A 134,700-nucleotide genomic window follows, 5' to 3' on the forward strand; every position below is an offset into this window, starting at 1 on the left:
ACTGAGAGGTGGAGTTTCTTTGTTACTGCATTGACGTTAGGTTGTGTTGTTGGTTAACAGCCGGGCCGGCTGCAAGCTATGTGGGAGGGGGTGATGTAGAGGTGATACGCGCTGGGATTAGAGATCGTATGCCAGCGCGTAATGATTGGCTGTGTAGGTGGTGACGTGCGCTGACGGTGGAGGATCAGGGGTCAGCGCGGGGTCGTGGGTTACGGGGTACTGATTGGCTGTGGACCGGTGACGTGCTGAGAGGGAGTGATCGGGTGGCAGCGCGGTGTGATTGGTGGAGGAGTGTTAACACGCGCTGGGGAAAACGGATCGTAGAGAGAGTGCGTCGTGATTGGTTCATTAAGGAGCGATGCTCACGTTGAAGTACGCATCAGCTCCGCCTCTCGTGAGCAGGGGCTATAAAAGGGGATGCACACAGGCGTGAGGGCAGTGTGTAACCAGCGAAGAATGAAGACGGGGATGAAGACCTAGGGCCCTGCGGTACCTAGTCCCGCTGTCCTAACGGGACCGGGACTCTGTGTAACCCAGAGGCGAGTGTAGTGTGTGTAGCCATAGGCGTAAGGTCTACACGAGCCGAATGCAGTGTATTGTGTAGCCAGGGACATAGGGTCTACACGAGTCGAGTGTATTGTGTAGCCAGAGACATAGGGTCTACACGAGTCGAGTGTATTGTGTAGCCAGAGGCGTAGGGTCTACACGAGTGAAGGGTATCGTGTGTAGCCAGAGGCCTAGAGTTTACACGAGAGTAGTGGAGTGTGAAGTCGGAAGAAAGGAGACTACACGTTGTATTTTGACACGTAAAGATTTAATAAAAAGTGTGTTCCCGTCAAGAAGTTCCTGCCGTCAATTCCCATACTTCACGTGTGTAGAGTTGCACACAAAGCTGAAGAAGTATGTGCGTGCTGTGTTCGTGACATGCATTTGCTGTTATGTAGGAATATTTTATTTTAAACAAATGTATATTCCTCTTCAATGGAGTACTGCCATACCAGGACTTGCAGACCTGAAGCAGCTCGACTTTCGCCACAAAGTGCTTAACCCACAAATGAATCACAACACCATTCGCTGATCTCGTGAAGGAGCATAAACCATCACGCGAACTCCGGCCATCCTTGCAGCAGCAGCAGCTGCTTCTGGCTGGCTGTCTAACAAAGATGGTCACCGCATCGCGTGCTTTCAGATGCGCTTTCGTGGCCGTCTGGAACGCTCTTTCTTCCGATGGTAGGAAGCACTTTTAAATCGTCCAGATTGAAAACTCATTTCGTTAGAACTGCCTTTTGTGTTTAGTTTACTGTCCTTTCCCCGCACCTCCGATTAGCGGGGTTGGCTAGGTACGGTGCGAAATAAGTTAAACACGCGAAATGAGTTTTCAATTTGGACAATTTAAAAGTTAGAACTGCCTTTTGTGTTTAGTTTACTGTCCTTCCCCCGCACCTCCGATTAGCGGGGTTGGCTTGGTACGGTGCGAAAGAAGTTAAACACGGTCACGTGGGCTATTTGACCATATATACTTCACCCATGCTGGTCAGGGTGGATTTGGTAAAGTAGAGAGCCAGCATCAGTTCAAATACCGCTTGCCACGTTTGTTTGCCATTGTCGGGAATTGGCTCGGTTGATAGCAGTGCGCGAACCACTGCACCACCACTCCACAGATGACCTCCAAAGTGCTGGTGTGCTTTGGATAGCCATCGAACGAAGACGGTCACCGCATCGCGCGCTTTCAGATGCGCTCTCGCGGCCGTCTGGAACGCTCTTCCTCCCGATATTAGGAAGCCACTGGAGTTCTACACTTTCAAATCATCTCGATTGAAAACTCATTTCTTTAGAACTGTTTAACGTGTTTAGTTTGTTGTCCTTCCCCTCCGCACCTCCGACTTGCGCCGTTGGATACGTACGGTGCGAAAAGAAGAAATTAAAATATCCGAACCAACACTCCTTCACTGGATATTACCAAGAGGCAGCAAACAAGGGCCTGAATGTGCGGGTTCAAAAATAAAGAACGTGAAAATGTTCAGGACCAATAGAGAATGGATTTGGTCACTGGGCCTACCCAGCAACGGCTGTGATCTGATTTATTTTGGGCCGAGTGTCAGGTGGATGCCGGTGAATTTTCCAGCAGATTCACAACCCTGCTCTCTCGTAAACATGCTGCAACCCACCCATCTAGGCTCTGGAGTGCCATCGTGAAGTTTGATATTGAAATAATAGCAGGGCTGGGGAGGGGTGGGAGTGGTGTGTGATATTATGGGGGTAACGGTTGATTGGACTGGAAGAGGGACATCTAGAAATGCATTGCGTGCATGGATGATGGTTGGGGTTTTGATCATGCAGTCAAATGCATTAAAGTGACATCCACCGTCTGTCCTGCCTCTCTCTGGCTATATGTATGTTTGCCTTTGTGTTTGCATGTGTGTGCGTGTGTGCGTTCATGTGTGTGCGTGTGTGCGTGCATGTGTGTGCGTGTGTGCGTGTGACCTGCCACGTGCGATTAGTGTCACCTGGCACCTCCGATTCGCACGGTCGGCTACGCACGGTGCAAACGAAGTTCAGCATACATACGTAGTGGTGGGTCTCAAAGTGCAGCTAGCAACTAGCCTGGGACTAGCGTTGCAATGAAGTGATGTTGTTAAGACCCACCAGTAATCTCAGGTCACTCATTACACTCGGATCTTTCCCGATGACCTACCAGCAAGCCTTCGACACTTCAAATGCCCTATAAGCACACCTAGCCTGGCAAAAGCACCACAATGATGCTTCAAGCGACACTCATCTTTGCCGGCAGGCTGGGCCGATTTGGTGGAAATTCACATTCCATATGGGAAGGGACATGGTGTCCTTCCATGCTTGAACACAATGTTCATCACACAAGCGCATTAACTAAAAAAACGGAGTATTTTCATATTCTTAGGTTTTTTCGGTAAAGTCACGTATGTAAAAACATTAAAAAGTAAAATAAAATAAAAATCACGACGTTTCGGAGGCAACACAAGCGTCCGTCTTCAGGTGGTACCGTCACAGCCACGACAGCTGTATCAAGTAAATGAGAGATTGCAGGAGCTACCACTCCGTTTATATAATGGTTGGAGAAGGTGGTGGGGCAAGGGCCGCATACTTTTTATTAATATGGTAAGGTGAGGCTTAAGACTAAAAATAGACTGCATAACAAAGGCTGAGCCTTTGTTATGGAGAGGTATTTTCACCTACCGTGTAAAGTCTCAAAACAAAAGCGGTCAGAGAATATCTCTCAACGCCTCCATGCAGTGAGCTCGCTGAGCCTCGATCCGTCATCCACGCCAGTGATTCTTCACCTGGGGTGCACGCCGCACCACCAGGGGACGCGAGGTGCCATTTCTGGGGGGTGCGAGACATGGCCAGATGTTTTTTTTGGGGGGTAAATCACCGAAAACACGCATTGAGCACGGACACGTAAGTACAACTACTTCGTTTCATCAAACCTCTGTATGTATTAGCAATAGAAAGCACGTTTTACGATTGAGAACGAAAGGGGGCTGCGGTGAAGGCTTAAGAGCCACTGAATTTTCGCGCAACACTTTACGGGGACTTTGTGACTCCGTGTAGAGAAGTAACACGTGCACGCGACGCCCACCGACCGTGGGCCATCAGCGTCCAACCGTGACATAAACATCTCCACAAATCACGAGCGCTGTGGGGGCGGCGGCGGCGGTGGTGGTGGTGATGGTGGGGAGCGAAGCACCATATATAGAGGCGACGTCGCAGTGGGACGGTGGTACCAGAGTCCCACTGCGCGCCCACTCCCTCCTCTCCTTTTATATCTCTCAACTGGGCGCCGTGCCAAAGCGTCTCGCTGCAAAGTTGAGCCCAGAGGCGGCTAATTTTAGCGGACCGTGCCAACTTCTAATGAAGGAGCGGGGAGGGGGTGGAGGGCGCGCTCGCTGCTGACCCACAGTAACCCCGCGCTGAGATTTGGAAACGTTGTCTCTTTTCCGCGCGCGTTCGTTCGTCCGTCCGCCGTCGGGCAATGTGAATCTTGATTATTTGGTTCTTTCGGTTAAGTCACGTCTAAAGAAAAAATAATAAATTAAATTAAATAATAGCATACGACGTTTCGATTGCAACATTTAATTTATTATTATTATTTTATCTTTAGACGTGACTTAACCGAAAGAACCAAATAATCATTTACTGCAGTCACGAAAGTTCTAAAATTAAGAATGTGAATCTTCGTTTGTGTCCAGTGATTGCAGTACATCGAGAGACGAGGGGGGGGGGGAGCACGCGGATTAGAGAGCACGCGAATGTTAATGGCGTTGTTCGATCCGCTGAGAAAGAAATAAACACGTTAAGTGGGGTACGGCAGGGCCGCGTCACTCGGAGGTATGGTGGCCGATGGCAGGGGAGGAATGGATTTGGATATCTCGGGGACGCCCACCGAGGAGATGGAGCTACGGAACCAGTTCGCGTGGAGGCGCTAGGTGGATTAGTACATGGCAGGAGGGTGAGAGGTAGCAGGGGCTTGGGGAGGACTTCATCCAGCAGTTGATTGAGCATGGCTGAGAGGTAATCCATGATGGGTTACGAAGAGGGGGGATATTTGCCATTGAAATTCACACTCCCTCGCGATTCTTTGAATTGTCATGCATGTATGATGAACTTCTTTCGCACAGTACGTAGCCAATCGGAGGTGCCGGATCTTGGGTGTGTTTTTTTTTGCAAGAACATTCAAGGGGTCACGATTCGATTCACGAATAAGATCTCCTTGTCTGCATTCCGCTGCCGTATTATTCAGTGTTTTTTTTTGTTCGTGCCGTCTTTTGTGTGGTTTCAATGAATCCGTTAGCCACGCCAGGAGATCGAGCTGGCAAGCGATGGATGCCAAGTCCCGTGTGCTAACCATGACATCACGGCAGCGTCCTTTGTGCAGGTATCAGGATTCATTTCCCACTCGACACCTCTTAGTTGTGGATTACTTGCTGCCATTTCCCGATTTATAATTTACAGCTGAACCCATTGTCCATGCGCTGCTGAATGAAGGCCTCCCCGTGGCGTTGCCGGTCGTGAGAGTTGCTTGATTTATTCTGCACCGCCGCTCTTCCACGCAAATTAGCAATGGCGGGGTGACCTGCGCCCGGGTTCAGATACCACTCGCCACGGATGCTATAACCACGGCCGGGGAATCTGCTGGGTTCTGCCTAGCCTAAGCGGAGGTGGGCGGGGAGGGGGGGGTACAACAAAGCACACACAACAGTTCCAAAGCGCAGTGCACTACATGTCGTAATTGCCTTTTACGCCACTTCCAGCTAGGGTTGCCACCTGTCCTGGGTTTCCCAGGATCTTCCTCGTTTTGAGATGGTCCCAGTTTTTTGTCCAACTTGTCAGCTACATGCAGTGTCCTCTTTTGGTGTTGCGATAAACTATTGTTCCACCCGTGGTATGTTCTGGATTTGTGTCCAGATCAGAAGCTGGACATTTATTTATACTAAGGGAATCCGATGAGCTCTAAGGCTCTTTTATTCCACAGATGTCCAGTCGTTAATGAGATCGGTGAGTGGATTGATTCAGGCGCATGGATAATTGGGTTAGGTTGTATATTGCACCTATAAACCATTTTGGAGGTGTGCGTGTGTGTGAAGTGAAATAATAATTAAAACAGACAACAGTACAAATGTCATTCTGCTAAAAAAAAAGTTTGAGTCCATTAGCCTATGAAAGCTAGAACGCACTGGCCCAGAAAAGCCAACAGCTGATATTTTATATTTATGTTAAAAAGACAAACCTCCCTTTGTTTATATATTTACAACCCACAGCACCTGTGTTCCATTTCGTGACCTCTTGCCAGCGAGCCTTTGTCACTCTCCTGGACTTCAAAGTGCACCTAGCCTGGCACAAGCACTGTGGTTACATAAATACCACGTGGGGACAAATGGCAGATGGCATAAGTAAACAACGCCCGACATACGGCGATGACTACATCGCAAGGAATGTGCCCAATCGTGTCCGATTTCACAAACTAAGCAGGGTTCAGCCTGGATTTTGCTTGGCTGGGTGACCGCCGTGCTTAACAGGTGCTGTAGGCTGGGAGGGCTGCGTTGGAAATAGAGAAGGCAGTGAAACAAAATCCTGCATTGCGCTGAACTTCCATGCCCCCACGCACACCGTACGCGCTCCACTTGTCTCTACCAATCTCCACTGACCAGCGTGGTGAAATATGGTATAATACCCCCCACCCACACGACTCATACGGCACGGAGAAGACCTCATCCAGCAGTGGATGACAAAGATGCACAAATACGCACGCGCGTATAGCTGTTAAATTTGTGAAGGAAGTGGGGAGCGGTAGTGTATGGGTCAGCGCTACGCTGCACTACGAGCTCAACCACCCAGGTTCGATTCCCGCTCACGGCCACCACCAGTGAGGATTATCCGAACCAGTCCTGGGCCTCCCCTAGATCGACTCAGCGTAAAACATCGCCACTGGAGAGACGAAGGCGGCCGGGCGTGGTGCTGGCCACCCCACCCCCTCGTGTGCCGTGCAGGCCTTCGAAGGTGCTCGCTAACAGCACTTGCCCCAACAGTCGCTTAACATACTTGTCAACCCCTTATCAGTGTCTCCCTTATTACAGCCCAATTCAGACCGTATTGGTCATCACGTCCCCTTAAAAATCTCAACGTTCACCCTACAAAGTCCCATCACAAGGAAGAAACATAAACAGACTTAAAAAAAATTTTGCCCCGTGTTGTACAAGAATACGGGGTTAACCCGTGTGGGTTGACGCGGTATGCGTTAAGGCTACACGTGAAGATCTTTTGTCTTTTTGCGCGCGTGTGCGTGTGAAGGAATGTCAACTCCTCTTACCCCGAACAATTACCCACAGCCCCTAAGAGCAATGCGCACCCACCTGCCGGTTGTGACCTCCATCCATCACGTGGCCATGAATGCACCCGGGCCCCCGTTGCTTTGCGTGGGGCTATCGGCGGCATCGGATTCATTGATAACAATCGATGTCTTTTGCGCTCGAGAAACCACGTTGTCTAACTACGCCATGCAGCAGGCGATTGTTGAGGATGCGCTGTACGTAGATTGCATCGAACTCCTGCGATAACGTTACACTCAGTCAAACACAAAAAAAACTCTGAAGAATGAAGCGGCAAAACGATTTCGACAATCGTGCAATGACGACCGGGTTGACTTTTTTTTCAGTGGTTTGCTATTAAATTTGTTTTGGTTAATTCGTAAATTTCAACTAATACGTGATATTATTGTCACATGTTTAGTCTGTTAGGCGAGTGTAATTAGTAGGCAGTAGATTTCTCCAGGATAGGTGAAGATTCTGATTAGGAATTAATCATTAGCCGTGATCTATCCACTGCTGGATGAAGGCCTCCTCCTCCAAAACCATCGAAGTGAGAAAGCACGCGAACTGATTCCATCGCTCCATCGCCGTCCTTGACCCAAGTACCGTGATACGTTAGGGGCCGTCCATAAATGACGTCACGCACCTAAGGGGGGGGGGGGGGTCAGACATTTGTGACGATGTGTGACGAGGGGGGGGGGGGTCGGAACGCGTCCCTTGCAAATAACGAGGTAACGCAGTCCAGAGCGGTCCAGATGTCTTGTGACCCCCACATTTAATTCTCCAAAATGTTATATATTTTTTAAAGTAAAGTTTATACGTTATTTATTTTTAAAAATTAATATGCAAAGGGTGAAAAATGTTTGGGGTCAATTCATTGGGGGGGGGGGGGGGGGGGGGAGGGTCACAATACATCTGGACCACTCTGTACATTAAAGTAAAATGCACGAGCCACTTTGTACCCGTGGCGGTACAATGGGAGTAGAGTGAACGATGTCATCAACGGGGGAAAGCAAACAGGAACGATTAAGGGGCCGTCCATAAATGACGTCACGCACCTAGATGGAGGGGGGGTCAGACATTTGTGACGATGTGTGACGAGGGGGGGGGAGTGAGAAATGTGACGTCACATCAAAATGCGCAACTTTAAATAAATATAGACAACACGTTCTACTTCATGAAATAGACTTTTTAATAAACGTTTTCTCCTACAACATCAGAGTGCAGCGCCACATTAAATACGCACTACAATGACAATATCGATTTAAAGCTTTCGTGATTGCAGGGATTCATCTTCTTGGTTCTTTCGGTAAAGTCACGTAAAATAATAAAAATAAAACATAGTAAAATACAATGTTTTATTTTTATTATTTTATTATTTCCCTTCTACGTGACTTTACCGAAAGAACCAAGAAGACAATGACAATAGTTTAATGCGATTTGAGGCACGTTTTTTTTTTTTGGGGGGGGGGCAGAGCTTTGTGACTTCATATTTGAGGGGGGGTTTGATTTTTTGTGACGCCGTGTGACGAGGGGGGGGGGGTCAAAAATCGTCCAAAATCGTGTGACGTCATTTATGGACGCCCCCATATGACTGCGACGGCACAAACTCTCATTGTCTTATTGGTCCATTACTTCTCTGTCGAAAAATCCGAACCAAACTGTCCCGTATCAGATCAAACATTTTCCGTGGAAATCACGGAACGGATTGCTATTTTTTTAAACATTGATATATCTTTATAATACCTGCGTACACTGCATGAATGGAGATATAATTTCTGGCTCCTGAGAGATGGACTGTATACCATCAATGTGTGTGAATTGTCAGTGGGGGGGTTCTAAGGAGCTTATGGAGGCAGGGATAAAGCACTCTTCTTCGTCTTGCCCCCATACCCCCTCCACGTTTTCCACCACATTCTTGTTCTCTCATCCCCAAGAGATGTTCTATTTATAAATCCGGGATTTCATTTTCTTCCTTTGCCGTCTTTACCCGACTTCCTTCCACTGGCTGCGCGTTGTTGCTCAACACAGGAGGCGTGCTGGGTTTTCCAGAAAACACGTCACGTAAATAACCCGAGTTTAATTGAACACAAATGCATGCGTGTGAGTTGACCAACCTGTTACATAACAATGGAATGGCTTCTATGCTGGCGTCGTGTGTTGCCATTTATAGCATGCTGCGTCTTGCGGTTATGTTTCCGAGTATAACTGTATGTGATGGGATACAATGTCACAGCTGATTCCGACTTAAAACTCGGTCAAAGAACCTGTGCATTTGTGCTGTACAATAAGCATTTAGAGATCCATTATTGGGATACATCGATACTCCTTTTCCACTGGCATGCATCCGAGTCGAGCCAGAAAGGGGCCCTCATGGTATGTATGGGTGGTTGGTTTTCCAGAACCCGTCACGTATCTCCCCGCAGCCTATAACACCTGTTCACTATGAGACCTCCTTTACCAGTGGCAAAATATAGTAATAGGTTTTTACCCTTTCAACTGGTACAAAAACTGACACCTTTATACAAGGCATCATGTTTGCAATAACCACAACACAAGCAGGCTCTAAGAAAAGCTGTCTCGGGTGTGGACCAATCAACTTCAAGGACAGTGCATATCATTATCATCATCAGATTGGTTTATTTTTGTTTGCATTTTGACTGCTTTTGTTGTGGTTATTGCAAACATGATGCCTTGTATAAAGGTGTCAGTTTTTGTACCAGTTGAAAGGGTAAAAACCTATTACTATAACACCTGTTATCCATGGGAGTTACCCATCCAAACACAATGCAGGTTTAGCTCCTGCGATCTTACGAGAGCCAAACACATTCCGGGTGATTGGTCCATGGGTTCAGGTGATCACGTAAAAAGCACCGGCCAAACGTGGACATTTGCCACATCAGGAGCTGTGGGGCCATTTCGTTGCTCTGCAAGCACATCGCTCAACTGTACTGCACAGCTACTTTACTTAGTTGAAAATTGCTTACGCGATTAGAAAATCAACATCACCATCATCGCCCCCTGATGGAAGACTCACGGTCACCCGCATGCCAGTGCTGCGTTCGCAACTGCTAAAAACAACTGCGTGCTCTGAGACGTGTGTTAAGCGATGGGCGCGCAATCTATATATCTCTAAATCAGCTCAAGCCATGGCTGTCAACCCATACGGTTTAGCCGTATTCTTGTACAGGGAAGCTGAGTTCTAGATTTGAAGTTTTCGGGACTGCAAGTATTCATATCCTTAGGTTTTCGGTAAAGTATATTAAAATTAAAATTAATATATAAAAATTAATATATTAATTTTAATTTTTTACCTACGTGACTTTACCGAAAACCTAAGAACAGGGAAGCTGAGTTTTCAGGTCCATACGGCGTTTACAGCCGTTTCAATCCGGGCCACGTTTTTGTTTGTCTATTTGTTTGTGCTTCTCCCTTGTTCATGGGACTTTGTAGGATGAACGTCGAGATTTATAAAAGCACGGGGTGACCAATGGTGTCTGAATTAGTCTGTAACAAGGTAAGGGCACTGATAAGGAGTTGACAGGTATGTGATGATTACCGTAAACCACGTGACTTCTTTGTGGGTCACCCCCACGCTGAACCCCTCCCCTCTCCGCGCCCGCTGTGAAAACAGACGCTCTTCCGTGTAATGGGCCATCCATTGAGTAGGTACGCAAAAATCTGTCCAAACTTGACCACTTCCCCCCCTCTCCCTGTACGCACGCGTACTTTTTACCCCCCCCCCCCCCCCACCTGCGTACGTACGTCTGACGCACCCTCCCCCCGAATCCTATAGAACGGCCGATATTTAATCCATGCAGAAACAATCGAGGATTAATAATATTAACGCGTTTAAGCAAACAGATCGTCCACCGCCGGACGATCTAACTCATTTGGAGGCCAATGTCAACAAATTATTATCAAGGCTACACTGTCAGTAGACCCCCCATATGCAAGCCTACGCATTTCGGTTAACCCTCCTGCCCCCTCCATGCGTACGGACTAAATGGATGGCCCCTAACAGCTTCGATGCCATGATGCAGCATCGTCCTCCTCCTCCTCCCTATTCTCATCTCCCCTGGAGCCTTTGGCGCCCGTTTCTCCGCTCCATTTCCATCCATCTTCCTCTTATTTCCCCCCATTCTCTTCCCTTAGGGGCCGTCCATAAATGACGTCACGCGATTTTGGAAGATTTTTGACCCCCCCCCCCCCCCATCGTCACACAGCTCACAAAAAGTCAGACCCCCCCTCAAATATGACGTCACAAAGCTCTGCCCCCCCCCCCCCCCAAGAAAAACATGCTTAAAATCGCTTTAAACTATTGTCATTGTAGTGCGTATTTAAGGTGGCTCTGCACTCTGTTGCAGGAGAAAACATGTATTAAAAAGTATTTTAATTAAGTAGAACGTGTTGTCTATATTTTTATGTGACGTCACATTTCTCAAACCCCCCCTCCCTCGTTACACATCGTCACAAATGCCTGACCCCCCCCCCCCTAGGTGCGTGACGTCATTTATGGACGGCCCCTCAATCGTTCCTATTTGCTTTCCCCCGTTCATGACATCCTTCACTCTACTCCCATTGTACCGCCACGGGTACAAAGTGGCTCGTGCATTTTACTTTAATGTACAGAGTGGTCCAGATGTATTGTGACTCCCTCCCCTAATTAATTGACCCCAAACATTTGTTTTTAAATATAAACTTTACTGTAAAAAATATATATTACATTTTGGAGAATTAAATGTGCGGGTCACAAGACATCTGGACCGCCCTGGACTGCGTTCCCTCGTTATTCGCGAGGGACGCGTTCCTGAAGATGCTGGTGAATAGCATATTTCGCGGATAATGACATTGGCCTACGAGTCTCGTGCGCGCAACGTCTGCAGATGCTTCCAACGCTTCGAGATGTTCTCTCTCTCTCTCTAAAATTGGTTCTGATATCATAAAGTAAATAAATAAAAAGTATTCAATCATCGTTTATAAATTAACTTACCGCCAATGGTCACTGTATCTCATCAGTGTCTATATCGTCACTGCATCTCGTAGTTTTATTTCAGTCCTGTGGAGTTCCAGATGCGATTCGCGGATAGCTAAGATCGCGGATTGCAAGTTAGCGAATAGCGAGGGAGTATTGTTCAGTGTAGCCGTTAAAAGGTTGGAAAGACCGAATTGAAAGCCACTGGTCACTAGGTGGCATCAAAGGCCGTTAAAATATACACACGCGAGAGGACTCGTGTCCGACAACCTTCATAAACCCGCTCATCATAGTTGAGGGGCCGTCCATAAATGACGTCACGCGATTTTGAACGATTTTGACCCCCCTCCCCTTTGTCACACGACGTCACAAAAAGTCAGACCCCCCCCTCAAATATGACGTCACAAAGCTCTGCCCCACCCCCACCCAAAAAAAGTAAAATATACTTCAAATCGCTTTAAACTATTGTCATTGTAGTGCGTATTTAATGTGGCGCTGCACTCTGATGTTGTAGGTGAAAACATTTATTAAAACGTATATTTAACTGAGTAGAACGTGTTGTCTATATTTATTTAAAGTTGCGCATTTTGATGTGACGTCACATTTCTCACCCCCCCCCCCCTCGTCACACATCGTCACAAATGTCTAACCCCCCCCCCCCCCCAGGTGCGTGACGTCATTTATGAACGGCCCCTGAACTAAAAACGTGTAAACTGTGTTTTTTGCTACGAATTAACAAAACCGCGACTGGACAGAGTGGCATTCCTTTTTGTGCACCTCTTAATGACCAAACCACATGGAAATACGCGTGATCTCCAAGCCAGGCCATTGTTGTTCTCCCCCCCCACCTTCAGTAATCCCCACTGACCAGCGCGGTGAAGTATGGTCAAAATATCCACACAAGGCATGGGAGAAAAAAACCCTAACACCTTATTGGCAGTGGATTAACAAAAACTAGCTTCACATGTGGTTGCTAATGCTCACTCAGCACGGGTAAACGCATGGGCGTGCTGGCATGGATTTTACTCCGGGTTCCTCCGGTTTTTTACCTCCACCACGTTTAGAATCAACAACACCGCCACGCGTTTTAGAGTATTTTGTGCTGCTGTAAATTTCCACACGACGATGAGCCACTTCGTTAAGTGATCATTTGTAATGGCCGGTTCGCTCATGAAAAAGAGCTACATATCTTCTTGGTTCTTTCGGTAAAGTCACGTAGAAGGGAAGTAATAAAATAATAAAAATGCATTTCCCATAAATATGCTAAATTCCTCTTGATATGCAAATTATTTTGTCAAGGCGCACTTCCCCCCTTCCAACCCAGCTTAAATAGACGCTCCAAGCGTGGTGGTGTTTCATTCAGACGCTGTCTCCCCGACAGACCTGGTCTTCACCTGAGGACGGCTGCTTGTGTTGTGGCCGAACCGTGAGAATTATTTTATTTTTTATTTTTATTATTTTATTACTTCCCTTCTACGTGACTTTACCGAAAGAACCAAGAAGATGAATCCCTGCAGTCACGAAAGCTATAAATCGAAAAAGAGCTACATAGATCAGTGGGCCTTAGCTGTTAAAATAAACATAGTTTAGTAAGGTGCTGGCAATTACAGATGCAAATATAAACCAATAATGATCATAATAAAAAAATAATTGCCTGATGAAGCTGGATGTAATTACCAGCGAAACGTCGAACTACTCAAATTGTAAATGATGTTGATTCACTCTTCAACACACCGGTAGGCTAAGGTAGTGAATTTTTTGTCCTTTGAAAACGTGACCATCTTTTTTACTGTTTGGCCGTGTCGGGTGGTGGAAGGTTACGACACATTTATAAATAACGCGATCTAACCCAAAAAAACTTTATTATGAATAATATTGGTCGCGAAAGCCTACGTGTTAAACCAATAATGATCAGTTTACAGTAAAAAAATCAATACATTAATTATTACCTAACTGCAACAGATCGTTTTGATGGCTGTAAAACTACCTTAATTTGTGCAAAAAAAATTCAAGCATAACCCAAACGCAACGTAACATCATCACGTCTTGGTTGCCCTGTATAGGTTGCAGGGACCTGGAAAACTCCATCGTTTTCACTGCGACTCAAACCCGCCGTGGCAATTCTATTAATAGGCGACACTAATCTCCACTTGCGGGGAGCCACCTTTAAATGCTCTCAGAGCCCAAGAGATTTATTTTTTTTATGGACTTGTTGAGAAATGCAAACGAAGCACCAGAGTGTGAAATACCCAATTAATTTCATCGATCCCGGGAATTGGCAATTGTGCACGTCTTATTTTGTGGAAATTAAAACAGTTGCATTGGAAAACGGGCCCTAGGTTGAAGCCAGATGAGCTTAGTTCGTAGAATAGCATTGTCAGGCCTGTGAAGCCTCCCATAACGCGGAGACGTGCGATGTGCATTTCGGTTCCCGAACACACGCCCGTATGTGTATAAAGACAAAGATCGCAAATTGCTGTTAGCGAGCAGCACCTATGAAGGCCGGCACGGCACACGAGGGGGTGGTTAGCCAGCACCACGCCCGGCCTCCATTGTCTCCCCAGGCGCGATGTTTACTACACACCGCACCAGGTTCTCATTTGAGGCTGTGTTAACCTACGTGAACACATACACGTCATCATGGGACCTCCTTTGCCAGTACCAAAATATGATAATAGGTTTTCCCCTTTTTTTCTGGCAACAAAACAGGTGTTAAGTTGTTAAAACACCAAACTGAAACCTTTTACAAGGAATCATGTCTGCATTAACCACAATACTTGTGGTCAGAATGCAAACAAAAAACATACTCTGATAATTGATGCATTGTTTTTTAAACTGATTGGTCCACACCAGAGACAGCTTTCTAAGCTAAGGCCCACTGATCTATCCAATTTGGTGAGTGAGATAGTGTAGGGATGCACGTTGAACTTCTTTCGCACCGTACGTAGCCAACCGAGCTAATCGGAGGTGGACTGCCTCGTGGGGCCAATCTGAAGCGCTGCAGGCGAAAGGTAGACGCGAGCAAGTCGATACAACACACATGGCACATGGTTTGAGATTAGCGACAGTGATAGTACTCTGGGAACACCCTCCCTCCATATTCAAATTTGCTCAAAATGTCCCCCCCCCCCCCCCCCCCAATATATTGATATAAAAATATTTTTTCATAATTATTGCTATGCTACGACAGGCAATCACGCACCGCCGTCTGAAAACACATTCTTGCGGAGGGAGCTGGTAGGAACGTTGGGTTGTTCGGTCAATGGCCAGGGTCAACGGCCGCGTGGTGTATTCCGCAAATATGCCCGACTGTGAGGGCGGGCACAAGCCGGCGTGAGTAGGTTAAACGTTGAGTTTTATAAGGGCACCACGGGGTGACCAGCCGCTCCCCACCCAACCCCACCCCTCCCCACCCAGCCCCTCCGCACACTCCCCCCACCCAGCCCCGCCCTCCCCACCCAGCACCTCCCCATCCTCCCCACCCAGCCCCTCCCCACCCTCCCCACCCAGTCCCACCCTCTCCACCCAGCCCCTCCCCACCTTCCCCTCCCCAACCAGCCCCTCCCTCCCCACCAAGCCCCTCCCCACCCTCCCCTCTCCACCCAGCCCCACCCCTCCCATTTTGGATGCACGACGGACGGACACAATAATCCCCTGTGGGCTGGTGTAACCAGGAGGTTCCTACCAGTATAATCATTAGCAAATGTAATCATAATCATAACTAAACTTAATTTGCCATTATTATGACTGGTTCTAGTATCACGGTGTAGTGCAGTTCTGCGTGTGGTTTATTCCAAGTTGTGTTGCCGTACCCCAGGTTATAGTTGTACTTTATTAATCCCTAATCTCTGCCATTACATACAATGAAACAAGAAAAGGTAAAATAAAGAAAAAACAGAGCAATGTAATGCAATACACTACTAGACATTATTATAAAAAATAAATAAAAAGTCCATCCCATGTGTTAGTGAATTTTTTAATATTTTAGGCAGGAAATTAGTTTTCAAATTAATATTTTTTTTCGGGGGGGGCTCCAGACCCCCCTGGAAGATGTGGTCCCCCCAATGTTGACCCCATGGCTACGGCCTTGATCTTAATTGCTCGCCGAGCGTGAAACATAACAGGACCCTTTCCTGAATTTAGTTTTAAACCTCAGCGAGGCTTTTCTGGGTAAACGAATGCCATCCTACTACTACTAACAATAATACATACACAATGGGCACTATTCAATGTCCGCTGCCGGAAACAAGACGACCCGGTTACGTTCACCGGCAGCTGCTGCTTAGCTCAGTATTCGCGTCCTTATTCGTGCAACAACAGTCAACACGAACGGGTCCATCCAGAACAAACAAACAAAAACCCTACACAGCAGGAGTGACATCGCGTGATGCGTTGCAACCGGATCGAGTTTCAGTTTGTGGAGGCCTATTTCGTCGTTCAATTCGCTCGATTCTATTATTGCAAACTCGCACAACCGTGGGTATATATATAGTTTACACAACAAAGGCCCATTCCTAACAGCGTGCTTCAGTCGCACCGAACCTCACAAAAATAATATCCAGGGCCTACCTTGGCTCCTCCCACCCTCAACCAGTATATATACAATTACTGTTTTCTTGGAATTTCTCTCACTTGATACAGCTATCGTGCTGTGACGGTTCCACCTGAAGACGGAGGCTTGTGTTGCCTCCGAAACGTCGTGATTTTTATTTTATTTTTTATTTTACTTTTATGAATTTTATTTTTTTTACCTACGTGACTTTACCGAAAAAAACCTAAGAATATATATACTACAACGAATCCCAGGAGTACCAATGGGGTGGAGCCGAGCACTTTTTAATTTCCCCGACGCAGCGCTTGCAAACACGGGGCTACGCATTTCTTTCCAAGGCTCCCAACTCGATCCTCTCGCAGCAGTGATTATTGGGTACACCAACTAGTCGGCAGAGCTCACGCGTTGGTGCTAAAAGGCGTGAGTGCTCTCACCTCTTCCATTCACACACCCCACCCCACACCAACCGACTGCACTAGACATTAACCAAACACGAACATTGCGCATAACAAGACAATTTAGGAAGCTCACCCGCAGGGGAACCATATTTCTGCTATGCACATGTCACTTTTGTCATCTGCACAGCGATTTTACTTCGTTTTTAATACATTTGTAGTGACATCGCGGTAGTCACTGTGTGGTGCCGTCCCTAGCGAGGCACCGGCGTGCGATGTACTCACATCGCGGGCATCATAGATGTAAGGACATCGTGAATATCACTGAGTAATGCCTGCTCTAGCGAGGCACGGCGTGCCATGCATCGTCATCGTGGACACCCCGTAGGTGGGTGCAGTACCAGCCCTAGAGGGGGCTTAGTGAGCGCTGGGTCATCGCGCTCAGTGGCACCACGCGTGGCGTGCAGTGCCGACCCCTACAGGAGGGAGTGTGAGAGTGTCAGCCAGGGGATGAGGTTACCCGAGGCCAGGGGTCGGCAACCAAAATAACAAGAAGAGCCATTTCTTTCCAATTCGGTACAAAATTCAGTATTTCAAGAGCCGCAATGCATCTGAGTACATACTGTACATATCGTCAAGAAGCAGCCCGTAAAGAGCCGCATGCGGCTCCGGAGCCGTAGGTTGCCGACCCCTGCCCGAGGCCATGGCACTCTGGTTGACCCTGGAAGGCACGTGACCAGTAAGATCTACACAGGGCCCCAGGTGGGGGCTAGGGGGTGGTCACGTGTCAGGGTGAGATCCTACGGGAAGGGTCGAGAAACGACGAGAGGGTTCTCGAAGGTTGTCGTGGCCAAGGGCGGGGCCAGCCACGACCTGGGAGCATATACACCGGGTCCCCGAAGGGACCGGGGCTCAGCGTTGCTGTTGTCATCTGAAGATCTACGATCTACGGCCAAGAGAAGAAGTCACCAACACGTGGACAAGGACCCAAGCCAGGATCATGTCCGTTGTAGCTACTCCCAGTAGCTAGCGTAGTTAGCCTGGTGGTACACCACCATAGGTTATCTGGTAAAGGGGGAGTAACCCCTTTGTGTTAATGTGTTAGTATTAAAAAATAGGCGTTGCCTCCAAAGAGTACGTCTGCGACTCAGTTGAATCCACTACACATTTTAAAAAGTATATTTTAAAATATTGTTGCTGCTGTTTACATTGTTGTTGTTAATTTGCACAAGCTGAGAGAGCGACACGGGGACAAAAAACGTCACTGTCATGTGCCTCACGTATGAATGGGTCAATAAGGCTGACTTGACTTCCAAGTCTTCCTTGCCAGCGTGGATGGGGCGAGTTTATTGAATGTTGTACCACCACGCCCCTCGGCCCACCCATCGCTCTCCACCCAGCAGTATTAAATGGTTAGGGGCCGTCCATAAATGACGTCACGCACCTAGGGGGGGGATTAGACATTTGTGACGATGTGTGACGAGGGGAGGGGGGGGTTGAGGAATGTGACGTCACATCAAAATGCGCACCTTTAAATAGATATAGACAACACGTTCTACTTAATTAAATATACTTTTTAATAAATGTTTTTCTCCTACAACATCAGAGTGCAGCGCCATATTAAATACGCACTACAATGACAATAGTTTAAAGCGATTTGAAGCATGTTTAATTTTGGGGGGGGGGGGGGCAGAGCTTTGTGACGTCATATTTGAGGGGGGGGGGGTCTGACTTTTTGTGACGCCGTGTGACGAGGGGGTAGGGGGGTCAAAAATCGTCCAAATCGCGTGACGTCATTTATGGACGGCCCCAAAGACAAGAGTTTGTCAATCGGCAGGTTGCCTGTAGTGGGGTAAAGTGCGGGTACTCTCAACTATTCAGAGACGTCTGGCCCGCGTGGAAGAGTAGGCCAAAATAAATATTGACATAAAGATTTCGTGAGCGCAGGAATTCATATTGTTTGGGTTTTTCGGTAAAGTCACGTAGATTGATTTTCTTTGAACCTATCCCCGTGACTTTACCTAAAGACCCAAAGAATAGATATTCTTAGGCTTTTTTTTCGGTAAAGTCACGTAGGTAAAAAATACAAATTAATAAAAGTAAAATAAAAAACAAAATAAAAATCACGACGTTTCGGAGGCAACACAAGCTTCCGTCTTCAGGTGGAATCGTCACAGCACGATAGCTGTATCAAGTGAGAGAAATTCCAAGGAACAGTATTTGTATATATACTGGTTGAGGGTGGGAGGAGCCAAGGTAGGCTCTGAATATTATTTTTGTGAGGTTCGGTGCGGCTGAAGCACGCTGCTAGGAATGAGCCTTTGTTGTGTAAAAACCTAAGAATATGAATCCTTGCAGTCACGAAAGCTCCAAATCTAGAACCCATAGAATAGCCCAAAATACCCTCCAGAGTGGCTCTCCATATCTAGTGGAGGCCCTTCCACCAGCAGTGACGTAAGGTAAGACATTGCAGGGCTGTACCTTTACCCCCGTTTTTACTGTTGGTAATAATTGAAAAGCACCGCACAAATGCTTAAGACGCGTGAACTCGGGCATCGGACTCCCCTGGTGCCAAGCACTGGTGACCACCAATTAAAAATGTGCAGCGAGTCAGCCTCACTGCGGCCGCTGGATGAACAAACGTTCAGTGGGAGGTGCCTCGTGCGGAGTAGAGCGAGCAGCTGTCAGCAGCAGCTCACGAGACTGGCCCATGGCAGAGGTCGCAACTAGGTACCCGATACCCGTACCCTACCCGATACCCGGCTACCCGTACCCGGCCGAGTCGGGTTCCCGTTTGCGACCCTGGTGCGGCCGGGTACGGGTAGGCCGTGAGTCACTGGTGAGTAACCGTTTGTCACTCATTTCCCAACGTCTCGTCTCTTCTCACAATTCAAGTTCCTAGAATTAACCCACACGCGCCTGCAACATGGCTTCATCCCAGAGGTCGCAATCGGGTACCCGTACCAGTACCCTACCCGTTACCCGGCCGGGTACGGGTAGCCGGGTAGTCGGGTACCCGTTTGCGACCCTGGTGCGGCCGGGTACGGGTACGGGTAAGGAATCAAACCCATTTGCGACCTCTGGCTCACGGTGCTTCGTGCCATCCCTCCTCTGCCCCGCCGACAATGATCAACTCCCCTGGCACCGAATTCCGCCCAGCTCAAGAGCAGAGCGTGGAGACAGATTTGCGGGTAAATCGATCTGGGTGTGTGCGAAATTGCCACCGGCATTCCCCGCCAATAGCCCAACTTCAGCAGCTGTGCTTACGATAACTGCACTAATTTCCGGCCACGTAAGACTCTTAGATTGGTCGTTTTCCGTGAGAAATTACTCCGTTACAGGTGCTAATTCCCAGCAGTAAAAATGGCAAGTAAATTCCCCTACTGGCAGTATGTAAATCGTGTACAAATATATGACTCTGGATGGTGTCGTGGTGTCATGGCTAGCACACCGGACTTGCAATCCGGAGGTCTTTTGGATAAGCGTGGGCTCTTGCCACCTCTTCGAAGGCATCTGGCCAGAGTGGAGGAGTTGGCTCCAATACCCTCCAGATGGGGTTTCTAGAGCTCCCTCTGGTGGAAGTGCCCTTCCACCTCGGAGTGGTGTGAGCCAAACCTTGCAGGGGATGTACCCTCGAGAGAAGAACCCGTCACTCTGCGATGGGAAAATAACAGACAGCTGTCGTTTTCACGCTCTTCTTGCAATGTTGCCTTTTTATGTCATAAAATGTCAAGATAATACCTATTGATTTGAATCTTTCGTGACTGCAGGAATCCATACTCTTTGGTTGTTTCGGTAAAGTCCCGTAGGTATTTATTTCATACCTATGTGACTTTACTGAAAGAACCAAAGAGTATAATATGTATTGTGAGTTTTTTTATTATTATCGAGTATTTATAGAATATTCTGGCGAAACAATTGCATTAATAGGAGTATAAATTTAAAAGTTAGAGCAATTTTAATTCACCTTGTAAGTCGTCTGTATTCGTTACTCCCACCTCTTCAGGTGTTGGTATCTGTGATGCGTCTTCCACCATTTCAATTCAATTCAATACTCTTTGGTTCTTTCGGTAAAGTCACGTAGGTATAAAATAAAATAAATTACGACGTTTCGGGCGCAACACAAGCGTCCGTCATCAGGTGGTAAAGCGTGGTCTGCTGCTGATGCAGACTGTTTTAAATGTTTTGAAATGGGTGTAGCCCAAGGGTCATAAAGAAGTGGCTGGGTCTAGTGATGTTAATGTGAGAAATTAGCGTGATGTTAATGTGAGAAGTGGCTATGTTAATGTGAGAGATTAGCATGATGTTAAAGTGAGAAATTGGCATGTAACTGGGCAGGGAAGTGGCTATGTTAATGTGAGAGATTAGCATGATGTTAAAGTGAGAAATTGGCATGTAACTGGGCAGGGAAGTGGCTATGTTAATGAGAGAGATTAGCATGATGTTAAAGTGAGAAATTGGCATGTAACTGGGCACGGAAGTGGCTATGTTAATGTGAGAGATTATCATGTTAACGTGAGAAATTAGCATGTAACTGGGCACGAAAGTGGCTATGCTAATGTGACAGATTAGCATAAATGTTAAAGTGAGAAATTGGCATATAACTGGGCACGGAAGTGGCTATGTTAATGTGAGAGATTAACATGATGTAAATGTGAGAAATTAGCATGTAACTGGGCACGGAAGTGGCTATGTTAATGTGAGAGATAAGCGTCATGTTAACGTGAGAAATTAGCATGTAACTGGGCAAGGAAGTAGCTATGTTAATGTGAGAGATTAGCGTGATGTTAATGTGAGAAATTAGCATGGAACTGGGCACGGAAGTGGCTATGTTAATGTGAGAGATTAGCATGTTTGTGACACGGAAATCCCGTGTAGCCAGTTACCCGGCTAGTTTCCGTGGCAACGGCCCGCAGCCACTAACAACAGAGTTCTAGGTGGGATGGAGGGGAGCCCAGCCAGTAGCCAGCCAGGAAATTCAAGGCATACAATATTTTGAATAGTAGAATGATACTACTTTATTGGAATACAATCGGGAGAAAAAAAAACATGACAACATTTTTTTTTTACATATGTTCATTTAATAGCTTTTAAATGAAGTTGTTTTAATGTAATAAGATTTCACCTCAAAACATGACATGGTACAAAAACAATTGGTCATTGAACCATTGCAATTTACAAATTCAAGATTCAGATTATTAACAAAAAATAAAGGCAGGACCATGTTAAAAACAATTACTACAGAAGCACATTCGATTAAGTTTAAGAGCTTATAAATATGAAACGAGCAAGTTAGATTGTCAATAGAAAAAAATACATGATCTGTATCATTCGTAGATTTAAAGTGTCATGCCAAAAATATTACATTATTACTGCGTGAGCAAGTACTGGAGGAATGGTCGTTTGCGTTCGTGCGTGTCTGCGCACATGTATGTGCGTGTAACAATCACATGATTTACAATACTGCAGTTAGGCCTTTGCCACAATGCTTAACAGGCGACGACACGCCTTTCACGTTACGTTTGGGTTTGTGAAAAAGCCATTGACGACCTCTAAGATGAATTAAATGTGAGCGCTGCCTTCAGCAGGAGTTGGTGTACTAGCTGCACAATTGTTACATTATATGTTTATTCGACAGCCGTTTCAATTTTGTATGTTAAAAAAATAATCATGAGCGTCATCTAGAGTATTGTGTAATAAAACTTAAGAGTTAAGGAATTGATTTGCCAGTGGTGTACAAGCACAAGAAAACTCACCGATGTCAATCAATAACATTGTCTCATGAAAGAAAACTATCCAGGGTGCTTAAGAAAATATGTTAACACTTACATGGGACGGAAAAAGAACGGATACTACACTGTAACATGATAACAAATGTATGTTTATAGCTTCAAAAAGTCAGTCTCCCACTTGTTCGCCGTCATTGTCAACACGTTGCCTGGAATCTTCTCCAGGTGGTCTCCAGAGCTCGGAGGCACACTTCTTCTGGTGTTGTTGCAAATTCTCAGAAGTGTCAACATTTGATTGAAGCACCCTGTATAATGGGCGAACATTGAGGACAACGGGACTTCGTATTTACTCTGTAATTCCAAAGCCATTTGCTGGAAGAAAAAAAAAGTCACCGATTTCCCTGCTCAAACGATCATTGAGGCATTGGTGATCATCTCCTGTTCACAGCCGAACCAGGGGGTGGACATTTTGCATTCCTACGGTGGGAGCGAGTCGATCAATAGAATAACCACTGTTGTGACTTTCCACGGTGGTACTCGTTTTATCGACCCCAGAGGGATGGTGGGCCGAGTCAACCTCCAACCAGGATTTGAACTTGCAATCTTTAGAGTGTTAGCCACTCGCTCTACTGCTGACCTACGTGGCTGGGTAACTGTTGAAAATGTTAATCTATTGGCGTTGTCCCCATTAGAAATATTAAATGTTGGAAAATTGCTAATATGTATTTTTACCACAATTGATCAAACCATGAAACTGAACTCTTTTTATTTTACCACTAGATATTTTTCAGAAGAACCTGGCCACACATTATCGGTCAACGAAGTGGCTTATGCGGGAATTGATAGCAGCCAAATAGTCTGAACGCATGTTTCTAAATGTGGAGGGAAGAACCGGAGGACCCAGAGAAAAATCAACGCGACCACGGGGAGAGAGACATGCACGCTCCAAATACACAGCGGGCGTCAGGGCCGGGATCGAACTCACGACCTCCTGCATACCAGGCGAGGTAGCTAACATCTCGCTACCATGGCACCGAATCCACTGCCGAATGAAGGCCTCTCCATGGAGTGTCATTCACGAAGGTTGTTTGATCATCGCTGCAGGCTGGTCAGCGCGGAATTATGAAGAGGGCCCTCGGGACGCGTTCAGGCGGAACTTGCCGTGCCTATAAGCGATGGCAAGGATACATTTCGATTTAAAGCTTTCGTGACTCCATGGATTCATCTTCTTGGTTCTTTCGGTAAAGTCACGTAGAATGGAAATAATAAAATAATTAAAATAAAACAATAAAATAATTCTCACGACGTTTCGGCCACAACGCAAGCAGCCGTCCTCAGGTGGAGAACAGGTCTGTCGAGAAGACAGAGTCTGAAACGTCGGCTCTGTCTGTCTTCTCGACAGACCAGTTCTCCACCTGAGGACGGCTGCTTGCGTTGTGGCTGAAACGTCGTGAGAATTATTTTATTATGTTTTATATTTATTATTTTATTACTTCCATTCTACGTGACTGTACCGAAAGAACCAAGAAGATGATGGCAAGGAGTCGAGCAAAAGTCGCGAAACTCAGAGCGCAGTTCATTCACTGCCATTGCCAAATCTCCATAATTGTCCGTCATGGGTGGCCATTTAATTAAAAACAATTGCCCCTCTGAAAAAGCCATGGAAGTACAGAACCAAACCTCCGCAGAAGCGCCCGGTGTTGGGATGCCGTGGCAGTGAGGTGTGCTCGTGCTGCGAGACAGTGTTCTCTGGTTTGACACGGTAACTTGAACACCATTCACGCCGACGTTTAATTAGAACGGTGGACATTGTCGTCACTTGTGAAATTGATATTCTGTTATAAAATGCTGCCAGTATATATATGTGTGTGTACGTAGAGCAAGCTATGGCATTGTCTTAATTGTATTTTCGATTGGCCCTCGAGCTGGCAAACCTTTGGGTTGCAAGTCCAGTGTTAACCATGACAGCACGATAGAACCCCATTAATTATGGGTAACGCACAATAAATAATTCAAACAGACTGTAGTCTGCTTCACCACCAAAGAATAAAAAAAATAGTCACGTCAGCCTAGAATCCTGAATCAATGTTTCCCAGCAGCATTTGTTTCAACGGGAAAAACTGTGGACTGGTTTTTGACATTCTAGATTTGAAGTTTTCGTGACTGCAAGGATCCACACTTTCATTTTTTTTCGGTAAAGTCACGTAGGTAAAAAAATGAAATAAATTAAAATGAAAACAACTAAATTAAACGTCGTGATTTAATAGAGTTGTTTTCATTTTTATTTATTTCATTTTTTACCTACGTGACTTTACCGAAAAAAATCTAAAAGTATGGTTTTTGACATTTCGAGTTTCATCAGCAAGCCGGGTGTGTGACCTGCTGAGTTGGTTTCATGGGCGAGAGCCAACCATAAGCACCACGGATCCATTCCATGAAGTACAGCAACAACGTATAACATGTATTCCACACTGCCTTTGTGAATTGTGGTTATCAATGCCTTACGCTGGCTATATCTAGTATAGCCTAAAACCCTGTCTAAACTGGCGAATACATTTCTTGTTAATCATTATTATGAAATTAATCAAGTGCCCATTTCATATTCACATTCACCTTCATCGTTTGTAGACTAACAGTGTTGTTATGATGCGGTAAAGAGAGCACGGTATTCAGTGGCGCCTGACGCATGTTGAACCTCTTTCGCACCGTACGTAATATTGTACAGGGTGATCCGCTTATAGTCAACCCACTGGTTTCCAAAGACCTTTTCGCTTGCTTCTCAAACAAGTGATGGCCGACTGCGCTTGCGAAATAGATGGCTCCATATCTCACGCACAAGAGCGACAGAGAAAGGCTGAAGGTGGGAGCATGGGATGGAAATTCAAAGATCCGTCACACGCACGCACACACAGCGTCGTCCATTGTAGGAAATATCCGGACGTAATGCCCACCCACCGCAAAGGAAGCCGGTTTTGCATACTGCAAATGCAATTTCTCTGAAACGCGTTGAGCATTAAAATCATCCGAGTAGAAATAAAGGAACGCGGACTGCACGAGCCGAGCAGAACACGCTGCGTGTACGAGGATGCCCACACTTAACAGCCCCCAATCGCACATTTACGATTGCGGAATTCATCGCTGTTGTGTACGTGTGGGGTATCTAGAAATGGATCAGCGTGCACAAACCGAGCCAAACGAAAAGTTAGCGAAAGGAAGCAAACCTTGGCGAGTTTACTGAACCCTGGTGTCGCATAAGTCGTGACCCTTAACGGTTCCGAGATTAAGCGTTCTTATTACCCGAAACATTCCTGGGGAAGTTTGTCTAAATCAACATCAGCTGTCTCCATTCTTCTCATGTCACTTGGCAATGCCACGCTGGCACGCTTGTGTGTGTGTGTTTGTGTGCACCACGTAGCCCTTCATAACCTGCCCTGACATGCAGCGCAGGCTATACAGGGGATCTTTATCTTTATTTGTTTAGCACCATGCAACTATGAATCCAGAACAACCCGAGTTCCATATTCCTGGTTTACGGTTAACATCAGTGGCGATTATTTGAACCGGTCATGGGCCTCCCCTAAGTCCACTCAGCCTAAAAAAACGAGTGCACAGTGCCGCGTGTAAACTTCGGCAATGTTGAGGCAAGGGAGGTGGCGCGGGTGGTGATCTGAGGCCACACCGACCACTTCGTGCCGGCCTTCATCCGCGTGCTCGCGAACAGCACTTCGCCACAGTCATCCTTGTGTAAACCATTACCGTGGATACGTCTTTGTTTGTGTTGTTGTTTATTGTTGTTGTTGTTGTTTGTTGTTGTTGCTGCTGCGTGTGCATCGGCCGTGAATGGGAACAAGGAGGGTTTCGGCGCTCGTTCCCGCAGCAGCACAACAACGGCTGTCGGGCGCATTCTATCAACAACAACAACAGAATTGGACCGTGCCCGAACAACTTCACGCGCTTGTGACCGCAGCGCCGAGGCAAAGCGTTCGGGAACGAGTGGCACGGACTTCAGCGCGTCCGTCCCAATTCCCTCCGTGCTTTATGAAACGCCGCGTGCACACGCCCAGCTGCGCACCCTGTGCCAATACGCAGAAGCCACTCGGGAAAGAATCGACGAGTGAGCCTGCTGCTTAAAAAAAAAAAGGAATATGAAAGAAAAATGCCAATGAGGTTTTACAGTTCTGTGCACAACGCAAAAAAATTAACGGCGGCAGAAAATAAAACCCTCCAATGCCATCACCATCGTTGGCGTGACGCACACATCACCTGGCATGCATCCCCTCGGCGCACGTTTTACCGCGTTGCTGACTGAGAGAGAGGGGGGGGGGGGTATCGGTAACGATTTCTGTCGGCTCTGAAAGTAAGACCGGCCAACCATTAACGACAGCCCCGCAAACGGCCGAAGACTTTTACATACACACACTGCGCCGTTGCCTAACCTCAGCCTAAGTAATTTATACGGTCGATTTCACCACCCTCTCAGCACTTTCCACCATACGAGTTGCCACCTCGGGAGGTACAAATAAAACCGGAGCGTATCATGCGAAGACGATCAATTAATAGGGAGAGGCTGCAGGTGGATACGTGGCCTTGAGTTATGCAACTGACAAAATAACTCCAGGGCTTTGAATATGTAGGTGCATTCTTTGGGTCTTTCGGTAAAAGTCACGTAGATCGGCTCTAGACCCAAATAATATAAATTCCTGCAGTCACGAAAGCTTTAATGTCAATATATGTCGGTGTGTTGAACGTCTTTCGCACCGTGCGTACCCAACCGTGATACGTGCGGGATATCCCAGCAAGATTTTAAATATGTATTCGGGCAACTAGCTTCAAAATAGTGGGATCCTGGAAAAGAGATTGCTAATGGCTTCTGGCAACCTGCTCGAAATTGTCTGTAGCCGGATGAGGTGGTGCTGGCTTGGAACTTGAAGGTGAAGATGAGATGCAAAAAAGTGATAATTGCTGCAAGCGTAACGACTTCACACTTAACGCGCAATCACACACGCACGGAAATAATATGGCACATTACACTCAACAGAGCATTGAATAAAGTCGCGTGCAGGTAATGTATTAAACGACGCCGGTATTTAGAAGTTAAGCGTGCGGTTAACGTGGTGCGTAATGCGGCAAGGGCAGTGGCGAAGAATGATTGATTCATTAACTCCGTGCTGATCGTACAGCAAGGTCCGTAAAGCAGCACACCTCTCTCCCAGTCTCACACGAGAATTTTAGGAGGCGATTGCCAACACTACCAATGCAGGCCCCCATGATTTGCTGTGAGATAATGGTAGCGTGAAATTGACCACCGGGTCAGTACTCACAATTGCAAATAAAAAAAAATGCAGATAAAGGGATTTTGTGAATAAAGGAATACTACAATTGTTTTTACCAGTAGCACCTCCATCACCATTGCCATCAGATTGAGGCACTGAACAATGGTCGCATGTGGATGCTTGCTCATAGGTGGGCACATATCTCATTCACACGTCCACGGGTAATCCAACACCCAGCCCATTAAATGTTGACTTAAAGCTTTCGTGACTGCAGGAATTCATTCTTTGGGTATTTCGGTAAAGCCACGTAAATTAGGTTCAAAGAAAATTTTAAAAAATAACAAAAAACTACGTGTCGATCGCAACACAAGCGACCGTCATCAGGAAGATGACGACCGCTTGTTGCGATCGTAGTTTTTTTTGTAATTTTTTCATATTTTCTTTGAACCTATCTACGCGATTTTACCGAAAGACCCAAAGAATACCCAGCCCGTTGTCTTGAGCTTCCGTGACACAAACACCATGGAAATTCCACAGCAGGTATCCGTTCGACTTCACCCCTTGCAAAGAGCAACAACAGTTGTAATTTCCACTCTGTAACCATGATGCTGCCATGATCATGATAATCGTGCCAGGCTAGGTGCACTTTGAGGCCACATGAAGTGGTGAATGCTCTATGGCATGACACAGGGCAGCGCCAGGTGTTGTGGGTTGACAGATGACTGGCAGATGCACGACTTACGCTCCCCCCCTGTGCCCAACTAGTCGCATTTCATCCGCATGGCTCTCCTCTCACTGTTGTGAGCACCGCTCCTCCGCCCTCTGTTGTTGTTGGAGGGCAACTGCCCAGAACTGTGCAAAAAAACATATTTCACGAGCTTCCTCCACAGAGGCTGATCTTGACACCGCTTATACCAGTCCTCGACAAGTCCCATCAACTGCATGTCCTCCGGTACTACATCAGTACATCTCCTCTCCTCTTGGGTCTTTCAAACGTGACTTTACCGAAAGATCCCAAGTAATATGAATTCCTGCAGTCACGAAAGCTTTCAGTCCTCTCCAATCCTTGCCACACCCTCGTTTGTCCTCCTCGACATGACCAAACACAAGCTGCTTGGGCAAACGGTGGCTGGGCATGCCGGCAACATGACCCAGCAAATGCAACGCCGTTTACTGAATTCGCACGCACACACCCACACGCAGTTGCCACATCAATAAGGTAAGCCAGAGAATCGAAGAACTGTAATCTGAGCTGCAAAAATCAATGCACAGACTTGTTCACCCTAGCGTGGGAGGAGGAAAGGAAGACGTAATGGTTCGAGACGATGCAACTCCTCATGCAAAGGTAAAGGATATGGTTTTAGTTCTCGTGTTTGTAGATTAATGCAATATGATGCAGACAGATAATGTGCGCGCGATTGCACGTGCGTCCGTGTTTGTCCGAGTGAAATTATATCCGGCCAGATGGCAAATTGGTCAGAGCATTCACACCCGTGATTGGTTGGCGGCACCCCTCATCATCCTTCCGGGGCCAAATGCAATAGCGAAGTGTCTGTGGGGAATCAAAAATGCGTCTGCCATACGAATGTGGAATTTTCACCAATGGCACAGGGACACCATCGGAGAGAAACTCTTACCACCACCCCCCCTGGTTCATTTGGGCAGCGAGACATAAAAAAATGTCTTGAGTTCATGTCGGTCATCTTCAGACTCACAATGGCCAGCTCTGTATAAGCTGTGATGCTGTGCAACGTTTGAAATACAATTATGCCGATGACCATAGTGGCTACAAGGAGCTTCACCGTAATTATGCCGGTCATTGTACCAGGCATAGGTCAAGTGTTCATGGACAAATGACGGCACAAGCTCTCTAACAGTGGCCACTGTCACTTTAAGATGTTCTTTGTTCATGTTTTTGTTTGTTGCGGTTGCACCCGAGTCAAGAGCCGCATGGCTCACAGGGCATTACCTAATAACTGAAACTGAACTGAAACTGTGAAGCAAGGTGGCGCGTCAGATTATTATGAATATACCCCGCAGTATTAATCAGGGCGGCCGCTGGAGTTGAACCGTTGGATTTCTCTGCAACGAGCGGCGAACTCGCTTACCGCTTGTCCGCATCACCGTCCGCGTTGTGGTGCTGATGGTATTGGTGGTGTGAAAACGAACAAACAGAAATGCGTATGCCTATACGCGATAATAATAATTAAAAAAAATTCACACGAGGTTTTAATATGGTGGATGTAAACTCGCGAAATGAAAACAGAAGAATGAACAATGTTCATGACAAGCGCCGTTAATTGCAATGTCGCCGTTCAATCACTGCGATCAATCGTTATTGAACAGTTCACAATAAGGCTCACAAAGGTCGTCAATTTGTGCAAACAAAAAGAGTTAAAAGCTTTACGGCTGTACGCGAAACAATTGTATCTGTTTTATAACATGTTCGTGTGGAACATTTCCCGTGGGTGGGATTATGGCTCATTCACAAATTACAGGCCGTCCATAAATGACGTCACGCGATTTTGGACGATTCCCCCCCCCCTCGTCATACGGCGTCACAAAAAGTCAGACCACCTCAAATATGACGTCACAATGCTCTGCCCCCCCCCCCAAAAATATTTCCATTTTCAAAATAAAACATGCTTCAAATCGCTTTAAACTATTGTCATTGTAGTGCGTATTTAATGTGGCGCTGCACTCTGATGTTGTAGGAGTGTTGTTATAACAATTCTATATGTATTTAAAGTTGCGCATTTTGATGTGACGTCACATTTCTCACCCCCCCCCCTTCGTCACACATCGTCACAAAAATCTGACCCCCCCCCCCCGCCAGATGCGTGACGTCATTTATGAACGGCCCCTTATGACAAATTCTCAACGTGGCACGCAACACAATCCGTGGCAAGTGACTGCGCACAGGTCACACGGCTGCCCACTGTCATAACGAACGCATTTGGACTCCGAACGTCCAGTTCGTTGTGCGCAATGCCTCGAGGAGAATCAAACAAAAAAGGTGAAAATATTTAACTCGCCTAATTTTTTTTTGGGAAAAAAAAGTACGTCATCATTGCGTCCGTGAAATTCGCAGTTTCTCGGCTTTTCTTTGTCGCCTGCCATTATTCACTTCGGCACCCCCCCCCCCCCATCATCTAAATTTCGAGCGCGGCCCTCTTCATGGCTAGTGTGTCTCAAGCATCGCGTTTCATTAACGTCACGTGACAGTTTCCTAACTAAAGCCGCGCACAGCAGCAGCAGCTGCTGCTGTCGTTACGTTTGCCCCCCCACCCCCGCACCTCCGATTAGCACGGTTGGGCTACGTGTGTACCGGCGCTAAAGAAGGTCAACGTACGTACAAACAACACACTGCCAAAATCACGATGCCACAATTTCACTGCTGGCCAAGAGAATGCGCAGTTTTTGTCGACTCCAGGAATGCCGATGCCCTCCGTGGAACGCCCAGACACCCAACTCCTGACTTACACGTGTGGTGTACTTCTCTGCAAGCAAACAAACAATCGGGATTTTTCACAGCGCTGCCACGCGGAGACGATGCAACTGCAGTGCTGGGCAGCCAGCATCAGCTAAGCCTCCTGTGCAACAACCCTCGTCAGATTAAATCAGCAGTTCTTGAGCCCCCATCTCGAAGCCACGAATCTATCATTTAATTGGCACTTTACTTCTCATTATTGCTTGGGAGTGGGGAGGGGGGTTTCGTTGTTTAAGTGTTCGCTACTCAGGCCATCGATCATCGGATCAATCCTCCAGGTTCAAGCTGCTCCTCGTCCCTGGTTGCAGGGGGCGTCTTGTGAAGTGGCACGAAATAAAATCAAATAAAAAAAATGACCCCGTCGAATTTGGATACGGAGCACAAAAAGCAACACTGCCAGTTTCGCCGCTGCCATCAACGCTGTTGCTGTTTCTCAGTTAGACCTCTTGTCCTGTTGCGGGGGGTGGGGGGAGAGTGCAGCCCTCAACTGTGCAGGTCAAAGGTCCCTTGAAGGGGCATGTCAGAGGTAGCTCTGTGAAACCCGCTTCCGTGAACCGTTCTCTCACACGGAGGAGGGTTTCGAACCGCCCTGCGACAGGTCCGAATTGGGCCCTCCGTGTCATCACGTGACCACCGGGTGCATGGCTTTGATCTGCCAAGAAAACTACGCTGCTCCATCAACCGCTTCAGAACAACAACTTCTCCTCCTCGACACGTGGAGAATTAAAGGCAACCCACACAGTGTGTGACTGCGGCCATCCGAACCGGAACGATGGAACCACCGTACCGTGAAGAACTGCACCCGACGCCAGCTCTCCGGCGGGCCGAGCAGGGTTCGTCGTACTAACGAGGCCACTTCACGGCGGCTCGCAGACTTAAACAACTTGGACGCGTGATCTTGCACGCGCTTGCCACAACGCTGAGAAGAAGACCGTGAGCATGATGAGGATAAACTTGGACAACAAGAATGAATATCATTTTAGTCCGTCTAAACCTATGACCGTGCTGTCGGTGGCACGGCGGTATTCCTGTGAGCTGTAAAACAGAGCGAGGAAAGTGCTGGGAAAGGTGATTTTTTTTGTTTGCAACCGCTAAATTTATTGCATCGTGTCCGACCGATATATTTACTTTCACAGAGATCGATGATACGGGCCTGAGAAACCTAACGGGAATGTCTACGCGGGAGGGGCAATAAGGATATGTCAAAAGAGAGAGAGAGCAAAAAAAGACGATCATGAATTTTTAAAAGGCTGAGGGAATTTAAAGTGGTGAACTTGCAATGGCGGTTTTTAAACTGTAGCTTTTAAACTGTCAATCAGAACCAGTACTTTGATTTCTTTATTGGAAAAAAAAAATAATCAGGCAACGGGTTCACTCGAGGGACCTCATATAATGTTCAGGCGAAATCTCCCGAAACAAAAGATGAAATATGACAATATAAGAAATGAAGGTGGATAAGCTCTCAATTCTCATATCAGCCGTGCTCATTCGCACGTTGAAGCGAGCGCTGGTCTAATCGTCCACTGCTCGCGTCAGCAAAGTAAAACGATTACTTAAAGAAGCAAAAAGGATGGCACATCATACATCTTCACCCCCCCCCCCTCCCGACAACCATTACCCCAGATAATTCATAGTTGACTGTAACAAAATCTTGCGGCACACCAAACAGATCTAAAGTAACTTTAAAAAGATGAGGAAGCTGTGTACGTATGCATGTTGACCTTCTTCGCACCGTACGTATCCAACCGTGCTTATCGGAAGTGCGCGGGAAGGACACCAAACTATGGGTCTCTGCGTGAGTATATGGGACTCTGTCCGAGTAGTCTAAGTATGCATGTTGAACTTCTTCCACACCGTACATAACCAATCGTGCTCAACGGAGGTGCGGGGGAAGGACAACAAACTAAACACAAAAAAAGAAATGGGTTTTCAATTCAGAGGCTACACCAGGCAAGCAAGCAGTATGCTGGCTGCCCTCAACAGTGTATCTATTGTCCAGTGGAGACACTGACCCTGTCCATGCCACCAACTCATCCGGTGGGAGAAACAATCAAAGCCTTCTTGTTCACGATCCGCTTAAAGATGCAAAACGCGAGTGCGGGTGGGATGGCGCCCGCATCTCACACTGCGCTCGCAGTCAAACGAAAACAAAGGAAATCGGGAGGGGGAGGCTCCCGAAAGAGTTCAACTTGGGGGTTGACTTGGGGGCGGGGGGGGGGGATGTGGAAGCTGGACAAAAAAAAACCCGAGGGGGTGCCTACGGAACGAAGCGACTTTCCCGGCGACGACTCGTGGCAAAAAACGGAACGCCGCGAAACAAAAAATCATCGATGTCGCCTACCGCATGAGTGCATGGCCCAAAACAACAAACGGCCACCTGTATTCTAAGGGGATTAGCAATTAAAAGACGCTCTCCAGAAAGTAAAGACACGCTCGAAACGTGTTGCCGCATGTCAATAGAGTAACACAAATCTGGCACGCACACAAGCACGCGAATACCGGATTATAAGACGAAAACACCCCGACTGTTGCTTTAAAATACAGAGGGGGGGGGGGGGGGAGAAGCGGGGTGATAAGCAGAATTCGGCGCGTAAAATATTACCGACAACAGCCAGGCTAAATAAAATACCGTTAAATTCTTGCCGTTTGTCATTCATGAAAAATTATGTTTTATTGGTTTTTTCCCTCCCCCCTCTCATATGCATTCAAATAGTCTTGCAAGTTTCATCTTTTGCGTGGGGAGCAACGTGTGTGTGTGTGTGGGGGGGGGAGGTTGTGTGTGTGTGTGTGTTTAGGGGGGCGCTGTGGGGAAAACCCCCCCAGAACAAATGGTTACAAGGTTTTCTCATCATCAACGGAAGCTCCCACTTCCTCGGCATTTGAGCAGCCCCGCAAGCGAGCGCAGGAAGCGAGGTCGTGACGGCGGCGCTTGTGACGATGAGCTGGAGGTGGAGTGAGGCCGGAAAGAAAATGTTCGCTGTCGACACACACGGCCACACTTGTGAAGGGTTGCCCCCCTCCTCCTCTTCCCCACATGCTGCTCCTCTGCCGATGGGTTTGGCTCGTCCAAACTGGTCCCGTTTACTTCCCTGCCTGCATCGCACGCACACGTATACACACGTACACACGCGTCGAAATTAACACAGGCACAGGGACGCGGGCATGTGCAAGTACACGCAAGGTAGACATGGACACGCGCAGATTGGCACGCAAATACAAACACGCGTATGTACGTTGAACTTTTTTTTCGATTTAAAGCTTTCGTGACTGCAGGGATTCATCTTCTTGGTTCTTTCGGTAAAGTCACGTAGAAGGGAAATAATAAAATAATAAAAATAAAACATAATAAAGTATTTTATTACGTTTTATTTTTATTATTTTACGTTGAACTTCTTTTGCACAGTACGTAGCCAAACGTGCTAATCGGAGGTGCCGGGCGGGAGAAGGACAACAGCGCTTAACACACAAAGCAGCTCTGCTAATGAAATCAAGTTTTCAATTTAGAACAAACAGCCCTGCCACGATCCGTGTGTGACTGCCCAAGTCAGTTGGCGACGGTGCATTGGCGGTGGTGCAGACGCGCATTTAACCGAGGTGCACATCCAACAACAGCTGCCCATTCACCAAGTAAGTGACGCTGATGTCACCACAGCCTTGCGCCAGGCGAGATGCACTCTAAGGTCACGTGAAGGGTCAAAGGTTCGCCCACAGGTCACGGGACAGACTCGGCTGTTATGGGTTGACTGGCGGATGGCACTTAGAGGTCGCCAGATCTGACCACACACCCATGGTCAGATGCACGCACACGTGCATAGACACAGAGTGACATGCCTATACAAGTGTATATATACACACACAAAGGCAAAGATACCCCCCCCCCGTAGCATTTTTAAGACTGTCAGGATAATGTGCTGTAAATGAGTCACTTGTTAAGGTCAGAACAGCACAAAAAGTAATGGTGTGGCCTAAACCATGCCCGGCTGCCTTTATCTCCCCCGATGCTGATATGTAAACACTGCCATATACTCCATTGAAACTGTGTTGACATAAGGGAGTCCTAGGACCCCAGATTTTGGCTGTTAGAATCGAACTTGGGTCACTGGGTTCGTAACGCAGTGCACTAACCACTACACTACCACTCGCCACATGTTTAAAAACACATACAATGACAGATGCAAAGACAAAGATGCCCCATATAGCCTTTAACAGACTGTTCGGGCAAGTGCTGCTCGTGGCACACAAAGGGGTTGGGTGGCTAATACCACTGCCGGCTGCCCTCGACTCCCCAGTGGCGATGTTTACACACCACACCAGGTACCAAGGGCAGGCCCAGGAACCATTCATATAATCGTTACTGGTGTAGCGTAGCGCGCTATAGCCGCTACACTAGCGCACACACACACGCAGTCCCATGCGTGTGTGCAACAACAACCGCCGTTCACCACTAAGTGATGGGGATGTCACCAGGTCGCTTGTGCCATAGACATATGGCTATACAACCTAGACGCACGTGCATACAGCAGCACACACACAAAAAAGCCAGCACACATACACCACGTAAGAAAAGAATGACAATTAATTATGCATCAAAATGTACCCCTTCAGGCACTCTGGGATGCCTTAAAATCAGAATGTACATCATGTACATCAGGGCAAGATCGTATGGATCTCCAAGAAGATGCCTGGAGGCTTTGGCCAGAGAGCGAATGGGTGCGAGAGAAAGTGGGTGGGTGAGTAACAAGAGACTCAGTGTAACCTACTTTGTGTCGAAGGCCTCTTACGAGCTCAACTGTAATATCCCTTAACCCGAACCGCACAGTTCAAGTGAAAAAAAAAAATCCAGTCGGCGTCCCGTGCACGCTCCCGGCTCCGCTTCGCTCCGTGCTGCCCGGCTCCCAAGGGGTGAGAGGCAGGGTAGGATGAAGATTTTGAAAGCCTCTGAGCTCCAGGTATTGTGAGGCCCCCCAGTAATATTTTCAAAAGGAAAACGAATTTCGATTTAAAGCTTTCGTGACTGCAGGGATTCATCTTCTTGGTTCTTTCGGTAAAGTCACGTAGAATGGAAATAATAAAATGATAAAAATAAAACATAATAAATCATTCAGACTCTGTCTTCTCGACAGACCTGTTCTCCACCCGAGGACGGCTGCTTGCGTTGTGGCCGAAACGTCGTGAGAATTATTTTATTATGTTCTATTTTTATTATTTTATTATTTCCATTCTACGTGACTTTCCCGAAAGAACCAAAAAAAAAGGAAAACAAAATTTTTACAAGGCTAACAACAAATAAAATTCAGCATTCACAAACGAAATAACTTTTCACTTCATCTCTGGAAGCCCATGGGCTGCAGCCCCTACAAGAGCCCCCGTGCCTTGACCCGGCCCTGGCGTGAGGCTTTTGAGGAGCGGCCCAGCAGCAATGTGAGAGAAACGTCGGTGGGTCATTCAATGCGAATTAAAATGGATTCGGGCTCAAAGCACAGGGCACAGTCGCGTGCTGGCAGCGGTGTGCGGAAAGCAAAAGGGGTAAAAACAGCTAAAGGTGCAGCCCTGCAATTGCTTGCTCACGGCACTGTTGGCAGAAGGCGCCTCCACTGCAGGGGACTCTACAGAGAGTCGTTATAACGGTGTGTGTGGTACTTTGGCCTACTTTTGCACACACGTGACCAGCTGATGGACTAACTGTGTTGTACCCATTTATACTTCTGGGTGGGCAGAGCTGGAAGAAGGGTGGGATTTGTAATATTTGCCCCACTGTTTCAACTGTAAAATTGAGATTCAACCGAACCTGGTGTAATAACCTAAATTATTATTTTACCAGGTAAAGCTCACTGAGCTATGTAACTCTTTTTCATAACCGATCCGGCTACAATTGATAGCTCAAACATGTGGCTTATCACGTGGGCATTTCTAGAAGCCAAATACTCTTAAACGCATGTTGGTTCTAAATGTAGAGGAAAAAAACGGAGGACCCAGAGAAAAATCCAAACGACCACGGGGAGTAAGACACGCAAACTCTAAATATACAGCAGGCGTCAGGGTCGGGATCGAACCCACGACCTCCAGTATACCAGGCGAGGTAGTTAACATCTCCTCGCCACGTGCAAACTCCAAATATACAGCAGGCGTGAGGATCGGGATCGAACCCACGACCTCCTGCATACCAGGCGAGGTAATCATCTCTCGTAGGAATGCAGAACATGAATATTTGACTAACATCTTAAACAAACATTGTGTGGTTGGCATGGGCCCTGGCACAAGGAATTTAATATATTCGCCACGAAAATAACAGGAGAGAATCTTGAGAGAATACATTTCATTCCAAAATCTCTGCGCACCTCCCGATCAATCGCAATACACCTTATTAAAATCTTTTAACACTCCCCTCTGTAATATTTGGAGCCATTGCGTTCACAAAATTAGCCTCTTGAGATGAAAGTAAAATATGGTCTTACGAGTGGCAAATAATTACAGTCGGTTCTCCTATGCCGCGTGCTTTCATAACGCGAATTTGATAACGCGATGAATGTATTAGGGGACACATTTTTTCATAACGCGGATGCGAATTGGATATAACGCGACTGAGCGAACAGAACTACGTCGCACGAGTAGGAATAAGCGGTCGTACGGCATCATCGCACGAGACGGGATGCTGTTGGATGCTTCTAGACGCTACCAACGCGCCCCAGTCTTTGTTCAGCCTGCGTGCGCATCTCCTCGTGATATCGCGGACTGTGCTGTGCCCTACGTAATATTTTATTCATTATTTTTAGATCTTTACAGAACGCGGTGTTCTTCAGGAAGGCAAAAAACTACCGCGCTATCGGAGATCAGACTGTGTTGGGATAACCTTGGAGTTGCGCATTGTTCTGAGACTTCTAGATTTGAAGCTTTCGTGACTGCAAGGATTCATATTCTTAGGTTTTGTCGGTAAAGTCACGTAGGTGAAAAATTAAAATTAATAAAAGTTCTTTGACACGAGGCGGTGGTGCTCAGCGCAATAACTCCAAGTGGAAATATCTCCATGTCGTATAGCATGACGGCGATAGCACAATTGCAATAATAAATTGGAGGAAAAAAAAAAACAGCAAACGCCGTTCAAAATATAAATCGTCGAGTCACAATGACCTTTTCCCATGCACGAGTAGTGTACTTTAAAGGGCAGGGCGTGTGTGTGTGTGTGTGAAACTGCTTTCGAATGAGCATACATTTAATTTTTTGCTCTCCTGCTCTGGGGCATCTCAACCACGAAGTTCACGATGGCACTGTTGCCCACTTGGGAGCTGGGGGATCGAAAATGCTTTCATGCACAAACAGGTCATTTTACGCCTTCTCCACGGAGGATAATTTAATTTACTGCGACATCTACACACAGCTGTGTTTTTTGTGGGCTCAACGAAGTGGAACGAGGGAAAGAGTTCGAGAAAAGGTCGATGTTATGCCCCCGTCTCAGCTTCTGCAACGTGGCGGTCATCTCCTCTAGGTCTACTCAGCCCGAAATTAGCTCACGGAACTGTTAACAAAACTGGATCGGTGTGCTGCTGAATCCTCACCCAGGCAAGTGCACCTACACCAGATGTTCCTGCTTATCCTCTTCGTACCTGTTTACCAATCTGGCGAAGCAGACGTCGACCAATATTCACTTTTACGACGTTTTGGGACGTAGGACAACATTTATTCGCGGCTCCTGCGCTGTGCGCACATTCCGCAGAATTGGCTCACGAAGCTGAGCATTGCGCTGCATCTCAGCGAGAGAAACCCCAGCGCAAACCTGCCTTTGTGGGACTTAATGTCACCCGGCAAGTAATAAGCACGACGACGCGGACACAAAGGGGCTTACAGATAATGTTCTCGGAATGAGTTCGCTCGAAAAATAAGCGGAAGAGGTGCTGGCGATGGTCGCGACGGCGGCAGTCGAAGTGATGAAGGGGTTTGGAATGAACTCCGCTCGTCGTCATTGACCCTCCGAGATCGGTAAACGGCATGCCGCTTGGTGGAAAGTGAAAGATGGAAGATGGCTGGACTCCAGCACAGGACTGTGGAATTTCAGCCACTCTCTGAGGAATACCGACAGAGGTTAGCGGCCCCAAATGTTCGTTTGAGTATCGAGGCACACTTTGACTTTGATGTTGGGCTTGTGTTGGTGATGATGATTATGATGATGTTGATGTTAGTGTTGGTAAATATGATGGTGTTCTTGACCGTGGCAATTATTATAATAACATTTATGTAGTGGCTTTTCATCAAGGATCTCAAAGCGCTGTTCAGGACACAGCAGCAGCAGACCCTCGGCATACAAATAATATTATGAATACGTTTGAAGAATCCATTGACTAAATGATGACAACCGTGATCCTGATTCCGAAATGGATGCTGGTGTTGTCGACGCTGGTAACGATGATGACGGTACCGTAGCAAGCAATAAACAATATCCATCCGCCGCACCTCCGATAAGCACGCGGTTGGCTACGTACGGCGTGAAAGAAGTTCAACATACGTACACATCACAACGGAGAGTGACCTGGGGTTTGAAGTTGGGCCAGACACAGCCAGCCGAGTTGATAAATCATCACCAGATGGCCTCTGGTCTTCAAGGTACGCTGGAATTTTCGCGAGCCAATTCTGGAATGTGGTGGGCCATACCTGGACTCCGTTCAAATAACCTAGTGGCACCATATTCTTTATTTATATTTTTCAACTTTGTTTTCAAAGCCAACCAAACTGATTGGCGAAGGGGTTTTATGGCACTTCTCTTTCAAGAGTGACTTTAAACTGGAACACGAAAAACTCCTCGGTGCGCAGGAAGCCTGCGACTTTACAACCCACGTTGTTTGTACATGTGGTCACACCATGCTGGTATGCGCGAGCATATATACCGCATGCGCCGATGTATAGCTATGTAACGTATATAAATAATACATATACTTACGTATATAATTTAACTTCTTGGTTCTTTCGGTAAAGTCACGTAGAAGGGAAGTAATAAAATAATACAAATATTTTATTATATTATTTTATTATTTATTATTTTTATTATTTTATTACTTCCCTTCTACGTGACTTTACCGAAAGAACCAAGAAGATGAATCCCTGCAGTCACGAAAGCTTTAAATCGAAAGTATATAATTTAATAAGGAATAATAATGAACGTCCCTTTATCAATCCACTGCTGGATGAAGGCCTCCCTGTGTTGTGTCGGCTCAAGGGGTTGTTTGACCATACCTCACCATGCTGGTCAGTGTGTGGGGCCGGGTAAACGGTCAGTCAACCCATGGCACCCGGGTCTGTCCCGTGACCTCCTCCCGCCAGCGAGCCTTGGACACTTCACGTGGCCTCACAGTCCACCTGGCCTGGCACAGGCGCCGTGGTGATGTCACCGCCACTTAGGAGCGAATGGCACAGGTACCAGTTCAGATGTCACCAGCGACGTTAATCATGGCCGGGAATCGAACTGAAGGTGGCCAGGCTCATAGCACAATGCGATATCATCCACTGCGACACCGTTCTGCCCAATACAATACCAATATAAGCCCCGTGTAGATTCAAGTCACGTTTCAGGAGTGTTTCTGATACCTTCATGTATGCAACACAAAGTTTCTGTGCGGTTTCATAGAATCCTATCGACGCATATGTATGGAAGCGTATCTGTACGTTGGAATTCAAATGCAACTTCATATATTTCATTCAGTAAGTGAACTAATTCACCGTAACCCAAACCAAATCTGAATTACAAATTCAAAGTGTATTAATGAATGAACGACAACAAATTGAACGACGACAAATTACCGCCGATTTACTTTCGAGAAAAGTACGACTTCATAAACGAACGCAATCGGTCACTTGAACGGAAGAAAGAATGAAATGCATGAATGACCCGAGATGGGGAAGGAAGTCTGTTGAAATGTGAGGTCAAGCCACAGAAGGCGTGTTCGGGAATCGAGTGAGCTCTGCTGAGAAGTAGCAAACACGTCCCACGTATGGTTTTCTTCCCGAAAACAAATACACGTCACACAGCCGACCCTCACCAATTAACCATCCACACCCAGTGCAGTATCTGCTGTGGGTTATGACTGTGTTTCTCTACAAATTCACATTTCCCAACTATGTCACGTCCTGCAATGCATTCTTAACCTCGCCTACCCTCACACAGTCAACCTTGGCCCCCTGTATATATGTATGTTGAACTTCTTTCGCACCGTACGTAGCCAACCGTGCTAATCGGAGGTGCGGGGGGAAGGACAACGAACTAAACACGAAAAACAGCTCTAAAGAAAGAAGTGTGCAAATCAGTTCCGAGTTTTATTTTTGCCCAGTAACCTATTCCGGGAACCGTGTAACTGTCATGGTGTCCTGGATGTTGTAGTGTACCCCGGCCCCAGTCGGCTGTGCATGTGACGCACTGTATTTATACGCTATGTTGAGCAAGAACAAGGTACAGCACTTTCATTATGTATGTTTGGTGAACTGCTTTCGCACCGTACGAAGGCAATCCTGCAAATCGGAGGTGTGGGGGAAGGGCAAAAAACTAAACAAATTTTTTCCGTTTTCAGTCAAAACGTACAATCCTTGCTTTCGTTTTTAGAACATTCAGGAGACAATCAAGATACAGGGATTGTCACGACCAAAGCCATCGATGCCACCACCACACCTCCCCATCGCTTCCTTCCCTTCTGCCCGATTCCCCAGCTGTTGGGCCCAGTCGACACCCGGCCACCACCAAGGTCTGCTACGAAATTATCAGCGCCACCATCTGGCTTGCAGGTCTTCCTCTAGCTCCCAGACTATGACCATTTTGGAACAACAAGAGGAAGAGCGCTGGTATGCGGGGGGACAAAAAAATAAAATAAATAACGGGACGGTCACCAACGCGACGTGACCGGGCAGATCGTTTATAAAAGCCGGGGAGTCTGAAGCGGTAATTGCTGCGTTTATTTGTTTCCTCCCTAAATATGGGAGGCGAGATTATTTCAGACCACGCGAGATCGTTCGTGTAACTCATAGAGGATCCGGGAGCCGAGCGTTTTGGTTTTATCACACACACACTTTACGCAGCGTGTGCTACCTAGATCAAGTAAAACGGTAACAGGGTGCAAGTCAAGAAAATAGCTTTCTTATGCCACTACTGGTGGCATAAGCAAGCTATTTTCCTCCACGATGGTGGCTAGGAGATGTTAACTACCTCGCCTGGTATGCAGGAGGTCGTGGGTTCGATCCCAACCCTGGCGCCTGTGGTCGCGTGGAATGTTTCTCCGGGTCCTCCGGTTTTCCCCTCCACTTTTAGAAACACGCGTTTCGAGCATTTTGCTGCTGTAAATTTCCACGTGATAAGCCACTTCGTTGAGCTGCCATTTGTGGCCAGGTCGCTTCTGAAAAAGATCTATACAGCTCAGTGGGCCTTCAGTGGTAAAATAAAATAAAATAGTTTTAAGGGAGCCTTAGAAAGCCACTCTGGAGGGTATTTTGGCCTACTCTCCCACACTGGGCAGACTTCTTGGAAGAGATGGGAGTACCCACACTTTACCCCACCACGTGAAGGCTGCTGATCGCTTTACTGTGGTGTACTTACCCTTTTAACTGGTACAAAACTGACACCTTTTTACAAGGCATCATGTTTGCAATAACCACAACACAAGCAGTCAAAAATGCAAACAAAAAGAAGCAACTCTGATAATGATAATAATATGCACTGTCCTTGAAGTTGATTGGTCCACACCCGAGACGGCTTTCTTTAGAGCCTAGTCCCCATTGGTGTTGGACCAGATGACACCAGAAGGCGTACAAAAACCTACTACTATATTTTGCCACTGGTAAAAGAGATCTCATAGTGTAAATGCTTACCCCGAGCTCTCAATACTCTGATATTGCACTGTGTTTGAGTTTTACGATGTGGTGTACTTATTTATACTGCCGGGTGGACAAACGGGGTGGGATTCAAGAAAAATGTTTAATTGTTTTAACTGCCGTGCCAGGAGAAATAACTCTTGATCTCTGGATTGCTAGTGTGCTAACCATTTACACCATGGCAACGTACCAGTGCTACAGTACAGTATTAAAATTATATCCCAGTCATTGAATTGAATCACCAGTTACTGTGTATTCCCAGTCATTATCAAATGCAATTATTCATAGTTGGGCATGTAATCAATGTGTCAGCTCGGTTGATTAAAATATCTTCATGCCCGAGATACATGCACCAAATCTTGTGCGTACGTCGCAACGATTTTCGAGTCAGTTTGCCGAAATTCCAAGATATTTCAACCACGGAAACAAAAATGTGACGGTGCAACGGTTGACGGAGTTGCACTAGATGTGCACAGATGGCTCCGATACAAACGCGATGGCGTAGGCAACAGGGAGAGAGACAAGGGACGATAGCGGATGAGACTCGGTCACCGGCGGGAACAAATGAGGGCGCACAGCACAACGAGGCGTTGCAACACAGTCGACTCAAGGAGACTCCCCACACGAGCGCTGTCACAAACGGAAAGAAACAGGAAGGAAAAGTCAACTGCGGCCATTGCAAAGCGGGGCGGAAGAAGGGTGGCACAGTGCTAACGCTCGCGGACACCACGCGGCAAGAAACATGGGTTCGATATCCAACCCGGGCACCACCTCTCTCCATGGAGTTTGTATGTTCTCCACCATGTTCTGCGAGGGTTAGGGTCCGTCCATAAATGACGTCACGCGATTTTGGACGATTTTTGCCCGCCCCCCCTCGCCTTGTCACACGGCGTCACAAAAATTCAGACCCCCCCTCAAATATGACGTCACAAAGCTGTGGCCCCACCCCTCCCCCAAACCATATTTCCATTTTGAAAATAAAACATGTTTCAAATCGCTTTAAACTATTGTCATTGTAGTGCGTATTTGTAGTAAGTTGATGAGGAGACGATGAGGAAGTTGAGACACACTGTTTATTAACTCCGGGACAGATACAATAGTTGAAGGGGTATCGGCCCCTTCACCCGTACTATGGGAAACCCACCCTAGTACTAAGCCCTCTGTCCTGTCCCCCAGTCCTCCTCTACTGGGCTACGGGAGGCTGACTGATCTGGCCCTGGCAAGCACAGATCTCGGCACCAGCTAACCAGCCTTGCCCTGATAAGGGCAGCGGTCTGGAAGCTCTTGGGCCGCGCCACTGGCTTACCCGGCTCGGCCCTTATAAGGACGGCGAGACCGGGGAGTCCCAGGGCCTAATCTCCGAGTCTTGGATCTTCACTGGTCAGCTTCGTGTCGAACTGCCTCGAGCTCTTTGGGTTCCACCTTTTATAGGGATCGCCTCCGAGGGCTGGGGGCGTGGGCAATAACTGATGCGGACGTCGGTGTGACCCCCCGTGTATGTGAGTGCCGACAGCCCTGTGTTTGTTGTCCGCCGTTTCTCCCGTAATAACCCCTACATCACCCCCCCCTGTACAGCTCGCAGCCGTCCCGGCTGCAACAATCCCTCAACCCCCAAGAATAAAGATTAACACCGTCAATACACGTGTGCCTCGTAACAGTAACAATAACAAGAACAAGCGTAACATCAACCGATGGTTCCCTAAAAAAAAAAAAAAAAACCCCCCACCCGGAACCGCAACACATATACAGAACGGTATAACAGCACATGCAATCAGCATATCGCGATCACACGCGTACATTGAAGCACAATAGCAAGCAAATCTGCAGGCGACCAACACACCATCAATCCCGTCGTAACTTTTCAACCACAACACAGTTATTCCCTCTCATGCAACGACCGCATCGCACACAGCACCTCGCAGCATAATACAGCCCAAAAAAAACATTTTTTTTTTTTCAATTAAGCCCATCGCGCACGGTGACCCACGAGATGGTACAGCACAGGATACCCGACGCTCCCACGTTAATAATTAACTTTACCATCAAGATAACAACTCCACGCAGCAGCGCACACACTCCCTTTGAAACTCAGCAACCACAGCAGACTCTCCGTCCATTCCCAACACACGCACACACTTACATGGACAGCAAGCAACAAGCAGATAGCGTGGTCATCGTTATTACACACACATACAACCATTAAAAAAACATATATACAATGAGCGGGTTCCGCAGCAACGGAACACGCGCGGAAAGCTAATCATAACAACCGGCGCGTTTTGGCGCGAGTCCGTGCAGCGGGCCCGTCACAAGGGGCCGGCTTGGTAGAGTCAGTGGCAGGTGTCGCATCAGCAGGTGCCTGGTCGTCCGGTTTCCCGGACGTGCCAGCGCCGCCCCCCACGGGGGAGGCTGGCAGCCCAGAGGGCTTCAGTCCTGGGGCTCCTGAAGACGGGACAGTCATTAGTGGATCAGAGGCTGGCATCGATCCCGCCCCCCCGGAGTCAGAGGACTCCCCACATGTTCGGCCATTTACGTGGGAGGAAGCGTGCGGAGCAAAAAATGGCTTTAACCGTGAAGGGTGCACAAACCACCGACGCTTCCCCCACTTAATGCGCACACATTGAGGCCGCACAACCTGCACAATTTCAACGGGGCCCCTCCATGGTCGCAACAACTTAGCCGAGGTGGCCAATGGCACCTGAGGGCAGTGCAACCATGCTCGGTCGCCCGGGTGCCATTCGTGCGTGTGAGTCCGGCGCGACCGCAATCTCTCGTTTTGTTTCTGGCGAGAGTCAGAGTTTTGCATGGCCGCCTGCCGTGCCTCCGCCAAGCGAAGGATGTTAAATTTAACATGGTCGGCGATTTTCGACTTAGCATGAGGCGCGGCAATCGTCAGCTGAGTCGCGACAGGCGGGTCAACCTCGCGACCATACATCAAAAAAATGGCGAGAACCCGGTCGCCGCGTGAGGAGCCATCCTGTATGCCGCCAGGACTCCCCCGATCCGTAGATCCCAATCGTTTTGGGACTCAGATACCTGGTGGGATAGCATGGACGTAAGAGTCCTATGCAAGCGTTCCACCATCCCATCCGTTTGTGGATGGTAAGGCGAGGTACGAACTTTCTTTGTACCCAGAAGGCCACATACCTCGTGTAAAAGGGTACTAGTGAAATTCTTTCCCTGATCGGTCAACAACCGTTCCGGAGCGCCTTTGTCGAGGACGTAGCCCTGAACAAAAGCCTCCGCAACGGCCGCTGCGGACTGGTTGGCGAGGGGCCAAGCCATAGGCCATCGCGTGAAATATTCCACGCCAACCAGCAGGTACTTATTACCCCTCGGCGTGGAAGGAAACGGTCCCAAAATATCAAGGGCGACCAGCTCGTTAACCCGGGTGACCGAAATGGACTGGAGCGGTGGACTGGCTCCCTTCGCCGGCGGCTTCCGTTGTGCACACTGGGTACAGGACCGCAGCAGATCGTCCACGTCTCTTGCCATGCCCGGCCAAAAGTAATTAAGCTGGAGCATGGCAAGTGTTTTGAGGGTACCCAGGTGCAGGAGCCGTTCATGAGCAGCCCATACAGCCCTACCCCTCAACGTGGAAGGCACCACCAGCCTGTGACGGCGGATCGTCCCGTCCCAATGCATGAGTAAGCCCTGGCACCACCCCCATGAGTCAACGCCCGACTTCCCTTGACCTGATCCTTCCGCGCGACGTCGTAGCGCCAGCAGGGTCGCATCCTCCATTTGGAGGCGACCCCACTCAGTACTTGACAAGCCAAGTAGGGAATCACTCCCACCCTCCGAAATAGGACCAGCGTCCGAAGGAGTATCAACTGCGGCCGCAAGAACCCGATCCCGGCCGTCACTTGCCGATTTGCAACGGCCCGAACCCAAGAAACAAGTGCAATCCGGGGCGATCGGCAGGCGTGATAGGGCATCGGCGTTGGTGTGGCGAATCCCCTTCCGGTAAGTTGTCTCAAAATCGAAATCCTGCATGATCTCGAGCCATCGGGACAACTGCCCCGATGGCTGGTTAATTCGTAGGGCATACTGCAACGCTGCATGATCTGTACGGACGGTGAAATGCCGGCCGTACAGATATGGCCGGTACTGTTGGATAAAGAACACGATAGCCAACAGTTCGCGGCGGGTGACGCAGTACCGCTGCTCGGCCGGGGACAGTACTCTACTACCATAAGCCACAACGCGCTCCACGCCACCCACAATTTGTGACAGCACGCCTCCAATCCCGGTATTGCTTGCGTCCGTGTCGAGCACGAACGGCATGGAAAAATCGGGGTAGCTTAACGGCGGGGCCCCCACCAGGGCATCCCGAAGAGAGACAAAAGCGGCGTTCTCCACCGGCCCCCAATGAAATTTGACCCCTTTTGACGTCAAGGCATGTAGTGGCTTAGCGATGGAAGCAAAGTCCGCAACAAACCGGCGGTAATATGAAGCAAAGCCGATGAAGCTTCTAACCTCCCCCACCGAGGTGGGAATAGGCCAGGAGCTGACACAACGCGTTTTGGCGGGATCGGTTGAGATACCTGACCGGCCGACGATGTGACCCAAATATTTAACAGATTCGCGCAGCAAATGGCACTTTTGTGGCTTGAATTTCAAATTAGCAGCGCGCATTTTGAGAAAGACGGCCTGAAGCCTATCAAGGTGTTCCTCGAACGTCTTACTGAATACGATAACGTCATCCAGGTAAATCAAACACACCTCCCATTGCAAGCCAGCGAGGACCAATTCCATCAGGCGCTGGAACGTCGCGGGAGCAGAGTGTAATCCCATGGGTAAGCGATTGAATTGGAAGAGGCCGTGCGGCGTTCGGAAAGCTGTTTTGGGCCTGGATTCGTCGTCCAAGGGAAGTTGCCAAAATCCTGAGAGCAAATCCAAAGTGGAAAAGAATCGCGATCCCGCGAGGGCATCCAGCGATTCGTCCATTCGAGGAAGCGGATAAGCATCGGCCACCGAGATCTTATTTAATCGCCGGAAATCAACGCAGAACCTTAGGGACCCGTCGTGCTTTTTGACCAACACTATGGGTGCACCCCAAGGGCTGGTCGAGGGAGAAATGATGTCCGATTTCAACATGTCATCTACAGCCGATTTGACATGATCCTTTTCGGCGGGACTTAACCGAAAAGGATTTTGGCGGATAGGAGCGTTGTCACCGGTGTCAATATGGTGGCGTAGCAATTTGGTACATCCGATATCGTATTTGTGTTTACTGAAGACGTCGGAAAATTCTCGCAATAAGGCGCGTAATCTAGCACGTTGTGCGTCAGACAGGTCAGGTGACTCAGCACACAACGCATCCAGCCAAACCTCGTCAGCGTCTGAGGCTAATCGCGTTTGAGAATCGGTGGCCACCTGGCCAATGATCGGCGTTTCCGCAGGTACCGGAACCGCATGTGCGAACACGGTACCTTGCGAAACCACTGCCGTCCGTGTCCCGACATTGAGGACCGCGATAAACGGGTCCCCATCCCCTTTAACAATAGTCTGGGCCGTCACCAGATCTGGCCCACTCACCCCGGCTCTAGATGGTCCCAAAATAACGCCCCGGTCAGAGACTCCTTTATCGAACGGTCGACGCAAGCGCAGGGGTACCAACATCTGTGCCCCCGGGGGTACACGCACCGTCCGAGCAACAAGCGCCTGTACCGTAGCACAGGCAACACGCACGGCAGGGGTGGCAGGTAGGAACGTCATACGTCGGCCCGATGGAAGCTCGATGCATTGCTGGTCAATCAGAATTTTGATGGGCAATTTGGCCAAAAAGTCTGTCCCCAACAGGCACGGAATAGCCAGCGAGGAGGAGACGAACACCGGGCCAGATAGTTTAATGTCCCCTATCGAAATTTGCGCTCGAATTTGACCGATAATACCCAACGAGCCCCCATTCGCAGCGTAAAACGGTATATCGACAGGGAGCAACGGGCGACTCTGAACGGGCAGGATATTATAAATCAAATCTGAAATGATAGTTGCCGAAGCTCCCGTATCGACCAATAGCCGTACCTCCACCCCGTCAATATGCCCCGCGACAACGGACGACCCCGCTGATGCAGCCACAACTCGGTGAGCCAACTCGGACCATTGGCCCGGTTGGAGCGCCCTCCCCGACATGCCGCGACCCGACGCACCAGCACCCAACCCCCGAGAATTGTGTATCGGACCATGTGATAGGAAAGTGGGTGTGTGTGCAGGCCGAACATGTGGGGTGCCATGACTTGCCCGAGGATGTTGCGAAGGCTTGTGAGGAGGGCCGTCCGCAGCTCCAGGTCTCGCACCGCGCTGTCGAGGAGCCCGGCATCCGGACGCCACGTGGCCCCGGAGGCCACAATTATAGCAGACGACGAGCGTTCCAGAGGACTTGGGCTGGTCTCGGTGGCTTGGAACGTCCCGAGCCGGTCGCTCGGCAGATCGCCATCCTGCAGAACGATCCGCAGCGAAGGCTCCCTCCATTCCAGAAGAGGTTGCCGCCACGGTGTGTCGTGCAGCAGCTTTGTTCGCCTTCCTCCGCTGGGAGATGAGATTGGCGTGAATGTGCCTTGCAGCCCGCAGTGATGACATATCCGCATCGTCCTGCGCTAAGATGGTGAAGTCCAGATCGTCAGCCAGCAGCAAAATTTTCTCGGCCACCATCGCATCGATCCCCTCTTCATCCATACGCGGGAAAGCGTCTTTCGCCAATGACAGCAGGGCCGTGCGATAAGCGAGTGGCGATTCCTTATCACCCTTCTGCCGTTCATAGAAGAGCTGGCGACAATCGGAGGGCGGCCCATAAACGGTGGCCAGCAGCTGCAGCGCCGACTGAATGGTGGAGCGTGCCGACTTGGGTGCAGCAGTGAGGGTGCCCAGGGCGTCGCCGTCCAATAACGCCGGGAGAGCACACAGCGCCTCGTTGTCCGACCAGCCTGCCATCTCTTGGTGGGCCAAGAACCGGCGCTGGAACCCCCCCCCAATCGCCGTCGCTTGCAACAAATACCTGCAGGGCCGGCAGGCGTTGCTGGAATGTCGGCTCCGTCTCCGATCCTCTTGCAGCGTCTCTTGCAGCATCCGTAGCGCGTCCCCGTACTGTATGGTCGGTGCTGGCGTCAGCTGGTGGTGACGTTTCAACCCTTGATAGGCTGCCACCGCGACCCGCCTCCGCCGATGACGTGGCGGCTGCTGGCTGGGCACCGTCTCCCGCGTGACGAGCTGGGACTCCTCCCTCCGCCCCTACTGTCTTCGTGGCGGGATTTTCGAGTCGCCCCGCTGTTGTAAAGGCGGGAGTTTCTGGCGGGCGTTGTCCATCTTCCCGCCGCGTCGCTCCTCCCGGCCCCAGGCGAGTTATTTGTTCCAGCATAGCGGCCGCTGCATACAAGAGCTCCGCCAGCCGCGAGTGAGCCAACGCCAACTCGTCAGTCGACGTCCCGGCCCTCTCCGACGGCCCCGCCGATGTCGGAGCCGGCAGCAGTTGTGCAGGTACGTCGGCGGCGATGTCTTGCACTGCCCCTCCCTCGTCGTCATCCTCTCCTGGGTCTTGGGCACGAGTCTTCCGTCTCGTATCCATGCTTGGCCCACTTCCAACACCAGATGTAGTAAGTTGATGAGGAGACGATGAGGAAGTTGAGACACACTGTTTATTAACTCCGGGACAGATACAATAGTTGAAGGGGTATCGGCCCCTTCACCCGTACTATGGGAAACCCACCCTAGTACTAAGCCCTCTGTCCTGTCCCCCAGTCCTCCTCTACTGGGCTACGGGAGGCTGACTGATCTGGCCCTGGCAAGCACAGATCTCGGCACCAGCTAACCAGCCTTGCCCTGATAAGGGCAGCGGTCTGGAAGCTCTTGGGCCGCGCCACTGGCTTACCCGGCTCGGCCCTTATAAGGACGGCGAGACCGGGGAGTCCCAGGGCCTAATCTCCGAGTCTTGGATCTTCACTGGTCAGCTTCGTGTCGAACTGCCTCGAGCTCTTTGGGTTCCACCTTTTATAGGGATCGCCTCCGAGGGCTGGGGGCGTGGGCAATAACTGATGCGGACGTCGGTGTGACCCCCCGTGTATGTGAGTGCCGACAGCCCTGTGTTTGTTGTCCGCCGTTTCTCCCGTAATAACCCCTACATATTTAATGTGGCGCTGCACTCTGATGTTGTAGGAGTGTTGTTATAACAATTAGTGTTGTTATAACAATTCTATATTTATTTAAAGTTGCGCATTTTGATGTGACGTCACATTTCTCAACCCCCCCCCCCCCCCGCGTCACACATCGTCACAAATGTCTGACCCCCCCCCCCTCTAGGTACGTGACGTCATTTATGGACGGCCCCTTAGGGTCTGGGTTTCTTCAGTTTCCTCCCATAGTTAAAAGTAAAAAAATCACACAAAATCACTGGGAATGGCCAAACATCCCAATGCTGAAACATGCCCTGTAAATTACTCAATTCCCATTACACCAGGGGTCGGGAACCTTTTTGACTGGGAGAGCCATAAAAGCCAAATATTTCTAAATATATTTCATTGAGAGCCATATAGTATTTTTAACGTTTAATAAATTAAATATGTCTTACTTTTAATGCGACTTCTGGTGCTGCGTGGTTTTGCTGATGGCCTTGTAGTCTGGTTCATACGTGGTGAGGTTGAGGTTCGTGCAGGCGTGACCCGTGAAATGTATCTTCAAAACTAATTTCTGTTTACTTTAAAATGACACAGTATTATTAAACAATATCACAAGTATTTTAAAATCAGTTCCAAACTGATTTTTTATTTTTTCATTATTATTATTTTTTTCAACTCAAAATTGTCTGGGAGCCATATGCCGTCACTGGAAGAGCCATATATGGCTCGCGAGCCATAGGTTCCCGACCGCTGCATTACACGGAGTTATTTTAAAACGTTTGCTGACTAACCCAACCGATAATAGGTATCCATTATAATTTATATGAATATATTAACTCACCCCCTCCCCACGCTCTGGTAGTCGCATCTGATTGGCCTCCAAGTGATGACGTCACATTTACCCGCTCTATTTAAGACTGAAACAGGACGACTTTTCCACAATTCTGGCTGACGCCTGATGCAGTTGGTTGTAATTACCAGCAAAACGTCACAGTACTGGAATTGCAGATTTTGTGGGTTTAATCTCAACCACAGCGGTGTACTGAACTAGTAACTAATTTGTCATATTTTGTTTTAGTAATAAACCTTAGTAATTGGCTGTGTCGGGTGGTGGCGGGTTTAACGACACATTTAAATTTATGCAAACTAACCAAAAAAAACCTCCATTATGGACATGGAGTTGCGTCAACCCCCCAACTGTGAACATTTGTCAGGGCCCTGCTGACAAAGTCTTGAAATTCAGTGAGGCTTTCCTGCATTCACAAGCTTGAATAATGATACAAAATTAAAATGACAAAAAATAAATGAGTTGCTGAATGGGATCACACACCATGACAACGTAAAATTAAGGATGAAGGCAAGAGGAGTTATAACTGTATGAGTCCTCTAAGGATATGATCAAATAAAAACAATAATCGATAACCTCACACTGCCAGTACAGCATCATATCGCGCCTAGGGACAGGGCCCTGGAAGATTACATCACGAAGCCACTTCAGTCACAATGCAACATGCCAAGCACTACTTGATGGTGCACTTTGTTTTTAATACAGTGAAGCCTTAATATTCGCGAGGATACGTTCGTGGCGAATGGTACAAATGTGAAAACTTGAAGCGTATAAGGAAAATAGGGGTTTGTGGGGTGTAAACATACATTACGTTTAAACATATAAACTGTACGAATGTTTGTACGAATGAACACATTGCATAGTATTACACTGGTCAACAAAAAAAACATTTTTTTCTGGCCTGGACTTTTGCAGCTGTTTTAGATTATTTTCAGGGTGCTGATTCGAAATCTGATCTCAGATTTGCTCTATCACATCTCATTTTTATATATCGGCATACCCCATTTTCATTGATTTTACCCAAAATTAACTCTGTCACTTAAGATTGCAAGTTGTTGCGAGTCAGTGACTGCTTTAGTATTAAAATACGGTGCTGTATTTTTAGGATAGTGTGTTTATAATATCATTTTATGTAGATATCCACATTTATTTAATATTTTTCTTCTGCAGTTTTTATTGAAAATGCAATATTTGATAGACAAAAACTGATGCCAGATTTGGAATCAGCACCCCAAAATTACCTTAAACCCGTTGGAATACCTTATGCCAGAAAAAGTGTGTTGACCAGTGTTATTCTGTTGATGAACTTGCGTTTAATTATGACGGGCATGAAAGTATTCGAAAGCGAAAATATCAATAAATGTCGACCATACGAGCACGTGATGAAAACAACATTTGTCACGTGGGATACTGTCGCGCTCGTCACTTGTCCACGTCGCGCCCGTTACGTCACGAATTCTTGTCGACTCGTCGACAGCCACAAGCCACGAATATTACAAATAAACACAACCTCGCGAATTTGAAATAGCACCACTGCATTGAGAAGTAAATGTTATTCCTCGCAGTTGAGATTCGCCGACGTGAATTGAAAATGAATAATTATAATAATAAAAACCGGATGGCTTCGAGGTCAATGCTGAGCTGGCACCAATGAGATCATGGATATATTGAAACACGCGTTTAGATTTCTTTGCTGCCTTTGCTGCTATACATTTCCACGAGATAAGCCACTTTGTTGCGCTATCATTTGTGGCCAGGTCGCTTCTGAAAAACAAGTGAATGCTTCAGTGAGCTTAATCAAGTAACATAAAAATAATCGTTTAGCTTAATTTGTTTATATTCTTAGGTTTTTTCGGTAAGGTCACGTAGGTAAAAATAAAAAATAATAGGAATAATAATAGATACAGTACATTGAGCTGTGACGGTCCCACCTGATGACGGAGACTTGTGTTGCCTTCGAAACGTCGTGATTTATTATTTTATTTTTATTTTTATTTATATTATTTCATTATTATTTTTTACCTAAGTGACTTTAGCGAAAAAACCTAAGAGTATGAATCCTTGCAGTCACGAAAGCTTCAAATCTAGAATTTAATTTTTTATTGCGATTTGTTTACCGTTTGCACCCCTAAAGTGGCGTTTGTATTGCTTGTTGTCGTCACGTTCTGACCCTTCCCTACTGGACATCTGTGAATAAAGAGCTTCATAGCTCATCGGATTCCTCCCGTATAAATACATATTCTGATTCTAATTAATCCAATCAGCCCACCTGTGATGAAACCGGGTTCTCAAGTGTCGTGAGTTGAAACTCTCAGCCCAGTAACCAATTACTGCACACTCACAAAAAACCCCATCACGTTAAATATGGCACTTCACGTAATTAGCCTAAATTGCAGCTCTGGAAAAATTCTAATATCATCGGTTTTAGTGCCATGCGAGTATTCATATGCAGAATGGCTGGGAAAGCGCTGCCTACCCTTGACTATTTGGACCCAAAGGTCACTGCCAGGGACCACAACGGTGGCTCTGTTATATCCGCTTCCGTGGGACGTTCTCTCACACAAGGGGTTGCACTGCTGTGTGAGAGATACGAATTCTCATTTCTTATTCAGATATGATGCCGAATTGGATATAACGCAATCAGTGTAATAGGGAACACACTTTTTGACAACGCGGACGTGAATTGGATAACACATTCCTGCGGAGGGAGCTGGTAGGAACGTTGGGTTGCTCGGTCAATGGCCAGGGTCAACGGCGGCGTGGTGTATTCCGCAAATATGCCCGACTGTGAGGGCGGGCACAAGCCGGCGTGAGTAGGTTAAACGTTGAGTTTTATAAGGGCACCACGGGGTGACCAGCCCCTCCCCACCCAGCCCCACCCCTCCTTCCCACCCCCCACCCAGCCCCACCCCTCCCACCCCCACCTTCCCCACCCAGCCCCTCCCCACCCAGCCCCTCGCCACCCTCCCCACCCTCCCCTCCCCACACAGCCCCTCCCTCCCCACCCAGCCCCTCCCTGCACGACGGACGGACACAATAATCCCCTGTGGGCTGGTGTAACCAGGTGGTTCCTACCAGTATAACGCGATTGAGTGAACGGGATGCTTGCTGCTGGATGCTTCTAGATGCTACCCACGCGCCTCAATCTTTGTTCAGCCTGCATGCGCATCTCACGTGTTGTCGCGGACTGCGATTTACCCTATATTGTAATTTATTATATGGCGATTTTCCCATAATGCGGTGTCCTTCAGGAACGAAACTACCGCGTTATAGGTGAACAGACTGCACTGTCTATACTACTCACTACAATGAGAAGCTGGCTTCATCGTTGCGTGGCTTAAACCAGGATTCAAACTCACAATCTCAGCAGTGCCGATTGAAGCGTCCTGGCAGGACCATAATGAGCTTGCAAGAAGATATTGACAGTTACGTGGAGCGGAGAGTTCTGCTTCAATTTGCACGGACTGTGTGGCAAAAAAAAATCTCAGATTATAAGGAGCCGGTTAGACAATCCGTGTTGTGCCACACGTACATTTTTGTTTAAATGACAATACGAAGTGTGTGTCTTGTATGAATCTGGCATGGTTGCAGAGTGAAGATTTCGCCTCCAAACGGGCATTAAGCATTGCTTATTTAATTACAGCTCCTATTTTTTCCCCCTCAGCAGCCCAGCCAGTCTGTGGCCAGGATTTGATGTTATCTGGATACAGTGCAACCCCAAGCAACACTTACCGCCTTGACATGTTACATAAAGTTTTAAGGACTCCATTCTTAAGACTCGATAATGGCTCAGATCCTTCGAGAAGTAACCCACGAGAAACACGTGCGTTCAAAATTAAATTTACGGAAACTGATATTGTGACAATTGTCATTTGGGGAAAATGTAGAGGGTGCTTCATAAAATTTTAACACATATGGGCCTATCGTTTTTAATGGAAAAAAGAACAGATAATACACTGTTACATAACAAATGTATGTTTATAGCTTCATTGTCAACACATACATGGCATCTTCTCCAGGTGCTCTCCAGAGCCCGGAGGCTCATTTCTTGTGGTGTTGTTGCAAATTCAGAAGTGTTCACATTAAGCACATTTTTTTAAGAGCCCTGTATATCTTGGCAACCCCCTACTTTTAACCAAGATCACATTGAAACTCACCGAGATCCCACACACTTGTGAACCCTGTATAATACAGGCATACCTCCGACAGCGCCCGGAATGCGCTGTACGAAACAGCGCTATAGGAAGTCACTTTAACACAGTTCCAATGGAGATACGTTTTCGACCGCGAAAATTGTTTTGGGCTCTGAACGGATATGAGGGCATCATTGTGGTATTGCTAATACAGTTAATAATGATACTGTACACATACATTTATTCACAAATTTGATAAATAAAAGTGTTGACTCTTAATGATGACATTTAAAAAATATACAAAAAGTGATGTAGTTTCCAGTGGATTCGTTCGGAGCTTGCGTAAAAGAAACCACCGTCTGCCGTAAAGACGCGTTCTGCTGGAAGCTACACTAGCCAATGAGATTACTCGATCCACGGACAGCTTGCCAATGAGTCGCTGCCGTGATTAACCCTCGATGAAACGCTAATTAATCTACTGTGGCTGCTGGATCGACTGAGCTGAATCTATACAATAGACACCTCAATCCAGGTTCCACAACACCATACATGGGCAGAGACATGCCCCTTACGGGCAATTCCAATACCTACTTTTTTACATATATAAGGGAGGGCTTCATCTGTATAGGAATTTCCCTCCAGGACAAAGAGCGTTAGAAGGAAATGGCGTTATCGGAGGCGGTGCTACAGTTGGTATGCATTTAATGAAAACCTGGATGGGTGGCTCAAAAACAGCCATTCATGGGCTACAGACTCGGCATCCCACATTCGTGTCAACAGAACCCGTTTCCAGTCCAAATTTGATTCATACGCATACCTGTCAACCCATACGGGTTGCCCGTATTCTTGTACAGGGAAATTGAGTTTTCGGGTCCATACAACGTACAGCAATAATACGGGCACATTTTGTGTCTATTTGTTGGGATTTTGAAGGATGAACGTTGAGATTTATAAGGACACGGGGTGACCAATAAGGTCCGAATTGGTCTGTAATAAGGTAGGCAGCTGATAAGGGGTTGACAGATATGCGCACGTGTTTATTTATACGACTACTACACTTCATTCCCACCATGGCAATGTTCTGTTAGCGAGTAGCACCTATGAAGGTCGGCACGGCACGGCACACGAGGGGGTGGGTGGCCAACACCCCCTCGGCTGCCTTTGTCTCCCCAGTGGCGATGTTTACCGCACACCGCACCAGATGCTCATTTGAGGCGGAGTCGAACTAACACAATACAAACTACACAGTAATACAGCGCACCACGGAATACACAGCGACTACTTTTTGCTGTACAGTGATCCCTCGTTTATCGCGGTTAATGGGGACCGGAACCCTTCACGATAGGTGAAAATTCGCGAAGTAGGATTGGCCCCCTAGGAATTTCCGTATATATGTGTGTGGGTACCAGAATGTTTAAAATATGTATATTTATACTTTATATATATATTACTTAAATCTATTTAATTATAAAACCTTAATATTATACATTCACTCTCTCTCTCATACGATACGTATTATGGTGTTCTACATTCACCAATGACAGTAGTATCTTGAGACTTGACTCCAGTAATGACGACGACGATGACAATGACGACGATGACAGACCTGTGCAGTTCGATGAATGTGATGATGAATGATGATGATGATGATGGTGTTACTGCACAGGTATAATGAGGCCTTTAAATCAGTTCGAAAAATCCGCGATGCACTGAGGCCGCGAAACTTGAACCGCGAAGTGGCGAGGGATTACTGTATATCGTAAAATCCACACGCACTGGACACGTACACATGTAACACATACACACGGGGCTTTTATTACATGGAATGGCATTAGGTTAGCAGCAGAGCTGGACTCTTCAAGGGGTACTACCGCTGCATTAGTCCGGCTAGCCGAGGTTTGTCTGTCCTCCCTTGTGGCAATGCGAGTGGGAACGCGCCACTCCCCTACCGCGAGAACCGAGAGGTGTCACCTGAAGGGATCTCAACAGTAGTTCTGGGATATCTATTTCCGTAGCACCATTCTCTGCCGACAAGAGGGGCCTCTCGCTGGTTGCAATACTCCTCCTGTTAGATATCTCAACGGACACAATGTCGATCAGTGAAAATTGTGGAAAACAAAACTTAATTTGGTCTAACACGTAGGCTTTCGCGACCAATATTATTCATAATCAAAGTTTTTGGGTTAAATGATGACGTCACCCTGCTGCTGCTCTATTTAAGACCGGGAGCAAGAGCAGAGCCTCACCATTCTGGCGAATTGCCCGATGATGCTGGATGCAATTACCAGCGAAACGTCGTACTAAAAAATTATAAATGTTGTGGCTTCACTCTTCAACACACCGGTGGGCTAAAGTAGTGAACTGTTTGTCTTTTGTCAACGTGACACTTTTTTTACCGATTTGCCGTGTCGGGTGGTGGAAGGTTACGACACATTTATAAATAACGCGATCTAACCCAAAAACGTTATGAATAACAAAACTTAATGCCAAAAAAAAAACACAGTACATACACGCGTTTGCGTGAAAACACGCAGTTGCTTGAAACATCCCGCTACTTACTACAAGTTCGCCGAAGATGAAGACGTTTAGAATAACTGGCAACTCTTGCAGTGGGGAGTTTGTGCGCGCGTACATCTCAACCTCTCTAATCGGGCCACATCGTTTCCGTTCGTCGGAGCGTTGAAGGCCGCAGACGGAAATGCCCCTTTTATCAAAAACTCTCAGCAGCCAAATACAGTTTTGGGTTTTTTTTTCTCTCTCTCTCTCAGCCACCCACAGAGTGGCAGCAATGGCAACTCGGCTGTGGGATGCACGGGCAGCAGAAGAAGTGTTGTTTGTTGTTGTTGACCGAGCGTCCGATGATGACCTAAGCCCCGCAACTTCATTCTTTTTAAAAACGGAGATAAATTAACAAGTCGACCAAGTCACTCGGTCCGTATCGAACTTGGGTAGTCGTTGAAATGTTCTAGAAACGCTAAAGCAAGGATTGTATGCCCAGGCTGATTCATTTGAAAACAGCGCACACACACACACTGCACTGTATCTGTTTGAGGAAATAAATGCAATATTTTTCCATAAGAGAGGTTTTTGTGGAATAGATCACGTAAATATAAATGTGTCGTGAAACCCGCCACCACCTGACACAGCCAATGAGTAAGGTTTGTCAAGTAAACAAAACGTACCAATTCGTTACTAGTCCAGCCCACCGGTGTGTTGGAGAATTACAACAGAAACATTTACAATATTTTTCCATTCGTACCTTTCAGTGCCTGACCAAATCGCCAGCCCGCGCTAACTAAGCAGGGTTTAACACCTGGGTGTAATGCTCGGATGGGTGACCACCACGTTTGTACGGTAGATGCAGTTAAGCACTGTGGGGCAGTGCAGTATATAACCCCACTTAACTCTCTCTCTCTGTACCCCCCCCCCCACCAATCTTCTCCAACTCGGACTGGCCAGAGCTGGTGAAGTATGGTGAAATCACCCTCACTGCCTGCACGGTGTAGCGGATTGTAATACGTGTACTCGCGCACGTGGTAGGTGGGAGAAAGCAAATATCGTGCAGTCAAAAGTCGATCAGTTTCCCGGCTCACACATGCGAGGGGGGGGGGGGAGGTGACCCCGTTTTTGCTGGTAGCTGCGATCTCGTGGTAGGAAATTGTACGTTCCCATGGTGGCAGGCGAGGTCGTCCGTAAAATGACCACTGTTGACATCCCACTAAACGATATTCATTTCTTCTGACGGGAGGCAATTTGTACCACGCCGTGTTTCACGTGCCACCCTGCAACATTCACGGTGATCCATTTAGAGATACGGCATGCTTTTACTGGTAGGAACCTCCTGGTTACACCAGTCTACAGGGGATTATTGTGTCCGTCCGTCGTGCATCCAAAAATGGGAAGGGTGAGGCTGGGTGGGGAGGGGAGGGTGGGGAGGGGCTGGGTGGGGAGGGTGGGGCTGGGTGGGAAGGGTGGGGAAGGGCTGGGTGGGGAGGGTGGGGAGGGGCTGGGTAGGGAGGGTGGGGCTGGGTGCGGGGTGGGAGGGGTGGGGCTGGGTGGGGAGGGGCTGGTCATCCCGTGATGCCCTTATAAAACTCAACGTTTAACCTACTCACGCCGGCTTGTGCCCGCCCTTACAGTCGGCCATATTTGCGGAATACACCACGCCGCCGTTGACCCTGGCCATTGATCGAGCAACCCAACGTTCCTACCAGCTCCCTCCGCAGGAATGTGTTATAGTGACTCACTTACAGTAACCGGTCGTGTGCATTGTGTTCAACCAGTTGAGTGAACATTGTGCGAGCGATGGCTATGTTGAGCCCAGGTGTGTCAGGAGAGTGTTGCCCAGGAGTGTTCTGAGATTGGTGGGAGTTTTGTAGAGGTTTTGAATGAAAACGGTGGTTGTATCTCGTTTCTCCCGATTCTTTCCGTGAGTTATCTATAAATGGATCACGGGCATTGCTGGGTTCATCTGATTTGACCAAGCCCGACTTGGCTTCACATTTGGCAAAAAACTTCCATCCATATTTACACACGTGGCTGTTTATTATGGAACTTAGTTATCGAAACAGGAGGGGGATTTCTCCACAACTCCGGCTCTCGCCTGATGATGCTGGTTGTAATTACTGGCGAAACAACATGGTACTCGAATTGTAAAAGGTCGTGGGTTTACTCTCCAACACACCGGTGTGCTGTACGAGTAACAAACTGGCACGTTTTGTTTACGTGACAAACCTTACTAATCGGCTGTGTTGGTTTTAACGACACACTTATATATACGCATTCTAACCCAAAAACATCGATTATGAAAAGTTAGTTACTTTTTGACTCTTGCTGCTTAGCTAAAGAATCGATTCCTTCAGTATAGTTGTTTCTTAAAACTAACAATCTGCTGCCTTTAAAAAAAGCTACATTATTAGCCCTCTGATATACTGTATATGCAGTCTCTTTTCCTATAACAATAGTGACAAGACTAGAGTCCCTGAACAGGTCTTTTGTCCAACGGAATGACGGATTGGTCACTGATAGGGGTGTCTTTGTATACAATAGACGGACGGACAAAACCGGTCCTCTGATCGTTTTTTTTTAGACAATAGATCGACCTAGGGGAGGGCCCCAGGGACAGCTACAGATCATTTGTTAACTGGTGGTGGCCACGAGCAGGAATTGGAACTCAAGACCACCGGGGTTTGTAGCGCTACGCCGCTGGCTCCACACAATTAAACAACTTTCAGCGTTGTTTTCTTTTTCCCAAACTCACAATTTCTATTTGCTCCAACGCAGTACTTTATTTCAATTGCTCTCTTGCTTTGGTCACGTCGGTGACCCGGGTCACTCTTGCGCTAACCGCTACACTACCGTGGGGGAGCGGTAGTGCTGCGGTTAGCGCTACGCTGCGCTACGAACCCAGCAAGCCAAGTTCGAATCCTGCTCATGGCCAATATCAGCGACGATTATCTGAAACGGTCCTGAGCCTCCCCTAGGTCGACTCGGCCTCAAATGAGTAGCTGGTGCGGTGTGTAAAATCGCCACTGGGGGGACAAAGATGGCCGGGCGTGGTGTTGGCCACCCACCGCCTCGTGTGCCGTTCCAGCCTTCATAGGTGCTCGCTAACAGCACTTGCCCCAACAGTCTGTTAAGGCTACACGGGGAATCTTTGTCTTGTCTTGCTCATGAGACTATCCTGGTCTCTTGAGTCCTCACTCTGCTTAAACTGAAAAGAACTTGAACTTGTAGAATACCTACACGTTTCAACCGTCCACAAGGTACTGGATAACGCACTGCATTGAGACCTGGGTGGGCTATATTTTGAATGGCAGTGGAGGAATGAAGGTGTTGGATGAATGGCGAGCGGTGAGAATTGGTCTCCTTTGTGGCTCGGGCCAGTTTGAACCAGGATATTCCCCTAAAAGCTTGCAAAATAAATAAATATAATAGGACGTTTTTTTTAAAAAAAATGAAAAACACACACACACTGTGCGTACGTAACTTAAATTGGTATTGACTGAAAAGCCAAACAGAAATCGTTCGTGCGTTGAGCGCCACGATGTTCGCTGTTCGTGTCCTGTGAAGTTTTCGTTTCCACAGGCGCCCGCGGACGTGTGGCAAATGTAAAATGTTACGACACCGCACACACACACACGCCACCACCACCACCATTCGCTCGGTTGGAATTTTGGTGCAACGATGCCTTGGGTCCACTTAGCGAGCAGAAACCTTTTTTTATTACAGGTTTGCAGGTCTGCGATTTAAGCACACAGAGTCACTGGCTAGAGTAAGCAATGTGGCTTTTACTCCACCCGAGTTGATAATGGGAACATTACCCTTTATTGAATTTTTATTTTATTTTGCTCACGAATTTACTCTCCTGACCACGGTTTCTTGTAAAGAATAGTTCGTGTTGCTTGTGTGCGGTTGCGTTTGCGACGCGCGCATGCTTGTGCGCGTGGACGATGTGTGCGCACGCGTGCGTGCGTGCGTGCGTGCGCACATTTCCGAGAAGCGCGTAAATTATTAATCGTGAAAGGAAGTGTGCTTTGTGGCTCAGCAATTAGCAAAAGCAAAATATCATCACCAAAAAATGCCTTTACTTTGTTGAAGACCTGCTTGGGTCTCCCTCTGGGATGTCGATAAATACTCATGAAGCCCCAAGTGTTTGTTTTTGCTAAGGGCCCTGCCCCCTTATTATTTTGTCACGCAAACAAGGAAGTTCCATGCCCCCTGATGTAAGAATTCCTTCTCTTCTACCGAGCTGTTATCACGAGGAGAGACTGTAATTGACTGTTCGCAATGGATTTTGGGGGAGGGGGGCATCAGGCCGACATCCTGCAAATGATAAATAAATAAAATACAACTGAAAGATAATTCCATGAAAAAAGGTTAGCAAATGCCTATCAAAGTGGCCAACGTAGCACACTCATGAAGGGAGTGGTGTGTGGGCAGCAGTGTGCACGCCTGGCTAATTTCAGACTGCGTGTCAGTCATCCGATATGTTTGTAAACTTTCAACCTCAAAGCCAGGTTACGCTGAATTAAGTGAAATGGATTTTTGTGCAGTTTCTGGTGACTGGACAACATCAAACTCATTGCAGGTGGACCAGAAGGTTTATATAAATGCCCATATTAGACCCTTGACCTAGGGGCGAGATCGAATCAAGGTTACAGACAGCCTTATTTAAAGTGGGTTTTTCAAGTGTACTTAACTGATGGTCTCAGCCTGGCCACCAATGACAATACAATTCAAAACAAAGCATGATATAACATATATTTTTTTATTCGTTCAGTAAATCTCAAGCTCTGTTGACTGCCACGTGGAGAACATTTCTATTAGAAGGGCATTTTCAGAAGGTGCAAGGTAGTCCCATTCAAGTGACTTCAAAACATAATTCTGTGAATTAGAACTTTCATGGCGATTGTTTGACACGAGGTTGTGTACCGCAAGCTGTGACAGTTTTTAATGTGAATCACTTTACCTTCGCTTCATACGAACGCGCGTTTCCCAATTGATAAATAACTGGAAAATAAACCCCTCGCAAAATTAAATCCAACAACTGATTATTATTATTATTATATTTTTTGACATTGTGACTAATGCAGTGGGCACCAGTGGCTGCGTGCGTGTCATATGAACCCCGGTGCATACAACATAGGATTGTGCCGTGGTGTAATGGTTATTATGACACTCAACTTGCAATTCAGAGGCCATTGGTTCGGTCTCCCGGCTTGGCGGTTCAAACAATGCTGGAAAGTTTCTTAATTCCCTTGCCTCGGCCCGCCCGGCATCATAAACGGGATGCAACAGCAGAGTCCGTCACCTTTTTCCACGATGTCTGCAGAACCAGTGTGGAAGAGGAGGCCAAAATAGGCCCTAAGGGGGCACCTACTGGAGATCTCCTTCTCTTAGAGGGCCCTTCTGCCAACAGTGGCTTGAGCAAGAAACTGCAGGGCTGACCCTTCACCTCTGTACGGTGCGAAAGAAGTTCAATGTACGCACACACAACGTGGATTTCAATTGAAAAGAAACACCATCCATTTTTTGCACGAGTATTGACGTGTCGTCGCGCCCCCCTGCATTCGCCGTGCTCTCGCCACGCACGTGCGGGGAATGTGGCGCCGGCCACAGTGCCGTGTGAGTGGCGAGGGACGACGGGAGGTATTGATTTGCCTCTAGGGCTGCGTTCGGTGAGAAAGAAACCCACTTTTCAGTTTGCCTGCTCGCATCCCTGGACACCGTCAAAATGGGTTTATGTCTCAGGCAGCTTTATTGTTTTTTTTCCTCTCTCCTCTCTCTCCTCTCTCCCCTGCTGCCCGCAACCCATAAAGTCTTGGTGGCAGGAAGCAAAGGGAGAATGGACAAAAGAGGCTGGGTCGGAAAAATAAACGCACTTCCATATCAGTTGAGAGCCAGGCGCATTAAGCCAAGGCATTCACAGTCCACACACTCATCGCTCTATGGTCCTGATACATTTCCACCTCGTAGGCACCAAAATAATGTTTGTTTAAAATGTGTAACCATTGTGCCTGGTTATTGCCAACGGCTATGCAAATGTGGAATTTCAACAATGGTCTTCCTGGCAAAGCTTTCGTGACTGCAGGAATTCATATTCTTTGGGGTCTTTCGGTAAAGTTACGTAGATAGGTTCAAAGAAAATAACAAAAATAACAAAAACGTATTCATGTTATTTTCTTTGAACCGATCTACGTGACTTTACCGAAAGACCCCAAAAAAATGGTCTTCCTATAGAGAGCCTAACTGTCCCCCACCATGGCAATGTGTAATTTCCTCCACTAGCTAAAAGCTGCCAACAGAGATGAGTGCCGCTCCACTTTTTTTTTCTTTAAGTGAAAGCTGCCACAGAATCTAAATTCAGAAGCTCCCAGCATGCAAAGCAACGGCACGCGCGATACAGCCGCGAGTGCCCTCTTCAATCCGTGCTTATTAACTCCGTGAGCACCGCGGGACTACTTGCCTTACACCTTTCGCAAGGCGCGACGTAGCGAAATACGTCACGCGGATCACGATTTACCCCACCATGCAAATGCCTGCCAAAAAAAACCCAAAACAAATCCGGAACTCAAATGGGGTGAGCGCTGATCGTGATCGACATGCACGGCGACAACAGCACAACTACCGCCCCCCCACGTCCCCCCCCCCAACTGAAAAAGGCCGCGAACCTGAACGTTGCTCCTACGTTAGTAAGGGCCGTGTTCCCAGCCACCTTTCCCTGCCCCGAGGGCATCCGGCTGGCCTCAGGGGCTTGTCGTTCGTGGAACATCTGTAACTCCCATTCCCCGTCGTCGCTCGCACTCTGTACCAGGCTCTTGTTTACTGCTTTTGTGTTTAGTTTGTTCTGCTTCCACCGCACCTCGAACATACTGCTATATACTACACTATACACTACAGACTATACACCACGCTGCTACACACTACAACATTATACTGGTAGGAATCTCCTGGTTACACCAGCTCACCGGAGATTATTGTGTCCGTCGTGCAGGGAGAGGTGGGGAGGGGAGGGTGGGGAGGGGTTGGGTGGGGAGGGTGGGGAGGGGCTGGGTGGGGAGGGGCTGGGTGGGGAGGGTGGGGAGGGGCTGGGTGGGGAGGGGCTGGTCACCCCGTGATGCCCTTATAAAACTCAACGTTTAACCTACTCACGCCGGCTTGTGCCCGCCCTCACAGTCGGGCATATTTGCGGAATACACCACGCCGCCGTTGACCCTGGCCATTGACCGAGCAACCCAACGTTCCTACCAACTCCCTCCACAGGAATGTGTTACTAAATAAAATAAAAAAAATTTAGAACTGCTTTTGTGTTTAGTTTGTTGTCCTTCCCCTGCACCTCCGATGAGCATGGTTGGCTACATATGGTGCGAAAGAAGTTCAACATACGTACGTACATAACATCCGTGGTGATTGTTTTGAACTCGTCCTGCATACAACCCCCCATCCACTCCACCAACCCACACTGAGGAACTTGAGCAGCATGTTGAAATATAGTCATACAAAATATAACCATAAAACATACTTATGTGTGCGAGTCTATGGGTGTCTGTATGGATGTACGTTGAAGTTCAATTGCCCCGTACGTAGCCAACCATGCTAATCGGAGGTGCTTGGGGAAGGACAACAAACTAAACACAAAAAGGAGTTCTAAAGAAATGAGTTTTCAATCTACAGGGTGGCCCAGGTGTCTTGTGACACCCACTTAATTCTATAAAACATTTAAAATGTGGGGCCACAAGACAGCTGGAGCACCCTGTATATTTAAAAGTGTATTGCTACAATGCGTGCGAAAGAAGTTCAACATACCTCCATACAAAAAACTATAAACTACTTTTATTTTACCAGGTAAGGCCCACTGAGCTACATAGCTCTTTGTCAGAAGCGACTTGGCCACAAATGATAGCTCAACAAATTGGCTTATCATGTAAACATTTATCGCAGCTAAATACTCTGAACGCGACCACGGCGGAGAACATCAGGTTCAGGATTGATCCCACGAACCTCCTGCATACCAGGCGAGGGATTTAACATCTCGCCACCGTGACGCTCCGTAAAAAAAAAAAAAAAAAATCGGTGAGAAAAAAAAACAAGAACAGAAAAAAAGTCCGCCACCACCAACCTGCAGGTGTGTGTGAGCGCACGCACGCACGCGCCCTCCCCGCGCGTGCGTGCGCCCGCTCGCGCCCCGGCGCGTGCCGCTACTGCAGCGAGCACTGCGCGCAGCGCGCCCGCGACTCGGACTCGCCGACGCAGCTCATCTCGCGCACCACCTCGGCGAACAGCTCGTCCACGCCCTGCCGCGTCTTGGCCGACGCCTCGAGGAAGGGGCAGCCCCACTCGCGCGCCAGCGCGCGCCCGTCCGCCTCGGCCACCTCTCGCTCGCCGCCGGGGCCCGCCAGGTCCGCCTTGTTGCCCACGAGCACCAGCGGCACGCGCTGCTGCGACCGTTTGACGCGGCCGATCTGCTCGCGCAGGCCTCGTACGTCCTGCGGCGGCGGTGGTGGGGGGGAGAGACGGGAGGGGGGGGCATCGTCCAGTGTGATTGGAAATGTTGCGCTCGCGATGAGCTGTGGATGTTATTGACCCTTTCCACACTGAAGGTGGAGACTCGGTTTGCGACGGCGTACGCGTACGTACGGGAATCGGAAAATCCGAAAATTATTTTATATCAGTACAGGTCGGAAGACGTACCGAGGCTCCCGCAAGATCATGCGGAAGGGCGCGTGATTGTAAATGTTCCACTTCGCGTTGAACTGGGGATGTTATTAACCCTTAAAAAATAACTTTTTTTATTTTGTTCCGATGACGTACGTGTACGTATGGAATCAGAAGAAAAGCTAAAATATAATAAAGGGAACCGATCGGTTACTAATTGTTAGGCCAGTTAACCCTTTCCCATTCTGATAAGAAAAAACTGAAATAAAATAACTTTATCAATACCGAGACTCCCACAAGGAGATGCGGGAGGGAGTGCGGTCGTGTCGCTACAGTTCTCCGTGGTGATTGCAATGTCTTTTAAAAGCAACGGCGCTACGACGCCTGTCTAAATAAAATGAACGCCGAGCCGCTTGCACGTTCCGGGATCCAGCGGTGAACAGGACCAGACCCTGCAACTTGCAGACGTTTCCTCGTGGGGGAAAGGGTGAACATGGGAACTGCCCATCGAGGCCTCGGGATACCTGCGGGAATCACGCGTGTGAGGTCCTCGCCGTAGCGAATGCGGAATTTCCACCACTGGCTTAAGAGCGACCAACGAGGATGACCACTGCCCCACAGCTCAATGAACGTGGAGCATTACCATCAACGAACGCTGCTGTGTGCATAGCAATTTCCCAAAATATTCGCCCGTTACACAATAGCCGTCGCCATCGAGCACGTAACGTGGTGCGTCTGCACCGGTGGCCCACGTGCTGGGGCACATTGCACAACCCCCCCCCCCCCCCCCCACATTGAATTCCTTGCACCAGGGGCCCATGCCAACCACACTCCAGCACCAGAGGACTTGCAATGATGGTGGATTGACCATGGCCGATGATGATGAATGGTGATCAAGGTATATTCCAATGCGAGCAAAGCCGACGGGAATAGTGCAGAGTGGTTTTGCATTGCAAGGGCATTAAAGTGATGGATTGCTATTACATATTGTGGCGGTGATAATGGTGGTTATCGCAGTGGAGGGAGTGCTGATGGTGCTTGCAGTGGCGATAATTGTCGTGGCGGCAGCGATGATGATCGTGGTGGTGGTGGTGGCGTGATTTAAAGTGATGGTGAATATGATGATGACGGCAAGCGTTGACAATTGCGGTTGTTTACGTGGTCCTGACCATGATATTGTGGACAACATTTATTATTAATGCGACTTCAAAAATGATAGATTGATAAAAAAAAAGAGATGATAAAGCAAGCGATGAATAACGAAAGGCAATGGGGGGTTACATATTCGCCGACAAATTATAACGAACAACACGACCACAAAACGCAGTCACGCAGGGCGGACGAGACATTTTGATCGCACAAACTAGCGGCCACTTTTACTTTTTGCCGAGCGAGCGCGGCACACGCCGTCCCCGGGCTCTTGAAAAATTGCTCGCAGGAGCCACACAACCACCAATCCGCCCCCCCACCACCGGCTCATCGCAGCCCACACGGCTCGCACGAATATCAAATTCACACATTTAAGCCACCCACTCGGTTCGCCCACACAAAGGAGGGCGGGAAATGGGGGGGGGGCGTCGGGGGGGGGGGGGGTCAATGCGCTCGCCGCATCGTCATCATCGTCGTCTGCCGCTCGAGTAAAAAAAAAATATTATCATGCGGACCCCAACGCCCGTTGACCACGGGGCATCCAAAATTTGAATGCGCAGCGGCGAGTTGGGGTTTCATTTTCAAAATAGTCGTGTTGCTTATTTCAAAGCTTTTTTTTTACATAGGCGAAAATGATACATTGTCAGCACAATGGGGCTACCAGCTAAAGTGCTCCCACTGCACGAAAATGTGCTCGGCCCCCCAATGCCCGCCCGCCCGCACGAAGGAACACAGGGCGAACAGGCTCAGGTTTAAACGATGGTAGGTGCCGCTGAGATGCGGTGTTGCAGATGAATGGTAAGGAGTAAGCTGGCATATGAATAAAGAGGAAGAATGAAGATGTGGCTTGTGTGGGGGAAGAAATGTGGCTTGTGTGGGGCATATCCTAAGAAGGTTACAGATGGAGATATCACAAAGATGATCCTACAATGGAAAATGTTAGGGAAGAGGGTCGTGGAATAAGAATATGGATGATTTGGGCAGAGAATGCAAGCTGCTGGTCAGGACTCTTTTAGAGACCACGAAGATCATGAAAGATGAAAAGCATCTATCATGGACATCGACCCTCAATTATGAAAAAGACACTTGAGTTTCACGATGACAAATTAGCATTTTTTTTTTAAAGAGACACACGGGCAAAGCAGAAGTGCGAACGCACAGCTGCGTGAATTCCCCGGTGAGATTAATAAACACATCCAAAATCGGGCAGCTTTATTCTTAAAACATTGCCAAGAACCGGCGGTGCGTTGGGGGTGAAAGCAAATTTTTTTTTTTATTGTCTCGTTTTCCACACGATAAATAAATCAGAAAAACAGAATAACCAAGCGGGGCAGACAGGACTGAGTGGGAATCTTGACCTCTGCACAATGCCAATGTCTCCTACGCTATCCATAGCGTGTGATAGTTTCTCATTTTTCCATGTGTTTCACTAAGGAAGCAAATGCTTTTCCATTAACAGCACCCGGGGTCATATCCTCTTATCGTTACTGATGAAGACAGCACCCACACCACCACTGGCTCCCTATGGCACCAAGATGAAACTTTTCCACAATAACTATTTTTTAAAATTTTACCAGGTAAGGCCCACTGAGCTATAATAGCTCTTTCTCAGAAGAGACCTGGCCACAAATGATAGCTCAAAAAAGTGGCTCATGAATGTGGAAATAAATATCAGTCAAATACTCTAAATGCATGTTTCTAACTCCAAATATAGAGGAGGCATCAGGGTCAGGATCGAACCCACGACCTTCTCCATCTCGCCACCACGGCACCTCAAGCTGCCCAGTCTAAATAAACATTCTGATTCTGAGTATTGTCCCCCTGTATGCTTGGGTATGTTCTGGGCACACACCGGTTACCCACCCATCGGCCAAAACACACAAACATGGAAATTGCCAAACATCCAGAAACGCAGGACCCTATTGAAAAGGTCTCTCCATGCCGTGCCAGCCATTGTGGTTGTATGACCGTACTTCACCACACACTGGCCAGTGTGGAGAGGCAACAGGGTGGGAGATTCAAGAGAGGTTTGACTTTCCACCGATGTTCGCCATGGCTGGCAATGTAACCCAGGCTGGCGGGTTCAGTGGTGCAGAGCCCTAACCACGGCACCACCGCCGTGTCTCCATCAGTGCCGGTGTTCCCTCGTTATTCGCATCGAGGGACACGTGTCGGAGATGCTCTTGAATTAGCAATACTCAAAGGATAATGATATTGGCCTACGAAAACCGAATTTTTTAAAAAGAAATTGCCGTAAATAAATAAGCTATTATAACACATGAAAATTATAAAAAACGCAACTAAATAAAAATTGGTTGCATTAAATAATAGTTTATAAATGAATTTACTTTAAATTCTCACTTTATCTCATCACATTCTCGCTCTCTCTCTCTCTCGATGCAGTCGTGCAGAGTTTCAGATGTGATTCGCGGATCGCAAGTCAATGAACAACGGATAAATTCCACGTTCCCATGACGAGGCCACATCTCTCCATTGGGTGAAACATTTCTGACACCTCACAAAGTGGTCATTGCCTTTCGGACCCATTTGGGGGAAGCTGATGATGGGGCCACAAACCGGAATTTGAATATGCAACATTCTACTGCGGACACGTTTGTGCGTTTGTGCCACAACCGCTGTTCCGCGTGCTTTGAGCTTGAATCACTTGTGGCCGGCACGATGTCCAACAATTCACTCAACTTGCTGGGAGCGAAATATCAGACATCACTGACACGAAAACGCATCGGAGAGCTATGCAACCTTCCGACTGTTCCATCGCCTTGCCGAGTACATTATGATATAAGGGCTTAATAACCCACAGTAATAATACCAGGTCATTGCCAGTGGGCCTTGAATGGGGTTAAGGGTGTGAAAAGGCACTACCCAGAGGAATTGGAATGATGGGGCCCAAGTTGTTATGGATAGTGTGTGAAGGAACACCCTAATGCAACTCTGATGAAACAGCTTAATCATTAGTGTCCACACAGCAGTACTGCTCTTCGTACTGTGTGCTATTACCAATGGCACTTAAAAACATGTCAACACGTTTTCATTATCACCAACTTATAGTTTTATCATCCCCATCATATTCCAATTACTATCCTCTAATAGCTTCACCAAGTATCTTTCGTCATCATCAGAAATTATTGAAATATTTCCAGCTTCATTGTATCATCGTATCACATCGAATGCGCATCGCAATCTTCATTGTCATTATCTCATATTCATCACCGTCATCCAAATGTATCATCGCCATAATCGTTCGCCTCATCAACACCACATTCAAGTGGGTGGTGCAAGTACGAACGCATTAAGTTGTCAGCACTTGCCTGCTTGTGCCATTTTTTTGTCGTTTTTGCTGCGTGTGTGTGCACGCGCGAGCGTTTTTACTTCCATACGTATGCAGCAGAGCAGCACACGAAACTGAAAGACCCTCAGAGCTGCCCTAAGCTTTTGCCTTTATTAAAACCACTTCAACAGCACGCGAATGAGAGCCATGCATTTATGCTAAGGAGCGCATGGGTGCAAGTGTTGGACAGCAGCCTTTTGTGTGCCCTTTGTTCCTGCACGTCTGTCTCCTGCCTGCCTATCTGTCTTCCACCCAGCTCTCTCTCTCTCACTCTCCCCCTAAACCCTATCATTACACGCGGGAAGGGAGCCTTCATTTTTCCACAGGAACGTTTGTGCAATGACTCACGCTGTTAATATATTATTAATCTATTTGCAGGTTTTCTCGCGTGTTTTTTTTCGTCTTCATCCCAATTGAATTACATTTGTGCTACAGCGCCACGCCAAAAGAAGAGGCATTTATTTTATAGATGGTGCACCACCATGCAGAAGAATAGCCCACTTAAGAAGACACCAAAGAACCACTTCTGATATCCCTTCTCGCGAATTCTTATCCACACTAGGGGCAATCCAATTTGCCCAGATCCGTGCTGCGGCAGAGAAATCCTCCCGAAATGGCAGCCAAACATCTTTTGCGTTGCACACATTTGAAATCCTGGGGTTCCGAGGGTGTACATTTCCGCAAGAATGACACGAATGACAGCGAGCAGCCGTGCGATCCTGCCATTACTCTCCGCCGCCACGGCCACTGGAAGGAGAGATCTCCCGCGGTTTGCAGTTGTGTTCGAGCAGTCACCTGTCTGCATGCGTGTGCGTCTTCTTCGAGGCCGGTTGGAATCGCCGCGCTTTCGCCGTTTCGTTTTAGGGGTTACATTTCCACGTGCAAGTTTCGTGCGGCGCGCTTTTTGGTGACCTGACGATTCGTGGCGCGAGTGGTTTATTTGTGGTCCTTTGAGTCGAGTGCTTGCTGTGGTGTGTGGGTTGTCTGAGCGGTCGTTCACGGTTTTGTGGTCGTTGGCGTGCTTATTTGGGACGGACAGTTTGTTGATTGTTTTCGGCGGCTGCTGTGGCGTACGGTTGCGGTCGCTTGAGTGGTTGTTGACATTCACGTCATCTAACGATACGATAAACTATGATAACATTAATGGTGCATTCCACGATATCAACTTTGATGCAATTTTGAACACGAATAACATTTATTTATAATGGCTACTCCCCCCCCCCCCCACCCCTGCTTCCCTCTCCCCGTTGCAAATACGCCGCTCTCGATCGCACGTCCGATTAGCACGGTTGGCTTACCTACGGCGTGAAAAAAATTCAACATATATACATCAAAGAGGGACTCAACTTCAGTACAATATCGTCGTTTTGCTAGTAGGGTCCGACACCATTGCTCACTGGCCAACATTTCTTCGGAACTGCTTTTTGTGTTTAGATTGTTGTCCTTCTCCCCGCACCTCCGATTGGAAAGGTTGGCTACGTATGGTGCAAAAGAAGTTCAACATAGACACACACGTTAATATTGGCGAGTTCATAGCGCAGAGCATTAACCACTTCACCATTGCTCCAGCGAACCAGGCTGCATTCTGAAAACAATTCATGACAATGAAAATGAAGAACTTGACAACTTCACGTTATGCGTAACGTTTCCCAACACAGCACTGTACCCAAGGTCTGCTCAATCGATGTTGAATGTCACGGTACAGCGTCGGCCATGCATTTGCGCACGCGTTGCGATAGAAGCCTTTGCATGACCAAACGATGGCAAAGACCGTGGCATGCATCTCGCATGTGTCTCTCAACACAAATAGCCACACGTTGCCCCCCACGGTGAAAGGGGGGGCACAGTGAGCCCCCAAGAGCCCTCCAGGGTGCGATCATGACCTCCGGCCACCTCTCGGATGTCTGCGTTGGTTTTTTTTGGGGCGGGGGGGGGGGGGTTCTTGAATAGTGTAAATAATAATAATAAACACACATTATTTATAGCGATGCAATAAATTACGATGACGTTAACAACATTGCTGTGCTCACCTCCGTCACGCGCGCTCTCTCTCCTGCGGAACGCTGGGATTCAGCGTGGACAGCGCCCACGTAATTCAGAAACATGCAATGGTGATTATTGAGATGATTTTGCGGCTATGAATGTCCAAACGATAAAGCCACTTTGTTGAGCTTTCATTTGCGGCCAGGTCACTTGTGAAAAAGACGTTAATGCCTCGGTGGGGCTTTCCCTGGTAGGATTGGGATGGTGAAGTTGTGTTTGTGCATGTGTATGGGTGATTCGTTTACCTTTCTTGCACTCCTATCGTATTTTTCTATCGCTTGTTGTTGAAGCGTTTATTCCTGCCCCTACCCGACATCTGCGAAATAGAGCTTTATAGCTCACCGGATATCTCAAGTATGGATTAATATTTCGATATAAACGAGCGTTTTCCACTTTAAAGCTTCCTGCCCTCCCTGAGAAGACGAGAAACGGAGCCCCCTTCCGCTGCTCCGCCCCCATCTGCCAAACGCCTCCTCGCCACGAAATACATTGGCGGGGGCACGAACGGTCCATCGCTTCCTGCCTAGATTCACACAGTTTTTTTTTCTGTACTCGGGGGTCCCTGGCGGGGTGTTTTTTTTATAAAACAGCCATTAGCATGTTCCATCCACCGTGGACTTGGACGCACCGCCGCAGGCGTTCACCCGTATTCTGTCGATGGTAACAAAAAAAAACTGCTCTGGGGGCCACCACCTGCCACTCCCGGAGCCCCCCCCCCACCACCACACCCCTGCTTTACCACGCACGTGGCTTGTCCCCGTACCAGAAGCCCCCCCCCATCGGTGATAATATCACTCGGAATGATTATTTTTTAAAACCAGAAATATTTTTATCCTGGAGAAATTCGATGAGCTACGCTCTATATTTGGGGGGTGGGGGGCGGGGGGGGAGCAAGGGTTCGCTTTGTCCTGCACATTAGGAATCACGGGTGCATATACTCAACTTTTTTATTTTTTTTCTTAATCGTAAACTACTGAAAATAAATGTATAAGGGTGTTCAGTTTTGGCGGGGGGGGGGGGCGCATTGCCCCCCCCGTCCCCCCCCCCCACCCTGCACACTCCACCCGTGGATGTCCAGTAGACCGACCAAGATGCCCGATTGGCCATAGACACGGGCCGATGCCATCGCACCTGGCCAATCTTCCTTCTGCCAGATCCCGCGGCTGGTGCTCCACAGAGGACACGTGGCCACCACCAAAGCTCTGCCCACACAGTATCCCCGGCAATGTCGATGCTTATAACAAGAAAAACAATCCTGCCTTCTCCCGGGGCAAACAACGCGAGCGAGACGGACGCGATGAACGCAACACAAACAATCTGACCAACATCCCGTAGTCGAGTGTGAACGCAGCTGTACACTTCGGTAGACGTCACAATGTCTCCCCTGTACATCACGAACCGGTAACAAGAGCAGTTCGGGAGATGGGAGCCACACGGCCACCTCTGTTCGCTATATGAAGAGGACGGAGTCTCGATAACGTGGATCCTGCCATTGTAATCACCCAGCGCAAACTGAATGTAACGGCGCTGCAATCCTTCAGTGAGTCGCCAACCTCATTAGCTGCAGTCAAAGTGCCCCAATCCCCCCCGGAAAAAGAACTTCCCCCATGGTGCGTAACGAGACGATGCTAAAAATCCTGCGTGGAACCAGCCGCTTGCGCGCACAATACCACAGACTTTAACATCAGACTTCACACCCAGCACGGAAACACTCACCACACCACAGTTTGCGTGGAGAGGGGAGGGAATTTCACGTTCCTGTGACAGGTGCAAGTCAATCATCAGCACAACTCTTTGTCTTTCGCACGAAGCGATTCAGATTGTATCATCGGCAGCAGGATGATGGGCTGAGTTGATATGAAATGGTGATCTGTTAACTGTGTGATGTGCATTGTATAAGGGTATAGTATTCAGGGTTGTTGTATTTAAAGTATACAGTACTGTACACGTCTGTGCTAAATACAAAAAGCAATTCTAAAGAAATGAGTATTCAATCTAGATGATTTAAAAGTGCATAGCTCCAGTGGCTTCCTAATATCGGAAGAGCGTTCCAGACGGCCGCAGAAGCGCATCTGAAAGGGCGCGATGCAGTGACCGTCTTTGTTTGACGGATCAGACAGAAGCCGCCGCTGCTGCTGCGAGGATGATCGGAGTTCGCGTGATGATGGTCCATGCTCTTTGACGAGATCAGCGGGTAAACGACATAAGTACACGACTTGCCATTCTAAAGTGCCGCACTATACATGAAGTTGGTCCAATGCATATATAAATATATCAATGCTGATGAGCGTGACCGACGAGTGGAAACTCCTACGGTGCTCTGGAAGAGTGTAACGATGCATCGATTGAAATCCAATTTCCTGAGCTCAAAATACACGCAATGTATGTTGAATCTGAACAGGGATCTTGGTCACCAACAGTAACGTGTAACGGGTTACACCGGCCGCATAACTCAAAGATGCTCAAGTGAACCTCATGGCTGGACCCCGGGGTCCCATAAGCCCCCGGCTCTCGCACAAACTACGTTGCGACGTCATTTCACGTCCGTTGAAGGCGAACGGCACGGCAATCTATTCCTCTCGACGAAGCTCTGCACGATACGCTAATCAAAGTTTTAAAGTTTTGTTTCTTCTGCGCATTCGTCCTCGCCGCTGCGCTTGGACGACACGACAACAGAACGATCCGCGCCAGGTGGGTCGCGGCGTTTACATGCGAGGTGGGATGGAGTCGCCAAAAATAAATTAATTACGATTTTGACTTCTGTTTATTCAGGACCCCGGAGTCCCGCGATAAGGTTCAAGAGCTCTAAAGTATAAACTAAACCTTTTACTTTACCAAGTGAAGCTCACTCAGCTAGCAAACACGGTCGTCTTACCCACATTGTGTTCAACCACCACAATGCAAGCGACAACGCTTCACTTTTTGCGTCGATATTTTTACTTTACCAGGTAAGGGGCCCTCCTGAGTTACAATAGTTATTTTTTTGAAGTGAACTGGCCACAAATGATAGCTCAACAAAGCAGCAGCTCATCGTGTGGACACTTATAGCGGCCAAACACTCGAAAGCGCACGTCGATTGTCAATGTGGAGGGGGAAAAACTGGAGAAATATCCACTCGACCACGGCGAGGGAGAACATGCAAACTCTACACATACAGGGGTCGGGATCGAACCCACGACCACCTGCATAGCAGGCGAGGTAGTTAACATCTCGCCCGGCACAGCAGTTCAAACAATGGGGCAAGTTTCATTGAATTCCCCCCCCTCCATCTCTGTCCACCCAGCACGATAAATGGTTACACTAGAGACTATCGACCGGCAGGTCACGTGTGGTGTTGGGTTAAACGGTGGGGTACTCTCAACTCTTCCAAGACGTCTATAGCCCCGTCTGGAAGAGTAGGCCAAACACCCTACAGAGTGGTTCTCTAGGGCTCCCTCGAGCGGAGGCCCTTCCACAGAGGTCGCAACCGGGTACGGGTAAGGAATTAAAACCCGTTTGTGACCTCTGCCCTTCCACCAGCAGTGTTGTCGAGCAAAATTAATTTGCAAGGCCGCACCTTGACCTGTTACTGCCATCTGTGATTCACCCGCAGGGGCAGCGCTGCGAATGTGGTCATCTTTATAGCAGCATTGCTCAAAAAAACTGTGGCATGTTTGCGACGCAAGGGTGATGGCGTTGTATTATTTTTATGATCATCACGTTCACGGGGCGAGTGAGTCACGCTGCTGAGCGTCGCTTTGTGGGGAGAGAATGCCGATTACGCTGCGAGTCCAGGCTGACGGCCCCAAGGCTTAAAACGCCACCCTGGCAGGTTTTTTTTCATTCTTTATTTTTTTTAGGTGTGGCACAGAATAACTCCAGAAGTCATGTTGCGCGCAAAATGAATCTATGTAGAGAATTTGTTTTCTCCCTCTCTCTTTTCTTACCTCGATAGTTTTGTAATTTCTCTCGAATTTAACTCCACGGTGTGTAGGATGTTATCGGTGTTGATGGAAACCGTTTCACATTGTAATTCTACTTCCTACGTACAGTGAGTGCCCTGTTCAATGGTGCACCCCCCCCAAGGGTCACCAGTCTCTGTTCTATACTTGTGCGAGGCATGACATCGGGCAACACATAATGATGATGATAACTGTAAAAGGAATAGTGCTTTGAGAGAAGTTAAGAGCGGTTGTCATTGGAGAAATTGGCCCACAGATGGGAATGGCATTTCCACCACAGTGGTGAGATGTTAACTACCTCGCCTGTGTTACAGGAGGTCGTGGGTTCGATCCCGACACTGACGCCTGCGGTATATTCGGAGTTGGCGTGTTTTTCCCGTGGTCGCGTGGATTTTTCTCCGGGTCCCGTGGGTTCTCCCTCCACATTTAGAAACGCGCCTTTAAAGTATTCAGCTGTTCTACATTTCCACCTGATCAGCCACTTCGTTAAGCTATCATTTGTGGCCCGGTCATTGCTGAACAACAGCTACGGAGCTCCTCAGATTAGCACGGTTGGCTACGTACAGTGAGAAAGAAGTTCAACATGTCTACAGTGGGACACAAAGTTTATTTTAGTTTAGAAGAGCATCACCTATTGTTTGCGCAAGCAGAAAGACACTGACTTCATATTTTTTTTGCGTATCACAGCAGAAAATGTAAAAAAAATGTAACTATCCCCATTTTTTTATGTTAAACCAGGTGTTTCCCGCGAACTGATACAAAGGGCTTGCTTCATAAATAATTTACGTTCTTAAATGCAGCGATTGTGTTAACTTCCATTTTTATAGAGCGACAGATGGATTTAGACGATGCCTATTGCCGATACGACACACCGACACTATTCATTCATCCTGCAGCACTCGTGCAATATCTTCCGCCTAAAAAAAACAACACTTCCTCTGCTCTGATGAATGGACACTTCCGAAAGCATCATCCGCTTTCATTATGTCCCGCACCTTTTCAATAAAGAACTCAAGATGTAATCGGCATCGGAAGATTGCGATGAGCGCGATATGTGTGCGGGGCCGCAGGAGGGCTGGCTACCGAGACAGACATTGGATTGGTTAACCACAGGCTGGTGACTCAGAGGAAAACCCCAAAGCCAGACGGTAGTGGTGGTGGTGCTGATTGGACTTTGATAGGAAGTAACGATGAGGCATAGTGACATCATTCGTACCACCCGAATCTCTCTTCACCTATTTAATTTTAGCAGGTAAGGCCCACCACCCGAGCTGTTTAGCTCTCTATTTCAGAAGCAACCTGGTCACAAATGAGCGCTCAACGAAGCGGCTTATTGCCATGTGGAACAATTTTAGCAGCCAAATACTCGAAACACACGTCGATTCTAAATGTGGAGGGGAATATCGGGAGGACCCGGAGACAAATCCACGTGACCACGGGGAGAACATGCAAACTCCAAATATACAGACGTCAGGGTCAGGATCGAACCCACAATCTCCTGCATACAAGGCGAGGTAGTCAACATCTTGCCACCGTGGTGCCATCTTGGATTCCATACCTAACACAGCTCTAATAAGGAAGGTGTTACATTAATTTCGGTCTGTATTTCAAGCTGCTAACCCTTGCTAACAATGGCATACCCATTTAGAAACAATTAAATTGCATACGCGTTTAGAAACAATTCTTTTTTTTCTTCCAGATTTGACGACGTTCTCCGACCTACATTCTTGGCTGCTAATTTACAATCTTCTCGTAATCTACACCGGGCATTTATTTTCGACAGAAAATGTCTTCTCACTCAATGACACGATTCTGGTGGTGGAACGTTGGTGCAGTGGTTCGCGCACTGCACTAAAGAACACAGCGACCCGAGTTCGATTCCCTGCCACGGCTCGCATAACTGGCGAATGATATCTGACCTGGTGTTGGCCCCCCCCCTTCACCCAATCCTCTCACAAACCGGCATTGACCAAGGCAGTGATGTATGGAGACTCCATGGTGGCAAGATGTTAACTCCCTTGCCTGGTATACAGGAGGTTGTGGGTTTGATCCCGACCGTGATGTTCTCCGCCGTGGTCGCGTTCAGAGTATTTAGCTGCGATAAATGTTTACATGATAAGCCAATTTGTTGAGCTATCATTTGTGGCCAAGTCGGTTCTGACAAAGAGCTATGTAGCTCAGTGGGCCTTACCCGGTAAAATAAAAGTAGTTTATAGTGGTATACAGGAGGTTGTGGGTTTGATCCCGACCTTGAAGCCTGTATATTTGGATTTTGCATGTTCTCCCCGTGGTCACGTGGATTTTTCTCTGGGTTCCCCGGTTTTTCACTCCACATGTAGAAACATGCGTTTCGAGTACAGTTAGACTTTGGATTGCAAGCATAATTCGTTCCGGAAACGTGCTTGTAATCCAAAGCACTCGTATATCAGTTGTGATCACGTGACGCTCGGCAGACAAAGCGTATACGTACTACTCGTATTGCAAGACCTCGCTCGTTTATGAAATTAATATTTATTTTAAAAATGTGCTCGTCTTGCAAAACACTCGCAGACCAAGTAACTCGCAATCCAAGGTTTTACTGTATTTGGCTGCGATAAATTTCCAATTGATAAAACACTTTGTTGAGCTATCATTTGTGGCCAGGTCGCTTCTGAAAAAGAGCTATTTCGCTCAGTGGACCATACCTGGTAAAAATAAAAATCGTTTAGTTTAGTTTTCAGTTTATGGTCTAACACAGGGGTCGGGAACCTTTTTGACTGGGAGAGCCATAAAAGCCAAATATTTCTAAATATATTTCATTGAGAGCCATATAGTATTTTTAACGTATAATAAATTAAATATGTCTTACTTTTAATGCGACTTCTGGTGCTGCATGGTTTTGCTGATGGCCTTGTAGTCTGGTTCATACGTGGTGAGGTTGAGCTTCATGCAGGCGTGACCCGTGAAATTTATCTTCAAAACGAATTTCTGTTTACTTCAAAATGACACAGTATTATTAAACAATATCACAAGTATTTTAAAATCAGTTCCAAACCGATTTTTTTCTCAACTCAAAATTGTCTGGGAGCCATTTGCCGTCACTGGAAGAGCCATATATGGCTCGCGAGCCATAGGTTCCCGACCGCTGGTCTAACAACTTCTATGACTGAGACTGCGTGCGGAGGCCTGCATCCAATTAGAAAACAGGTCTGTCCGTTTGCACATCACGACAGTTCACAAGCACTTGGTAAAACAAACGTCGGAATGTATATACTCATAAACATTCGTATTAAATAAAGCACTAACCGATTCCGTTCCGATGACGTGCGGGAGGGCGTGGCACAGTTTGGCGCCAGCCATCATAGAGTGTGGTCGTGTCGCTAGCGTTTTTTACGGTGAGTACAATGTCTTTAAAAACAACGGCGCTATGCCCCTCTAAATAAAATTTACGCTAACCTCTTGCGCGTTTCGAGATTCAGCGGTGAGCGGAACCCACCCTGCAACTTGCAGATGTCTCGGAACGGGAAAGGGTTAAGATTAAGCACAGAGCCGGTGTGTAATTGGATGTGTGACGTTCCTCGCAAAGTTATCCATGCGATGCGCGGACCTGCAATAGGAAGGTCGCGGGGTCGGCAGTAACGTCGTCACACGGGACCTCACTGGCGGCAGAAGAAAAAAAAAACACGCAATTTTCGTGCTATTTCTCCCTGGCCGGGAGCTGTCTAAAAAAGGTCATCCGAGACGGTTAAATAAATACTTTTGGAAAGCCAATCACCAGGAACCTCTGCCGAAGCACTTGTGGATATTTGTGTGCAGAGATGTAAGATGCAGGCCACACGGTCTTTACCATCTGTTTGTCATACAAAAGGCTTCTATTGCAATGCCTGCATGACTACACAGCCAAGGCTGTATAGTGAGATTCGGCATCGATTACGCAAACCTTAAATACAGTGCGGCGTTGGGAAACGTTACGCATAACGTGAAATTGTCAAGTTCATCATTTCTATTATTGTGAACTATTTTCCAAATACAGCCTTGTTCGCTGGAGCAATGGTGAAGTGGTTAATGCTCTGCGTTATGAACTCGCCAATATTAACGTGTGTGTACGTTGAACTTCTTTTGCACCGTACGTAGCCAACCGTGCTTATCGAAGGTGCGGGGAGAAGGACAACAAACTTAATGCAAAAAGCAATTCCAAAAAAATTACTTCCCCATCGACATAGCTCCAGTGGCTTCCTTATACCGGAAGGAGGAGAGTTCCAGACGGCCGCAGAAGCGCACCCGAGAGCGCGCGATGCGGTGACCGCCGCCTTCGTTCGTTGGCCATCACCAGCAGACGACCGACATACTGAACCTGACCTGGGCCCCCCTGCTTCACCAACATGTGCCGGCCAATGCGGCGAAGTGACCTTCATCCAGCAGTGGACTGACCAAGGGCCGTAAATTGTCTTTGTGTGTTATTACACAGCCTTGTCAACACGAAGGGTCCTCGATTGTTCACGAGTGCCGTCGGGCAAAAACCACAGCCATGATCTGGTGTTTGCCCCGTGGGGTGGTGGTGTTGGCTTTTTGTTAAACATCACCAGAGTCACCGTGACCACAACCCGGGCACAACGACCTGCCCCTCAACAAATTGCGTTACGTGATGCGCATTCCCAATAGGCAGGCATGCAAAGGTAAAGGTTCAGCACTGCATTTGAATGCGATTCAGAAGCACGCCATTTAATTTCATGCATATTCAGGTTATCATACGTTGATTAACTGTGACTCTAATACAAACAGTAAGATGTACTGCATATTCTCAGACGAACATAATCCATTGCAGTTTCTATGATTACAATAACCCCACTCTGATCTTCACCCTACTCGAGTTTAAGACTGGAAACAGCAAGACTTCTTCACAATTCTGGCAAATCGCCCGATGAAGTTGGTTGTAATCACCAACGAAACTTCGTACTAAACTTGTAAATATTGCGGCTTTACTCTCCAACACACCAGTGTGCTGAAGGAATAACTATCCACAACAGCGGTTTAAGGGTTAGATTGCGTAAATATAAATGCGTCGTTAAACCCGCCACCACCCGACACAGCCAATTTGTAAGGTTTGTCACGTGAACAAAACACGCCAATTCGTTACAAGTTCAGCACACTGGTGTGTTGGAGAGTAAACCCACAACATTTACAATTCGGAATAACGAATGGGAAAGTTTTTGTTTACGTGACAAACCTTTACGAATTGGCCGTGTCCGTTGGTGACGGGTTTAATGACACGTTTACACTGACGCCATCTAACCCAAAAAACTTTACTATGCATGCTCTTGCCACTGTTGCCGGAAGGACCTTCCCCAACCCCCACCCCCAGATGGCATTTTAGCTTATTCTTGCACACTGGCCAAATCGACGTGTCTTGGGAAGAGGTGGGAGTTCCCCCATTGTTTCACAGTGCCGCGTCGGGAAATCCTATTGAGTCGGTGACCTCTGGATGGCTGGGTCCAGTGTGCCGACCATCGCTCCGTGGCAGCGTTGTGGCAGGAAGATCCATTCCGTGTAACATTTCATGAGCCAGGTCTCTTTGAGAAAGACACTGTCGCAACGTTTGTCAAATCCACCGCTGGACGGAGGGGGGGGGGGGGGCGCTGGGCCCCTCCCCAAACTTTACAACCTCGAGGGTGTGTTATGGTCATGATTCACCACGCTGGCCAGTTCGGGTTGGTGAAGGAGGGGAGCGTGGGAACATAGACATACGGTATAACAATGGCTTTCGCTGCACTCTCCTCCAGCGTGGGATACAGCCTTGGGATTGGGATACAGCCTTGGGATTTGAACCCTGCCAACCCCCACCAACGCCCCCCCCACTACCTCACACCCCACCACCAGAACCTCCCCCACACCACCACCACAACCCCCACCCCACCACCACAACGCCCCCCCACCACCACCACAACGCCCCCCCACTACCACCACAACCCCCCCCCACCACCACAACACCCCCCCACCACCACCACAACCTCCCCCCACCATCACCACAACCCCCCCCACCACCACACCGCCCCCACCACCACAAACCCCCCCTCCCCACCGTGGAAGCGGTAACATGTTAAATATCCCAGCTCGTACTGTGACCTGACGTAGCTGCAGTGCAACTGTAAAGCAAAGGGGAGGGGGGAGGGGTGTTTTAATGCTGCTCTTGTGACTCGTCGAATGCAAAAAGTGCCCCGGCGTTAATATTTTAAAAGCAGCGCCGATAGCGTTAACAAGACGATTAGCACAGCGGCTCATGCGCTCGCAGCAACAGCAGCAGCAGCAGAAGCAAAAATAACAAGTACACGCCATGCACAGACCTGCCCGAACGTGAACAGGGCGTCTTGGGAAGAAAGGAAAAACCTCGGACTGGCCGTACTTTCGGTGGAAGTGTAAATATTTATTTTAAAAAATGTTTTAATAATAGGAAATGGGCCCTTAGATTTGTCATCGCTGTTTCGCTGTGCTCCACTCATTCGTGTTTACATTTGTGGCAAATTAAAGTAGGAATTAATAAGAAGAAAATTGGGCGTGTGCGCTTATGCTATTTGATTTGTATTTGAAATGTAAGCAAATTCACATTCCTCTCCCTGTTCAAACTATCACCGGAGCAGCAGTGCTAAACTCCGAAGGTGGGAAACCCCCTGCAGGCCACGCCCAGTGTGATCCAACTGACAATTCTGAGATGTCACCAAGCACCGCCCATAACCTCCCGTCCAGTGGCACAGTTGGTAAGACCAACTATATACACGTTATCCAATTCGTTGAGTTATGAAATGAATACAAATTATAGTAATTTATTACTCTTAGGTTTTTTCGGTAAAGTCACGTAGGTAAAAATAAATAATAAAAATGATATAGAAATAAAATAATGTGATCTATTATTAAAAATGATAATAGAAATAAAATAATGTGATTTATAATTTTATTTCTATTATAATTTTATTATTTATTTCTAATATAAATAAAATGTGATTTATTATGTTATTTCTATTATCATGTTTATCATTTTCATTATTTATTTTTATTTTTACCTTACGTGACTTTACCGAAAAAACCTAAGAGTATGAATCCTTGCAGTCACGAAAGCTTCAAATCTAGAATTATAGTAATTTATTACTTAAATAATCTTTTCGCTCAGCTATCCGATTCTTTAAGACCCAACTTACGGAAATGCTCCCATAAATCACATGTAAAAAAAATGTATATGTGGAAACGTTTGCATTAGTTACCTAAGCGCAAATAGTGCAGCACGGTGAGGTTGCGGCTGAATACCGCAGAGCGAGGTGTGAGGCGGCCAACCAAAACGCCGTAGCGTTAATTATTTTTATTTGGTAGCATTACATAATTGTTTGTTTTCTACACTTAGAACACATTTTTTTTTCCCCACGTTTCTATTGCTAGTTTTCTTCACTTTAAGTTGTATGTGAGGGTGTGTGTGTAGACGAGGCTACTGCACCTTGTGTATGTGTGTGTATGTCAAGTCGAGGCCAAGCCTAATTCATGGTAAACGAGCATTCGGAAGCGACTGCTTTCTGTCAAAAATTAATGTTAAAATGTTTCGTGGTATTCATAAACAACTGGATACAGTATATGTTCCATTAGTGGAATTATGGGTCGTGTTAGGGTAGATATTTGATGAAATTAAAGAATCGTAGGAAGTGCATAAAGTTAGCGATATAAAATGGATGACAGCGCTCAGTGTCCAAAATACGGAAAATTCGTGTTACGGATCGTTATCGGGAACCTAACCCTTCCGTAACCCGGGGAATGCCTGTACCCGAAACTATTTATACACCGAGACCATTGCTTATATTTTTATCAGTTGGAATATTTTATATTTCAGTGCCCAGTAAATGTGAGATTATTAACGTAGGTGGCTGACGAAATATAGCTGTTATATTGAGAAATATTAAATCAGCAATTCTACACAACGCACAGAGGCCCTGTGATTAGTCCATCACTTACAGCGTTGTTCCGGTGACAACTTGTTATTTAAAATTAACCAGAAAAAACTCGTCTAAACTTAGAAAAATATATTAATATATAGAGTTCTGTGCGTACATGTGTAGAGGTGATACGCGCTGGGATTAAGGATCGTATGCACAGTGCGTGATGATTGGCTGTGTAGGTGGTGACGCGCGCTGACGGTGGAGGATCAGGGGTCAGCGCGGGGTCGTGGGTTACGGGGTACCGATTGGCTGTGGGCGGTGACGCGCTGAGAGAGAGTGCGTCGTGATTGGGTCATTAAGGAACGACGCTCACGTCGACGCCGCATCAGCTCCGTCCCTCGTGAGCAGGGGCTATAAAAGGGGATGCACACAGGCGTAAGGGCAGTGTGTAACCAGCGAAGAAGGAAGACGGGGATGAAGACCTAGAGCCCTGCGGTACCTAGCCCCGCTGTCCTAAGGGGACCGGGACTCTGTGTAACCCAGAGGCGAGTGTAGTGGGTGTAGCCATAGGTCTACACGAGCCGAATGTACTATGTGTAGCCAGAGGCATAGGGCTTACACGAGTCGAGTGTATTGTGTAGCCAGAGGCATAGGGCTTACACGAGTCGAGTATATTGTGTGTAGCCAGAGGCATAGGGTCTACACGAGTCAAGTGTATCGGGTGTAGCCAGAGGCCTAGAGCTTACACGAGATTAGTGGAGTGTGTCGGAGGAAGAAGAGAGACCACACGTTGTATTGTGAGACCTAAAGGATTTAATAAAAGTGTGTTACCCGTCAAGAAGTTCCTGCCGTCAATTCCCATACTTCAACTGGCGTCAGAAGTGAAACGGTCCTCCAAGCATGGATACAAGGAGGAACCGTCGGACCCACGGGATTGACCACGAGGACAACCTCGACGACGCGGGCCAGCGGGCATCAGGGGGTGAGGAAGAGGAGCTGCCCACGGGGCAGGATCCACCGACGGCGCCGGTCGAGCGACGGGGGACTGACACCGTGCTTCGCGAGGCACACTCCCGTCTGGCGGAGCTGCTGCTCGCCGCCGCGTCCATCTTGGCGGAGATCAGCTCGTCGGGAGGAGCGGGGACGGCGGCCGACGTGCTACAGGATCGCCCTGCAGATTCCCGCCAAAACGATTTGGCGATTCCCGCCATTTCATCCGCTCCAACTTTTGGCGGGAACGGCCATCACCACGTGGCAGCGGTTCTCCATGCGCGGCCGCTGACGTCACCAACGCGCGCGGCGGACCGCCATCACACACCCGCCACTGGGGCCGCCATCTTACACACCGACGGGGGGGCAGAGAGGAAGCACGAGGAGGAGGACGACTTTATCTTTCAGCAGCGCCTTCCCACGTTGTCAGCATTCAAGGCGGAAGGCGGGGATTGGAGCCAATTTCAGCGCAGATTTTTGGCGCATCAAGAGATGTCCGCCTGGTCCGACGCTACGGCACTGCGGGCACTGCCTGCCATGCTGGACGACAACGCGCTCGCGGCCTTCACGTCCGCACGCAGGTCGGACCGCTCCACGCTCAAGGATGCGCTGGCTCTCATGGCCAAAGTCTACGGTCCTCCCTCGGCGTGCCGCCATCATTTCTACGCAAGACGGAAGGCGGACACGGAGACCGTGCTCGCCTACCGCACGGCGTTGCTCGCTCTCGCTGACGCCGCGTTCCCTCGTATGGACGAGGAGGGCCAAGATGCGATGGTTTTGGAGCAGCTGCTCAAGTTGGCGCAGGACCTGGGGGTCCCCATCAACACGGCCGACGACACCGATATTTCTTCATTACGGGTCGCCACGAGCATGCAAGCGCACGAGGTCCTTCAACGAAAGCAGGGGGTCGTCTGCAACGCTGCCGTGGCCTCAACTCCGGGTCCGGTTGACACCGTGCCCCAAGTCGTCAGCCCACGAGAGGACGCGTTCATCGCGGGACGAGCGGGGGACTGGAGGTCGGGGGGTCGTTCGCCTCTGCGAGCGGCCCGCAAGCTGGAGCAACCGAGATCTCCGACTACTCATCACCTGCTATAACTGCGGCCTTCGTGGCCACGTGGCCTCGGGTTGCCGCGCCCCACGTCAGCGCGCCATGGGACCTCGGCTGGACGACGACCAAGGCCCCAAGTCATCACTGCAAACCCCGGCGAGTCGCGGCACCTCACATGCTTGGCCCGCATACTCGACACGTATGGGTCGTCGCGTTGCGACGAGGGAGAGCCGAGTAGAGTTCGGGGATTCGGTTCGGAGAGGGGGGTTCGGCCGGGACCGGGGAGACATTAAATGGTCGGAATTGGGGCACAGAATAGTGGCTGCCTCAGCGGGTTCATCCGTCGTTACCGGATCGATTGATGGGGTCGAGGTCAGGGTGTTAGTGGACACGGGGGCATCGGCGACTATTATTTCGGATCTCATTTATAATATTCTCCCGGTACAATGTCGTCCGCTTCTTCCGGTGGATGTGCCATTTTACGCCGCAAACGGGGGATCGTTGGGCATTATCGGTCAGATTAGGGCGTCCATTTGCATTGGTGATATCAAATTGTCGGGACCCGTTTTCGTTTCATCTTCCCTGGCGGTTCCTTGCCTATTGGGCACTGATTTTTTGGCGAAAATGCCCATCAAAATTCTCATTGATCAGCGTTGCATTGAACTACCATCGGGTCGCCGTATTTCATTTTTGACGAGCCCTAATGTAATTCGGACGGCGTGCGCTACCATTCAGGCGTTAGCAACACAGACCGTGCACGTGCCCCCGGGTTCACAAATGTTGATTCCCCTCCGGTTACGGAAGCCATGGGGGAAGGAGGCCTCGGAACAGGCCATGCTTTTGGGTCCTTCTAATAGGGCTGTTGGAGGTCTCGATTTATCGGTGGCTCACACTTTGGTTGGGGCAGACAGGGATCCGTTTGTCATGGTTTTAAACGCTGGGGCGCGGCCGGCCGTCATTCAGCAGGGCACCGTGCTGGCTCACGCGGCACGGGTCCCTGCGGAGGAGAGGCTGGTTGCGCAGGCTGATCCGAGCCCCACGAATAGCGTACCATCAAAGGAGGACCTAGATTGGATTGATATGCTGTGCGCGGACTCTGACGATTTGTCAGCGCTACAGTTGGGTGCGTTGCGCGGGTTGCTGATTGAATTTTCGGATGTCTTCAGTAAACATAAGTATGATATCGGATGCACGGACCTGCTACGCCACCACATTGAAACGGGCGATGCGGCACCGGTCAGGCAAAATCCCTTCCGACTGAGTCCTGCTGAGAAGGAACATGTTCAGTCGGCAGTTAACGATATGCTGGAAGCCGACATTATTTCACCTTCTTCCAGTCCTTGGGGAGCACCTATTGTGCTCGTTAAAAAGCAGGACGGGTCCCTGCGATTTTGCGTCGATTTCCGCCGCCTGAATAAGATCTCGGTGGCCGACGCGTATCCGCTCCCCAGGATGGACGAGTCTCTCGACGCATTGTCCGGTGCGCGATACTTTTCGACTCTTGATTTATTGTCCGGATTTTGGCAGTTGCCACTCGACGAGGAGTCTAAGCCTAAGACTGCATTCCGGACTCCAGGGGGCCTGTTTCAATTTAACCGGTTACCCATGGGACTTCACTCCTCTCCTGCGACGTTTCAGCGTCTTATGGAATTGGTTTTGTCGGGCTTGCAGTGGGAGACGTGCCTCATTTACCTTGACGATGTCATTGTTTTCGGTAAAACGTTCGAAGAACACCTCCAGCGATTGAGAGGGGTGTTCTTGCGAATGCGATCGGCTAAATTAAAGTTTAAACCGGCCAAATGCCATCTTTTTCGTAAATCCGTGAGGTACTTGGGTCACATTGTCGACTCTTCGGGGATTTCTACCGATCCTGCGAAGACGGACTGTGTCAGTTCGTGGCCGACGCCCACGTCAGTGTCAGACGTGCGCAGTTTCATCGGTTTTGCTTCGTATTATCAGCCGATTCGTTGAGCACTTCGCCACCATTGCAAAGCCCTTGCACGCTCTAACGGCAAAAGGAGTGAAGTTCCGGTGGGGACCGGAGGAGGAGGCTGCATTCTGCTCCCTCCGGGACGCCTTGGTAAGGGCCCCACCCTTGTGCTATCCAGACTTTGAGAGTCCCTTCTTGCTAGACACGGATGCTAGCAACACGGGCATTGGGGGAGTGCTGTCCCAAGTCGTTGGAGGGGTCGAACGGGTGGTCGCCTATGGTAGCAGGGTGTTGTCGCCGGCAGAGCAGCGCTACTGCGTCACCCGTCGTGAACTACTTGCCATTGTTTTTTTTGTACAACAATTCAGGCCATATCTCTATGGTCGTCATTTCACGGTCCGGACGGACCATGCGGCGCTCCAGTATTCATTACGGGTTGCCCAGCCCTCGGGCCAATTGTCGCGGTGGTTGGAAGTCCTCCAGGACTATCAGTTCACGACTACGTACCGTAAAGGGTTGCGACACACGAATGCCGATGCCCTGTCGCGGTTGTTGCCTTGTCACAAATGTGCGTGCTTATCGGGATCGGCGCGCTGTAAACCTCCGGTTACGGAAGGTAGGGAGGCGTTGGTTGCGACCGCGAGCACACCAATTGGGGATGGTCCCGCTACCCCAGGGGGTCAGGACTCGCTGCTCTCACTGTCGTTGATTGAGTGGGGCCGTCTCCAAATGGCGGACAGCTCCCTGCTGGCATTGCGCCGAAAGACGGAGGGTTCCGAAGGTAGCCACGACCGAACTGGCTCCTACGAGCTTAAGCAGGGCCTGTTGATGAGATGGGACAGTTTGTCCCGGCGGCATGCGATTGTGGTGCCTTCTGCTGTGAGGGGGAAGGTTGTCTTGGCCGCACACGAACGCCTCTTGCATTTGGGAGTTAACAAAACGCTTGCCCTGCTTCAGCGTGACTATTATTGGCCGGGAATGGGGGGTGACGTGGTGAATATTCTGAAGGGTTGTGTTGAGTGCGCCAGACGGAAACCACCGCCCGTGGCAGCTAATCCACCGCTGCAATCTATTCAGGTCTCGCGCACTAACGAGCTCGTTGCACTCGATATTCTGGGGCCCTTTCCGGTCACGCCTAGGGGTAATAAGTACCTGTTGGTGGGGGTCGAATATTTTACCCGGTGGCCTATGGCGTGGCCACTCGCCAACCAGTCGGCGGCGGCTGTGACGGACGCCTTTGTCCAGGGCTACGTCCTGGACAAGGGGGCTCCCGAACGCTTGCTGACTGACCAAGGGAAAAATTTCTCGAGTAAATTACTGCAGGAGGTGTGCGACCTGTTGGGTACCAAAAAGGTGCGTACCTCCCCGTACCACCCGCAGACGGACGGGATGGTGGAGAGGCTTAACAGGACATTGACCTCTATGCTGTGCCAGCAGGTGTGTGAGTCGCATGTTGATTGGGACCTGCAGGTCCCTGGGGTCCTTGCCGCGTATAGAATGGCCCCCCATGCAGCTACGGGGTTTTCCCCGTTTTTTCTAATGTACGGTCGGGAAGCCGACCCGCCCATGGAAACGCAGCTGGGTCTGCCCGCACCACGAACTAATTCTAAATTGGCAGAGCATATTAAATTTAATATTCATAAACTGACAGAGGCAAGGGAGGCCGCACGGCTTAATTCGCGGGCTCGCCAAATTGCGAACGAGCGGTTGCAGGCACGGAAGGTGTCCGTGCACAATTGGGAACCAGGTGACAAGGCCTGGCTGCATTGCCCTCAGGCACCTTTGGCCACGTCGCCTAAATTGTTGAAGCCGTGGCGGGGACCCGTGGAGGTCGTGCGGGTGGCACGCCCCCAGTGCGTTCAGATAAAATGGGGGAAACGCCGTTGGTACGTCCACCCCTCCCGACTGAAACCGTTCTCGCCTCCGTATGGCCTCCCCTTGTGTCGTGAGGGCCGAGCATGTGACGTGACCGACGACCCTGAGGGGGAATTGTCCTTGCCTGCTCCTCACATGTCTCCGCCTGATCCGCTCCCAGGTGTCTCGGAACTGACTGCTGCCGACCACCGGCGGCCGGATCTTCACGGCGGGGCCGGTCCTTCCAGGCCCGACCCGTGCCGTCTAGAGCTGCCGGAGACACCGGACGGTCGCCAACGTCCCGTTCCATACGACGGACCGGCCAGACGGACTCGCGCTAGGTCGCGCTACTTTGTGTAACCTACCACGTGCGGAGTCGAGGCAGCCGGAGCGCCTCGGCACTGCGTGGGTCACAGTGACACTTGGCGCGTTCGTTTTACGGTGTTCGCTTTTATTGTGTTGTTCGTCGGGCTGTATATTGCTTCATATTTAAGGTTGTGTTATGTTGTTGTTGTTGTGTTACGGGGCACACTGGGATGTGAAGTTCTTTATTACTGCGTTGCGTTATGTTGTGTTGTAGGTTAACAGCCGGGCCGGCTGCAAGCTATGTGGGAGGGGGTGATGTAGAGGTGATACGCGCTGGGATTAAGGATCGTATGCACAGTGCGTGATGATTGGCTGTGTAGGTGGTGACGCGCGCTGACGGTGGAGGATCAGGGGTCAGCGCGGGGTCGTGGGTTACGGGGTACCGATTGGCTGTGGGCGGTGACGCGCTGAGAGAGAGTGCGTCGTGATTGGGTCATTAAGGAACGACGCTCACGTCGACGCCGCATCAGCTCCGTCCCTCGTGAGCAGGGGCTATAAAAGGGGATGCACACAGGCGTAAGGGCAGTGTGTAACCAGCGAAGAAGGAAGACGGGGATGAAGACCTAGAGCCCTGCGGTACCTAGCCCCGCTGTCCTAAGGGGACCGGGACTCTGTGTAACCCAGAGGCGAGTGTAGTGGGTGTAGCCATAGGTCTACACGAGCCGAATGTACTATGTGTAGCCAGAGGCATAGGGCTTACACGAGTCGAGTGTATTGTGTAGCCAGAGGCATAGGGCTTACACGAGTCGAGTATATTGTGTGTAGCCAGAGGCATAGGGTCTACACGAGTCAAGTGTATCGGGTGTAGCCAGAGGCCTAGAGCTTACACGAGATTAGTGGAGTGTGTCGGAGGAAGAAGAGAGACCACACGTTGTATTGTGAGACCTAAAGGATTTAATAAAAGTGTGTTACCCGTCAAGAAGTTCCTGCCGTCAATTCCCATACTTCACATGTGTAGAAAAGCAGGCATATTGTCAAGGCTATGATAGAATGAAACGTGTTGGCTGATAAGTCCGTGTAATACAAAGAGGAGGCATTAAAAATTCCGTGACAGCGTTCTTGCCTACAATCAAAATGTGCCCGATCTAGTCAGATCTCAGAACCTAAGCAGGCCCAAGCCTGGTGAGGACTTTGCTGGGTGAACAGCGTGCACAACACAGGTTGCCATGGGCGACTGTGGGCCTGTACTACATATGGTGGTCCGTAGATTGTCAAGTTCCAAGCCAAATTTCGCAAACCACAATTAATTAATTGATGGTATTTTTTTTGTAAATCAAGTTTTCTGTGTTATTATGTTGAAATGTGGGAATTTGCTGTGTTTTTACACTTATTTAAACCCATGAAGAGAGACCCTGGCTTTTAAATGGGCTCTTACGTACATATATACACAAAGGTCACCTATCTATCATCTATCTATTCACTTGTCAAGATGAAAAATGTCTGTGCTTAAGCAAGCTCTTCCCTTGGGGCCAAGTGGCCTCAGGGAAATAATTGGCATACAAATGATGACCAATTTTAATGACATAATGAATGATGCCATCATTGCTTGCCTGGTAAAAATAATTTGACCATAAAAATATTACATTTTCTTTCTCTTTATTTAACAAAGGAAATCCCAAAAGCTCACTTTTAAGCAGGGTCCTGGCTTTGATATTCACATTTTATTCCATTCAGCATTTGTTTTGTTCATGCTGTAATATGAAGGGACAAGATGCAAGATTGCAACACAAGCTCGTTGCGAATCTACTCGCCGTGCTTGCCTTGCAAAGCTTCGCCGAGCCCGGCGTCAAAGTCACAGGATGTGGTGCATATTAGGCAGGTAAAACGAAACTCATAAAAACACTTAACTATTTTTATTTGACCAGGTAAGTCCCACTGAACTGTATAGCTCTTTTTCAGAAGTGGCCACAAATGATGGCTCAGCGAAGTGGCTTATGTGTGGAAATGTAAAGCCGCCAAATACTCTTAAACGCACGTTGATTCTATCTGTGGAGGGAAAAACCAGAGGACCTGGAAAAAAACCATGCGACCACGGGGAGAGAAACATGCAAACTCCAAATTTACAGCAAGCGTCAGGGCCTGGATCGAGCCCAGTTATGATTCATCCCCCTCCCCCGTGCAAGCGGATGAATATTCATGATTAAAGGCCACGATTAAATTTAAAAAATCGATTAATTCACATCTAGTTCAAATTTTTTCCATCTCAAGTGCAGTTTTTTTGTACATTCCATAAAACAGGAATAATCAACTCTCACACGTAATAATGAACGAGTGTAAAAATGCATTCGAATCGAGGAATTGTTGCGTTGTTACATAGCGTACAAGAACACAGATGGTCTATTAACGTGAATGTACAGGCACTAAGAAGATGCCCATGAAGACTTGTAGACTGTTGAGGCAAGTGGTGTTAGTGAACACCTATTAAGACCAGCATGGCACATGAGAAAGTCACGTGGTAAGGACCAAAGCATGTCTCCCCAGAGCCGATGTGGGGAGGACTTCATCCAGCAGTGGATAACCACTGGCTCGATGAAGCACCTACGATTAGCACGATTGTCTACGTACAGCGTGAAATAAGTTCGGCATAGATACATCCCAAGCCTCGTTCGACAACGTGTCAAATTTCAGCTTTTCGCCCCTCGTGCTGAAAATCATTACAATTTACATCATTCGCTCAGCCACTCAATCTCTCACTCACGACGGGCTCCGTATACATCATTGTGGGGGGGGGGGATGAAGCACGGGGGGGGGGGGGGCCTCCTCTGCTTGTGTTCGCGTGAGACTGCAGCCCAAGCGACCGCCGCTGCAAATCCACCGGGCGCAGTGGAGGCCAAGGTAAAACAAACATCGCCGTGGGAATTGAATGGCCTTGTGGCACGATGTGGTTTTGGCGATGAACATCGATTGGCAGACAAATGCAATCCTGCTGTTGTCATTTTGTACGCTGCGATCAATTGAGAGGCGGAAAGTTTTTTTTTTCAAACAACATTGTCTTATATGTAATAATATACGCATGTATTTCTATTCCAAGGTGGCTCATATTCCAAAACTAACTGCTTACAGTTTCAGTTTTTTATTTATTTATGCTACGTTAACAGATCCTGACATGTAATTGGATAATGCATAATGCACATGTGCAAGTGTGTGCACGTGTGTTTGTGTGTGCAAGTGTGTGTGCAAGTGTGTGCACATGTGTTTGTGTGTGCACGTGTGATGTGGTACAGGAGGACGTGGAGCTGAGTGGACTTGCCGATGACTGGTACCAGCGGTGTCAAGATCGGCCTCAGTGGAGGAGGCTCGTGAAGGACGCTACTGAGCAGTTGGAGGCAGTCGCCCTCCAACAACAACGGAGGGCGGAGGAGCGACGCTCACAACAACGAGCGAAGCGCCGGGCGGCTAAAGCACAGCAAGTTGGTACAGTAGGGGGCACAGGTGGTGCATCAGCCAGTCATCTCGGTCATCTCGGTCAGTCGACCCGTGGCACCTGCTGGGTCTGCCCCGTGACCTCCTGTCAGCGGGCGTTCGACACTTCACGTGGCCTCAAGGTGCACTTGGCCTGGCACAAGCGTCGTGGTGACGTCACCGCCACTTAGTGGCGAATGGCGGTTGTTGTTGTTGTGTGTGAGGAACGTTAGCATAATGGTTTGGGCATTGTGGAGGATACTCTGCCGTCCGGGTTCGATTCCCGGCCACAGCTAACATGGGTGGCGATACATCTGAGCTGGTCCTGGGCATCCCCTGTGACGACTCAGTCTTAAATGAGTACCTGGTGCAGTGTCAACAACATCAGTACTGGGGAGACAAAGGTGGCTCGGGGTAGTCCTGGCCACACCACCCCTTCATCTGTGCACCATGCTCGCCCATCACAGGTGCTCACCAACAGCACTGCCACAACAACCTGTGTATGCCACGTGGTGCGTCTTTGACTTTGTGGGTGCGTGTTCAGGTGAGCAGCAGGACAGGACCTCTGATTTGTGGAACCGCATTACAACCCTGCCAACATAACTTCAAGTCCCAGCCATGGATAACATCTCTGGCAAATGTCGAGCGTAAACACTTTGACCGTCTTAACACCTGTATTTACTTCGCAAAGAGTAAAAAATAAAAGCCTTTTTTTTATCATTCAGTATCTTGATACTGGCAAACGGGTCCCAGAGTTGTAAATGTCAACATTGGGAAAATAAAAGGTTGCCTGGGGGTGTGGTGTTGGCCCCACCACCTCTTCATGTGCCATGCCAGTCGAAGTCGGTGCCCTCAAACAGCACTTGGCCCCGTAGTCTGCAAGGCTCAACGGGGAATGTTTGTCCCGCAGCATTAAGAGTGATGGCACAAATATTCAAGAGACAAGAAGTCTCATGCCTAGCCATGACTGAATACAGTCAAAGGTACAGACGTGGTGGACATCACGAATGGGGAAGCAATAGACTGAATTCTAAAACTAAATGAGCATTTTTTGTAATTTTACCAGGTAAGGGCCACTGAGCTATAAAACTCGTTTTTCAGAAGCGACCTGGCCACGAAATGATAGCACAACAAAGTGGCTCATCAATGTGGAAATAAATATCGGTCAAATACTCTAAATGCCTGTTTATAAACGTGGAGGGAAAAACCGGAGGACCCGGAGGACCACAAGGAGTGAGAGACACACAAACTCCAAATATAGAGGCGGCATCAGGGTCAGGATCGAACCCACGACCTCCTGCATACCAGGCGAGGGAGTTAACATCTCGACGAAGTGGCTTATAACATGGACATTTTTTAGCAGCCAAACCCCCCTGAAAAAAGTATCATGAGACCAGGTGGGCCTTTTCTAGACAAGAGATCTACAAATATTAATATTCCTAACAAGGTACCACTTTTTTTGAAAGTCAAAATCGGTAATTCTACGAGCGGCCATGCTCCCGGTCATGGCAATGTGGAATTTCCAACACTGACTTAACATATGGAGGGGAGTGCCTCCCAAATTCGTGTGAGCGTGGAGGCAAAGTTGTGTGTTTTAAGCGAACGTGGAGAGGCTGGGTTAAATGAATAGTGCTAATTATAATAATAATACGATCATGAACCGGTACCCTTTACCACCCGCCCGAGAAATACAAACTCTCACTGGATTTGCGAAGTGCACAACCCGCCGCGGCCGTGTCAATGCAACCACAGCCGCGTACAGTCAGAGCAAAGGCTGCGCGAGTGAGGGGGTAAATATAGAATGTCTTGTTTGTGCTGCAGGAAGGGATGCTATAAACATCACACAGATCCCCCAGGAACAGTCCTCTCCGTTGTTTAATGGTCTCATTCACGTACCCGTCGTTGGCCCGAATGGTTCGACATCCTATTTGAAGGGCTTACAAAAGGAAAATTAACTGTGGCTTCACATCACGGTTTATAATGTAGCTGAAAATTTCGACTCATGGTCTCTGCCCATTTAACAGTCAACAAAAATAGAAATACTGCGTGAACGTATGTATGTTGAACTTCTTTCGCACCGTACGTAGCCAACCGTGCTAACCGGTATACAAATATAAATACTGTTCTATCAATGGGAAGGTATCGTGGTGCAACGATTAGCACACTGGCCTTGCAATCCAGAGGTTGCCGATTATATTCCATCTCCCCCTGTACGGTAGTTGAGACAATGGTTCATGTTTCATAAATCCCCCAAGGGGAGACGTTACAGAATACCACCGACCATTCATGAGTGCATGACCAAGAATCGAACCCACGTCACGGGGAATTTTGCCGCAAAGCACAAACCACTTGCGCAAACTCAATCACAATGACCGCCATTCACCACCATGCATTGCCAATATCGCCATGGTGCTTCTGCCTGGCTAGGTGCACTGTGAGGCCACGTGATGTGGTGAAAACTCACTGGCAGGACATGGGACAGAGCCAGATGTTTCGTGTTAATTGACTGAGAGGACTGGCAAATGGACAACATGCACTTCAAACACCGTGCCTGCTCGCTGTGTTTTATCTAATCAACACTCTGCTCGGTTTAGCAGTATCCAATTGTATTTGTATGTATGTATGTATGAACTTCTTTCGCACTGTACCGTGATAATCTGAGATGTGCCACATCACAGGGAAACCCTTCATATTAGAGAACGACCAATGGAAGCGGATATCAGTGCTCCGAGATCTCTTCAAAAGTTGGCCTCTGGTCCACACAGTTGGAGGGGGAAGCTCCTTCCCACCCAAATCTGTACACGAGAGGTCAGTTTGCCGCATGACACTCAAACCGATGTTTAATTCTCAGAGCCGAAATTTGTCCATATTACTAAGTGCCGAACCAAATTTGACGCGACGGTTTGCTTTTTTTGTGTGCAGTCATTGGTGGCCGAGCTGAGACCATCAACCCCTCACTACACTTGAGCACAGGCGGCTGACGGGATTTGTACCCAAGATCTCAGCGGTGTCAGCTCAGTGCCCTGACCTCCGAGCCACCCAGCAACCTCCAGCATTCCACTTTGTTGTTGTGGGCGTCAATCAATCACACTCTCTCACTCACTCACAAAGCGAGGGGGGGGGGACATCTCCCGTCTAGCCTACATCCACTGTTGGGGTGAAAGTGTTGTTGGCGTGCACCTATGAAAGGCCAGTAAATTGCACAAGTGAGTGGGGTTGATGTGGCCAGCACCACGTATGGCCACAATCTCCCCAGTACTGATGTTTCACACAGCCACCCCGCTCACTCAGTTTAGGTCGATTCAGCCAAGGAGGGCCCGGGGAAAGTTCTCAATACACGACGTCGGCCGTGGCCCGGAATCGTACTAACGCTCTCCACAAACACATGTACCCACACAGACACGGCAATGACAACAACAGCCGCGAATCATCACCAAGTGGCGGTGACGTCGTCACACCGCTTGTCCCAGGCTAGGTACACTTTGAGGCCAAGTGCCAAGGGCTTGCTGGCAGGATGTCACGTGGGACATAGCCAAGTGTTACGGGTCAAATTAATGAGATGACGAGCAGATGCCACCACCTGTGCTCCCCACTGTGTTGGCAAAAGACAAAGAATTCCTGTATAGCCTGCATTAGGCTGTTGGGTCAAGTGCTGTTAACTTGCACCTATGAAGGCTGCCACAGAACACGAGGAGGTTGATGGCCAACACCACGCCCGGCCGCCTTTGTCTCCCCAGTGGCAATGTTTACACACCGGCACCATGTACTAATTTGAGGCTGAGTCGATCTAGGGGAGGCCCAGGACCGGTTCAGATAATCGTCACTGATGTTGGCCGTGAGCGGGAATCGAACTCGGGTTGCTGGTTTGTAGCGCAGTGCGCTAACAGCTACACTACCGTATACATACAAAGACAAAGATCCCCCCCCGTATAGCCTTAACAGACTGTTGGGGCAAGTGCTGCGAGCGAACACCTATGAAGGCCGGAACGGCACACGAGGGGGTGGGTGGTCAACACCACGCCCGGCCCCCTTTGTCTCCCCAGTGGCGATGTTTACACACCGCACCAGGTATTCATTTGAGGCCGAGCCGACCTAGGGGAGAGCGAGGACCGGTTCAGATAATCGCCACCGGTGTTGTTGGCCGTGAGCGGGAATTGAACTCGGGTCGCCGGGTTCGTACCGCGGCGCGCGAACCGCTGCACTACCGCACACATGCACACACACACGCACACACACACACACAATCGTGCGTGCGCTGGTTGTGACTGACCTGGAAGGACTGGTGGTTGAGAAGGCTGTATACGAGGATGAAGCCCTGGCCGTTCTTGATGTAGAGGTCGCGCATGGACGCGAACTGCTCCGTGCCGGCCGTGTCCAGAATCTCCAGCACGGAGGGCGACGAGTCCACCTCAATCTCCTTGCGGTAGAAGTCCTCGATGGTTGGGTCATAGCGCTCGGGGAAGCTGCCCGTCACGAATCGCACTGTGAGCGCCGACTTGCCGACCCCGCCGCTGCCCAGCACCACCACCTTGTATTCCCGCATGGTGGGGGCAAAGGGGCTCCGGCTACATCATGGTCTCTCCCCACCCACCTGGCTAGTGTGGCTGGGATGACTCGAGCAGCGGTGACCGACGTCCCATCGTCCCTGGAGGCGAGAAGAGGAACGGTGGGCTCAGAGGGGGGTTATCGGTGAGCAGTGGCGGCCGTGCTGGGAGCAAGCGAAACTAAGCAAAGGCTGAGTTTCCCCAAAGAGCTCAAGGCCCCCCCCCCCCCCCCAAGATTACAGACCTTTCAGAGTGCATCCAATATCAGCTTGAAATGTAAAATCCTCATAAACATAACAGTTGCCGTTCGCCACTAAGTGGCGGTGATGTCACCACGGCGCTTGTGCAAGGCTAAACGTAACAAGCTCATAAACATAGCAAGCTAATTCGCATGCGAATACGATTTCATCTCCGTTTCTCTCATCTCACTCCGTGTCAATTTGTGTCCCCGTCTCCATGAGGAGCAGGAGACGAGGACATTAGAATCGATAGGCAGCAAGAACATTATGTAGACCTGAAAAAGTCTATCAAATGGAAGTGGGGAATGACAAATCCAGGAATTAAGCAAGATTCCATTGACAACGCCCAGATAATTGGAGATTTCTGAGCACAGCAACATTTAACAAAGGAAGTGATACGAGGTTGGTGAGATGCAAGTGGCACTTCAAGTCTCATCAAAGAGAGGGCAAGCACAGGGCAATTTAACATCAACGATGTAATTCACTCTGAGTGAATGGAATTCTGACAGGTCCGAAGGCAAACCCGTTCAAATTTCCGAGAGATGCAAAACGATTGGATGGATGTTACCACGTTGAATGACAGATAAACAGCACTGACGTTTTCGTTAACGGTACACTCAGAGTAGGGGTGGCAAACGTTTTGGAAATAGGGGACAAAGTAACCCAAAAGCACAAAACACACGGAGAAAAAAACGAAGGGAGATTAAAAGGTGTTTTAAAAAAAGGTGTTCATAAAACACCACACTAAACACAGATTTACTCGCAATTGTAACACCCATTATGAGGAAATTAATCACACAACAAAAAATATGATGCAAGATATCGTGACAAGCTATATGGGGGCGCGAGAGAAGCGGAAGATCGTTGGTAAATTACCAAAAAAATAGGTTAAATCACAAACGGTGCAATTGGTCAACCGCGAATAGTAGACGGGACCACGATGCATTATGGGAGGCAGAATAATAACACTCAGGACAGGGGGAACTATATGCTTACATTTATAGAATTAAAAATAATTTATAACGCAGGAAACTAAAAAAAGCTGAGTTGAGAAGGATGTTCCAGATGTCACACCTGAAGCTATAACCACCAACCACCCTTTGCAGTTATGACAAAAAAAGTTGGGGATCTCCCAGACGAGATGGGCGCCATGGTGGCTAGGAGATGTTAACTACATCGCCTGGTACACAGGAGGTTGTGGGTTCGATCCCGACCCTGACGCCTGCTGTATATTTTGAGTTTGCGTGTTTTTCTCCCTGTGGTCGCGTGGATTTTTCTCCGGGTCCTCCGGTTTTTCCCTCCACATTTAGAATCATGACTTTTAGAGTATTTGGCTGCTATACATTTCCACTTGATAAGCCACTTCGTTGAGCTGTCATTTGTGCCAAGATCACTTTTGAAAAAGAGCTCTATTGTTCAGTGGGCCTTACCCTTGTAAAATATATATTGTTTTACGTGTATTTTAGATGGAGTAACTGTGGACTTCATCGAAAGAGTGAGACCAGCATGTTGGTTAAAACTTAGCAGGATCTGTTTCGGAAATGTTTCACGCAGAAATAAAATACCTCAATCGTGGGAATTACGTCTCATTAATCACTCTGCAAAGGAGGGAGAGAGACCCCTGCAATCCTCTCACAACACACACACACACGGATATATAAATTGCTCAGAAAATCATAGAGGACCCATTAAATTGACAATTTAGAGACCATCCCCTCCACGGTAAGAAAACTTCATTCGGCGTTTCGTTCACCGACGACGTTACCGAGTTTCAAATTGTGGAAAACGACGATGCCTACTGTGGAGGGTTCCTGCAATACGAAAACGGGGACGGACGTTTGGCCAAATTCCACAAACGAGCGGTCGCAAGCCCAATCAGCAACATGCACTCAACAAATCCGCACAGATGGATTCTAGAATCCATTGCTGCACTCAAATCTCCCGATCGCCCTGCCACACACGATGTTATACGCGCGCTGCTTTGCACGTGCGAGACACTAAGCTGTGTTAATACTTTGTATGAACACAGCTTAGCGTATTAGGCGATGTTACGGTATCACGTACACCCCTTGCTCAGTCTGCTGCTGGATGACAGATTCCCCATCGTGGCGTGTGCTGTGACCATGCTTCACCAAGCCGGTCAGTGCGATTCGATGGCGGGGAGATCATAAGACGTGAGTAGCATAGGACAGTACAATACAACAATGGACTTCGATGCACTGCCCTCTAGAGCCGGGAGCATTCTACGACACAGTCGTCGCGTTTTACTTAATGTGGGTCGCCCATCCGAGCAATATCCCGGCTCAACTCCTGCTTAGCTTAGCGAGACGTGTTGGCAAGGTCACAGGGCATTCAATGGTAAATATCTCGAGGTCCCACCCAGTAATGACTACAGCCCGGTGCTGTTATATCAGTGACACGTTCTTATACACACACACTGGATATTGTTGTGACTTCCTGACCCGCCCCTACTGGAAATCAGTAAGAGAGAGTGAGTGAGTGCTTTATAACTCATCGGATTTAAAAAAGAAAATCGTATTCTGAATGACTTTTCAGCGGCTTGCGGGAGAGGTCTCTGCGTACACGCGCGCAGGCAATGCAGAAGCGCTGCTGCGTTATTGTACTTCGCTTCACTATTCCACACGCAACACACAAGTGAGTGTAACACACACACTCCGGGCTGCGTGATGTGTGTTTATCTGCAGCGTGTAACACCCCACGGTGGCAGTGTTGTTGCTGGTGTACACGAAACAACGCCGCGGTGGCCTTCAGATGTGTCAAGTCGTCTCTAACACCGCAGGCTCTGTGCGTGCGCGCGGTGCTAGGTGTGGTACTCAAGCGGTGTGTTGTAATTTGCGTGGCGGTTATATCTCTGTTGAACATTGGCAACGTTGACGGACGTTCAACCGACGTTGGACACCGACGTTCAACCGACGGTGGCCACCAACGTTGAACGTTGGCCCCCAACGTTCAACCAACGTTGGCCCCCAACGTTCAACCAACGTTGGCCACCAACGTTCAACCAACGTTGGCCACCAACGTTGAACGTTGGCCACCAACGTTGAACGTTGGCCATCAACGTTCAACCAACGTTGGCCCCCAACGTTCAACCAACGTTGGCCACCAACGTTCAACCAACTTTGGCCACCGACGTTGAACGTTGGCCACCAACGTTGGCCACCAACGTTAGCCACCGACGTTGGCCACCAACGTTCAACCAACGTTCAACCAACGTTGGCCCCCAACGTTTAACCAACGTTGGCCCCCAACGTTTAACCAACGTTGGCCCCCAACGTTCAACCAACGTTGGCCACCAACGTTGAACGTTGGCCACCAACGTTCAACCAACGTTGGCCCCCAACGTTCAACCAACGTTGGCCAACAACGTTCAACCAACTTTGGCCACCGACGTTGAACGTTGGCCACCAACGTTGGCCACCAACGTTAGCCACCGACGTTGGCCACCAACGATCAACCAACGTTCAACCAACGTTGGTCCCCAACGTTGGCCCCCAACGTTCAACCAACGTTGGCCCTCAACGTTCAACCAACGTTGGCCACCAACGTTCAACCAACGTTGGGCACCGACGTTGAACGTTGGCCACCAACGTTAGCCACCGACGTTCAACCAACGTTGGCCGCCGACGTTCAACCAACGTTGGCCACCGACGTTTCGTGTTCATATCTCAGCAATGTGGCCTCACCGGTTTGACAGACGGCTTGTTAATTTACGAGAGGCGCTTTATTGAAGCGTCGTCCTGGCTGCTGCCGATGTCCTTTTGCTGCCGAAGACGACGACTGATCGTCCTGCCGCTGCTGTTGACGATATTCTTTGCTGCTGCTACTGCTGCTGTTGAAGAAGATGATGATGGTAATACTGCTCGCGTTGCTAACTGCTGCAGCTGATGATGATAATCGGCAAAGCGATGTCTTTACTGATGATGATGCTTGCTTGCAACGATTGTTCTTAAGCAACCGTCTCGCGAATTCACAACCCGTCTAAAATACACACGCTACATACACAGATTCTATATACACAACACACACACAATGCTATACAGTCTATATGTATAGTCAACGCTACACACACACGGCAAGATTAGAAAACAGCGCTTACCTGCAGTGTTTAACCTTGAACAGGGACGAGCTCTCCGTGTGTGTAAGACCGCTGGATTACAAACACACGCAGAGCGCAGCGCGCACTACAGCTGATCTTGTATTGTCCAGACGCGAACGTTTGCGCGAGCGAACCGTATCTCACCCGATGTAATCCGCCGGCGAAAACAAAACACAAAGACGTCCGCCACGTCTGCGAGAGCCGATCTCACAGAGGACTGGGTGGGTGTGGGTGGGTGAGCTGAAGCTAAGCGAGCGAGCCGCACGGAGAGAGGGAGATTTGTCGCAGGCACAAGCCGCACCACCCGTCCCGTTCGAGCGCTCTGACGGAGACTCAGATGAGAGCCACGCGAATTGGAGCCGCATGGAGAGGAGGAGGAAATGTGCCAAGTGGGAACCGCCCCACCGAGCCCTGCAATTCCCTCCCCCTACCACCACTCACTCAGCATAGCCCGACCCACCAGACCCACCCACCATCAGACCCACCCACTCACCATCAGAGCCACCCACTCACCCAACAGACCCACCCACTCACCATCAGACCCACCCACTCACCACCAGACTCACCCACTCACCATCAGACCCACCCACTCACAATCAGACTCACCCACCCACCATCAGACCCACCCACTCACCATCAGAGCCACCCACTCACCATCAGACTCACCCACTCACCATCAGACCCACCCACTCACCCATCAGACCCACCCACTCACCATCAGACCCACCCACTCACCACCAGAGCCACCCACTCACCATCAGAGCCACCCACTCACCATCAGGGCCACCCACTCACCATCAGACCCACCCACTCACCATCAGACCCACCCACTCACCCATCAGGGCCACCCACTCACCATCAGACCCACCCACTCACCACCAGAGCCACCCACTCACCATCAGAGCCACCCACTCACCATCAGGGCCACCCACTCACCATCAGGGCCACCCACTCACCATCAGACCCACCCACTCACCATCAGGGCCACCCACTCACCATCAGACCCACCCACTCACCATCAGCCCCACCCACTCACCATCAGACCCACCCACTCACCACCAGAGCCACCCACTCACCACCAAAGCCACCCACTCACCATCAGACCCACCCACTCACCACCAGAGCCACCCACTCACCACCAGACCCACCCACTCACCATCAGACCCACCCACTCACAATCAGAGCCACCCACTCACCATCAGAGCCACCCACTCACCATCAGACCCACCCACTCACCATCAGAGCCACCCACTCACCATCAGACCCACCCACTCACCACCAGACCCACCCACTCACCATCAGACCCACCCACTCACCCATCAAAGCCACCCACTCACCATCAGACCCACCCACTCACCATCAGACCCACCCACTCACCATCAGACCCACCCACTCACCACCAGACCCACCCACTCACCATCAGACCCACCCACTCACCATCAGACTCACCCACTCACCACCAGACCCACCCACTCACCATCAGAGCCACCCACTCACCATCAGAGTCACCCACTCACCATCAGACCTACCCACTCACCATCAGACCCACCCACTCACCATCAGGGCCACCCACTCACCACCAGAGCCACCCACTCACCATCAGAGCCACCCACTCACCATCAGGGCCACCCACTCACCATCAGACCCACCCACTCACCATCAGACCCAGCCACTCACCATCAGGGCCACCCACTCACCATCAAACCCACCCACTCACCATCAGACCCACCCACTCACCATCAGGGCCACCCACTCACCATCAGACCCACCCACTCACCATCAGACCCACCCACTCACCACCAGAGCCACCCACTCACCACCAGAGCCACCCACTCACCATCAGACCCACCCACTCACCACCAGAGCCACCCACTCACCACCAGACCCACCAACTCACCATCAGACCCACCCACTCACCATCAGAGCCACCCACTCACCATCAGAGCCACCCACTCACCATCAGACCCACCCACTCACCATCAGACCCACCCACTCACCATCAGAGCCACTCACCATCAGACCCACCCACTCATCACCAGACCCACCCACTCACCATCAGACCCACCCACTCACCCATCAAAGCCACCCACTCACCATCAGACCCACCCACTCACACATCAGACCCACCCACTCACCATCAGACCCACCCACTCACCACCAGACCCACCCACTCACCATCAGACCCACCCACTCACCATCAGACTCACCCACTCACCACCAGACCCACCCACTCACCATCATACCCACCCACTCACCATCAGACCCACCCACTCACCATCAGACCCACCCACTCACCCATCAAAGCCACCCACTCACCACCAGAGCCACCCACTCACCATCTGACCCACCCACTCACCATCAGACCCACCCACTCACCATCAGACCCACCCACTCACCATCAGACCCACCCACTCACCATCAGACCCACCCACTCACCATCAGACCCACCCACTCACCATCATACCCACCCACCCACCATCAGACCCACCCACTCACCATCAGACCCACCCACTCACCCATCAAAGCCACCCACTCACCACCAGAGCCACCCACTCACCATCTGACCCACCCACTCACCATCAGACCCACCCACTCACCATCAGACCCACCCACTCACCATCAGATCCACCTACTCACTATCAGAACCACCCACTCACCACCAGACCCACCCACTCACCACCAGACCCACCCACTCACCATCAGACCCACCCACTCACCCATCAGACCCACTCACTCACCATCAGAGCCACCCACCCACTCGGGCTGAACGATTTGGGGAAAATTTCTAACTGCGATTTTTCTGACATTGCGATTTGATTTGCAATTACACTTTTTTTAAGTCAAGCTTCAGTTCAATATTCACTGTGTAATAGATTTAAAACATGTGATGGAGCATTATCACATCATGCAATCAAAATATGAATTGCTCTATACTAACACAAGGATGAGAACTTAAAATATACGAATTGCTTCCAACATGTATTTATTGAAATGTTTAATTGAAATAGAACAATCAAACATAGAACAATTGTTAAGTTAAAGAAATAAAATTCCAATAAGAAAGTAATAGGACTTTTCAAATCGCAAAAAACCCGCAGCCTTTGCAATTTGCTAATCGCATTGTTTCAACTTACGATTTTCATTTAAAATCGATTAATCGTTCAGCCCTACCACCCACCCACTGACCCACCCACCGACCCACCCACCAGATCCACCCACCCACCCACCAACCGACCCACCCACCCACCTACCCAGGGAGTTTTACACGTAGGCTTCCGCGACCAATATCATCTATAATGTATTTTTGGGACGCATTTATATTTACGCAATCTAACCCCCCCCCCCCCACCCAAAAAAAAAACTACCGAGTTAGTGTTGCTAACTCAATTGCTCACTCCCGCTGTATTCATTCACACGTACAATAATAATACACACATACTTTGTTCGAGAAGGGAATAACACATTCCTGCGGAGGGAGCTGGTAGGAACGTTGGGTTGCTCGGTCAATGGCCACGGTCAACGGCGGCGTGGTGTATTCCGAAAATATGGCCGACTGTGAGGGCGGGCACAAGCCGGCGTGAGTAGGTTAAACGTTGAGTTTTATAAGGGCACCACAGGGTGACCAGCCCCTCCCCACCCAGCCCCCCCACCCAGCCCCACCCTTCCCACCCAGCCCCTCCCCACCCTCCCCACCCAGCCCCTCCCACCCTCCCCTCCCCACCCAGCCCCACCCTTCCCCCCACCCATCCCCAGTCTTCCCACCCAGCCCCTCCCCACCCTCCCCACCCTCCCCACCTAGCCCCTCCCACCCTCCCCACCCAGCACCTCCCCACCCTCCCCTCTCCACCCAGCCCCACCCCTCCCATTTTTGGATGCACGACGGACGGACGGACACAATAATCCCCTGTGGGCTGGTGGAACCAGGAGTGCGGTGAAGTGTAGTTGACCTCATGCTTGTTAACACAAAATCATAAACTGTAAATTTTAGGGGGAAAAAACCTTTTGTTCTTGAATATAGACATGCAAATGTTCATATATGTTTAAGAATACTCGATGTGTTCACATGGAGGTTTTGAAGGGCACTGAATCCAAAAGAAAATCCGATTTAAAAATCTAAAACCCAAAATGTTCACATTTGGGCCCCAAGTAATTTTTAGTACAAGAAACTAAAACATTGTTCTTTTGGAACCAAGGTCGATGAAAATGTGTATTTCGTAGTTTTTTTTTTGCTGACGATTCCAAATATGACAGCTTTATAGGTACGGTACTCTTTGTGAAGTGTCACACTCAAGCCGACTGAAGTGGACAAAGGCTGCTTGCTTTCAGTTACTTCGCAAAAACACACACATACATTTTTATTAATTCCTCTTGATATGCAAATGATTTTGTCAAGACGCTCTTCACCCCTCCATCCCAGCATAAATAGTCGCTCTAAGCCTGGAGCGTGACATTCAGACTCTGTCTACTTGACAGACCTGTTCTCCACCTGAAGACGGCTGCTTGCGTTGTGGCCGAAACGTCGTGAGAATTATTTTATTATGTTTTATTTTTATTATTTTATTACTCCCCTTCTACGTGACTTTACCGAAAGAACCACGAAGAACACACACATACATATACACATATAGGGATCCATTCCCGATGTTCAGATTAAAATGAAAAAAATCCAAACATCAGGCCTGGATATGACATTTTAGAGGATCCATAATTTTTTTTGCTTCTTATTGATCTGAAAATGTGAGGTAACGAGTAATGATTTCACTTCAAAGGTACCGCTGTTGTGCATATCTGGCCAAAAGGTGCCTTCACATGATGTCATTTGTATAATATGCGACGTCACTCGCACTTACATTACTAAAATAAAAAATACTGTTAAATTGCTGTTTTACTAATGGGATTTTACGTTCGAAATTTAAATGCAATGATGCTTATTTGGCATCATTCAGGTGATTTGGCTTAATAAATAAATACACAAATAAATAAATGAACGTTAGTCGTACAACTTTGATGAATGTAAATTTGAAAATAGAAAATATTATCCGACACTGGGCCCAAAAAAATTATCACAATAATTATAGAACAAATATAATTATCAAAACCTCTCAAATACACACAACATACAGCAACTCAAATATACATTCGCTCTCAGGATATTATACGCCAGTGAGTACGCTATCTGTTTAACATGTAACTGCAAAACAAGTGGAAAATACGCTTCTGGCCTGTAGATGTAATCAGGGAAAAGGCGGCTGTTGATGGGTAGCACACGTGTGCTGGATGGAGGGGAGCAGGCTACCCCACAGGGCACGCTATTGGAGTGGCAACACAGAGGTCAATGACCCGAAGCCATGCGGTGGGCAAACTGTAAGAGCAGATGGAGGTTGAAAAAGCCCTTAGGAATCTTGTTGGGCGATGTAGGTTGCAAATAGATGCCTAACGGTTAGATCGAGCTTACAGCAGTACGGAATATTATACAACACTCCTTCCCCTGACGCAGTTTGTTGAAGAGTGCACACGTAAACCTCATGGAAATTCAACAAGCCTGTGTAGGGAAATGCAGAGCCAAAGCTTTTTAATAAGCACGCATCGGTGAAGTTCGAAGGGAAGAGGCATTGGCACTAAGTAAAATACATGTTAAACTTCTTTTGCACCGTACGTAGCCACCCGTGCTAATAGAGGCTGCACAACCCTCAATCGGTCCCTTCATTTGTGGTAACCGCAGATGTACAGAATCTGCACATCAATGATACTGGTAGGAACCGCCAGGTTACACCATCCCACAGGGGATTATTGTGTACGTTGTGCATCCAAAAATGGGAGGGGTGGGGCTGGGTGGAGAGGGGAGGGTGGGGAGGGGCTGGGTGGGGAGGGTGGTGTGGGGAGGGGAGGGTGGGGAGGGGCTGGGTGGGGAGGGGCTGGTCACCCCGTGGTGCCCTTATAAAACTCAACGTTTAACCTACTCACGCCGGCTTGTGCCCGCCCTCACAGTCGGCCATATTTGCGGAATACAGGTGTTTCAGAGGTCAGAACGTTGAGCTGGTGCTGCTAAAAAAAATTGATCTGGGTTTTAATCTGAACAGGGCGCCTCCACGCTATTGTGGGTAGATGCAATTGCTGGCGGTGTGGTGCGTTGTTGTTGTTGGGGGTGGGATTGTAGAGTCGATTATCGATTATCTGCCGCGCAATTATCCTGCTTCCAACATTATCCGGCGGTTCCGGGCCAATCCGGCGAGACTCCATCACAGCTGATGGGGGGAGTTGGATTCAGACTGAATAACTACCTTTTACCCTAACTACACATATTTGTACCATCTTATTTGACAGGTACTATTCTACTTTACCGAGTGTTGACATCCCCAGCGTTTACCAGTGTTGCTTACTTTTATGCTTATTATCGGCTAACACCGGCCACAACCATGAGCCGATGTACACCATTGTTCTCTTTCAGACCCGCTCCCCAGGACCATCATGCCATACCCCTGGCTACCACATTCAGACACCCCCCCTCCCCCCTTTAACTTGTATTTAAGGGCTTGTCTCTTGGATTTTTTCTCACTTGATACAGTAAATCTAGCTGTGACGGTCCCACCTGATGACGGAGACTTGTGTTGCCTCCGAAACGTCGTGATTTATTATTTATTTTCTATTATTATTTCCTTTTTTCCTACGTGATTTTAGCGAAAAAACCTAAGAGTATGAGTAACTACCTACAATTCTATACCCACCTCCCGCTATCATAACCCAATGCAGAGTATTCGAGATTGGAATGGTAAGTATGGTAGAATAAATACAGTAACTTTTTTACAGGGGGATATTTATTTGTGTCTATTTGTATGCCGATTTCAGATAGTAAACACATTTAAACCACAAAAAATACATATACACAAAAGCTAAAACAATGTTATGCAAGTTTTACACAAAAATACACAACACCGAAAAACATGTTACACGAGAATGTGCAAAAATAAGCTATTTTAAAGAATGATGCAGTGATTTTAATGATGCAGCGATTATAATCAGTAATTATACTCACTGCATCATTATTTAAAAGAGCATCATTCTCAACAGCTGGTAGAACGCCGCTTGTTTTGAATTGGCTGCTGAGATCCCAGAATATGCATCTCATTGGGGTGTAATACCAGTCGCCAATAGGTTGTAAATACCTTAAAACCTCAAAAAATGACTTACATTGCCAACATAAAAATTACATTTAACTATCCTTTAGCTTAAACAGATATTCAGTATACTTGAAAACATTCAATTTTTCTATTTGTTTTGTCATATGTGATGTTGCCCCAAGCCCCATAACTCGTTGTCAAATGTAGTGAACTGGTGGAATGTATCTCATGTCTAAGGCCTGCACAACAAAAATCATGTTAAATATGGTTTTGCATTTGCTTTGCCAAGATTCTGAACACGATTGCTTTGACTCTCATGCGATGATACATTCTTGGCATACTATGTGGCCCAACTTGTTGTCATGAGAACTACCCGTTATACCACCACCAGGTACTATTCTACTATACCGAGTGTTGACATCCCCAGCGTTTAACAGGACTGCTATTTTGTATTTGGACTGTCAGCTAACACCGGTTGCAACCCCGAGTCGAGGTTCACCAATTGTTCCCTTTTAGCCCCGCTCCCCCCAACACGTTCCATTCCCTGGCTACCACATTCAGATAAGCCCCTCCCCCTCCCCTCCCCCTTAACTTGTATTTAGGGGCTTGTCTCTTGGAATTTTCCTCACTTGATACAGTAAATCTAGCTGTGACGCTCCCACCTGATGACGGAGACTTGTGTTGCCTCCGAAACGTCGAGATTTATTATTATATTTTTATAAACTTTATTCTTTTTATTATTTATTTTTATTTTTACCTACGTGACTTTACCAAAAAAAACTATGAGTATACCACCACTCCGTGTGAGCCCAGGTGCTTTCTGATCACCCCTCTCGATAGTTTATTGGATGTGCTGGCTTTGCTGATAGATATAAAGCTGCTGTTTGGGTCGCCCTTCGGCCAAACTCGCTTTTGCTCAACTTATTTACAATATACAATTGGAACCTCATTTGCCAGTAAAAATATGATAATTGTTTTTTTACCCTTCTATCTGGCAACAAAACTGACACCTTTTTTTACAAGGAGTCATGTTTACATAGACCAATGCAAACAAAAAACATAACTCTGATAATGTGCACTATCCTTGAAGTTGACTTCAAGGACAGTGCACATTATCAACTCTGACATTATCAGAGTTATATTTTTTGTTTGCATTATGACTGCAGGTATTGTGGTCTATGTAAACATGACTCCTTGTAAAAAAAGGTGTCAGTTTTGTTTGCCAGATAGAAGGGTAAAAAACCAATGATCATATTTACAATATGCATACAGTACAACGTCACATATTTGACTGTCAAATATCCTCCCTTACCAAATAACCGCCCACACCAAACTGCCAGGATCTGTGCACTTTTGTTTTCCCGAGATGTTCACATTTTTCTATGGGCCGATGCGGTGTGGTGTGGTAACCTCTGCAGCATTGCATCCCAATGTCATTAAAATCAAGCGTTATAAAATTAAGCACACACCTATTAAATATAGTTCTTAATTTTCATGCTTAGCCTGACATTGAGTAACAACTTGGGATTCCTGATTTGTACGTAATATTAAACAAATGCAACACTGTATAATGCTTGATTGTATTTTGTGTCGCGCTAATAAGGTCTTCCTTTAAATATTCATGTGTTATTTGAATTGCTATGGAAACAATACCAAACGTATCACAGCTTCTTCCCAAAACATTTGACTCTGGCTTGGGATGCGTTTGTCTTTGTACTCCGTGTTTCATGTGGAGCCCCTGCGTGTCAATCCACTGCTGGATGAGGGCTCCTACCAAGGAATTCCATCTCCAGACGCAAGCACGTCAGTTGTATTCTTGGTTTTTTTGGTGAAGTCGCTTAGGTAAAAAAATTAAATTAATAAAAGTAAAATAAAAATAAAATAAAAATCACGACGTTTCGGAGGCAACACAAGCCTCCGTATTCAGGTGGAACCGTCACAGCACGATAGCTGCATCAAGTAAATGAAGCTTGTGTTGCCTCCGAAACGTCGTGATTTTTATTTTATTTTTAATTTTACTTTTATTAATTTAATTTTAATTTTTTACCTACGTGACTTTACCGAAAAAAACCCAAGAATATGAATCCTTGCAGTCACGAAAGCTTCAAATCTAGAATCACGTCAGTTGTGTTAATGGGGGAGATTAGATTCCAGCTCAGACCCCGCTTGCTTGCCCATCGCCACATAAACAACCTCTTGTTGTAACAGCTCTCTCGCTGGTTCAACAGTTCCTCTGCTGGATTATTTTTTCCGCCTGAGACTTGTGTTGCGATCGAAACATGTGTTGCGATCGAAACGTCGTGATTTTTTTTTTGCCTACGTGACTTTACCGAAAGAACCAAAGAGTATGGATTCCTGCAGCCACGAAAGCAAATCAATATATGAAATACTTCTTTCAAATAATAAGCCCAAGCATCCGATTTTGTATCCCTCCTCGGTCGTGAGTCTCTGTGAAGCTTGCCAGAATAAATGGTATTTCCAGTGATGTGCAAAGATACAGAGACCGATAACGATTTTCATGATACTGTATCGACATACTAAGTGTAGTATCTGAGAATACGAATGGCCATTGAGTTATTTCAACGAAATATTTATCTTTGGCGCTTTTAGCCACCGGCATTTGTGTTCAGTTGCACAATCTCGAGTCTGAAAAAAATTAACCCGTAAAAACTAAGTTTTTCACTATAAATCCTTTATATGCGTGGCATCGGTTTTATTTTATTATTCATTTCTGTTTTTCTTGAGTAAGAGTTTCATTTTTATCACATTGGTATTTTAAATTAAATATGAAATTTAGTTTTTCCTAAAAAGTGTAAAATTTTGGAAAAAAATTTTCACGAAAATAAATTGTCACGCACAACGAGTCTGTGTGCAAAATGTCAGCTCGATTGGATCACGGGAAGTGGGTTAAAAACGACCGAAAGATTTGCACGGTCGTAAGCGCGCAAGCAAGCAAGCAAGTGAACTTAATATAAAGGATTTAAAAACGTCTACAATGGAACGATTGAATTGGCTTTACGAGTTTATGAATTGTCCACACGCCCTAAGTCTATGATTAAACCACACATAATCTACTCGTGAATGGGACAAATAAAATGGGGTGACATTTGAATTCATGTATATTTAAAGCTCATGGGTATTGTAATTAAAATGAGTGGTAAGCCATCCGTGGTTGATGATAGGCTGGCCTAGCCACATGAATGTAGAATGTCCACCACTGGCTAAGGCAGTGGTTCTTAACCTAGGATTGCAAGCGCCCCCTGGGGATGCGAGATGCCCTTTCTGGGGGTGCGAGACACGGCTAGAATTGTTTTTAAGGTAAATCATTGAAACACAAATTGAGCATTGGCACGTAAGTTTTATTTTTATTATTTTATTTTTATTATTTTATTTTTATTATTTTATTTTTATTATTTTATTACTTCCCTTCTACGTGATGACTTTACCGAAAGAACCAAGAAGATGAATCCCTGCAGTCACGAAAGCTTTAAATCGAAATTTAAGTACAACTACTTTGTTTCATCAAACGCTATGTATTTATTAACATTGTACATTGTTGTAACGGTTGAGAACCCAAGGAGTACAAGGCTGCGGTAACGGTTAATAACCACTGGGTTAAGGGATGTCAATGGAAATGAATAAATTATGCTTTGACCTCGTGTCATCTTAAGCAAGGCAAATGTGGTTAAAAGGAACAGGCCTGGAATTACTCGCTCCACCCCAATGCTGACGAAAGGGCGTCAACTAGAGGGAGCTCAAGAGAGCTCGTCTAAATGGTATTTGGCCTACTCTTCCATGCTGGTCGGATGTTAATGGCAGAAGTGGGAGTACCCAAATATTGTACAGTAACTGCACGTGGAATATGAAAGAGAATAATCGCATTATACTGGTAGGAACCTCCTGGTTACACCAGCCCACATGGGATTATTGTGTCCGTCCGTCGTGCAGGGAGGGGCTGGGTGGGGAGGGAGGGGCTGGGTGGGGAGGTTAGGGTGGGGAGGGGCTGGGTGGGGAGGGTGGGGCTGGGTGCGGAGGGGAGGGTGGGGAGGGGCTGGGTGGGGAGGGTGGGGCTGGGTGGAGGGTGAGAGGGGTGGGGCTGGGTGGGGAGGGGCTGGTCACCCCGTGGTGCCCTTATAAAATTCAACGTTTAACCTACTCACGCCGGCTTGTGCCCGCCCTCACAGTCGGGCATATTTGCGGAATACACCACGCCGCTGTTGACTCTGGCCATTGACCGAGCAACCCAACGTTCCTACCAACTCCCTCCGCAGGAATGTGTTCAAGTTGTGTTCAAGTTGTTTCAGTGAGAATGAAATCTCGCCGTGTAATTATGATTGCGGTACTGTTTTAAAACTTTGCCTTTGATCGGATCACATGGTATGCACCGGATCTCACCGGATCACAAAAGCTAAGCGGGTTTGGGCCTGGAAAGTGTTTAGACGGGCGAACACGATGGGCAAAATACATAATAGGCGATGCGGGTGGAAGCATATCTTGAGTAAATTCACTGATAACTTTAATGAACATTGTCTTATGGTTGTTATTGTTTGACTTGCATCCCACTGGGCTTTTTGCACAGCGTTGAAATGCGGTGTTTTTTCTGGAAGGCTTTGCTGTTTATCCCTGGATTTTTCTGTTGCGCGCAGTCACTTTAAGATGTTTCTTGTTCATGTTTTTGTTTTGTTGCGGTTGCACCCGAGTCAAGAGCAGCATGACTCACAGGGTTATACCTCATAAATGAAACTGAAAAAGTGAAAAACTGTAAACGAATACTGCCCTGGATGTGAGTGGTTAATTGGTCAGGCTGGATATCTACTTATGTATTTATTTTGTTAGTGATTCGCTTCCCTTTCGTTTTGTTGTATTGTTTGTTGTTGTAACCGTCTGACCCGCCCCTACGAGGCATCTGTGAAAAAAAGCTTCACGGCTCATCGGATTTCTCCAGGATAATTAAACATTCTGATGTATGTTATTGTGTCCAATTGCAGCTGATTACGACCATAGGAATCCAGGTATCTATGGGGTTGCAGTTGATCCACGTATGACGGATGATCTTTTAACCAAGTCGGAAAAGAACAGAACCCGCATGTTCATCGAAGTGAGCGATGCGCCACCTGCCGCACAAACTGCGCTCTTGCAACTCTGTACCCTGACCGCCATCCATATAGTACACCATCGCATTATATTCATGGAAGGGACAAAAAGGTCCAACCCATTTAGTTGCTTTTCTCACGCTACCGCTGGCGATATTGTCTCCACTAGACGGAGCTCTCGCTAGCGGGAGAGATTTTCGATCTTTAATTCAACGCTGTCAATGTGTGTCGGGAGGGGTGGCGGAGTATGTATGTATGTGTGTGGTTAAGATGTTGGGAAGCTGGCTGGCTAATCAACAAATCAGGCGTACTTAACGTGATGTAAAAAAGCAACAACACTCGTGCATAATTTAGGAAGATTAACAGCAAATCGGATGGGCTCCGCTGTTTTTAATCGCCTCACTTGGCTGAAAACTTTGTGAGAAGCCCGCATTTACTATTCTGAACAATGAAGAGTTACCGCTAGGGATCTGCGAATTCTTAAATAATTCATGAGTTCAGCAATGCTCCATTAAGGGAAACCAGGGATGGGTGGTTACATTTAAGCACGAGCCTATATGCCTTTGGGGGTGGGGGGGGGGGTATAATTGTAATGAATTTTGGAATACATTTTTAGTAATTGTTTTGTCTTGAATGATCAAGCACCATGAGCGCATCATTGTTTTGCACATTTTCTGCACCACTGCTGATTGTGCTACTTTAACAATAGATCATTAAACCGCCCATCCCTTTTGTTAACAATAGACACACTTTAATAGATCATTAAATCCAGGCCGTAGCCATGGAGTCAACATTGGGGAAGACCAAATCTGCCAGGGGGTCTGGGGGTCCTCCCCCCCCCCCCCCAGAAAAAAATAATCGAAATTTGAAAACGAATTTCCTGCCTAAAATATGAACAAATTCACTAACACATGGGATTTACTTTTTATTTATTTTTAACAATAATGTCTACTAGTGTATTGTATTACATTGCTCTGTTTTTTTCTTTTATCACCTTTTCTTGCTTCATTGTATGTAATGGCAGTGATTAGGGATGTATAAAGTACAACCATAACCACAATCATATAAACAGAAATCTATTTATAGCAATATATTGGGGGGGACATTTTGAGCATATTTGAATTGGGGGGGGGGATGTGTCTTCCCCCAATTTATATTATAATAACGGCCTTGATTAAATGCCCCCCACCCATTTTTGGGCGCCGTGGTGGCGAGATGTTAACTCCCTCGCCTCGTATGCAGGAGGTCGTGGGTTCGACCCAACCTGTATATATAGAGAGTTTGCATGTCCTCCCCGTGAAATTTTCTCCGAGTCCTCCGTTTTTTTTCCCTCTACATTTAGAAACATGCTTTCAGAGTATTTGGTTGCTATACAGTTCCATGTGATAAGCCACTTCAATTTGTATATGAACGTCACGACGGTGAGATGTTAACTACCTCGCCTGGTATACAGCAGGTAGTGGGTTCAATCCTGACCCTGATTCCTGTATATCTGGAGTGTGTATGTTCTCCCCGTCGCCGCGTGGATTTTTCTCCGGGTCCACCGGTTTTTCAGTCCACATTTAGAATCAACGTGCGTTCAGAATATTTGGCTGCGATAAATGTTTACGTCTTCTTGGTTCTTTCGGTAAAGTCACGTAGAAGGGAAGTAATAAAATAATAAAAATAAAACATAATAAAACAATTCTCACGACGTTTCGGCCACAACGCAAGCAGCCGTCCTCATTCTTCGCCTGAGGACGGCTGCTTGCGTTGTGGCCGAAACGTCGTGAGAATTGTTTTATTATGTTTTATTTTTATTATTTTATTACTTCCCTTCTACGTGACTTTACCGAAAGAACCAAGAAGATGAATCCCTGCAGTCACGAAAGCTTTAAATCGAAATGTTTACGTGATAAGCCACTTCGTTGAGCTATCATTTGTCACGAGATCACTTTTGGAAAATAGCTCTATTGCTCAGTGGGCCTTACCTGGTAAAATAAAAAAAATAGTTTTATTGAACAGTTTATCTATTTTCCCTTTACTTGTGTTCCTCTTGCCTTGCCTTCCGTTCCTCATTAAAAAAAAACCGCTTCCCGCATGTCGTCCCTGCGTGAGCAGTCAGCTCAATCCTCTCCCCTTCCCAGAACCAAGGAGCACTGAGTTCGGACTTTGGTCGTCCGTGGAATGTCTGTACTCTCGCACCCCAAGTCCATTCGTTACGGTTCGTGCCTTTCACCGGGCTCTTGTCATTAAAAGACACCACTGCGCAATGTCGGAGCCAGGGCTTAGGAGTAGGGTCGTTTAATCAGGGTGGTTTACCTACACTTAATTTCTTACTTAAATATCATGAGTAAAATATGGATTTACGTCCGAACCAAAAGGTATAGCAAACATCATACTGGTAGGAACCACCTGGTTCCACCAGCCCAAAGGGGATTATTGTGTCCGTTCGTCCATTGTGAATCCAAAAATGGGAGGGGTTGGGCTGGGTGGAGAGGGGAGGGTGGGGAGGGGCTGGGTGGGGAGGGGTGGGGAGGGGCTGGGTGGGGAGGGGAGGGTGGGGAGGGGTTGCGTGGGGAGGGTGGGGTTGGGTGGGGGGTGGGAGGGTGGGGAGGGGTGGGGCTGGGTGGGGAGGGGCTGGTCACCCCGTGGTGCCCTTATAAAACTCAACGTTTAACCTACTCACGCCGGCTTGTGCCCGCCCTCACAGTCGGCCATATTTGCAGAATACACCACGCCGCCGTTGACCCTGGCCATTGACCGAGCAACCCAACGTTCCTACCAGCTCCCTCCGCAGGAATGTGTTTTATTCCGTATCAACCTGCATGTGCATCACAGCCCCGCGGACAGCCTGGAGGATAATCGCTTGCCACTCGCCGGTCGTGCGGGCACCACCACACTTCTCGACAGCAGTGGCTCTCCTTCACCTGGGGGGCACGCAGCCCCCTAGGGGTGCGAGATGCCCTTTCTGGGGGGTGCGAGACGTGGCCAGATTTTAGTTAGAAGGCAATTCATCGAAACACAAATTGAGCGCAGGCACGTAAGGGGCCGTCCATAAATGACGTCACGCGCCTGGGGAGGGGGGCGGGGTCAGACATTTGTGACGATGTGTGACGAGGGGGGGGGGGGTGAGAAATGTGACGTCACATCAAAATGCGCAACTTTAAATAAATATAGACAACACGTTCTACTTAATTAAATATAATTTTTAATAAATGTTTTGTCCTCCAACATCAGAGTGCAGCGCCACATTAAATACGAACTACATTGACAATAGTTTAAAGCGATTTGAAGCATGTTTTATATTTTGGGGGGGGGGGGGGGGCAGAGCTTTGTGACGTCATATTTGAGGGGGGGGGGGTCTGACTGTTTGTGACGCCGTGTGACGAAGGGGGGGGGGGTCAAAAATCGTCCTAAATCGCGTGACGTCATTTATGGACGGCCCCTAAGTACAACTACTTTGTTTAATTCAACCCATGTGTTTATTAACATTGTACATGTAACGATTGAGCACCAAAGGGGTGCAAGGCTGCAGTAAAGTTTAAGAATCAGCGCTCTAGAGGCAAGGGCTTCGTGGGTCGCATGGAATTTTATTAAAGTGACAAGCTTGTATTGCTATGGCGTGGCCAGCAGATGTCAGCACAACAAGCTGGGCTGTGGATCTTTGAATTGATATACATGACTGTATGGGAAGTTTTTCTTCACTTGCTTGTGGGAGATCAACAGCGGTGATGCTATGAAAACATTGGTGCACCTTTATACATTAATAATAAACCCGTGGGCTTGAATAGCCTTTTAATGAAATGTGCTAATGTAGATTGTGTCCCACATTTCAATCATGAATGGAGAATAGTGGTCCTCAGTAAGTAACGCAGAGGCGGATGCTTTCACATTCACAAAATAAAAAGCTGATCTCGTCAAGGAGCATGAGCCATCATCACGTGAACTGCGGTCAAACTCACAGCAGCAGCAGCAGTAGCAACAGCAGCAGCAGCAGCGGCAGCGGCGGCAACAGCAGCAGCAGCACCAGCAGCAACAGCAGCACCAGCAGCACCAGCAGCAACAGCAGCAGCAACAGCAGCAGCAGCACCAGCAGCAACAGCAGCACCAGCAGCAACAGCAGCAGCAGCACCAGCAGCACCAGCAGCAACAGCAGCAGCAGCACCAGCAACAGCAGCGGCAGCAGCACCAGCAGCACCAGCAGCACCACCAGCAGCAGCACCAGCAGCAGCACCAGCAGCACCAGCACCAACAGCAGCAGCAGCACCAGCAGCAGCGGCAGCAGCAGCAGCACCACCAGCAGCAGCACCAGCAGCAGCAGCACCAGCAGCACCAGCACCAACAGCAGCAGCAGCACCAGCAGCAGCGGCAGCAGCAGCAGCAGCGGTAGCAGCGGTAGCACCAGCAGCACCAGCAGCACCAGCAGCACCAGCAGCGGCAGCACCAGCACCAACAGCAACAGCAGCAGCAGCAGCACCAGCAGCAGCAGCAACAGCAGCAGCAGCAGCACCAGCAGCAGCACCAGCAGCAGCAGCAGCAGCGGCAGCAGCGGCAGCAGCAGCAGCACCAGCAGCACCAGCAGCAACAGCAGCAGCAGCACCAGCAGCGGCAGCAGCAGCGGCAACAGCAGCGGCAGCAGCAGCGGCAGCAGCAGCGGCAACAGCGGCAGCACTAGCAGCGGCAACAGCAGCAGCAGCACCAGCAGCGGCAGCAGCAGCAGCAGCACCAGCAGCGGCAGCAGCAGCAGCACCAGCAGCAGCAGCAGCACCAGCAGCGGCAGCAGCAGCGGCAGCAGCAGCGGCAACAGCAGCAGCACCAGCAGCAACAGCAGCACCAGCAGCACCAGCAGCGGCAGCAGCACCAGCAGCACCAGCAGCACCAGCAGCGGCAGCAGCACCAGCAGCACCAGCAGCACCAGCAGCAGCAGCAGCACCAGCAGCACCAGCAGCACCAGCAGCACTAGCAGCACCAGCAGCAACAGCAGCAGCAGCAGCAGCGGCTTGTGGCTGCAGCCATCGAACAAAGACGGTCACCGCATCGCGCGCTTTCAGATGCGTTTCCGCGGCCGTCTGGAACGCTCTTCCTTCCAATATTAGAAAGCCACTGCGGCTATGCACTTTGAAGTCATCTTAGATTGAACCGCTTTTTGTGTTTAGTTTGTGGTCCGTCCCCCGTACCTACGATTAGCACGGTTGGCTACGTACGGTACAAAAGAAGTTCAACGTACATAGAGAGTGACGTAATGTTCTAATTAACATTCAAATACCACCTCCGGCGTGGCTGCTACTACCTGGATTTTTTTTCATGGTTAAGGGAAGTCACGTGGCAAATTCATCCTATTATCTTGGGTATTGTGAACCCCGTAGCTGAGATAATAACTCTTATCTAAGATTTCCCCTCCCCCTCCACAGATAAGTAGCGGAATAGTCTCACGAGTAATAGGATTTGCCATATGGGTGCTCATATTGCCGCAGATTAGAGTTATCTTGTATTGTCTAAGGGAAGTCTGTCATTGTGCCAGTCTTAAGAAACCAGCCCATTCATGCTTTTATGTATGCGGTGGGGATTTCAACTTTTATTTACAATTAAAACGATCCGGACAATCTTCTTGGTTCAATCGGTAAAGTCATGTAGAAGGGAAATAATAAAATAATAAAAATAAAACATAATACAATAAAATTCTCACGACGTTTCGGCGACAACGCAAGCAGCCGTCCTGCGTTGTGGCCGAAACGTCGTGAGAATTGTATTTTATTATGTTTTATTTTTATTATTTTATTATTTCCCTTCTACGTGACTTTACCGAAAGAACCAAGAAGATGAATCCCTGCAGTCACAAAAGCTTTAAATCGGGGGGGGGGGCACATATCGCTCCTGGGAGCTCACCTAAAATTGGATCCCGTTCAGTCCACATGAACGTAGTTACACAGGTGGTAAGACTTGCAGGAATATGTAAGATAATAGCACGTGGCGCTTGCAAGCTCGCAGAAGGTTCAGATGGAAGGCGTGGTGAGAAACGTGCATAAAGCGGGCGTTAGGCGGTGAGAATTTGGCGTGTCATAATAAAAAAACACTTCCTTTTCGTGTATCTGCCGGTTTAAAGTAGTACAGTCATTGCTCTCGACTCTCCGCACGCCGCGCTTTTCAGTAGAGTAATTTAGAAGAAAGAAGCGCCCAGCGTGTGATTAACGACACAATCATTGCTGCATTCACCATCAAGGGCTTTACTTAACAATACTTTGCGTTTAAACCTGGCAGTTGGCATGGGAATGCATCCATTTTACATGCCACACACACACGCCAGATTAACGTATCATTGAACAGATACGCGATTTTTAGCGGAGGCACGGGGTTATACAAGGTGTTTTAAAAAGATGGACCTGAAGGTAAGGTCGGGTAAGGTCATGGCAGCCTGAGTGACCCGAGCAGGACACGTGACCGGACGGGATGACAGGGGGGCCTCGAGAGGGGGGGGGGGGGTGACGGTCACGTGATAGGGACCGAGGTTCCTCTGGAGGGTTCTGGAAAGGGGGCGTGGCCATGGGCGGAGCTCGGCCAAGCCGCAGAGAACATAAGCCAGAGGTCGCAACCGGGTACCCGATACCCGTACCCTACCCGATACCCGGCTACCCGGCCGGGTACGGGTACCCGTTTGCGACCCTGGTGCGGCCGGGTACGGATACGGGTAGACCGTGAGTCACTGGTGAGTAACTGTTTGTCACTCATTTCCCAACGTCTTGTCTCATCTCACAATTCAAGTTCCTAGAATCAACCCACCCACGCCTGCAACATGGCTTCATCCCAGAGGTTGCAATCAGGTACCCGATACCCGTACCCTACCCGTACCCGGCCGGGTACAGGTACGGCCGGGTACGGGTACGGGTACCCGTTTGCGACCCTGGTGCGGCCGGGTACAGGTAAGGAATCAAAACCCGTTTGCGACCTCTGACATAAGCCGAGTCCTGTGAGCGATTGGGGCTGTCCATCCCGGGGAAGAAACTCTTCATCTACGATCCTTGATCTTCGGTCTCCAAAAATTCAGCCACGCGGACCAGGCAGTATGTTGGCTGTCCTGGTCCGAAGTTGTTAGTTAACCTGTGTAGTTAGCCAGGGTGGTGACTACCCTAGGTTGTTGTCTCGTTCAGGGGTAGAGTTGCCCCGTTGTATTATTAATAAATGCGCTGCCTCCAAGTTTAAGTGGACGACTCGGTTGAACCCACTACATATATACGCAATCTAAACCCCCCCAAAAAATGTATTATGGCTGATATTGGTCGCGAAAGCCTACCACGTGTTAAACCAAATAAAACCCTCCTAATTATTTTCGATGAGTGGCGAACGTCTAAAAGCCCGACAGTGAGTCGTAACGCAGCGTTGCAGATCACTGTGCGTGTGCCGTTCTCGAAACTGGGGTTACTAAACGTACGCCTTTGACGTTATTCATTCAGGACCATCTTCTTGTATTCGCGTGCATTGCGACTCTCGAATGACTCTTCCTGTTACTTTGGTTTGCCAACCCCTGACCCTCGAACCTCTTTTGCCGTTCACAAGTGTGGACATCAGCATCAGTGCCAGATTATCCTCGTAGCAAAAGTAGCTACATTAGTAGCTATGGGCCCCGCACTTTTAAGGGCCCCGCGCTAAATGCTTTCAAGATGTCAATTCCGGTTCAGTGATTCTGCACTTTCTCTATTACTATAGTACTATACCGCCTTCAACTTTTATGTCTGGGTGTTTAAGGTTAGTGATTTGTCGTATTATCTGGCTTAATAGCAAATGAAAACATACAATTACTTCACTATGCAAGTAAAGCACGTATTTTAATGTTTAAGTATTTTTATTTAGGGCCCCTTTATAACATTCGCTACAGGGCCCCCACTAGCTTCATCCGGCTCTGATCAGCATGTCCATCTTGTGCCAATGCAGAGCCCCCGGTAGAGGTCAAAGCTTTGGGCTCTTTTTTTACGTGCAGTTTGTTGCAGAACATGCGAGCATGATGTACGAGTTGCTTGTGGCAACCGGAGATACCGGGCACCCTGAACTACATTTACGCCACTCTCATTGGCTCTGTGGGCCAGAGTAAGAGGCAGCAACTAAACCTGCGGAGGTTTGACTTCTGCCGTGGAGCGGTGAGTATCGCCGGCGATTCCTGCCTTAACTCAATGGCACCTGTAGGTTTTGTGAGATCTGTGGTGGGAGTAAACATTGGGCTACTGTAAAGCCTTATAAAATTATGTATCGATGTAGAACTTCTTTCACACTGTACGTAGTCAACCATGCTAATCGGAGGTGCAAATTATGCTGTACCACTTTGGGAATTAGCTTTTTAGTGGCCACCAGAACTATGTATTTGATGGATATTAAAAAAAATAAAACGTGGTTAAAACCTGGATTTTTTCAACTGCATCACCCAATCATAAATTATTGTATTTTTTTACATTTTATCGTGCACTCACTAATCTCATCTTGTGCAACTGCTTGCTTTTTTCTTTAAGAAAAAAAAAATTCCGTCTGTGTTTGGCCGTTGCCCTGGTAGGTTGATGTCTACACTATTCAGAGCAAGGTTGACCTTGGGGAAATCTTGATTGTGCGCTTGGACAAGGAGACGTTCCTCATGAATGACCCGTGGTTGTGTCGCTACGTGGAGGTCCGGGCTCAAGGCAACCAGGTTCTGAGATTCCCTGCCTGGTTCCATGGAGGGGACCGGTAAGGTGCAAGGGTTGTGGTGGTCGGCGGGAAGGCGACGGGTGTTTTAAAAAGGCTCCGGCCCTCTCCCGGGAACATGTGGGAGCGGATCACTCCTCTATGTGCCACCTTAGATCAGTGGTCTTCACTCATTTTCAGAGGGGGCTCACTTTCGCCGATAAGGCATCAGTGTGTAGGGCCGCCACACCGCTCGCAAGGGATGTTCTCACGTGTTGTGCATCGTCGGGGGTCCACACGTCAGAGTCCACGCTAAAGGCCACCAGAGGCTGCCAGTGGCCAGCATACCTCATGATAAGCTCAGTCATCACGGGTAAGTTGTTTTAACTTCAGTCTTTTGTCGCATGCTTCCAACCCCCATTCCCACCCTTTCCCAGCCCACTTTCTACCCCCCCCTCCCCACTATGTTAGTTATCTTTCCCCCCCATCTCTCACCATCCCCATACAACGTTTTCATGTTCTACTCCCTACTTGGGTGGGGCAGAGAGCCCCGAATGCCTCCCCCCCCCTCCCTCGTTAAGCCCCCCTGGCATGCCGGTCTCGGGTTGTGTTTTTATGCTGGCTGAGTTTCTACTCCCCCCCCCCCCACCCCCTTGTACTGTGACCGGTGCTTTGTACTGGGCTCGTGTTGAGTCGCAATAAAAGCAATAAGTGAAGTGATGCAGGGTTGGAATGAGCCATTGCAAGACCTGGGCATTTCCCCCGGTTAAGGCAGTCCTGGGCATTGATTGAACAACTGGGCAGCTATTGCAATGCGAGAGAATTGGCCCAATGGGATGAGAGGAGTAACCCAAAGGTGGAGGGACATCGTGGATGCTCCAATCATCTCCGGCATGAAAATCAAAACGGGCTGTTGTGCTGGAGGTTATCTTGTAGTAGCAGTCCGAGCGTTGCCAGTGTCGTCCAAAATAGTTACATCAATCAGGGCCGTTTGACTCTTGACTTCTGTATGGTCTTAGCTCTACGTTCAGAGAGATTGGGAATCTACCCTGATCTTGATCATGAACATTTGCTACATTTTAGGAACATTTTAATGCCATCAACAGAGGCTGATAAACGACCATTTCTGATATTGAAAACATTTATGAATTGCCCCTTATCAAAGTGGCGGAAGAGCAAATATTGTTTCCTCTTTTATACTCTTTGTTTTTTTTCGGTAAAGTCACGTAGGTAAACAATTTAAATAAATTAAATCACGACGTTTCGGGCGCAACACAAGCATCCTTCTTCAGGTGGGGACAACTTAGCGAAAGCACAACCCGCTTAAGTGTGTCTGGGGGAGTTCCCTCTTTTGTCTTCTTCTGGGTTTACAAATCGTGTATTTATACATATTGGAGTTTTGGCATAAAGCTGCCGTTATAATCCAACAATAATGCACGAAGGTAAGTTCTGGACATTAAAACAAATCCCATTTCAGAAAACTCACATCATTCAAATGAAACGTTGCTAATATATTTCATCTCTTGATTTATTCTTCTTCTTTTAATGTAATTTTTTTTGCCGTTTTAAATCCTGTACTGTCCGGTGTTTTGTCTTGAGACATTGCCGATACTGAAGGAGCTGAGATGCAATAAACTAATTGAGAAACAGAAAAAAATTCAGGTGCTTGAAGAAAAAAGTCCTTTGACGATGAGGATTTTTGCATCGCTCACATTATTTATAGGAAATTTAGTTTTATTTGGTGCGATTGTGATTGTGACTCAAAGACGCTGCGATCTATGCCCGGCGAATCCTACAGGTGAATGATCTGGCAGCCTGATCTTCTCCTTGGGGTGTCCTTCGAGGACTTGCCCACCAACGCCCGTTTAAAACCCAGAAGATTGTCCACTTTGACGGGAACTTCAATCGCGTGTACGTAGCACCGGTGGATGTTCATGCTTTGAAGCTGTACGACTCTCCAATTGTGTGTTTGGCTTATGCCAAACGGCGTACGGTGGTGGCATCATGTCCTGAACGCTTTTCTCCTAATACCAAAAGATCCACGTGAATATTTTGCTAAGATGGCCACAATGTACACCACGTATATTCATACAGTATGTTGAACTTCATTCGCAAAGTACATAAACCACTCTCTCATCTCTTTTTGTGCTCCCTCCACCCCCTCATGCTCTTCCTTCTCAATCTTCTGTCTGTATCTCTCTCTGCCCCTCATTCTCCCTGTGTTCAATCTCGTTTTCGATCTTTCTCCATCCTTGCACCCTACCACTGGGAATAAACTTCCCTTGTAAATTAAGCAGCACTGCAGAGCCTGAGCAACTGCCTCCAATTGCCCAGTAGCGTCCTTACGAGCCTCCTCCACCGAGGCCGATCTTGACACTGCTGTTCTTAGTCATTGGCAAGCTCATACTGGTAGGAACCTGGCGGTTCCTACCAGTATAGGTGCTGGGTGGGGAGTGTGGGTCTGGGTGGGGGGTGGGAGGGGTTGGGCTGGGTGGGGAGGGGCTGGTAACCCCGTGGTGCCCTTATAAAACTCAACGTTTAACCTACTCACGCCGGCTTGTGCCCGCCCTCACAGTCGGCCATATTTGCGGAATACACCATGCCGCCGTTGACCCTGGCCATTGACTGAGCAACCCAACGTTCCTACCAGCTCCCTCCGCAGGAATGTGTTCATCTCCTTCGGTGGCCCTGAACCACTCATACACTTCCATGGCAGGGTCCGGTTATCGGACTTCTCTTCAATCTCTCACTGCTTCATCTCAAACCAACTCAACCCCACTGCCTCACACGTTCCTCTTTTATCCCCCTCCTCATTAAGTGCTCTCAGATGGCCCTCATTAAGCACGTGTTCTCCCCCGTATCGCCACTATCTCTCGCCTCCGTGGCGCCTACTCCGCGTTTGCATTCGCAGCCAGCCAATCACTGCCTCTTTCCCCAATTGCTGGCGTCTCTCCGTCTGCTGTCACCCAGGCCACCCGCCTGCACCTGCTTATCCTGAACTAGCCTCACTGTTTGCATCCCCGTGCACGAATGCAACTGCTGTTTGCAAACCCGGCACGCGTCACGCCACTACACTAGTGTAGAGGAGTACTGTGAGTAGCCAATGAGTGATGAGCGTAAGGAGTTGGTGGAGAGTTTTGCGAGGCGAAGGATGACGTAACGTCACGGGTTACGTAGGGGGACACGTGGTCGCCGTGGGGAGCCAGGGTAAGGATCGGCTGGAGGAGGTCTCTCCTCGTCGCGGGGCGGTGTTGGCTGATCCCCCGCCCCAGGCAGACGGGTGAGAGAGCCTAGGGGTAGCCGAAGTAGGCCTGACAAATATAGTTATCCCAGGTCCAAGTGAAGGACGGAGAATAGAGTGCACCTACACTGGTGTGAGTGTAGGATGCAGTGTGAGAACGTGTATTAATAAACGGCAACCAGCCCTTATCATTTTCCTCGTCTCTGCGTGGTTGGACTGCACTACACCAGTACAGCGCACCGGTGTGTTGGAGAGCCAAGTCACAAAAGTTACAATTTCAGAATGGTAATAATAGGGTTTTTCTCCTTTTTTCTGCAACAAAACTGAAACCTTTTTACAAGGATTCATGTCTGCATTAACCAATGATGTAGATGCTTACCCCGAGCCCTCATTACTTTGATAGTGCATTGTCTTTGAGCTGTACGCCTTTTGGCGTCATCTGGTCGAGCACCAATTGAGACTAGGCTCAAAAGAAAGCTGTCTCTGGTGTGGACCAATCAGCTTTAAGGACAATGCATATATTATCAGAGTATGTGTTTTGTTTGCATTTTGACTGCAAGTATTGTGGTTAATGCAGACATGAATCCTCGTAAAAGGTTGCAGTTTTGTTGCCCGATAAAGGGGAAAACCCCTATTATTATATTTTGGTACTGGAAAAGGAGGTCTAATGATGAAATTTCAGATTGATTTACAATCTTTCAGCTTGTGCATGATTTACAATCTCAGATTGTAAATTATGTGGATTGGCTCTCCAACACACTGGTGTGCTGTACTAGTGACGAATTGGCACGTTCTGTTTACGTGCCAAACCTTACGAGGTGGCTGTGTCGGGTGGTGGCGGGTTTAACGACACATTTATATATTTACGCGATCTAACCCCAAAAACATCTTTATTATGGTGTATTATATAGTAGTGTAGTGTATAGTAGTGTAGTGTTTAGTAGTGTAGTGTATAGTAGTGTAGTGTGTAGAATAGTGTATAGTGTAGTATCTAGTGTATAGTGCAGTGTATATCGTAGTGTATAGTGTAGTGTATGTATGTGGAACTTCTTTTCGCACCACTAAATGAAGGTTGTGGGGGACAAAGACAACACACACAAAATGTAGTTCTCGGTTTAGTTTGTTGTCTTTCCCTCGCACACCCTGTTCCTTCCGCAGAGCTGACTAGGACTTCAAATCCCCTTGGTTGGCCATTCGTAACAGGCCATACACATGTAATAACAGCCATAGAGGGTTCACGTGGGGATTGGCTTGCCGGTCCTGCTCGTAGCCAATAAGGGTTGAGATTGGGACCATGGCCCATGCGTCATCACGACAGGTCATCGGAAGTGATTGGCCTAGCCATTCGGGGCCCCAGCTAATGGGGAGCCGGATGAGGGGCGTGGTCCCGGGATTGACAGGGAACCATCGAGAATGGTGAGAGCTGTCCATACATGATTGGCTGGGGGAACCACGTGACGAAGGTCTTAAGAGCGAGAGGGAACGATCGCGAGCAGACTGAAAATAACAGAAGCAGGGTCACGTGCGGACGGGGCCTCGGGTTGCCACGTGCGCAGAGGGAACTTCGTGTGGAGTCTGTCCTCTCTCTCCGTTGTCTGCCAGCAACGGAGAGTGAGTAAGGAAAGTGTATGGTGGAGTGGAAATAAAAAGGACTGATTCCGAAGCCGTCTCCTGGAAGGTTATTACACACACATTAACAGGCACCCCAGTAAGGCCCCTGCAGTGACAGGGTTTGACAGTGCACGAACGTCATAAGCGCAGAGTTTGAACGTTAATGGTGGTCCCTTACGGTGCCCAATTATTTTCAAGGTTTTATTTTGTGTGACCGTGTGAGAGAACGCAAGGCGCAAGGATAGCCTTCATCTTCAAGTGTGACCTTCGCTCACGAAAATGACTGCAAGCGGTAATGCAGAAACTATGTAAAAACAATTAAGTGCATATAAATAAGAACAAAAAACAGCGATGTCACGGAAAAAAACTATCTCATTTTAGTGTACATGCCGTAAAACATGTTTGGAATCGACAGGAGTAAAGTTGGACTTACGAAAAAGCAGTGGAGTCCCTGCATTATTATTTTCCAACGGTACTGATGTTGATGTTGCGTTTGCTGTTCACGCACCTGTCATGTGCCCCTTACCTCCGCTGACATCTATCACGTGGGGCAGTTCGACTTCTACGCATGGGTCCCGAACACGCCCGGTGGCATGCGCAAGCCGCCACCAACCGCCAAGGCAGTGGTGGACTTGCCCTTCATCATGCACACTCTGCCAGACTGCACGCAATCTTGCATTGCCATGGCCATCACCCGGCACCTCAAGCCGCATTTCCATACAGGTGGGTACTGTCACCGTCAAAACGTCTTTGTTCGGTGTTCACGTGCAGCGCCTTAAGGCCACCTTTGCACGTGGCGAGTCTAATCGCGTGTGTACGCACATACGAATGTTGAACTTGATAATTGTTTTTTTACCCTTTTATCTGGCAACAAAACTGACACTTTTTTTTTTACAAGGAGTCATGTTTGCATTGACCACAATACCTGCAGTCGAAATGCAAACAAAAAACATAACTCTGATAATGTATGCACTGTCCTTGAAATTGGCGTCATCTCGTCCAACACCATGTGAGACTAGGCTCTAAAGAAAGCTGTCTCGGGTGTGGACCAATCAATTTCAAGGACAGTGCATACATTATCAGAGTTGTGTTCTTTGTTTGCATTTCGACTGCAGATATTGTGGCCAATGCAAACATGACTCCTCGTAAAAAAAGGTGTCAGTTTTGTTGTCAGATAAAAGGGTAAAAAAACCAATTATCATATTTTTATACTGGCAAATGAGGTTCCAATGGTGAATGTTGAACTTATTTCGTGCTGCGCGTCGCCAGCTGTGCCACTCGGCGGTGCGATGTAAGCAAGAGGTTGATGTGCGAGTGTCAGGAGCTGCAAGTCTCTTTCTAGTTGAGATGAAACCCTTCCAATCATCATCATCATCACCGACAGCACGCCAGCAGGAATGTCACCATTGGCACGAGGAGCGGTTGGGAGTGCACGTGACTCGACCTTGGTGAAGGGAACGTTATTGTTCCAACTCACAACAAGTTCGTTCTTCGCTGCTGCTTCTCCCCTCCCCCCCCACCAGCCAAAAACATCAACCAGCATACGTCAGCCCCCCCCTCCCCCCTCTTTTTCTTTATGGATTTTTTTGCACTTTCTGTACGCAGCATGGACGGGTGGTGCTTTTTCTGTAGGATTTTATTGTTTACGTATGTGATGTTCAGATTTGTGTACAATGAATTTTAGGTGTATATTGTAATTTTATTGTTTGTTGCGGTTGAACCCAAATCAAGAGCCGAATGACTCACAGGGTAAATCCTAATAAATGAAACTGAAACTGAAACTTTATAACATCATCATTCCTATTCATCATTCCTTTCTGGAACCTTCTAGAACAGTGCTCGGCAAAACCAACATAACAAAGAACCGGTTTTTTTTGTTCGAATCCGCTACAAAGCTCGGTATTTCAAAGAGCCCGGCTATGCACGCGGTGAATGCGAGACGCTGTTGGTCCTTGACGGATAATGGTCACGGAGCGGCAGGCCTTGAAGAGCCGCGCGCAGCGTCGGTCAAAACTTAAACCGGAGTGTGAAGGGCTTGAACAAAAATGTGACCGAGAATGTTGGTGATGGTGATGATGCTGTTCGTGTGTATATCTACGCAGGGAAAGGGATTGGGCTACTTTCATCCTCAAACTCTTTTGTCGGTAAAGTCACGTAGATAGAAATAATAATAAAATGAAAATAAAATGAAAATGTTTTTTTTAAACCACGACGATCGTCTTCAAGAGGAAAGAGACGATCGCTTGTGTTGTGATCGAAACGTCGTGGTTTTTATTTTGTATTTAAATTATTTTTTCTATCAACGTGACTTTACCGATAGAACCAAATAATATGAATTCCTGCAGTCACGAAAGTTTGAAGTCAAAATGCATCCTCAAACTGTTTGGAAATGTCTGCTAAATCGCTTCCGGATCATTTAATCCCCCCCCCCCCATCCTCCCCCCCAGGTTAATTCCCATATTCCTAGAACGGGGTTGGGGGTCCGCTACCAAACTAACAAGAAGAGGCATTTTTTCGAATTCGATCAAATAAAAAAACACAAATTTCAACATCCGCAATGCACGTGGTGAATACCGCGACGGCGGTTTCCTTCCTAAATCCACGTCGCGACGGGGCCCTCGAAGAACCGACCTCCACCTCTTAAGCTTCCTCAAATCTCCCTCCCTCTTCCCCCCCCCCCCCCCCCAAATAAAAATCCCGTCCCCTCGGTCTCTTCTGCCTTCGACTCCCTCTCGTCCACATCCTCAGCCAGTCCCACGCTCTCCTGAGCCCCCGCTGCATTTCCACGGAATTATTGGTGGTTGCCAAGCTTGATTTGAACCTTTCGTGACTGCAGGAATTACTCTTTGGTTCTGTAAAGGAGAGCCGACACAAGGTTGCAGGGGGTTCGTCTTTTAAACCTTTTCTCCCATCCACACCTGCCCCCAGCCGTCCCAATCTAGTGTCCACCAAAGGCCCCTTCTTCCCGCCCGTTCTCCCCTTATATCTCCTCGATTACCCCTCCCACTAACCCTCCTATTGGTGGGAATCCTTCCCCTGACACCCCTACAGTTCTTTCGGTAAAGTCACGTAGAAAGAAAATTAAAAATGGTTGTCCTCTGCGTGAGCTTTGCTTCACCTCCCCACCACGTGACCGTTACAAGAGCATTGTCATCTTCATTGGAGGGCATTTTTTGAGCGATGTTGGGGGGGGGGGGTGCCGACACGGTTGTAGGAGTGAGCGCACTGGATGTAGCGATCAGCGGGGTTCCACCAGTTTGCATCTCCCAGGTGAGGCAGTTGACGCAGTGAGAATAGCTTCTCAAAATGTTCCCCGCCTCTGTCCTCCCAACGGTGTGGATGAGAGAACACCATAGTTTAGGGGTCCCCAACCCTCGGGCCTCGGACCGGTACCGGTCCGTGGCCTGTTAGGAACCGGGCCGCACAGCAGGAGGTGAGTGTTTTGGTAAGCCCACAAGCTCTAGCCCCTAGCCAACATGAGTAAAAAAACAAACGTCGCTTGAGAGCATCTTTGAAAAAGGGGAAAGACCCAATGATGAACCCCCCCTCCCCGTCCGTGAAAAAATTGTCTTCCACGAAACCAATCCCTGGTGCCAAAAAGGTTGGAGAGCGCTGCCGTAGTTGATGGGCAAGCTGCGGTCTGTTTGGTAAAGTGTGAGGACTCACGCCTCCTTTGAAGAACATCGGCCTGCGTGGAAGAGTAGGCCCAAACACCGTCTTATCGAGCTCCCTCAAGCGAAGGCCCTTCCGACAGCAGTGGCATGAACGAGAAAAACGGGGGCTGCATCGTTTGAATGTACTTGCCTTTAATGTCACGTCCGCCAATGGACGTGTGCGTGTGCGTGTGTCTTTGCAGAAGTTTCTTGAGCAGTTCCCTGACGATCCTTTCCCGACACCAGAAGCTCTGAAAGCGATTGACGAGTATCAGGAGGAGCTCGAGGTCGATCGCCGAGAGGAACGCGAAGCTGCCGCTAAAGTTTGCCTATTTGAGCCCTCATAAAATCGCCAACAGTGTCACCAACTAGCCCGTGCTACAGACGGGGTTATTTCCCCCATTGCAAAGCCGGCAACCCATACGGTTTACCCCGTATTCTTGTTGAGGGAAATTTAGTTTTCAGGCCCTTATGGCGTTCAACCGTTTCAAGACGGGCATTTTTTTTGCCTCTTTGTGTTTCTCCCTTGTGATGGGATTTTTGAAGATGAACGTTGATATTTGTAGGGCATGGGGTGACCATTAAGGTCTGAATTGGTCTGTAATAAGGTAAGGGCACTGATAAGGGATTGACAGGTATGCCATTGGCTGACATTCTCTCAACTGTTCTCACCTGAATCGTTTCTCCACCGTTGGCTCTGCCGCTCCTCTTGATCACTCTCAACGCTCACCAGACACCTGCCACTACCCACGTGACACTATCACCAAAGACTCACTATTCACCTGATACTGTCACCAAATACTCACTATTAATAGAGTAGACACGAATTAGACTATAGCCAGTTAGACACACCAACGCTTGGGCACCATCTGGTGCCTCAATGTTCGCAGTGGAAGGTAAAACATGTTGGGGCTTTAGTGGTTTAATTCGGTATATCTCGAGTACGTTTATGGCGAGGCACCACACGGTAAGACGGGATTGGGCAGGGGCGGTTTCTTCATTAGGGCGATTGGGCGACGCACCACGAATGTCATTCAACCACAGAGTCACGCTAGCCGTCACTGTGCCTCTGGATATAGTCCAATCAGCGTCATGTCACGTTCTGTGGAGTACCACCTCTTTTTGGGCGATTTCACTCTGGCTGAGA

General features: G+C 48.3%; 1 protein-coding gene across 5 annotated transcripts; it reads right to left on the bottom strand.

Annotated features, from left to right (window-relative positions):
- Positions 1–32,581: 32,581 nt before the first annotated feature.
- On the bottom strand, positions 32,582–104,585 carry LOC133357624 (ras-related protein Rap-2c-like). Of its 5 annotated transcripts, none has more exons than XM_061575672.1 (5): positions 104,213–104,585; positions 103,800–103,939; positions 99,583–99,957; positions 66,813–67,179; positions 32,582–34,349 (listed from the first exon to the last, which is right to left on the bottom strand). In XM_061575672.1, the coding sequence occupies exons 3-4, from the start codon at positions 99,853–99,855 to the stop codon at positions 66,892–66,894; spliced, it is 561 nt and encodes a 186-aa protein (XP_061431656.1). In that variant the 5' UTR covers positions 99,856–99,957; positions 103,800–103,939; positions 104,213–104,585; the 3' UTR covers positions 32,582–34,349; positions 66,813–66,891. The 5 variants fall into 5 exon arrangements, with proteins under 5 accessions (XP_061431656.1, XP_061431653.1, XP_061431657.1 ...); XM_061575669.1 differs by having other exon boundaries at positions 103,800–103,942; XM_061575673.1 differs by having other exon boundaries at positions 103,800–103,945.
- Positions 104,586–134,700: the final 30,115 nt, after the last annotated feature.

This window comes from Lethenteron reissneri, chromosome 58, assembly GCF_015708825.2.
Source record: "Lethenteron reissneri isolate LAM-NWPU_2019-01 chromosome 58, ASM1570882v1, whole genome shotgun sequence".
Taxonomy (NCBI): Eukaryota; Metazoa; Chordata; class Hyperoartia; order Petromyzontiformes; family Petromyzontidae; genus Lethenteron; species Lethenteron reissneri.

What these genes read in the sequence shown, in the direction of transcription:
- LOC133357624 (XM_061575674.1), bottom strand. Translation starts at nt 99,855, where the DNA reads ATGCGGGAATACAAGGTGGTGGTGCTGGGCAGCGGCGGGGTCGGCAAG. An exon ending in TCAACCACCAGTCCTTCCAG is followed by an intron (nt 67,180 to 99,582) that starts GTCAGTCACAAC and finishes CCGCCGCCGCAG; the next exon opens with GACGTACGAGGCCTGCGCGA.